General features: G+C 48.6%; 3 protein-coding genes, 1 long non-coding RNA gene and 1 pseudogene across 25 annotated transcripts; 3 read left to right on the top strand and 2 right to left on the bottom strand.

Annotated features, from left to right (window-relative positions):
* Positions 1 to 6,536: 6,536 nt before the first annotated feature.
* Positions 6,537 to 35,472, top strand: Septin7-ps3 (septin 7, pseudogene 3; annotated as a pseudogene).
* Rabl2 (RAB, member of RAS oncogene family like 2) lies at positions 35,357 to 44,070 on the top strand. 4 transcript variants are annotated; one of them, XM_006242227.4, is made up of 9 exons: positions 35,357 to 35,468; positions 36,336 to 36,489; positions 38,659 to 38,688; positions 39,844 to 39,923; positions 40,490 to 40,569; positions 42,207 to 42,318; positions 42,593 to 42,690; positions 42,950 to 43,033; positions 43,194 to 44,070. In XM_006242227.4, exons 2-9 carry the CDS (start codon positions 36,383 to 36,385, stop codon positions 43,272 to 43,274), a joined length of 672 nt encoding a protein of 223 aa, XP_006242289.1. In that variant the 5' UTR covers positions 35,357 to 35,468; positions 36,336 to 36,382; the 3' UTR covers positions 43,275 to 44,070. The 4 variants fall into 4 exon arrangements, with proteins under 4 accessions (XP_006242289.1, XP_006242287.1, NP_001013239.1 ...); XM_006242225.5 differs by having other exon boundaries at positions 35,384 to 35,753; NM_001013221.1 differs by having other exon boundaries at positions 35,462 to 35,753; positions 42,596 to 42,690.
* Positions 44,071 to 51,746: 7,676 nt separating this feature from the next.
* On the bottom strand, positions 51,747 to 57,947 carry Acr (acrosin). Of its 10 annotated transcripts, XR_010052941.1 has the most exons (6): positions 57,827 to 57,947; positions 56,712 to 56,918; positions 56,229 to 56,512; positions 53,483 to 53,550; positions 53,210 to 53,355; positions 52,595 to 53,093 (listed from the first exon to the last, which is right to left on the bottom strand). XR_010052941.1 is itself a non-coding variant. In XM_063262975.1 (5 exons), exons 1-5 carry the CDS (start codon positions 57,901 to 57,903, stop codon positions 53,076 to 53,078), a joined length of 732 nt encoding a protein of 243 aa, XP_063119045.1. In that variant the 5' UTR covers positions 57,904 to 57,947; the 3' UTR covers positions 51,747 to 53,075. The 10 variants fall into 10 exon arrangements, 9 of the variants coding, with proteins under 9 accessions (XP_063119045.1, XP_006242240.1, XP_063119044.1 ...); XM_063262975.1 differs by lacking the exon at positions 53,483 to 53,550 and having other exon boundaries at positions 51,747 to 53,093; XM_006242178.5 differs by lacking the exons at positions 52,595 to 53,093; positions 53,483 to 53,550 and adding an exon at positions 51,747 to 52,531.
* On the bottom strand, positions 57,234 to 127,534 carry Shank3 (SH3 and multiple ankyrin repeat domains 3). Of its 10 annotated transcripts, none has more exons than XR_010053036.1 (24): positions 127,367 to 127,526; positions 125,544 to 126,202; positions 125,044 to 125,247; positions 123,942 to 124,013; positions 122,240 to 122,348; positions 122,014 to 122,165; positions 121,762 to 121,929; positions 121,552 to 121,668; positions 121,077 to 121,154; positions 120,014 to 120,080; positions 104,373 to 104,643; positions 101,453 to 101,646; positions 100,382 to 100,495; positions 94,569 to 94,644; positions 94,263 to 94,345; positions 93,801 to 93,925; positions 93,586 to 93,718; positions 92,590 to 92,670; positions 87,906 to 87,929; positions 82,365 to 82,495; positions 81,732 to 81,816; positions 75,821 to 78,080; positions 59,004 to 59,112; positions 57,998 to 58,524 (listed from the first exon to the last, which is right to left on the bottom strand). XR_010053036.1 is itself a non-coding variant. In XM_039079822.2 (24 exons), the coding sequence occupies exons 2-24, from the start codon at positions 125,829 to 125,831 to the stop codon at positions 67,936 to 67,938; spliced, it is 4,881 nt and encodes a 1,626-aa protein (XP_038935750.1). In that variant the 5' UTR covers positions 125,832 to 126,202; positions 127,367 to 127,526; the 3' UTR covers positions 65,447 to 67,935.
* On the top strand, positions 58,121 to 61,268 carry LOC108351527 (uncharacterized). Its single transcript, XR_001839003.3, has 2 exons — positions 58,121 to 58,253; positions 61,118 to 61,268. It is a non-coding gene; the product is annotated as an uncharacterized LOC108351527 (long non-coding RNA).
* Positions 127,535 to 128,998: the final 1,464 nt, after the last annotated feature.

Genomic DNA, 128,998 nt, shown 5'->3' with positions numbered 1-128,998 from the left:
ACCTGTTAATCCATCACCCAGGAAAATGAGACAGTAGAGTGAGTTCAGTGTCAGTCTAAGGTCTTGCATAACACTCTCTCAAAACAGAGACAGATAGAAATTATAGTTTTCCTTAATGAAATGTTACAAGGAGCAATTGTTTGTTTAGAAGCAACAGTTGAGAGTGTGTAAGAGTCAGCTTTCCCCCCCCCCAGATCTCTTGTTGATTTCTAGGTTGAAAAAAGTGCTATTATAAATCTAGAAATAATCAAAATAGGTTTCCCTAAATTCCTACCTAGACTTAATAGCAAGTTCTTCCTACAGTGGAGCCTGAGACTTAAAAAACACAAAGCGAAGCCTTCTGTGAGCATGGGCTTCATGACAAAAATGACAAGTTTGGCTGACACACTGGTATGTCTCAGTGGAAAAGATAGCATCTTGACAAAGCCATCTGAAGTCATCTGTTATTCCTAAGACAGATTAAGATCTCTGGATACCAGCCTCCTGGAAGTGAGTTCCATAGGCCACTGGTTTCTCCACCCATGCTATTACAGTAGATCTTATCCTTTCTGTTCAGTCATATTTCCACATGCTTCAATAATTCCAGCCTAGAAAAAAGGTCCATGAGACCCCTGAGGAACTGAGTCACAGGAACCAAGCCCTCAACTATGTGGTCCTGATGCTATCTGTCTTCAAGTGCAGTGTCAAGATGGATTCAATTAGGTATCACCACCAGTGTCTACTGCAGAATTGACTGCTTGCTGACTAGTAGGTGGAAATCTTCATATTTTTCAGTATGTGATGTGTACTGAGAATATCCACTAAAATGAATGATAAAATCCATGAACTCAAAAGTTAAGTTTGAGGATGTGCTCAGTTGGTAGAATGCTTGCCTAGCAACGGATGGACCCTGGGTTCAGTCCTTGACCATCTAGAATTCAGCACTCAGGAAATGAAGACAAGAGGAGAAGAAGTATAAGGTCCTTTCAGCTGTATAGGTAGTTTAAGGCAAGCCTACATGAATCCTTGTCTCAAATTTAAAAAAAAAAAAAAAAGCAAATGATCGGAAATATTTAAATGTAACCAAAAACAGCACATGGAAATAACTGTAGAAGAATAGAGATGCTAAGTTTGGAGGATACTTTTTAGTTTCTGAAATACTTTAAAATTCAAGTTTTTATTATCTTGTCATACACACGCATATCACATATTACTTTTTGACTGGGTTAACTAGGAAAGAAATATGCTTGTTGAGTTCATGTTGGAATAACTAATGATACTTGTGAGATAACAGTCAGGTTATCTTCCAAATCCTTTTCTTGTGAATCAGTGCTGAGCCATGAACCCTTAAACATGAACACTGAGTTTATTTTCTAATAACTTTTACCTTGTTAGACTACTGTCACTCATCCTGTCTTAATAATTTCTGAATTAATCATTATTTGGTGTTTCTGTGCATGTAATAACCTAGGACTGCACTCTCTCCCTACCTATTCAATATAGTACTAGAAGTCCTAGTCAGAGCAACGACACAACAAAAGGAGATCAAAGAGATATGAACTGGGAGAGAGGAAGTCAAGACATTACAATTTGCTGATGATATGATAGTATATATAAGCGACCCCAAAAATTCCTCCAGAGAGCTCCTACAGCTGATAAATAACTTCAGCAACGTGACTGGATATAAAATTAACTCAAATCAGTAGCTTTCTTCTACTCAAAGGATAAAAGGGCTCAGGAAGGAATTAAGGAAACAACACCATTCACAATAGTGACAAAAAATATTAAACTCCTTGGTATGACTCAAATCAAGCAAGTGAAAGATCTGTATGACAAGAACTTCAAATCCCTGAAGAAAGGAAGAAGACCTCTGAAGATGGAAAGATCTCCCATGCTCATGAATTGGCAAGGTTAAGATAGTAAAAATGGCCATCTTACTGAAGGCAATCTACAGATTCAATGCAATCCTCAACAAAATTCTAACTCAATTCTTCATTGAGTTATAAAGAGCAATTTGCAAGTTCAATTGGAATAACAAAAAACCCAGGATATCGAAAACTATTCTCAACAATAAAAGAATTTCTGAAGGAATCATTATCCCTAACCTCAAGCTATACTATAGAGCAATAGTGATAAAAAAAAAAAAGTCTGCATGGTATTGGTACAGAGACAGGCAAGTAGAAAAATGGAACAGAATTGAAGGCCCAGAAATGAACCCACACACCTTTGGTCACCTGATCTTTAACAAAGAAGCTAAAACCATCCAGTGGAAAAAATACAGCATTTTCAACTGGTGCTTGTTCAACTGGCAGTCAACATGTAGAAGAATGCAAATTGATCCATTTTTATCTCCTTGTACAAAGCTCAAATCCAAGTGGATCAAGGACCTCCACATAAAACCAGATACGCTGAATCTAATAGAAGAGAAAGTGGGGAAGTGCCTCGAATACTTGGGCACATGGGAAAACTTCCTGAACAGAACACCAAAGGTTTATGCTCTAAGATCAACAATTGACAAATGGGACCTCATAAAATTGAAAAACTTCTGTAAGGCAAAGGACACTGTCATTAAGACAAAATGGCAACCAACAGATTGGGAAAAGATCTTTACTAACCCTACATCCAATAAAGGGCTAATATCTAAATTATACAAAGAGCTCAAGGAATTAGACTCCAGAGAACCAAACAACCCTATTAAAAATGGAGTACAAAGCTAAACAGAGAATTCTCAACTGAGGAATTTCACATGGCTGAGAAGCACTTATGGAAATGTTCAACATCCTTAGTCATCAGGGAAATGCAAATCTTTTTTTCCACTTGGCCCTTAATATGGGACGATATCTTGGTATGTATAAGAGGAGCACACATTTTCTCTTTTGCTTAGCACTTTAATAAGGTACCCCATGGTACTAAAATAACAATTTTCCACATCCCCAGATTCATTATTTGTAAATTAACACCCACAACAAATGCTGGAAATGGTGTGAGGAGAAGAGAACCCTCACTGGGACTGCAAACTGGTACAGCCACTTTGGAAATCAGTGTGAAGAATTCTCAAAAGGCAAAAATTAAATCTAACCATAAGACCCAGCTATACCACTCCTTGGCATGTGCCCAAGGGACTCCACATCCTGCTCCATTTGTTCATCCATGTTTATTGTGGCTCTATTCATGATAGTTGAGGAGTAGAAAAAACCTAAATGCCTTGCAGCCAACAAATGGAGAGTGAAAATGTGGTGCATATAAACCATGGAATGTTTAGCTGTAAAGAGAAATGAAACCATGAGAATTTCAGGTAAATAGATGGAACTAGGAAATATTATACTAGGAGAAGTAGCTCTGATGCAGAGACACAAGTGTTTCTCTGATATTTATTCTGCTCATTTGTTGTGTTTGCTTATCTGTGACTCCTAGCTAGAAATCTTCAGATGTGAGTATATAAACTAGAGTGACTGCAGAAGCCAGGAGAGTAAAAAGAAACATGGGATGGAAAAAGAACTCTGTCCAAGTAAATAGCAGGACATGGGTGATATAAAGGAGCAAACTGAGGGACTTTAGCTTGGGAGAGGGAGGAAGAACATTACAGAACGAGATAGAGAAGTGGCATTACGGGAGGAATGGGGTGAAGGAGGGGTAAATAGCACTAAGGATGTTTAAAATAGACAGGAAAATACTATTGGATGTTGACCTAAAATGCCATACTACTTTGGGTGATAACCTAACAAAACCCCAGTATCAGGCATGAGAAACCTTCTTGAATTGTTGGTTAGGGTATTCCTGGAAACTCCCAAAACAATATTGGATATTACCGTTGTCCTTGGTTGCCCTGAAGAAGATGAGGGTAAACTCCTATTGATAAATATATCACACACTTCGGATGCAGGACTGGGAGCAAGTGATCTTGACCTGAACCATGAACCTCCTCCCAATAGTCTTCTTAGGACCAGAGGTGCTGTGAAAGCTTCCCCACTATGACACATATACACCACAAAGGGGCAATAGTGTTATTCATATATTGGCGGAAGCCAACAGCTCTCTAAATGGGCTTAAGACAATAATAGTCAAAATGTAAATAATGTGTGTTACTAGAAACCTAGCCAATTACCAAGGACTACTGAGGTACAGAGCATACAACTGCCTCTTCACTAGACCATCATAATTCCTAAATGCAGGTGAAACATATCCTTATACCCTCAAATAAGTACATGTCTAACCCCTCATCAAAGTTGTTACAGAAAACCACAACTAGTCATAGTGTGCCAAGCAAGCCTCGCTGGATTCATCTAGAAAACAACTCCTACGCTGATGTCTTGGAGAACATTTCAGAAGAAAAATGGAAAGATTCTGAGAGGAGGAAGACGGGAAAGCCTCCTGCAAAACTGTGACCCCTAGAAATGACGAGGAAGCCGCACCCATAAAACTAAAGGAATGGCTCTTAAGCAAAATCTGAACGATGACAGCACCTGTTGACTTGCTATGATGGTTTGAATGAGAATGGTTGTTAGAACCAATGTTGGGGTTTAAATCTCGGCTCGTGCCCAAACAGCCCACCAAGCCAACATGGTTCCACGTAGAGAGGTTTAATGAAAGAAAAAGAGGAGAGGAGAGGAAAGACTGGCCATGGGCACGTGGGAGAAGTAGGGGGATGGGGAGAGAAGGGACAGGGACAGAGGGGAAGAGAGCAGAAACCAAAGAGCAAGGAGAGAGCAAGAAAAGTAAGAGGGATAGGAAGAGGCAAGCAGCCCCCTCTATAGTCAAGCAGAGCTGGCCGTTGCCAGGCAACTGTGGGGCGGAGCATATCTGGCTGTTCCCAGGTAGCTGTGGGGGTGGAGCTTAGACAGAATACCAACAATGGCCACCTCAGGTGCATATGTTTAAATAGTTGGTCCCAAGGATTAGGATTAGGAGTTACGGCCTTGCTGGAGATGGGCCACTAGAAGTGGGCTTTGAGGGTACAAAATCCCACACCCTTCTATTTAGCTCTTATTCTCTGCCTAGCGACTGTGGATCAGATGGATCAGGAGTAAACTCTCAGCTACAGCCCAGTGCCGTGTCTGTGGTTGCCATGCTCTTCTCCATGGACTTAACTCACCTTCTGAAACCGAAGCAATGTTTTCTTTCACAAGTGACCTTGGTCGTGGTGTCTCCTCACTGTAATATAAAAGTAACTATGAGTGGCAAGGGTAGCACAGTTAACCTTAGAGGCAGTGTTGAAGAAACAAAAGACCCTACTACCCACAGCAACAGAAGTACCCAGATACACCCAATGTACACATAGAGGTTCAGGACATGCAGCAGATCTGTGCCGGTGCCAGGGAAGTTCATGTCCCCAGGGAAGCAGGATAGCAGACAGCTGCATAGTTAAACTAATTTTCCAAATCAAGCATACAAAAAAAAAAAATCAATGAAAAGAGGATTTGAATCCACACTCATGGTTGTAGGGAAATCTGGACTGGAAAAGTCTACATTAATCAATTCATCATCCCTCACTTTCTTTGTTTGAGTTTCTATCACTGTGACCAAACACCAGTTGGGGAGGAAAGGGTTTATTTGGTTCACACTTCTAGATCACAATCCAGGACAGGAACTCAAGTAGAACTAGAGCCTAAAGGCAGGAGTTGATGCAGAGGCCATGGAAGAGTACTGCTTACTGACTTGCTCCCCCTGGCTTGCTCAGCCTGCTTTCTTATAGAACTCAGGACCACCAGCACAGGGATGACACCACCTACAATGGGCTGAGTCCTCCCCCATTGATCACCAATTGGCAAAATGCCTTACAGTTGGATTTCTTGGAGGCATTTCCTCAACTGTGGCGGCTTCCTCTCTGATGACTGTAGCTGGTGTCAAGTTGACACCCAAAACCAGCCAGTACAGATCTGTATTCTCCAGAGTATCCAGGTGGAACAATACAAAGTTTTAATCAAAGAAGATAATGTTCTGTGTCTGCTGACCATAGTCTATATACCAGGGTTTGGAGATGAATAACAATCATTGCCGGCAGCCTATTATCGACAACATTAATAATAAATTTGAGGGCTCTTTAAAGAATCCTCAAGAATTATTGTGCAGAATCTCAAGTGCATAGAAGTCAGATGCCTGATAACAGGGTGTAGTGTTGTTTATACTTCATTACTCCTTCAGGACATGGACTAAAACCATTGGGTACTGAGTTTACGTAACGCTTGCATGAATTGCACTAATTGCCAGAGCAGACACACTAACGCTAGTGGAATGCTAACTGCTTTGTTTACTTGTTTGTTTGTTTTTATGTGCAGTTGTGAGGTACAAATTTGAACCTTTTCCAGGGCCTCTTGAATGAGACTCACAGAGGCAGTGGTCAATGTAAAAACAAGAGTTTAATCATTCAGACATGTCGGGGTCATCCCACTTCAAGAGGAGATGACCCTGAGCGGACTCTAACAGAGAGTTACATACCTTGTAAACAATTGGAGCAAAATTTGCATAATGGTAACTAGGCAGGGTACTATGCTCATTAGGTGGAGTGAAACAACCTCCAGATTGGACTCAGTGTACCGTTCAAGACTTTCCCAAGGGGCATGGGGACTTTGGGAAGCCACAGGTATCTTTGTGTGACAGTTTGGCTTGTAGCTGTTCCAGGAACTAAACTAGCTTTTTTTTTTCCTGGAAGGGAGGGGTCCTTGTGCTCGGAGGTTTGTGATGGGAATTTTCCCACTGGCCCCAGATTGACCCCAACTCTGGTTCTTTCATTGTGGGGTGTTTTGCCTGCATGTATGTCTGAGTGAGAGTGTCAGATCCCCTGGAACTGGAGTTACAGACATTTGTGAGCTGCCATGTGGGTGCTGGGAATTGAACCCGAGTCCTCTGGAAGAGCAATCACTCACCGCTCTCAACCACTGAGCCATAAGAGAAAGCAAGGGCATCACATTAAAATATATAAGAATATATAAGTTTCCAGAAAGAGATGATAAAGAAGAAAATAAGCTGGCTAAGAAGGTACATGACCATTTACCTCCTGCTGTGGTGTATAGTAATGCTATCACCAAGCTAAATTAGCTGGAAGGATCAAGAAGGCAGAGTCCTTAGGGTGTAGCGGAAGTTGAAGATGGTGAAGTAAGAAATACGTTAATAAGGATGCACATGGAGGGTGTATATGCACTAATGATACAACTGTGAGAACTTTGGCAGCAGAAAACTAGCAGCAGTGCCTTACAATGGAGTGGATAACAACCAGTAAGGACAAGTTACTACAAGCCATCGAGCACAGGAGGGAAAAAAAAGAGGGGGAACATGTCACTGACAGTGGAGAAGGAGGAGATGGAGCAGATGTTTGAGATGACAGTCAAAGAAAATGTTCCAAAACTGAAGGACTCTGAGGCAGAGCTCCAGCAGCGCCAGGAACAAATGAGGAAGAACTTGGAGGCACAAAGAATTAGAGGGAATTAAGGGGAAAGAATTAGAGTTTGAAGAAGAGAAAGTCAAGTGGGATGCTCAGCAAATAAATTTCTTGAAGAACCCAAGAAAAGAACAAGAAGAAAGGCAAGTTCTTTAAAACTCTAGTAAGGCCCAGTTGTGTATCACTTACCAATACACAGCTTTGACATGGGTGTTTGCTGGATCCAGGAGACCAGTTCATACCAATTTTATCCATAATGATAGATTTAGCATGACAAAAAAATTGTTGTTTGTGGTTGAAATTAAGATGCCTTGAATTATCTAGGGCATTGTGTACCTAGAAATTAACATCCCTAAGTACTTTTCTGCATTTTCCTTTTTTTTTAATTCAAAAGATGTCTTCAGCTTAATACATGAAAACATTTCACTCTTGTGCAATCATGTTCTGATAGTTCATTTACAGAATATTCTAAAGCAAAAGGACTCTAGAAGGCTTCTGACAAATCTCCATAATAAAGTGCAAATCACACTTCTCTATGATAACACGGAGGCGTCATTTGCTACAAGCCACATAATAATGCATTTAGTCTAACGCACATAATTTAGTGCTCTTTTAGCCAGAATCTCATGACTGCTTCATTTTTATAATAACATTTAACTTAGATATCTCCATATACTGCCCTGCTAAAATAGAATATGGCATCTTTCATATGGTAGCAACCAACGAGGAACATCACTTAAGTCCCTTTTTATGCTTTATGCTAAGTATCAGGAGTAGAACTCATTTGAAGATCATTTCTAGGCAAACTGTGAAGCTAAAGACCAACTTGTTACCACCTGTTACTAGAAATGGGAGTCATGGCCTCTTGAAGAGGAGAAACAAGTCATCGTTCTGCATTTAGCTGCAGCCATATGTTGCATATCTGCTCTTTTTTTTTTTTGCTTGCATTGTAAAAAACAAATCATATAGTAAACAATGTTGTGACTTAACAGGAAAAGAAAAGAAAGTAGTTAAGGCACTTCCCAATGTGAAAAATAGAATATCTTAATAGTACTAAAATTTTAGTTGTAAGATTCATGTAATGCAGAATTTGTAGCTCTGACAAAATTCATCCACAGAGACACTAAAGTGACCCGCTGTTCCAGCCCCCTGCTTCCCGATGCTGTCCAGAGACTTGCTTCCAGAACAGCTTCAGGAATTGCTTCTAATAATTTGGAAATGGTCATAATTTTGAACAGAGAGGAAATAGGTGGGATGAATTACTATATTTAATCATAAAGTATAGCCACAATCTTATATTGGTAGAGACCTTCATAAATGATGCAAATTGAACTTATAATTTTTATATTGGTACAGAATTTATAGATTGATAAATATTTAAGGTTTTTATTGGTATAAATTTCTTATATTGATACTATTGTTTCTCTTAGTTAAGCATTGTGCCTATGCAATTCATTTAAGAACACAAGGCTTAGACCCAGTCCTTCTAATTATTGCTATTACAAACTGTTTAGGATGATTAAGTAAGGCAAGTTAAGTTCCAGATAGTAAACTCATGATTATATTAGATTCTGATTCAATTATACTAAGGTGCTTTTTACAATATTCAAACAGAAGTAGCTAAGAGTAGTCAAGGTTTAACAGTTCAGATACCCGTTATATAGATAGACGTCTTCTAAAACATCAGAAATCCACAAAATATGACATGTAATATTAATTCATTATTAAAGATCATTTGACTAAAGTCATGTGTCCTCCTAACAGAACTCCCTTCATGTTCAAATAAGAAATTGAATATCAAAACCTCCATGTGGAGTTGCTCCAGTTATGGCAATGTAGCCACTGGACAAAAAATTACCTTAGTTCATCTACAGACCAAAAATACTATCCAGGAAAGGACACAAAATGTAGGATAGTCCACAGCTTAGCTCTGCCAAGACAGAGTAAGCTAGTCCTTCATAGTTCCTGCCTCATTCAAGGTCTGAAGATGGTTCTGGCCAGAAGGTTGAAGACAGATGCTTCAACATTTTGAGGGATAGGGGACTATTCAGGTAGTCAGCTGTCTCTACAATTTGTTTAAGTTTTGGAAGCTATGTTTTTGTGCTTCCTATATATTTGTGTAATATTTAATTTGTTCTAGGATTTCTGGTGGGGTTGAAGACTAATTACGGTCTCATAATCAAACTTCAGGTGTTTAGCATTGAGGAAGATGATCCAGGGTTGAAAGAACAGTTTTCAGATGATAATACAAGTTAAAGTCAGAACATAATTTGGGTAGAGTATTGTAAACTCTTTAAGTCAGAATAGATGGTATCTACCTAAATTGTCAAATATGATAGACTAGATGTTAATTATATATCATACTTATAATTTACATAATTGTTATAGTTGTGCTCAATTTATGCTTAAGATAAAAGAACCTTGGGGTTGGGGATTTAGCTCAGTGGTAGAGCGCTTGCCTAGGAAGCGCAAGGCCCTGGCTTCGGTCCCCAGTTCCGAAAAAAGAAAAAGGAAAAAAAAAGATAAAAGAACCTTTTTGATTGGACACAAGTGGTAAGATATTGGGGATTTGATTTGTCTTTACATGGGAATTCACATGTTCACTGCAGGTGCCTGCCAACAGTTGGCTTTCTGGTGGGTCAATAAAGAGCCAGCAGCCAATAGCTGGGCACGGGGAGAGAGGTGGGACTTTTAGGATTAACGGGTAAGAAACACAGGGGAGAGGAAAAAGGGATTCCACCGTGAGAGGGGCATAGGACATGAGGAAGCAGGAGGGTGAGCTGGACAAAATGTGGGTGTAAAGAAAAGGCAACCCTGTGGGAGTGTTGCCCAGAAGGAAACAGGGCAGCAAAAACAATATATAGATTTAGAAAGTGTTAATTCAGGAATATCAGAGTGGAGTGTGTGCTAGCCACAGGAAGGTTCAGAAGTGCCCAACCATTGAACTAGTTAAGGCTATTAAATATAAAGGTTGCATTTGTGAATCCAGAGTTCTTGGGTGGGTGCAGGGGTGGGTATGGGTGCAGGGGTGGGTGAGGGTTCAGGGGTGGGTGCAGAGTTGAGCACACACCCGCCAGGAGCATAGAGTGGCTTTTAAATATTTACCGCAACATTACTGTTCATCACCAAAGGAAGTCAGAACAGGAATTTATGTAGGGCAGGAGCCTCAAGGCAGGAACTGATGGAGGCCATGGAGGAGTGCTGCTTGCTCCTCATAGCTTGCTCAGCCTCCTTTCTTATAGAACTCAGAGCCAGCAGCCCAGGGATAGCACCACCCACAATGTGATGGGACCTCCTTCATCAATCTTTTTAATTAAGATGATGCCTTACAAACAGAAACTTATGGAGGCTTTTTCTCACTTGAGGATCTCTTCTCTTCGATGACTCTAGCTTGTGTCAAGTTGACATAAGACTAATCAGTATAGGACATATCTACTGTTCGAGTGGTAAGAGTCTGCTGGCTGATATAATTACAAAGGAGTTCATATTATAAAGTCTATTTGCTAAATGAAGTATTTTAAAAATGATCTGAAAACACCAATCCCTGGGAGCTATACCTCTACCTTATTAACTTTCCTGAATTAAGGAGACTATTACAACATAATCATGCCATCTCTCTCCATGAGAATCTATTTGGCAGCCTCTCTAAGTATTCCCAGACTGCTGATCCAACAAAGCCTGGAACATCAATACTTAAAATTAAGCCTCTGAATTAAATTCTCAAGTGAAGTAGAAAGACATAAAAGGAACAGTCCCACCCTATCCATGTGGTATGACAGGAGCAGTAAGTGTAAAATTTGTTTTCCATCTCGAATTCAAGACAAAGATTTCCCTGCTTAATCTTGGTCCCTCTTCTTCATCCCGTTTTTTTTCTCTTCAGTAAATCTCATCAACTAAGTTTCTCCAAAGGTCTCAATTCCGTCCTCCACAGTGAATCCTTGATATCAATATAACCCCACTGTTATATAAAAACATATATTTATAAACCAAATATGAAGCATACATTTGTTTTTAAGATTGTATAGTACTCCGTATGTAAATTCAGGTTCATTTATGATTAGATATGACCCGTCTTACACCTATGCATCTATATGATTTTCCATGGGTTCGCTTTATATTTTGGAATTGAAATTACTAGTATTTCTTAGAATTTTGTTTCAATTTTAGATTTAGCTTTTATTTTCTGTATTTTGTACAATGAATATTATGTTAACTGTATAAGTAACTAGAGTATTTTATAAATCCATATAGCTTGAAGTCTGTATTTTTCTTATGTATCAGATACAGGAACCTGCTGGTGTAGATTATTTTCAGATACCCAAAAGTACACAAGTATCTGCACTAATGGTGATTTTTTTTCTGCCATCTCTTTGTTTTTATCAATAATGAAATTGTATGCTAGTTTTTAGGTGAAGCAATTATTTTGTTATGTTAATCAAAAAATAAGAGTGACAATATAGGATGTCATGAGGGCTTTTAGACACAGTCTAAATTACACAGACAAGCCCTGAGTGTCCATGATCTGAAATGCTAGTGATTAAAAGGATTTAAGACTTCAGAGTATTGTTAGATTGTGACAGAGTCAGACAAATATTTCATATGTGTAATGAGGCAATTAGGGAATGGAACTCAAGTCTAAACATCAAACACACACACACACATACATACACACACACACACAAACACACACACAAATGCACACACACATACACACACACAAACACACACACACATGCACACACAAACACTCACACACACATACACACACACACACACACACACACACACACACTACACATAGCTCCAAGAATATTCCATGTAATATTTTCAGTAATTTTGTACACAAAACAAACTTTCCTAATGCAGGATTTTTTCTACTGAGGTCATCATGTTGGTACCCAGAAAGTTTCAAGTTTGGGAGCATTTTGAATCTGAGATTTCAGATTAAAGGTCTTTTACTTGTATCATGTCTAAAGTCATCACCAAGATGATTAGAGTAAAGGATATAAGGAAAGAGAGGAGAGTGGCACTAAGCTCAAAGTCATATGTAGCCACTTAAAATCTTACTTTTGGTTGGACATGGACAGCCCTTCCATGTTTCCCATTGACCAAAGCATTCCAAACAATCCACTACACTCTCCTTCCCCGGAACTCTTCAGATGTTGATTACAAAACACGTTTAGAACTCAACCCAACATTTGTATGCTGTGTTTTTTTTTTTTTCGTGTGTGTTAGACCAGCCTTTCTAACAAGAACATAAACAAAGCAAGGTCAGATAATATCATGCATGAGCTCCTGACACAATGCTGTGTGCCGAGTTAGCCAGTTCCATTGGCACAGGCATGAGAAGATGGTATCTTCCCAATGGAGTTTGTTCAGTTACACTCAACTCATGAGACATCCAACCGCCTAGTAACCTTGCACTTAAACCTGTGCTTACACCTGCACTGGTTCCTGAATCCGCTCTTTCAGTCATCTGTCGTGGCATGTCTGACAGTGATAGTGATGTGCATAATCTGTTGTTCTTTACAATAATTACATCTTATCCGATCACATGCATGTTGTTTAATTAAGCATGAGATGCTTCGTTTAGGAGGTATGTATGAAAATCAAAACTGAAAGATAAATTTAGAGCAGGCTTTCTTGACACGTGTTTTTTGAATAATAAGGGGTTATTAAAATACTCTGTTTAAAAAGCAGGGGGAGGGCTAGAAGATAGTGTGCTTGTGTGAGTTCCAGCTGTGACATAAGGATTCAATTACCAATATTACAAAAAAGGGATGGGGTGAATCCATGGTTCAGCAGGTAAAAAGTGCCTGGCTAGCCTTGTCACATGAATTTGATCCCCAGAAACCACATGGTAGAAGGAAAGAACCATGAGTCTCCATCATTGGAGACTCAACTGTCATGTGATGTTTTCCTGGAAGCTATCTCATGAGAAGACACATTCGAGGGTGTTTTGATGATAACAGAAAAGTGATGTTTTTCTGGAAGCTGTCTGGTGAAAGGGTATGTAAAGTTTTGCTAGAGCAGACACCTGAGAGAACTCGTGGTGTTTGGAAAGAGTATAAGTATAACCCAACAGAGAGTGAAAGACATTGGTTCACCTTGCTGGTCTTCGGTGGGCTTTGCTGACACTGGGCTTCACTGATGATGCTATTGCATTGGCTCACTTTGCTTTCTTCGGTGATCTTCGCTTGTTGTGACTTTGTAGAGAGAAGCACACCAAAGAACTTCTGGTGGTGCTCCAGCCGCTTCTTGCTGCTTTGGTAGACTTGTGCCAACCACTGGAGCCACTTGGTCTCTTCATAGCCACTGCTGCTAATTTGTGTTTGTTGTTTTGCTAGTAGACTGGACGGCAGGCAACATAGATTGGAATTGCCCCCCAAGGAACTACTTTTAAACAGGTCCACATCTCCTTGTCCTATTAGCCATTTTCCCCTCTTACCTTTGGGCAGTGGGCTATAAGGGAGGTTAAAGCGTTTAAGAACCTTTATTAAAGTAGGCTTTTAAAAGGTTAAACCTACAGAACAAACCCCTGAAAGGTGTCTTTTGACCACTACACATGTGCACACATATGAACACACACTCGAACACACTTAGTGTGGGGGTTGGGGGATGACTATGATGATGATTTCCATGGAAGAATGAGGATGAAAATATTTCAGCAATTCTTGGGGATTCACATTGAAGCATTGGGCTGAATTTTGACTAGTTTACCATTTCTCAACAAAATTATTTTGTTGTGTAACATTTTAATCCTACAAACATGCTTTAGGGAGTGCAGATTACAAAACTCATAATTCCATTCCCTCTTTCTTAAAAGTCATATCAAACGCTTTGTTGGTAAGTTACCACCATATGGTCTAGGGGTTAACTGAAACATCTAAAAATACTAAATCTTTTGTGTCTACGGTTATCTCTTTGACCTGTTGTGCAGGTCTTGCTAAACCTTCAGAATCTAAGGAGCCAACCATACAACCTACATAATCCTGAAGTTCTGAACTGACTGAGAATCATTTCGTTTTGGCTGGTAACCCTCCATTGGCTCATGTTTCTCAGATGCTGTTGCTTTTCTCTGGGTCAAGAGTAGTAATACTTAAAACCTTCTACCCAAGAATGCATCTATCCACACCCAAGGATGCTTTAGATTGTACAGTGACACTGCTTACACACAAGGAGGGGAGCGATAGAGAAGAATGTCTATTCTGATAAAGAACAAAATCCCCGGCCACACTTAAAATATTAAAACCTGATTCGCAGCTGCCTCAATCACCCCTGCAGAAAAACCAGAGAAAGACAGCAAAAGCATCGAGCTGGAATAGGGTTCCGGATGCCATAGCAACGGCATATTCCGTGGTGGCATTATGTACCACCTGGCATGCTCCTAACTAAAGTGTAATATTTTATCTCAGGATTCGCCAAAAATGGGACAAAGCCTAGACATCACATAGACAACAATCACATTAAAGCAACCTGGCAGTTGGAGCATAAAGCATCCATCATTTTTATTTTCCTAATAATGTCTTCTGTGCTACCAGGTGTTAGCACCACATCAAGATTTATGAGTAGAGCCAAACTTTGAAGCATTTGAAAAGTAAAAGAAAAAAATGTGTATTGCAAACCTGCTAAGAAGACCTCGCCGAGGGGTTGGGGATTTAGCTCAGTGGTAGAGCGCTTGCCTAGCAAGCGCAAGGCCCTGGGTTCGGTCCCCAGCTCCGGAAAAAAAAGAAAAGGAAAAAAAAAAAAAAAGAAGACCTCGCTGAAATGTATTTCAGTAAGAAACCCTAGGTAAACCTTCAGCTTACAGAATCCACAGAAGGCCTGACACAAAGGAACCGTAAAGGAAGACTGGCTATGACCTTGAACCAGACAATTTGTCAGTACTCTCCTACCTCCAAACACAGGGCTTTCATGACAGAGATAAAGGGCATTTCACGGCATTAGTACAGAACCATCCACAAAATAAAGGTCTTGATAATTTTCTACCCTCTTTATCAAAATTAGCCCTTTTATGATTTAGACAATTTAGAAAATTGTAGGCTTAAATTCACCCCCCCTCCAAATATTGATATGTATTCAATAAGCATCCATTCACTGAGAATGTGTTGTGTATAGAATACTACAGATGCTGTGAGCCATATATACATTGTCAATCAGCAAACATCTGCGGCGCTCTCCTTTAAGAATACATGGAGTGGGGCTGGGGATTTAGCTCAGTGGTAGAGCGCTTACCTAGGAAGCGCAAGGCCCTGGGTTCGGTCCCCAGCTCTGAAAAAAAGAACCAAAAAAAAAAAAAGAATACATGGAGTTCACATGGCTTGCTTATTTTGAAATAAGCATGAACACACATCCCTTATAAGAGGGGAGTGTGTCACTGTCAGGCAGACATCATACGAGCCAAGGCACCGTTTGCCAAATTGTGTCTCTACTGCTTCTGTGATCAGAGAAGCACATGCGGAAATGGTCCACATCACTTTGTGTTCTTGAGTCGGTCCATCAAATCCCCAAGCCCTGCTAGCCAATGTTAGACATGAAATCCAAACGGAAAAATTCTGGTACGTGCCAGGGAGTTGGGCTGTTAATTACCCTAGCATAATTTTGCCTCTCTTGTCTGATAAAAAAAATGATCATCACTTTAAGCACAAAGTTCGTGCCACATTAAATGCTATTCTACCTTTGCTTCAGCACAATTTCACCGTCAAATGTCTTTAATTTCGCTTAATAAGGGAGAAAATGGTGTGTCAGAAAGGTAAGACAACTTGTCCGAGAGGAAAAGGACTGAACCTCAAGTCAAACCAGGCTCCAGATCAATGCTTTCCCTCCGCCCGTGCAGCCTACTCCTGAGAAATATTATAGTCACATTAAATTTTTAAAATATATAACACAAAACCATGATGAAGCAATTGCATACTTTCCACCAACAAAACTCGGTTTATAAAAATATTTCCATAAACGCAAGTATAAAAAATAATTTCTAGATCTGCAATATGTCATGAGAACTTTAATGAGCAGTTTGTGGACTCTGCAGACCAGAGTTGGTAGCATACTCATTGTCACAAAATTCATCCTGCCAATCCAGGAGCACGGAAGTTCTTTGCATGGTCCTGTGTCACTTTACAATATCTTCAAGTTGCCTCGTAGAGGTCTTTTTGCTCCTTTAGGTTGATTTGTATTTAGGTTGATTCACTGTTACTTTGTATATTTATTACAGCTACTATTAATGATTTGTGTTTTCCTAATTTCTTTCTCTGAGAGCTCACCGCTGGTATGTATATTGATTTCATATTCTGAGACTTTACTGTAATTAGCGATTAGATGTGAGAGTTTTCTAGGCAGGAAGACCACGGCTGTAAATATGACAATAGCTGACCTTGAGTTCTACTACAATGTTATAATGACAGAGAAAGCATGATACTGACATAAAAACAGACAGATCAGTATACGGAAGAACCCAGAAGTAAACTGGCAAGCTTGCATCGACCGACTTTTTTATAAAGATGGCAAAAACATACAGTGGGGTAGAGATTCAACAAATGGTGCTGGTAAAAATGGGAAACTAAGCATCTACCTACAGAAGAACCAAATTAGATCCCTATCTTTCACCCTGTACAAAATCAACTCAAAGAAGATCAAAGACCTTAATTTAAACCCCAAACATTGAAACGTCTAGAGGGAGTATTCCTCAAGACGGTGGGCTAGGAAAACACTCTGAAAAGAACCCAGGAGCCACCAGGCTTGTGAGATATTGGTTCCTCTCCCACAGGCCCAGCTCCAGATCCAGGGTTTTGAAGACACCTTTTCCTGGTCGAGTTAAATGGCTCACTCACCAGCTTTACCTACCCTAGCTCTGTTCATGCAGCTCCTGCACTGGCCCAATCTACGGAAGGACAGATTCTCAAACCAGACACACCGCGGATGAATAAAGCACACATTCCCAGGTCAAGTTATAAAAGCAAAAACTGCATTAATGATGAAGCCAGCTAGTCTTTCATCAAAGTTTTTCCTAATGAGAACTGCCAAGATGAACCCCAGGACACAAAATTTAAAAGAAAAATTGATGTTAAAAAAAAGATTGCCAAAGAATTCAAGTAATTTAAGTGGACATGAACAAACACTTTATTTAATTACAAGAGCATAACCAGAAATGCATTTTTGATGTTTAAAAAAGCATAAATATTGGGCTGGAGAGATGGCTCAGCAGTTAGGAGCACTGACTGCTCTTCCAGAGGTCCTGAGTTCAAATCCCAGCAACCACATGGTGGCTCGCAACCATCTGTAATGGGATCTGATGCCCTCTTCTGGTGTGTCTGAAGACAGCTACAGTGTACTCATACACATAAAATAAATAGATAATTCTTTTTAAGAAAGAAATGAAGGAAGAATAAGAAAGGAAGGAAGAAAGAAACAAAAAACAAATACACAGCCAACTTACATGACATTTGCAAATCAAATTCAATAAATAGATAGAAACATCCAAGAGACAATAAGATGAGATGAGAAACTTAATATCCCAGTTAGAACTTAGTTGAACAAATCAAGCAGGATATAGAATATGATGATTTGAATATAAAGAAAAGAAGATTTAGACCAAATGAGCAGAGAATGATCTTTAAAATGTTTAAAGCATAAGACATGAGCATTGAGGAAATGTGGAACACCAACCAAAAATATCAGATCTTTGTAATCTCAGAGGCTACGCTCATATAAAGTCTCGCCAACGTGACTGTCTAAACAGGAGGTGAACAGGAGAATAAAGCAAGACACGCCAGAGTAAACAAAGAAAAAAACGAGGAGGTCTCATCCCTCTAGAGGAGGTCTCATCCCTACACGGGGAACAATAAGAAACTAAGGGCTGGGAGAAGTGGTGCGTTCCCCAGGGAAGTGCACGTCAATGGGGTAACCACCGTCAAGCGGTCATTGATGAAAACATTCTTCCAAGATTGGTGCCTAGACCAATCAGCATCAGAGAGGCTTCCTACAGTAGCTGATGGGAGTTGATGCGGAGACCCAGAGTCAGACATTAGGCAGAGTCCGGGGAGCCCCGTTGAATAAAGGGGAAGGGAGGGATACCGGACTCAAAGGCGCTCACAGAGAGTGAAGCGGCAATCACAGAGCCTGCGTGGATCCACACTAAGTCTTCTGCACACATGGTTATGGTTAGCTTAGTGGTTTTGTGGGACTGTCTCTGGCTTTTTCATCTGTTCTTGGGACCCTTTTCCTCCTACTGGGTTGCCTCACCCAGCCCTGATGTGATGGTTTATGCCTAGTCTTATTGTGACTTATTATGTCATATTTGGTTGATATCCCTGAGAGGCCTGCTTTTTTCTGAAGGGAAATGGAGAAATGGATCTGGGGAGTGGGGAGTCTGGGAAGAGTGGAGAGAGGGGAAAATAGCAGTCCGGATGTATCATATAAGAGGAGAATAAAAATGTTTTAAAATAAAAAATAACATAACAAGTAATATAACATAGCAATATAACATATATTGTATAACATATATATGTAATAACATGTAACAATAACAAGTAACATTATACAGATTGAGCAGGCTATACTTAAGAATATATGTGTACAAACGGCATATACACACGTAACTACAATAATGAAAAATAGGCCAATAATGAAAGAAGGCAAGGAGGAATCTATGGGAGGGTTTGGGTGGAGGAGAACGAAGGGAGAAATGATGTAATTATAGGATAGTCTCAAAAGTAAAACAAGAGAAGATCAAATCTTTGAATTAAAGACACGAACGAGGGAAAAGGATCCCGGGACAATGGCAACAAAATGATAGATGAAAACACCCATAGAGGTACAAGAGGAGCACAGAATCCCGACCTGACAAGACCAGAAAAAGGTCTCCCCAGGACATATTACAGCTAAAACGCTCAATATACAGAACAAAGAAAAACATTGAAAGCAAGCCGCTAAAGAAAAATAGTATGAGTCACAGTACAGGAGACAGACCCCAAGCTTTCCTGCCGACCTACACATGCACTGTGGTGCACGCATGCGCCGTGGTGCACGCATGCACTGTGGGGCACGCATGCGCTGTGGGGCACGCATGCGCTGTGGGGCACGCATGCGCTGTGGTGCACGCAAGCGCTGTGGTGCACGCTGGTTCTCACACCCCCACACAAAGATGTTCTCCAAAGTTCTATCTTCACCTCAATACAATATCGGTGCAAGCTGTCATTTTCACTTTGAATCTGTAACCTTCAACTCTGAATGCAACCTACGCACACCGAGTCACACTAGTTCTCAGAGGTTCTTAACCTCCACAGTGCAGGTTGTCCTTAGCCGTCGCCATAACGTCCCTCTGATCTTCAATGGTATTTTGAAGATATTTTTGTTTCATGACGCTTTGGGCATTTTTTTTAACCTTACTGGTCTTTCATTTACATATACTATGTTTTTTGATTTTGGGTTTATGTGTGTGTGCCTGTCGTCTGTCTGCACATATATGTGTTTCTCATGCTTTTTTCTGTTTAGATTATTTTATTCTTTTTGTTTCTTTGTTTGTTTTATTTGCCTGTTTTCTAAAGAGAGTGGGGGAAAAGGTGTGGAGTTGGATGAGTAGAGAGGTGGGGAGGACCCAGGATTAGATGAGGGAAGGGAAAATAATCAGAAAAAAAAAAATTACAGAATCAAGGATTGTTCCTACTTAGCTTGAAATCCACTCCAGGGCACATGACAGTGTACTGCTGGCAGCTAGTGTCAGAAGGAAAATTCCCCCGTGTCCAGTGTCATCAGGCTAAGAAACACACTCTACAGAGAGAGACTCACAGGACCTGTAAGATCATCTTTCTATGAAAGTGACTCTCCTCTGCCCTCTGGTGGCCGAGATGTGCATCACATATACTGTTAACGCAGTGGCAGGCAAAGGCTATTTTGAGACAGTGTCAGTGAGAAAGCGTGGAGGAGAGCGATGTCCACAGGGTGCTGTCGTTTGAGGAGAGAGGCTGCGATGTACAGCTCTGCTTGTGTTTGTGAAACAATGGCAGGAAATCCTAGAAAGAAGCAAGGGTACAAGGGGAAGGCATGGTAACTGGGGGGGGAATATTTCCAGAGGGTATATTTTCTGTACTTTAGAACTTAGAATGAAGCTAGAGGGATGGCTCAATGGTTTAAGAGCATTTGTTGCTCTTGCAAGGGATCCAGGTTCAGGTCCCAGCAACCACATGGTGATGCACAACCATCTATAGCTCCAGATCTCACACACACACACACACACACACACACACACACACACACACACAGTTTTTAAATTATGATTTACAAGTATATGAAAATGAATTAAATTTTTGTTACATTTGCCAGTGTCAGCCTGAAGTAACTTTTCCACATGCATACTCCATGCCAGAGCCACTGGGAACAAGGTCTGGGAAGAACAGAGCTCTGTGTGCAGGTGGCAGAATGTTTTAAGAATAAGATTGTATAGCACTTTATTCATTTGCACCATGTGTGCACACAAACACATACATACACAGACACACAGACACACACGCTCACACACAGAAAACTAATAAAAATACATTTTAAAAATAAAAATGGTGCTATCATACCATAGGCAGATAAAAATGATTTACCTTTTTTTCTGCTCTTGTGCCTCTGGTATTAGGAAGTATTAGACAAAGATTTCAGTATCACATTGTATGATAGAATAGGGTCCCCATGCCAGCTTCTAACTCAGGCTTAGTTATAGGGCTTCACAGGTCATCTTCCTCCACTCTGACTACAGCTCCATGCTACGTATAAAGATGGTCCTCGGGGAACACTTGAGGACTTGAAGGACGGCGTTTCTGTGACCTCTTCTGGTCAAAGGTATTTCTGTGCTTGCCCTGGAGATGAGGCTATGCATACCAGGCCTGGTGTGCCACCTTGTGGAAGCAAGAGTGTAGTGCATCTGAACATACGCTATCAACATTAGAGCCCACCAGAGTCACCCTCACGGCAGCCACATTCCTTCTCTCAAAAATAAAGCCAACCCCAGTCAAGAAGGAATGGCACATTCACACTCCAGTGAGATCCACGCTCACCCCTCAACCTGGCAAAAGTCAGAAGGCCTTTCACGATATGGCTAGGGAGTCCCAGGGCACTGATGTCATCAGACAACCCAAGCCAGTGTCTTCCGTCTGGCCCTTTCTGTCTGCCCAGGGTCTGATGTACTCTTTACTGAAAGAGGTTTACTCCTTTAAAAGTTACACTCGGTAAACCATCTGCCATTCTCCCCAAACTCTGAGATATTCCCCCAAGCAGAAATGTCTAATGTCTGCCATCCCAAGTCTTTGCAGGAATCTTGCTAGGCCACTGACCAGACTGTAAGGGAATCCTGCTATCTCCCACCTCTGAACATGGCCACCAGTTCCAGTCAGGAGACTTGGTGTGGATAACGAATATCCCTATCTAGGCTCTGGAACCTGCCTGGAAGGGAGACTACTCAGCTATGCTCACCACCCCAACTGCTATGAAAGTGTTTGGTGCCGTCCTCTGGATTCATCACCCCCAATTAAGAATAATTATTAAGAATAATAGGCAGATAATCGATCTGGTTACAGATGAGCAACCCCAGTGCCATATAGACCTTTGTTCTTTTAACTACAGAAAGGACAGTTGTGGAGAGCTATCCTAAGAGAGAAAAAAGCAGGCTTTCTCTGCTGCCCTCATCCTCATGGCTGACCACCTACTGTTGGCATTAGCCAGACCGTTGATGCTTATCCTGATTGTACCAATGATAGGACACCCAATCCTCAACTGCATGGCCAACTATATCAAACAGAATACAAATAAGATAAGCTTCTAGTCCTTGGGACCAACTATGTTCCCATAAAACAGGAGGAGCCAATGGTTTGACTCATGCCCATAGAACCAGAGGGGAACGTGACAGAGATTGCTCCATCTTGTATTACTGCGGAGGCCATTTCAGGATTAACTAGAATTTGATCTCCTTCACGGGAAACCTCATGGAAAATTACCCAATTGTATTCTCAGAATCTGAGGTCAAGATGTCCCCGCTAACCTATTTTCCCCTCTGTTAAACTCGCTTATGTAGAGCCTCCCCTACAGCTGTTTATCTTGGCTTCTGTCAAACTATTTGCTTATGTAAACCCTCCACCACCACCCTGCCCTCTGTGGCTGAATGAGATACCCAACACATTTTGCCTTTAAAAACCCCTTACTCTAAATGCTCGATGCTACATTTGGGTCCCAAAATACCTAAGCGTAGTTCCAGTGACTGGAACAAAGATGTTCAATTGGCTATAGACTGAGCGTTCTTCTCCAGCAGACACCCCATAACACAAGTGTCCTCTTCAGTCCTCTCCATTCTGTATTTTGAGGCAGGGTCTCTCAGTTGAACTTGGAGTTCACCTGCCCCTCTAGCTAGCTAGCCACTTGGCTCCCAGAGATCTCTACCCCTACCTGCTGCTGCTAGGATTACAGGTGAGCCATCACACGTGCCCAGCATTTGTGTGAGCTCTAGATGTCTGAGCTCTGGTACTCATGTTTACCTGGCACCTGCTTCATCAGCTGTTTGAGTCAGGGTTCTCTAGAGGAACCGAACTTATAGAATGAGTCTATAGAAAGAGAAGACTATACTTTCAGGGGTCATTTCTATAGTTCGTTACTAGAAAGAGACATAAAGGGGATTTATTAGAGTGGCTTATAGGCTGTCGTCCTGCTAGTCAAACAATAGCTGTTTACCAAAGGAATCCAGTCCAAGAATCCAGTAGTTGTTCAGTCCACAGGGCTGGATTCCTCAGCTTCTTCAATATATGCTGGAATCTTGAAGAAGTAGACTTCAATTGTTAGGATAACATAACTTGGCCATTTGGGGCTGAGGTGTGCCGCTAACAGACAGTGCTAACGCAAGAGGTTTATTAGGAATAGGGGAGCAAAAGACTGTCTTGGAGTGGGGACAGGAGGAAGACAGACAGACACACAGACAGGCGGACAGACACACAGAAAGACCAGGAGATAGAGAGAACAAGAGAGAGAACAAGAGAGAGAGCTGTGATGTCCGGAGGGACATGTTGCATTGGAAAATACACAACCGTGGACAGTGGAAATGTGCCACGCCTGGCCGTGGCGGGGGATGCACTGGGTCAGCAAAGCGCCTGGTTTACAGCACTAATGCCAGTGACATGGACTTGCAGGTGAGAGCGAAAGCAAACAGAGAGAGCACGCTCCCTTATTCCATGCCCTTTATATGGCTGCCAGCAGAGGTGTGACCAGATTAAAGGAGAATCTTCCCACTTCAAAACATCTGGATGAGAAGTATTCCTACTTCAAGTGATTTCACGGAGAGGAAAACCCCTCACGGGTGTGGCCAGTCATTTGGGTTTTAGCTAATTCCAATTGTAGTCAAGTTGGACAACCAAGAATAAGCCATCACACTGGCTGAGCTGTTTTGGTGGTGGTGGTTGTTGGTTCATTCTGGTTTGGAGGGTTTGGTTGTGTGTGTGTGTGTGTGTGTGTGTGTGAGAGAGAGAGAGAGAGAGAGAGAGAGAGAGAGAGAGAGAGAGAGAGAGAGAGAGTTTGCTATATAGCCCAGGCTGACCTCAGACTTTCAGCCATTCTCTTGCCTCAGACGCCTGACTGCTTTTATTATAGGTGTGAGAGCCACAGTTATGTTTTAAGTTTTAAACCCATGAAACAAGACTGCCTCTAACCTGTAGGCCCCTTGCCCAAGAGCAGATAGTTCCTGAAATGCTGGAGTCTGTGGTTTACGGGAAATCACAAGCCATGTGTTTTCACTCCCCTAAACAAGTTTGACCCAACGATATCTGATTGTAGTTGATCGTAGATGGGAGGTATATAATCAGGAAATGCATCAGGATATGCCCCGAATTGGGTGGGGGAGAATGTGCGTCAGGAGATATGCTTGCCCCTGATTGGACTTGATAGGAAGTACAGTGGTCTTGTAGGGTTGTCTTTTGAGGCCTCAGCAAAATGTGACTCATCACCATTTTCTGGGAACCCGGGAATGGACCCGGACAAAGCCCATACTCCTGGCCATATTTAAATAAAGCTCACTTCAAATTTTGCTTAAAGATCGTGGTAGTGGTCTTATTCTCAACTGGTGGGATTAACACGAGTGTCCTCCACCATGGTTGTCTGAAAACACAACTCTTTGAAGAAAAAGGGAAAAGCACTGTCTCTGGGATTGTGGTGTATGCTTAAAAGAACTGATCTTTTTTTAACATCCAAGAGGCCTGCAGCTCCTGACACAGGCAGCATCCAGATGGAGCCATTGATCCTGAATTCACTGCACCCAGGTGTTCCAGAGAGCTGATAGCCCTGCTGGTTGGTGGGAATTTCTCACCGACAGTGATTTGTTGACCTCCTGTACCAAAGAGAGGCAGAGAGACAGAGAGACAGAAAGAAAAACAGAGAGAGAGAGAGAGAGAGAGAGAGAGAGAGAGAGAGAGAGAGAGAGAGAGAGAGAGAGAAGCAGACAGAAAGGGACAGAGACAGATAGACACAGAAACAGAGACAAGCAGCTATGTGGAATGCCTTACCAGAACAAGAGAGGCTGAATTATGCTAGGCAATGCACGCAGAGGAAATAAACCTGCCCCATCCCCAGGGCTGCACTTGGATGGCAAAGCTATTCTGGGCTTCCTTTCATTGTCCTATCAAAACAGGTGCGAGCATCCCTACGCGGACTTCAGAAAGTGCTTGCTCTCCTTTCGCAAGCTCTGCCCGTAAGAATTCCTGTTAACTCAAAGCAAGCTTTCCACTTCCTGAGTTGGTTGGGATGACTTTCAGAATGGTCTGGGTCCTCTGCAGCCTCCGTTCTGTGGCCCACTGCTCTGGGGCTCATCTACGGCAGTACAGTTTTCAAGGCTACGTGTTAGGATCAGACTTTCCTTTCTTAAGCCTGCCCTTGCTGCAGACCCACATGTTGAAAACGGAGGAGGAGGTGGGGCTGAGGAGATGGATCAGTGGGTAAAGTGCTTGCTGTGCCCGTAAGGACCCCCAGCGCCGTGTTTTTTAAAAAGCTGAACATGTCTGTAACCCAGAACTCTAGTGAAGTGTGGAATAGCGAACGCCCTCGACCTCCGCTCTGGAGAGGAAGAGGCAGATGGGTCTGAGAGCTCGTGGTGGTCGGCTCTACACACTGGGTTTCAGTCAAACAGGGGAAGGAGGTGAGGAAGAGGAAGGAGGCCCCTTGCTCCCACCGTTAAGAGTCACATTTGACCAGAGGACCTGCCCCGTTGGTTCACTTGACTCCTGTTGGGTTATTGAACGCCCCACCGCAGCTGTTTTATACAGTGTGGGGATCAAGCCCAGGGCTTCCTCATGCATGCTGGAGGAACATGTCCCCAAATGAGTGAAATCCCTCTCTCTATGGCTATGTCTTATTTTTTTATCACGGAACCCATCATTTGTGCTGCAGAATATGTTTACATTTATCTTCTTTTTTTTTTTTTTTTTCCGGAACTGGGGACCGAACCCAGGGCCTCGCGCTTGCAAGCGCTCTACCGCCGAGCTAAATCCCCAACCCCTTATCTTACTTCTTAAAGAGAATAATAAGTTTGGGGGCTGGAAAGTTTGCTGAGTCTTACATCACTTGCTGCACTTAGAGACATTCTGGATGTAATTCCCAGCATCCACAAGACAGCTTACGATTGACTGTTACTCCAGTTCCAAGGGATATGATACCCTCTCTGGCCTCGTCAGGCACAATCAGCACACAGTACACGTAAACACGTGAAGGCAAGATATTCATAAATACATACATAAGATGATTTATGTGTGCATATACACACAAAAACTTTAAATACATTTAAATACAAAAATGTATATACACAGACATAAAAGTAACACTATTTTATTAAAGTATATGTGTATGTAACTATGTGTGTGTGTAGTGTGTAAATGTGAGTGTGTGAGAGTGTGTGTATGTGAGAGAGAAAGAGTGTGTGTGTGTGTGTGTGTGTGTGTGTGTGTGTACATGCATGCTCAGAGTTAAAGAACTAATTTTAAGAACTGGTTCTGTCCCTTCATTGTGGATTCCAGGCATCACACTGAGTCCTGGGCTTCTGCCACAGCACATAAAACTTATTTTTCCAGTTGAACCATCTCACCCACCGTTTTTTGCTTCTTGCAGTGGTGAGTTTTAAGCTATCCAGGGTTACACAGAGAGACCCTGCCTCAAAACAAAAATCCGACAACCAAGGGTGATGGCATCATGGTGCATGCCTGTGTTCCCAGCACTGAAGAAGCAAAGGCAGAAAGACCAGGAATTTAAGGTCAGCCTAAGCTACACCTCAGGTTCCAAGCAAGCCTGGGCTACAAGAGACTTTTCTCTCGAGGTCAAGCAGAAAAACATCCACAAGGTTTACCGTTTACTGGGGTATTGAAGCATCAAGAAAACAAAAGCATCACGCTCCCCAGAAGAAAGAAATGCCAATGACCACCCAGCAGCGCTGCCCCCAGGATTACGTTCCCTTGCTGGCTGATGGAAGAGAGTTTCTCTTGGGTTCTGCTTCCCCACCGCAACCTCAACTCTGACCTGAGCGCATTCCCACTTAGATTCCCAGACTTCAGAAGAGCGGTGAGCGAAATGGCTGGAGGAGAATAGGCTTAATGCCAGAATGTTTGGACAGAAACCATGTTGGGCAAGCATCAAATGTATTGAGGGCTTTTTCCTAGGCCTCGGAGTTGACAGCTTTATTTATAGCCAGGCTATAATAAAACTGGGGCCATCTGGCCAGAGTTGTTATATGGCACAGATTCCCATTCTTCTCTTAGGAGGGCAAAACCAGCATAGTAGCACCCATCTGCAATCCCACTAGGGAGGATGAAGCAGAGAAGATCATAAGTTCAAGGTCATCCTCACCTACACAAGTCTGAGACTGGCTTGGGATATAAGAGACCGGGGGAAAGGGTCAGATCAGAGTATAAATCCCTGAATTATTTTGTACTTTTCCACTCTGTAAGGGCAGGTGACTGAACTACAGATCTTGGGCTTTACCGCCACCTAGTGGTGCACTGCTGTTATCTTGAGACAACGTAGTCCTCAAGGTAGCTACTGCCGGGGCCAAAAGAAACTTGGGGAAGAAAGGGTGGGTTTTGCTTGCATTTCCATACATATCAACCACCAATTAAGAGATGCCGTACAGCCTTGTCTACAGCCCAACCTAACGGAGGCATATGTCCCTCAAGTTAACATAAAACAACTGGTCATCACAGAGCCTAAAGGAGCAATCTGGTCCTCCTTTTGTGGTAGCTGCCACAGTGCCCCATTTCAGTCCCTACTTCAGAGAATCATCAGATCTCATTCACACAACACTTTTGTGTCTTTTCTTTTCATTGCTGAGAATATCGCAGCCGCCATGCTTGTCCCATTGAAAGAAAAAGAGGACTTGAGTCCATTTCACCGGGGAACCATTCACTGCGTTATAGACAAGTTCGCCACACTCTCGGGCCTCAGTTACCTCCTATTTTGGATAAGAATAGTAACAACTGCCTTGTAGAGTTGTTAGCATTAAATCATTTAGTGAGTCCCAGGGAGATGGTTCACTGGGTAAAGTGTTTGCCTTGCAAGCATGAATACAGATTGGCAGCTAGGTGTGACAGCACATACCTGAAACCCCAGCACTTGGGGACCACTTGGGGATCCTGGTGACTCACCGGCATCCAGTCCAGCTAAACTGCTGAGCTCCAGGTTCTGCAAGAAAGTCCGCCTCAAACAAAATGAGGTTGAGCACTGGAAAGGTGGTTTAACTGGGAGAAATGCTTGTCTTACACATCTCATGAGCTGAGCGCTCTCTCTCGCTCTCGCTCTCTCTCTCTCTCTCTCTCTCTCTCTCTCTCACACACACACACACACACACACACACACAGTTTGAGAAGCCACTAAAGTCGATATCTGCCCCCCCCCACTACCGCCAACCCTTTGCGTGGGCAAGCACACACACAATCATCCAATGCATGCACACACTCATGGGGCAAGGTAGATGAAGGGAGAGAGAGAATGGTGGAAAGAAAGGAAAATAGAAAGATAAAGAGGCAAAGATAGAGACAGGAGCAAGAGACAAATGAAGTCCTTAGGAAACATTTAACAAGCTTGCAATAGTATCCAAAAGGCACAAACATTAAACAGTACAAAACACTCTAAATTACTATTATTCGAGAGCACCGGTGCTTGGGTGGAAACCCAAGGTTCAACTGCTTCTTACTATCTCCCTTTTTTCTTTCTTAATTGTTTAATGAGGTCTCCACTGCAGCTCACTATATTGCTGGGGATGGCCTTGAACTCCAAACCCTCCAGCTTCCTTTGTGCACCATCACGACATGTTTTTCTGGTGCTCGGGGTGAACCCCAAGGATTCAAGCGTGTCAGGCAGGCAAACATCCAAGATAACCTCCAGTCTGTTTCCCTTTTTTGTTCTGAAAAGGATCCTTCTCTATAACCCTCAAAACTGACCTCAAAACTCTCCATCCTTCTAACACAGCTTCCTGAGAATTACAGATGTACAGCGCCAAGCCCAGCACTCGCTTTATGGTGTCACAGTAAAGCATTGTGATATAGTATTCAAAGATCGTGACATCATAAGGAAACATCAGATGTTACAATGGGGTTCTCCTGTGTCACCATTGTGACTTAAGATCTCCCAGTTCAGTTGATGGGATGATGGCATGCTGTGATGTCATAATTTAAGGTTGGGATGGCAATAATTCAGCTGTGCCACAATCACATGGTGATGACACAATGGAGTACTGTAACTTTATTTTTTTCTTTTTTTTTAATTGATTACTTTATTTATTTACATTTCGTATGTTGTCCCTCCCTTCCCGTTGATGCCAGACAAGGCCATCCTCTGCTACATATGTATCTGGAGCCATGGGTCCCTCCATGTGTACTCTTCGGTTGGTGGTTTAATCCCTGGGCGCTCTGGGCGGTCTGGTTAGTTGATATTGTTGTTCTTCCTATGGGGCGGCATTCCCTTTAGCTCTCTCATTCCTTCTTTTTTCTAAAACCTATTTTTAATGATGGTTCTTAAATGCTTTAACCGTCCCCCTCGTAGCCCACCACCCACCAGAGGTAATGAAAAGGGAAAGGGTACTGGGGAAGTGGATCTGTTTAGGTAGGTTCTTTGGAGCAGCTCCTGTCCGTGTTGCTAGAAATCAGCAGTTCAGTTCACAGGTCAGCGGCAGCTCACTCCACTGGCAAATACTTCATGGATACACCAGCAGTCCAGTTCAGTAGAGTCGGGATAGCAAACACGAGTCAGCATTGGTGGTGCCACCTAACAGAGACAGCCACGCCTCAGCCTCAGCACAAGTCAGCAGGAAGAACCAGAAGGAATGCCAGGAGAAGTCCTAGGCTGTGAAATCTCTCAGAGAAGTGAAGATCCGTGGAGACTTGAGACCCACAAGCACTGGGCAGCTAGCTGTACCAGCAAGCCAAGCTCTGTCTCCGTCACTGTCCGTCCAGTCCTGTTTATACCCTCCAAACCATGGGTCACCACGTGGCTCAGCACATGCCGACATCCCTCTGTCAGTCAGCCTGAGCCCACAGAAGCAGAAAGAAACTGCAGCACACCACCAGAAATCTTTTGGTGTGTTTCTCTCCATGGAGTCTCGACAAATGCAGCTGAACTTACACAATGTAAGACGGACCGATACACTTGTGTTGTTAGCAAAGAATCCTTCATCACGTGTCCCTTCATGTGCTTGCTTTATCGGAACATCCTTTCACCTGTGTCTGAGTCAACCAACGTCCCTTCAAAAGTCTGCCTTAGTCTTTTAGCTGTGCCCACTTCCGGAAAACACTCCTTCACGCATTTGCCCCAGCAAAACGCCATCCAACACAACTGACTGCCCCAAAGAACTCTTACATTTCCACTTCAGAGTATTGTACTGGAGCAATAGAGGTCGTATCGACTCGATGGAAGGATGGAGCATTGCGGGGCTGTGATACATGTGGTGGGGCACAGTAGCACATTGTGAGGCACTATACTGTCATAGTGGACATTCTGGTGTCCATGAGGCATTCAGATATCACAAGAATTCTGCAGCATCACAATACCACATGCTGGCACAATAGAGCCTTGAATTATCTCACTTTCCCTTTGTGACATCACAAGGAGTCCTGTGGCATCACATGGGAGTGTTGTTATGACCCGATGACACAATGCGATTGCCTAAGGCAGTGCCGTGATAGCACGCAGATAATATGATTCCACCGTTCATGTCGTGACGTCCCGTTTAATTTTACGTGCGTTAGTGGTTTGCCTGCATGTATGTATCTATATCACATGTATACCTGGTGCACTCGGAGGCCAGAAAAGGGTGTTGGATCCCCCCCTGAAACTGGAGTTACAATTGTAGGGTGTCATGTGGGTGCTAGGAATAGAACCCAGGTCCTCCAGGAGAGCCCAGTGCTCTTAACCTCTGAGCCATCTCTTCATCTACCCTTGTTTTGTTTTACATTAGATACTATAAATACATTTTAATTTTTGTAGGTACGAAGACATCTCCTGTTATCCAAATCATTGGCAACTATTAGCCTGTTGACATCAGTGTGCTTTGACTAAGAATGTCCCCCATAGGCTTATATACATTTGAATGCTTGGTTATTCAGGAGTGGTGCTACTTGAGAGGAATTAGAAGATACGGCCTTGTTAGAGTAGGTGTGGCCTTGTTGAAGGAAGTGTGTCACTAGGGGTGGGATTTGGGATTTCAAAGGCCCAAGCCAGTCCCAGAGTCTCTCTCTCTCTTCCTGATATCTGCAGATCTCAGTGTAGAATTTTCAGCTACCTCCCCGCCACCATATCTGCCTTCATGCCAGCACGCTACCCTACCATGCTGAATTAAACCTCTGAAACTGTAAGCCAGCCCCAACTAAACGTTTTCCTTTGTAAGCATTGCCACAGTCATGGTATCTCTTCACAGCAATGGAACCCTGCCTTAGACAATCTCCATCTATAATAAGATTTTGTTCTTCATCACGGCTAAATACAGATGTCACCTCCTAAACGAGGCCTCAGAGAGTATATGTCTCACTCAGAAGACTTCATAGTGCTACAGACTTTATAGTTTATGTGCAGGTTTCCAGGTGCTGAGGCTAGAATACATTCAAAGGACATAAAGTGTATTGATGTTACTTTGAGCGTCAGATGTTAGCTATCAAAAGCCACTTTATAGAGTTGAGGATATAGCTCAGTGGTAGAGTACACCACTCTTTAGGTTCAAACCTCTCAGTCTCTGTCCCAGCGGGAAGCAGGAGAAGTCAAACTATCTCAAACATTCAGTGGTCCATCCCAGTCAGTCATTAAGGACAGTGAGGTATATCATCATATCTATACGCATATGGAAATGTCTGCTAGGGCAAGACTGCTGAGGCTGGTGGGTTTCGCAGATCAAAAGTGGTATGTGTGTAAATGTATCTTCACCTCGCCAGGAAGAAACTACAATTTCTTTTATTTGCTCATTCATTCATTCGTTCATTCGTTTACTCTTACGTAGGTGTTTTTTGTCTGCGTGTCTGTGTACCACCTGAATGCCTGACACCCACAACAGACAGAAAAAGGCGGTGAACGTCCTGGCACTAGAGTTACAGACGGTTGCAAGCCACCATGGAGGTGTTGGGAATGAAATCCTGGTTCACTGGACGAGCAGTCAGTGCTCGTAACCACTGACCCATATCTCTCGCCCAAAGGAAATACAGCTTCTTCACAGCCATCAAGAGGTCATAGTTGGTCCAAGTATGGTGGGACACACCTGTAATCTTAGCTGAGGTAGAAGACTGTCGTGAATTTAAGGCCATCCTGGGCCATAGAGTGAGAAAAAAAATTCTCAAAAACATTGCTTTAAATTCACAGTTGAAATGCGTCCTATAACAAAAGACAGGGGCTGGAGAGATGGCTCAGAGGTGAAGAGCACTGACTGCTCTTCCAGAGGTCCTGAGTTCAATTCCCAGCAGCCACATGGTGGCTCACAACCATCTGTAATGGGATCCGATGCCCTCTCCTGGTGTGTCTGAAGACAGTGACAGTGTACTCATACATAAAATAAATCTTTGGAGGGGAAAAGAATTTTTAAAAAGGACCTATTTTTAAAAACAAACAAAAAACAGAATGCAAGACAACAACCAGGTAATCTAAAGTGGGCTTGAAGTCACAGAACCGTCACACAAGGCCTGGCCCCAGTGAAGGTATCAATTCATCAGCTTGAAGGTCCACATTGGAAGTCCTACCTATTTCCCTCCCTGTAGTGAGTTTGATCTAATGCCACTTATATGTGTTAATTTGGGTTAATCTCGAATTTGCAGGAGATTCCAGTTGCTACTTCATAACTGTAATTTTGTTACTGTTATGAATAGCAATAAAAACATCTGTGCTTTCTGACGTAGGAGCTAGAGAACACAGCCCAAGAGGGCTGCACGACTGGCTCTGGGGCAGTCAGGTAGAATATAGGTTTTAGTAAGTAATAACTCAGTAATACTGAAGGGATGGAGGAAGGTGGTTAGCCACCTGGAGGTTAGGAAGCGGCCCAGCCATTGAGCAGTTTTAGGCATATTATATAAAGGCTGCATGTGTGCGTGTGTGCGTGCGTGCGTGCGTCTTTCATTCCGGAATGCAGAACTTCGGGATGAGTATTGAGGAATGTGCTGCCACTGTCAGGATCAATTTGAGAGGTGATTAATTGGATACTGCTACACCTCCCTCTAATGTTACAAATGACAAGTAACTAGAGAGCAAATATGATATTTACCAATTGCCTAGACTCATTCTTGACATCACAGCTCCCTGGCGATTTTATTACAAAGGCTGCGTATGCCGTCCGCCCTGCTCTGCTGCACTTGGTCCAATTCTCCAACCTTCTCCAGGACTTGCCAGCAATCTTACAACCTTAGCGGTTACTCTAGGAGGACTCAGTAGCTGCGGGTCTTAGGGAATACATCGCATAAGGCAACTTTCACAAGCATCTGCCAGGTAAACCCATACTGCACTGGGGCAAGGTCGGGGGTCCTCTCCTAACTTCTGCTCACATGAGATCATCTAGGCCAAAGCTTCTTAAATTCTTTCTGCTCGTGGCCCCTTTCACCCCAGAAGTTTTAGGCAAACGCAGATATGTAGGTATATGGTACAGGTACACAGCTCAAACATTTCCTCGCGATAAACTATATAGTATTTTATTTTAATTTTATTTTAGAACAATTCTTTGATTTGTATATTAATTCCACCATTTACTTAAGACCAAAAGCAAAATCTGCATGTGCTTTATTTGATAGAATGTTAAATCTTGGCTGAACATTTGATACTACATTTTTCATAGCGGATAGTGCTGAGAATGGTGCTATATACCACAAAACAGCAGGGGTGTGTTTAGAGTAATCTCAAAACTTGTTGAAAATTTTTCCCTCATCCCAAGCCAAAATTTATTTAGTCTTCTTTTTTTTTAAACGAAACTCAAGTCAACGACTCAAAACACCATTTCTAAAACCAAATGTGTTAACACAACATAATCCAAAGATATACCAATTTGATAAATGCTAGTTGAAATGCTGGTAGGAGACTTTGCTTCCTGAAAGCAAACCATTATATTTTATATGTGCAGTAAAACACTGCAATGCATAACACAATAGCCTCGAACCTGGAGTATTTCAAGCAGTGTTCTTGACTCTGTATGGCAGTGTAGCACGAGCATGTTGTATTCAGAAGTAAAGCTGAGGTAAATCCGTAAGAGTCCACAAAGAGAAGGCTCCCAGAAACACCACGGATACTTATTTTTTAAATCATTTTTGATCATTGCTGTTAGGTCTCAAGCAAATGGCTAACTAAGGTGCCTATTTAATGTTATCAGTGCAGACCTGGGTTCTCCCAGAATCCCCAGTCTCTACCTGTTATAGGGTGGGGCTAGCATCCCCTGAACCTGCCCTAAATTTCTCCAGTACAAGTGCTGTGGGGAAGGAGGCTTTTTCCCAGTTGTCCCTTCCTATATATCCCAGACATTTGGTACCCAGTCCTTCTGTCTACCCTTTACTCTCCTGACCTCCTGGCTGTCCCCTCTCTCCTGCCTCCTCTCTTCACATGACCAGGCTCAGGGTCACATCTATCCTGGACTCTCCAGGATGTCCCTGCTCTGGCTATGTTCTCCCACACATCTACAATAAACTTTCTCCTCCATACCTAGGAGCAGCATGTGCTTCCTTTTAGTTCCTTTTAATCTCCATCCAATTACATGTTCAGAGACTACACAGTTACCGATTTTTTCCTACAACCTACACGTTCATAGGACTGCATAGACTACAGATTAAGAAAGTCAGAGCTCAGGGACTCTTATGGGGGAGTTGGAAGAATGATTGAGGACCCCAAGGGGGATAGGAGCTCCACAGGAAAACCAACAGAGTCAGCTAACCTGGACCCTAGTGGGTTCTCAGATATTGAACCGCTAACCAAAGAGCGTACAAGGGTTGGACACACAGGCTCGCACACACTCACGCACGCAGGCATGCACGAGCTCCTGTGTAGTTGGTGTGAAATTCAGTCTTTATGGAGGTCCCCCAACAACTGGAGTGGGGAGAGGGTCTCTCTCTAAAGCTGTTGCTTGGCTGTGGAATCCATTCCCTGGCTAGGCTGCCCTATCTGGCCTCAGTGGTAAAGGATGCGCCTAGCCCTGCAGAGACCTGATGTGCCAGGGTGGGAGAATACCCGGGAGGAGAGGGGCCTCCACCCTCTCAGAGCAAAGGAGGAGATGTGGGGAGGGATTGTGTGAGGGGGAGTCAGGCAGGAGGGGCAGCGACAGGTAAGTAAAGTGAATAATGAGGAAAAAAAAAGTCTAGAAATTTGCCTAGGTTTATCCTAGCAATGTATCACAAACTGCAGCAACCTACTGCTGGTCAGATGCCTCTTCAACCTGCGGCTCCCACTCCCACCCCAGGCCGGTAGCCCAGTGCACCCACTCTGTTATGCCCTGGTCAGTGGAACAGATGCGCAAACTGGGAGTCGACAGGCAGACAGGCACTGCGCTGGCCAGCCCGCGCACCACTGGGGTCCTTCAGGCCATTGCTGGACAGCCCAGCTCGGGGTCCTGGTGCGGTCGCGTAGCAGCGGCAGAGACGCGGCCGAGCCGCTACCGGACTACGGTCACCTGTAAGCGGTAAGCCGGCTGCCTTTGAGGTCCAGGGGCTGTGGTGGGAAAGCGCATCTGCGGTGTCCCGAGTCCCTCTGAGCCTTCGCGAAGCCGAACTGAGGACAAAGTACCTGGGAACACCCGCCCGAGAGATGGGACGGAGGGAAGGCAGAGGCCCAGCCGAGACCCGACCCAGATCGCGGGTCCTTTACGGGAGATGGTGGCTAGGCCCGATGAGCGCCTAAAAACGTTTGTCACACGAAAGAGAGCTTGACCGCATGAAGACAGTGACAGTCACTGAGGGATTCCACTGTGAGTCGATAGTCGGGTTTTGGCTTTCGAACGGACCACTCCCTGTACAGGCTGTAGTGTAATTGCAGCCCAGCGGGCGAAGAATCTGGATTATTGTACATTCGAAGCAGTGTTCGCCGAGTCGTATTTGGGAATGGAGCGAGTGGAGCGGGCTAGAGATGATGTTACGCACCGGTGTTCACATCGGGTAGTAGTCATGTCTTAAACTTGTGGAGATATGAGAAGTATGAGTGTGCACTGAACTAACGCACTGTTTATGATTAACGCGTAACATTGCTATATGCCCTCGTCTCCTATTTAAAAAACCGATGAGCAGTTAAACATCTGAGTTTACAAGTAAGAGAACGCATATGTTGAACTTGTAAATCTAGTAGGAAGGTAGGAAGGTAGGAAGGGAGATGTGACCCAAACTCATCTGCCATGGGAAGTGACAGGAGATAGAGACAGAGAGCACATGGTGACCAAGTTGTTGGGATGCTTGTGCTTGGTTTCTCTCATCAGCCGTTCAGGAAAAAGAAGAAAGTAGATTTAGTTGAAAAGACCTCTCATCTCTTAACAGTGGACTCTTGTTGACTCTTCCAGACGGTGACAAGACTCCAAGGCTGACACTTGTCCACGGACACGAGCTAATGGCAGGGGACAGAAGCAAGCAGGGTGAGCTGGACCAAGAGAAGTACGATGCTCATGAAAACGTGAAGATCATCTGCCTGGGGGACAGTGCAGTGGGCAAGTCCAAGTACGTCAGGAAACTGGGGAAGAAAAAACAATCCCAGAGTGGCTCTGGGGGGATCAGAAAAGTGCTCCAGAGATGAAGAGAGTGTGTGTGGTTTCTGTGAGCTGGTGAGGAGGAGCCTTGACTGGAGCCTAGGTGTGCATGGGAAAGCCTCGGAATCATGTCCGTAACGGTGTTCATGGGGGAAATGGGAGAGCGTCAAAGAGATAGAAATCAGGGAGCCTTCTGAGTCCTTACAGAAGCTGTTGATGGATCACCCCGGAAATGACTGGTGTAGTACAGGGGTAGCACGTGAGATATTACGACCTGTGTGAAGTCGAGGGGTTGCTAGAGCAGGACAGTGGGGATTGGCGAGAGGAACAGGACAGGTAGGGTATAGGCAGTAACACTTCCTTGGAGGGACTCCCTGAGGTTGAACGATAATCGACTGTGATGTTGTGAACGACCGGATTATTCTGCACAGTGCCTGCCTGTGCGGGTATTGAACTCTCCACCTGGAGATCTGCACTCCTCTCGGCCTATCTCCATCAGACACCCTGCCTCTCACCTGCGCAGTGTGAGGTGCTGAGGACGCATGCTCATTTCTGCCTTCAAAGGATGAGGGTAGAGTTGCTCCTACGTAAATCTCTGCTTTAGTCTCCCAACCCTCAAGTCCGCAGATACCTCACATTCTACGCCAGACTCAGCAATGAGTGGTTCCCAGGGGCCTTGCTAGTTTGGAGCCAGCTTCCTGAACTGGCATCCGTTTCTCTTCCCTACACTGAAGCTGGGCTGAGTATTTTACAGTTGCTCTAACCTCAACAATATCCCATGCATTGAAAGTAAGGATTTGGAAGATTACCCAGAAAATGGCAGCCTTTTGTCCACACTTGAATTTAGAACTGACACAGAGAACAGGAGTGTCAGGCGAGGGGAGACCAGTCCCTGGGTTAATAATTGATAGACCTTTAGGGAAATGTGGACTGGCGAGAAGCCCAGGGAAGGCCTAAGTAAGTACTAACCTAACTCAATGCAGTTTGTAAAAAGTCTAAGCAGCTAACAGACCACGAAAAGACTGACAGTCCTGGCCTCTGTACATTGTGAAGGCAAGTAGTTCCCACCCCTTTCATATCTTAAGCAGAATGCTAGAGAGAGACCAGGATGGAATCTGTGTCTAGAGGAAGGTTGGCGGGTGAGAAGGCCTTGATCAGTTTCAGTGGGAGTTCTCTGCCAGTTTTCAGTATGTCTATACCCAGAAGCCCCTCTCCCAGGTAATTCTAAACCATGTCATGTTGACATTTGAAATTATCCACCATAGGAGTGTTAAAATCTTGGTTTTGTTCTTATTTAAAATGTATGTATGCTGTTTCGTGTGTGTGTGTGTGTGTGTGTGTGTGTGCACGTGAGTGCGTGTGTGTGTGTGATTTTAATGTCTTTCAGGGGGGTACAAAGTTTGTTGTGTTGTTTTTTGTGTAGATTTATTATATAGACTGATTCGTAGTCAGTGGCTATAATACCAAGAAAAGGTTTCAGAGTTGCCCCATGGCTGCAAAATATGTACTAAATTAAACTTATTAGCTGCCCGCATTCATGTGTTCAAATACTGACTGAGGGCCAGTGCATTGCCTTGGACATGGCGAGGTAGCAGCAGACTAAAGATTGGCAAACTGCTATGCCACGCCCTCTGTCCAATTGATAGCGACCGATTGATAGCGACACTCCAGTAATTTAATGTTTTTGTTGGAGCTCTGTGCAGGGCAGAGAGGGATGGAGGAGTGCAAGCCTCTTACCTATCACAGAGTCACCCATCCTGCTCAGATGACATTTGAGCAAAGCCCTAAGGAATGGCAGAGCCTTGAGAAAATGACCACTGGATGACGAATACAGGCTTCTAGGCCTCAGTTTCCCCGTGCACAAGCAGGGGTAATTGTGCATGTAGCAGTATGTGGGATGGAAGTAAGGGACTGGAGCGCCCCGTGCAGGTCGACCACTGGGATGACACCGCTGGTTTGGCTCTCTGAGCTTGGTAATGGTGATTCCCATGTGCAGGCTTGAAGAGAAACTGTGACAGAGGGTTCACAAGTGACAGGAAGCCTTAGGTGGCTTCCACATTGTCAGCCCGGGGGGTGACAAAGTAGAGAGAAGAAGCTAGAGATGGTACGTGACCTGTGACCTCACACATTTCCCTTACAGACTCATGGAGAGGTTTCTCATGGATGGATTGTATCCTTAAAGACTTGAAATGTCCTCTGTTCCTGTGGCTTTTCCCACTCTCGTGCATCCTAACCTCCAGGCCGGCAGTCCAGGGAAGACCAGTGGGTTTCCCTCATGCTGGCTCCTCACTGGGTGACCCAAACCACATCATGCAGTCCAGGCTGCTGCTTACTTACATGTGATCTGTACCAGGAAGAATAGCAGACAGCACTTAGTCTGGAACAAATTTACTAGTTCTGACCTTGGGTAAATCATTTAACCTCTTTCCTCAGAGCCTCAAACGTCTTCAGTAGGAATACGTCTTATAAGTTGTGGGTATCAGCTTTTCCTCATCCTATGAGCTGTTGTACAAATTTGGAGTAAGGGGCTGCAACTTAGAGCTTCTTTTAAAAGTTCCCCAAGTGGACCCTGAGGGCTACATTTGAGAACTGCAGGGCCAATTACTCTCTCCCCAGACACTGGTGCCATCCACTGTGTACCAAGCCCACAGCGTGGCTCACTAAACTGTCCAGCCTATTTCAGCCTCACAAGACGCTGTTCCCCACGTATTTTGTTGGTGTTTCACACACAAACCTGAACTTCTGTTTGTGAATGCTTTGTCAGCTTCCAGACCTGTCAGTGGTTTTTACCCTGGAATAATCATGATGTCCTAGCCTATTAGAACTCTGTCCATGAAAGTCTTAAAGTGTCCTCAGTTACCTTTTAGAGCATCGTGACACCACTTCTCTGTAAAACCCTGCTCCATGTGACCTCACACTCAGGTATCCAGGACGTTCTCCCAGCCCCTTCCTTAGACCTTGTGCCCCTGATGCTGCCTCTGTCTGTCTGTAGAAGTTATTCAACTTGAAATCTAACTTCTTTAGAAAGAGGACAAAGTCAGGATATCCACAAGTTTGAGGCTACATTGGAAAACCTGTCTCAACAAAAAAAGGACCAGGCATGATGGCACACACCTTTAATCCCAGCACTTAGGGTGCAAAGACAGGCAGATCCCTGAGTTTGAGGCCAGCCTGGTCTACATAGTGAGTGCCAGGCCAGCCAGTACTACATAGTGAGATCTGTCTCAAAAAATTAAGAAAAACTAAGTAAGAAGGGGACCCATTCAGCCCCGTCCCCATTCTCTTACCTCTGCTGAGTCACCTTGGCTCCTTAACCTGCATCCAGCCAGCCACAGCAACTGTCCACATATGCTCTGACCCTGTATAAACACACGGCCACAGTAGACGGCAAGACCATCCTTGTGGGTGAGCAGCATGGGCCCTCAGGCCACGCTGAGTGGGGGCGGGGGTGGGAGGTGGTAGGAAAGGAGGTTCGTGGGAGAGAGTGGAGGAGGAAAAACTGGAAGTCAAGGAGCAGAAAAGGAGGTACTCAAGGACATACGGTGTCACAGCACCCAGGCCAGGACTAGTGTGCAGGGCAGGAGTTAGACAAGCAGACACTGGAAGACTGTTCTGCCAGAGGGAAAGGGGTACAGAGGCCTTTGATGGGGTAAACCTTCTCATCTCAGGGATTAGCATTTGGCTAGCATACATAGATCCATCTGTGGCCTAACCACTTCTCAAATGTCAGACATGACCTTTCCCTGGGGTCACCAGGCCATATATCCTGACTGTCCACCATCTATGGGGACAAGGGACACCTACACTCTTCCTTCCGGGATTTCCTATCTGCACTGTCCTTCCTTCTTTTGATGTCTTCCTCACAATACACTCATGTTTCTGCAGAGACCTGCATGGAAATGCTTGGGACATGTCGGGGTGTCTCCCTGTCCCTCAGCCCCATTGGGCAGACAGTTGTGTTCTCGTTGCAGACTTCTGGGATACAGCAGGCCAGGAGCGGTTCCAGAGCATGCATGCCTCCTACTACCACAAGGCTCACGCCTGCATCATGGTATGAAACCAGCTGGGCAGTTAAAAAAAAAAAAAAAGCCACTGGGTTATTCCAGCCTAAGGGGTAAGGAGACAAAGGAGACAAGGGATCAATGGTCCTTGGCCCCACCACCAAATATAGATGTGTAGGAGAAGGTTGTTCAAGGCCACCCAGATGCTTTAACCCCCCCCCCATAGCTTCTAAAACAGAATATGCCAGAGGAGCTGCCTCAGATGGGGGCAAAGGAAAGAAAAGCAGAGGCACTGGGCTGGCTTCACCACTCAGTGTTCAAAGAAAGCATGGCTGAGACAAGGCTACCGCCGGCTACTGAGGGAAACATCACGGGTACCTCACCCACAGCTTCTGAAAAGCCTTTCCCCTCTCAGAGCAGCCCTCACCTGCCTCTCAGGCTCTCCCTGTGCTATCTAGGATGGTTACCATGGGTGACAGACTGCACAAAAGTTCCCCAAAGTCACCTGTGCGTAGGCTCTAGTAAGACTGAGAAAACCTGCCTCTGGGAGGGCGACCCTGCCTCTGAGCTCCCAGGCTTGCTTTCCAGGCCACCTCCCTTACATGCCGAGAAGGAATATGTCCTCCTTAATCCACAGATAAAACATCTTCATGAATGGCAAGCATCTGTGACACACGAGTCCGTAGGCTGATTGGAGGTTTGATACTAGGGAGTAAACAGGACTGACTTTACCCATAGGTGTATGCATTCTACCCCTGAACTGAGCCCCAGTCCCATAGTCTAGGTCTCTGAATTAGGAACCCTAGGGACTGTCACCAAGTGAGGACACTTTGTCAGTAGAGCCGATGTGGACTAGCTCCCGGAATGGCAGCTAGACCTCAAGACTGAGGTCCCCAGGTAGATGTTGTATTGTGACCGCTCTGTAAGTCACTCTGGTCCTAATCACAAGAGAAGGAAGCTGGCGCTACAGCTCTGATAAGAACACAAGTTGACACCACTGCTGTGGTGTCTCCCTACAAAATGTAAGTTTGCCCTGGCACTTTATAGCAGTTGACACCACCTAACTCTTCTAGCCCTACCTCCTACAGCATGCACACCATTGCTCTCATGAGTGGGTGCCTTCTCATCCATAAGGAGTGGCACGAAAGGGATACACAAGAGACTGGTCTGTTCACCCTCCCCCACTGCTCTTCCCTCAGCTCTCTGCAGTTCATACCCATTCAACAGAAACGCTGCTCATGGTCCAGTCTCTGCTTAGATGCCGCCGTCTCTATGCAGCCTCCTCCGATGTATCGTTTCACTTTCCAGTGTGCACACTGGTAGCTCATAGTCAGATAGTTGTGTGTGCACATAGAGGCCACCTGAAGGGGCTTGCCAGCTGTCAGATGAGGACAGTGAAGGGGTCATGGAAGGGACTCATGACCTGTTCCTCCACAGTCCTTTAAGCACAAAAGCCCTTGAGAACTTAAAAAGTCTTTTTTTTTCTTTTTTCTTTTTTTTTTCCGGAGCTGGGCACCAAACCCAGGGCCTTGTGCTTGCTAGGCAAGCGCTCTACCACTGAGCTAAATCCCCAACCCCGAGAACTTAAAAAGTCTTAATTCTAATAACCAAGGGTACTAAATAAGAGTGTGAAATAAGGCAAATGAAGTAATGTAACTGTGTCTAAACTGTCTTCTATCCTCTGTAGGTATTTGATGTCCAGAGGAAAATCACCTATAAGAACCTGGGCACCTGGTATGCAGAACTTCGGGAGTTCAGGCCGGAGATCCCGTGCATCCTGGTGGCCAATAAAATTGATGGTGGGCCATCCCTGCACCTGGGTGACAGTAGTTCCCGGGACCAAGCTCCACACATTTCCTTCTTTCAAAGAATGGGCAGCCTTTGTTTCTCCTTCCCAAGATACTCCTTTTCTCATAGGGATGCCAGCAGCAAGACCCTGTCCTCCCAAGACACAGACCCCTAGTACCCATTTCCAGGGCAGTCCCTGACAGAGCCCAGAGCCTCCACTGACCCTGCCTCCAAACTCTCCCCTTTGCCCGGGTAGACAAGCCAGTGCCCTGCTTCTCTCTGCAGCAGACATACAGATGACTCAAAAGAATTTCAGTTTTGCCAAGAAGTTCTCCCTACCCCTGTACTTTGTCTCGGCTGCTGATGGAACCAATGTTGTGAAGGTAATGGTAGGCCTTAGGCAGTCTGCTGATGTGGCTTAGGAGTGCTGGAGTCCTGGGGAGGCAAGAAGGGAAAGGAGGAGGCAAGAACAGGGTGTGGCTGGGTGCAGCAGAGGAGAGAAGTTGGGAGGACCACATTTGGTGAGACAGTCTATGGGACCAGCGTGAGAGAGGGGCCAGTGACTGGTGAGACTGGTTTATAAAGGCAAGGTTCAGGGTCCTACCCACGACTACACTTCTGCCATTTCTGTCCCACCTTCAGCTCTTCAATGATGCTATTCGGTTAGCTGTGGCTTACAAAAAAAGTTCCCAGGACTTCATGGATGAGGTTTTACAGGAGCTTGAGGTAAGTCAGGCTGATTGAGGTATGATAGAAAAGGATGATTCCTCAGAGTGTGCAGTACAACCTAACACATGGGGTTCTGCCTGCCTTTGCAACGCCTAACTGCCTCAGAACTATGAATGGACAAGTGTAGGGTCAGGCTTCACCTATAACTCCTTCACAGAACTTCAAGTTGGAGCAGAAAGAAGAGGATACACCAGACCAAGAGCAGGGTGACATGAGCAAGAGCCCATCTCCTTCTTAACCAGAGGACATCCACACATGGCAGAATTGGGGTATTGGGGACCATTTGGAACACCCTACATTGCTGGAGAACCTCTCTAGACTACCCCTGCTCAACTTCCTGCAAACCCACTGTTCTGTGGTACTTGATGAGGTCAACACAAACTAGACAGATGTGATACCCACCAGCTTCCTGCATCAGGATGAGGGATCCGTGTCTTTCACATCCCCCACCCCCACCCCAGCAGCCTGACAGTGCAGAAACAGTGCACATGCTCATGTCTTCTTAGTAGACATTTAGGTGTTTGTTGGTCTTTCTTCCCAAACTGACCTCAGGGACTGTCACTTCCTTTTTGCCGAGAGAATGATGCAAAAGGACTGTGTCCCTACAGAATCCATCCATGATACCCCTGTCCCTGTCTCCCAACCAACTTTCTCAACAATATTTTGACAGACAACTGTTAATTCCAGATTTGTTTTTAGCACCGACTGTTTCAGGAGCTCTTCTAGGTCAGTTGAGAGCACAGGAGCAGAACTATTGCGGTGGAGTGAAGACAAGTCTAGCCATATCTGCTTACACACACTTTACTGTTCCCCACCACATGAACAAAAACCCCCTTTAAACCTCCATCTCAGGGTAGAAAGCTTCCTCCACCTCTGGGGCGAGCCACACACTGCGTCGTGGTCAGGGTAGCAGTGAGGAGCAGAGGAGAGCCGCCTGCGCTCTGCAGCTTGCTGGATTGCCTTGTCTCGAGCATTTGCATTATCATTTTGTTTATATTGTTTCCTTTTTTACAATAAAGAGTACGTTTCATAAATACTGAGTGTCTTAATTACCTCTCTGTTGCCATAACAAAACTCCATGGCCAAGACAACCTAGAAGAAAGCATTTAATGGGGCCCACAGTGTCAGAGGGTGAGTCCAGGACCATCATCCTGGGGAGCACTGCAGCAGCAGGCAGGAAGATGGCGCTGGTGCAGTAGCTGAGGGTTCACAGGCACAAGGCAGAGAGAACCAATGGGAATAGTAGATGGCAAGGTCCTTGAAGCCTCAAAGCCCATCCCCAGGGACGCACCTCCAGCAAAGCCACACCTCCTAATCCTTCTCAACCACTCCACCAGCACGAGCACTCAAACAGGAACTAACGGGAGCCATTCTCCTTCAAACCATCACACCGAGTATCTGTGCTTTGTGGTCTGAAGTAAACAAAGACATTAGCCGCATAGATGAAGGAAGACTGCCTTGATAGGCTACTACGCTGTAGTCCAAATTAGCTCTTGGTTGACAATAGAGACCATTTCAGTAGAATTTATTGTTTGTGGGGTTTTTTATAATTAAATGTAGATTTGAGATCTCAGGAACAAGTGTGTTTCACCTTTAAGTAGGTAATACTTAAATGTTCAACTTTGACTTCTGATCAGGGACTCTCAGGAATGCATTACTCAGATGAGTTAAGATTTTTAGAAGAAAAAAACTTGTTACTGAGCATAGTGAAACACACCTTTAATCCCAGCAGTCTCGAGGCGGAGGTGGGTGGATCTCTGAATTCAAATCCAGTCTGGTCTACAGAGTGAATTCCAGGCTATTCATAGCTACAAAGTGAGACTCCTCCTAAAAAGACAAACAACAGTTACTGTAAATGATTAATAATCAGTTAATAATCGGGGAGTGTGTGTGTGTGCGTGCCTGTACGCATGAGTGTGTTGCAATTTTGAGCACTGAACCCAGGACCTCATGAGCTAGCTAAGTAAGTGTCCTACCTCTGAACTATATTCCAGCCAGTAGGTATTTCTTCTTATGTAAATAGCTTTATTGAGATAGATTTCACATACTCAAAAATGTACTATTATTGGTTTTCCCATACTGTTGCTGGGAGTTGAACTCAGGACCTCTGAAAGAGCAGTCGGGGCTCTTAACCGCTGAGCCATCTCTCCAACCCCCCATACTGTTTCGTACTAGATTTCCTTGAAGCAGAGCCTAAGAAGACAATTTTTAGATGGGTTACTAGGGCTGCTTTCTGAGCTGAGCAAGGGGAACAGAGTGAGGTGAGAATCCAAGTTCTTATCTCAGCTGAAGGCCAACCTTACCACAACCTCCAACCCCTGGGACAGGAGGAAGGACAAACTGTGGCAGATTTGGTCCTGCCTGAAGGCCAGAGAACTGTCACCAAGTGCACACATGAGATGCGGGAGATAGCTTGTGTCCTCCAGGGCCAAGCAGCTCCTACTTTAGCTCAGACACTTCTCTGGGGAAGGGGAAACTGCATTAGTCCATCAATACTGGTATTGGGGTCAGAGTGCTCATAGATAACTACTGCACAACAGCTGTCATTAAGTCACGCCTTTTGTAAGTTTTAGGGGTTCTACTGCCACACTTTATTATTTAACCAGTTTTTGAAGGGACTAAATTAAATAGACTACATAGGGATGCAATGTCTGAGGTGAATGCACATGACTAAGCTTCCAGCGCATTTCATTCAGTCACAATGTGGGACATCTGCCAATTCTGTGTGGTCCCATCACTCCAAAGTGAAGTCCGCACTGGTGATATCTGTTTATTCTGAATATTTCATATACATGAAATTATACAATATGTGACTTTTTGTGTCTTTCTTCCACTTTCAAGACTCATCCAGAGCAGGGCACAGCGGCACATGTCTTTAATCCCAGCACTGAGGCAGAGGCCAGTCTGGACTACATAGTGAGCCCCAAGACAGTGAGGACTATGAAGAAAGACCCTGTTTCTGAGAGAGACAGAGAGGCAGAGACAGAGAGGTGAGAGTCAGAGATTCATCTATGCATCATGTACATTGTCTCTCATTCGTAGCTGGACTGTGTTCCATCATGTCCATACTCAACAATTTGTTTATTCATCCACTGACAAATAATTGACCTGTTTGCATTTTAGTTATTGAGAGTGCTGTGGAGCCAGGTGTGGTGACATTGAAAAGTCGGAGACAAGCAGATCACTGAAAGATCAAGGCCATTCTGGACCACAAACTGAGTTCCAGGGTAGATATAGCTACAGTGAGCCCCTGTCTATTTTACACATAGATCAGTATAATCTTAGGAATTTTCATAACTTTATCATCAAATATATATCACCCTCAAGTCCCATTCTCCGTGAACCTTATACAATATATTCCAACCTGCTGTGACTTGGTTTTAACTTTGTTTTGTTCTTTCTGGGGCTTGAACGAGAATGGACACCATATGCTCACACATTTGAAATATTGGTTCTCAGGTGGTAGAACTACTTGGGAAGGGTTAGGAGGTGTGGCCTCATTGGAAGAGGTGTACTACTAGAGGTGGGCTTTGAGGTTTCAAAAGCCCAGTTACCCTTCTCTCTGTGGACCTCCTACTTGTCAAAAAGTATATACACTCTCATTTACTGGACCAGCACCATGCCTGCCTGCCTGCCTGCCTGCCTGCCTGCCTGCCTGCCTCCCTACTGCCTGCCTGCTGCCTGCCTGCTGCCATGCTCCCCACTGTGATGGTCATGAACTCACTATCTTGGTTACTATTGCTGTAATGAAACACCATGACCAAAGGAACTTGGGGAAGAAAGGGTTTATTAGGCTTGTGCTTGCACATCACAGTTCATCACCAAAGGAAGTTGGGACAAGAAGTCAAGAGGGGCAGGAACCTGGAGGCAGGAACTGATGCAGAGGACATGGAGGGGTGCTGCTTATTGAATTGCTCCTTATGACTTGCTCAGCCTCCTTATAGAACCCAAGACCACCAGCCCAGGGATGGTACAACCTGCAATGGGCTGGGCTCGCCCTACCAATCAATCACTAATTAAGAAAACGCTCAACCACTGGATCTTATGGAGACATTTTCTCAGTTGAGGTTCCCTCCTTCTCGATGACTTTTGTCGAGTTGACACAAGAGCACCCAGCATAGTCACCCTCTAAACCTGTAAGCCCCAAATAAAGTCTTTCTTCTTCTCGGAAGACACCTTGGTCACGGTGTCTCTCCATAGCAATAAAACAGTAACTAAACTTTTGTTTTTCATTCTTAGGACAAAAATCTTGTTTTATTACATAAAATCCATCCTTATCTAAAATACCTTCCTTTTTAACCCCTTTACCAGAAATATGAACGCACACTTACATCCTTCTCAATAATTCTCTCACGCACATTTACTATTTCTTCCCTAAATAAGAGCCAAATCGAAATCCATGGCACATTAGTGAGAGTTAAGAATACCCATACCCATAATTTGATTATCAAGCTTTTTTCCTATTGCAACTCTTAAGCGAGCTTTTAATTCCCTTGGAATCCTTTTTTTTTTTCCTTTTCTGTAGTAAAAAAAAAAATACACATTTTAACATGAGCCTTGGCACGTTGTCAGAATGACCCTGGATGTGAGGGGACACTCCCTGAGAACAAGAAAAGGCAGAAGAGAAAGTGCATACAGAGCCAAAATGAGAGTTAGTTTGGGACTTTCAGTTTGAGGTGACAAACGGTATTTTATTAATGTCTTTTAATCCTCTGCAAAGGTCATGTGAGGTATTATTTCTTGTTAAGACAGGAAATTCCCTCTTGAAACGTCCCTTCTCCCCTCATTTCTGCCTCTAGAATCTTCCTTTCAAACCTCAGTCTCTTGCAGCTGTTCAGTGTAATGGCCAGCTCTTCTTATAAAGTGCAACTTCACCATCCCACGTCCCAACGGCTCTTTAATTTAATTTGTTTAACACCAAACACTTTTTTCTTCCAGTCCTTTTGCCTTCCTAGAAATAATGTCGGCCATTCTTTTCCCAACTGCATGTTAATTTCTCTTTGTATTATTAAATGTTTTTATTTTTATCCAGTCTAAGACTGGAGTACTGATTTTCCAATCCCCTTTATGGCCAAGTTTCAACGATTCCTCAAATGGCTTTGATGGACCTCATTGTTACTCCATGTTGGTTGAGATCTTTTTATCTCTCATCATGACGCCCTATCCAGACATAGCATTCCTTCTTTTTTATTGTTAATTTTGGTTTTGGCATTTGTTTTTGTTTTTTGGATTAAATGGGTATCTTGCCAGCATGTACACTGGGTGGTCTTGGTACCTTCAGAGTCAGAAGAGGATGCCAGAGCCCCTGGAACTAAAAAGGTGGTTTCGGAACACCATGTGGGTGCCGGGAACCAAATCCATGTCACCCATAAAAGCGGCAGTGCTTTTAACGGCCGAGGCATTTCTCCTGCCTCAAAGAGATTGTGACCTCCACTTAAGTAGAAACCTCGTCTTTTTAGAAATATTCTATGTGTGTTTCGCCTACATGAATGTCTGTGTGTAGCAACAGCTCTAATCATCCTCTCTGTCCATTACAGAAAGTAATAGATCGACAGTACCTCAGGCCAGGCATAGAGTTGAGGCCCGAGATATTGATCCCATAGAGCAAAGATCACATATGGGTGTTCTACCAGAGGCCTTGGCCCCCTTTGTAATTTAAGACCTCTGAACTGGGAAGGGGGACGTTGACAAATTGAGAACATCCCTGGATGGGAACATCAATTAAGGGGATTCCTCTGTGGATTTTGGATATCCTTCTGCCATTGTTTCAAGGTTCATTCTTAGACACTGGGGTATACAAGAGAGTCAGAACTTGAGCTGGCAGTACAGAACTGGGCTCCCAGCACAGAGAAAGAGAAGTGATCCAGTGGATCCCCCTTAGGAAGTGGCTCTCTTTTCTCTTGTTTACGTTGTTGCCGTTGCATCAGAGAAAAGAGGGTCCTGGGTCCCTTCTCCAGCAAGATCAGAATCACCTCTTCCCCATTCTTTCATCATTAACATGCTCTATAAGTTTACATACCCAGTGTGTGGTTGTTAACCTGACCCAAATCTATTCGTTACTGAGAAGAGAGAACCTTGAGAAATGCCTCCATAAGCTTAGCCTATAAGGTAAGTCTATATGCTATTATCATGATGATTGGTGTGGAAGAACCCAGCTCACTGTGGGTGATGCCATCCCTGGGCAGGTGGACTAGATAGGTTTAAGAAAGCAGGCTGGGCAAGCCATAAGGAGCAAGCCAGTAACCAGCTCTCCTCCATGGACTCTGCTTCAGTTCCTGCCTCCAGGATCCTGTCTTGTTCTGACTCCCTCAGTGATGAAATATAAACCTGAGAATTATCAACTAAAATAAACCCTTTCCTACCTGTTGTTTTTGGTCACGGTGTTTCATCACACCAATAGAAACCCTAAGACACCCCGTCTTAATCGGTTTTCTTTTCCTTTTTGTTCCCCCCACTGCTGCAGCATGGGCTTTAGGAGACATTACTATTATTAGCCTCAGACCTTTTATCCATCTGCTTACCCAGAGAGGGAGCCTGGTTTCCCATCCTTATAACTGTGATTCTTGATAACCCTTGAGGAGCACCGAGGCCCTTTATCTACTGCAGTTGCTGTGGACTCCCTATACCACCTGAACTCTGCCCAAACTGCTTTTTCCCCACACAGGAACCTGGAACTGCAGGTCGGGAATCTATATTCGCTTCTCTGATTAAACATTTCAGTCACGGGGCTGGAGAGATGGCTCAGCGGTTAAGAGCACCCGACTGCTCTTCCAGAGGTCATGAGTTCAATTCCCAGCAACCACATGGTGGCTCACAACCATCTGTAAACAGATTCGATGCCCTCTTCTGGTGTATCTGAAGACAGCTACAGTGTACTGATATGCAATAAATAAATAAATCTTTAAAAAAAAAAAAAAAAAAAAAAAAAAAAACATTTCAGTCACGCTCAAACGGCCTTCCAGATGTCCCGCCCACCAAAGCAGTGTTCACATTTTTTTTGTTTGTTTTGTTTTGCTGTTGCTTTGTTTTTCTTCTCTTGGTTCTGAAGTTTTCTTCCCAGAAACTCAAAAATCCATCCTAATGGACTAAATGGTGAACATCAAAGGACCTTCATTCCTCCCTTCCCAAGTCCCCCTGGGAGTTACTCAAACCCCCTGAACTGGTCCCATGTGTTGTCCCCCCTGGACCTTTTGTTTTTCCACTTCCAAGTACCCTGTGACAGACATCTAAGTCACATATTCACCCTCAAAAAAAAAAAAAGGCCCAACCACATCAGTATTCTATATCAGTATTCTATAGCCCAATTTTCTTGCCTTGGCTTGTGCACAGAAGTTACCTAGTTGCTGCCACATTCATTCAATGTCCCTAATTATCTCAACGCTGCTGATTCCTTTCACATGGGTTTCGGTTAGTTCAGGAGCCTGAGATATTTGTCTATATCCAGGACCGCGGCAACAAGGTGGCAGGGAGTCAGTTCCCAGGACCTTTGGTCACAGGGAGCCTCTCACATTGCCGGCCAGGCTTTTAGAAATAGGTCTGGGGTCCCAAGAAAGGGACTGTGCAATCCGAAGTATGCCAGTAAGGGAAAGAGTGTCAGCTCTGCACACAGGTGAATAGGCACGGTCAAATCAAGCAGGCAAGCATGCCCAGCTGACGTCCTGCTACGGTTTTTATTCCTAATGCAAGGGGGTCCTTGTGCCTCACTCTGAGTGGTCAGAGGCCTTGCACTCCTATCAATCCAAAGCTGGAAAGCAAAGCACAACTCTTGAGAATAGATCGCATCCTTGAGTGTAAGGACATTTTGATTTGAGGAAGTGTCGCTTCTCTCTGCCCTGCCATCTCTAATAAACACAAGTGGTTAATCCAAACGCCAGGTTTGATTTACTTTCTTGACCAGAATGGATAGCAGAACAGAGCCCATGAGGGTGTCCTTCCCAGGACTAGGCAAACAAATGTGGGCAGGCTGAAGGCTGACCCCAGCCTCAGGCAGTGTGGGGCAGGTCTAGACTGGGGGTCCAGCAGCCATTCTGAGGAAGCTTCAGACCATTCCCACACCTGGCTGGGCTCGCTGTGCCTTGAGAATGCTTCTGACCCGTTCCTATTGGTCCTGCGTATCTTTGTATCCTTACAAAGGTTCAAACCAGTTTCTGTCCCTTACAATGAATAGTCTTAAACATCTAATGGCTGTAAAAAGCCATTCCAAACTCAGGTACATCCATAAGATCCCCTCCCACCCCCACCCCATCCCTGCCCCCAACCCCTACCACCCCTGTTATTCCTGGGAAAGCCTTAGCAAAGAGGACCTTATGGGCTTGAGTCCAGGAACCAGTAGATTTAGCTAAAGGCCAGTAATAACCCAGAACAGGTAACGTTTGATCAGCCACAAGTAAGATTAGTGGTGGCTTCCAAGCAGCTTGGTCATCCCTTGTTCTCTGGGGATCCAGGCCCTTTCACACAGATGCATCTCCTTGGGCCAGCCTCAAGGTTGCATCAAGATAATGGCCTCCTGGGGGAAGCCTGCTCCTTCTTTTCTGGTCAGCTTAGCAGGTAGAGCAAGCACTTTCACCCCCACCCTCCAGCTACATACACAGAGGCATTTAACACCTGTCAGTATCAATAAGGTGTCAAGTAAGGACACTTACTTATGGTCAGATAAGGACCATGGTTGGCCTGTGACCCGAGTTTGCTTATTGAAGCATTAAAATCCAACATTTAAAAAAAATAATATGAGTGTATGAGAAATTCCATTTTATTGGAGCTGAGGAGGGAGGACGTAGATTTGATGGAGGAAGATTTGGGTTGAGTTGGAGAAAACAGAAGTCCAGAAAGCATGTCCTCGTGTGTGTGTGTGTGTGTGTGTGTGTGTGTGTGTGTGTGTGTGTATTTCACTCTTTTCTCTTTTCTCAGGAATGGAGGAGGGGCTCACTGGGTTTGTTGGAAAGGGGCTCGAACGTGGAGAAGCGGTGCTGGTAGTTCACAGGTCCACTGTACCGGGAGGGATATTTTATAGGGTAAGTTCTCATCTTCAGGGCCTCTATGAGATGCTGTAGACGCCGAGCAAAAGACAGCGTTGTGTGGTGCCTTGTGTGGTACGCAGCAAGGGTAAAGGACACAGGCTGGACTGGGGTGAGCAGGGAGAGTAGAGGTATGACTGGAGCTGAGGAGGTATGGACTGAAGACGGCTGATGGAGCAGAGGCCGAGGCGGTCGTAGGTGAGGCGGCCGAGGAGACAGGTGTTGGAAGTACCAAGGAGGGTGGATCGAAGGAGGGTGGAAAGAGATGACCGGTTGCTGGGTTGTAGGTGGGTGAGGGGTGGCCGGTTGAATCAAGTGCAAGGCGGTAGGGCCGATCTTGGAAGCAATCCAGTCCAGGTAGTCCCAGGTGGCTGTGTAGACTCCAGGACGCTTAGCACGGGCACAGCCTACCCCCCAGCTCGTGATCCCCACGATCACAAAGGGGCTGTCGACGCTGTCTCTGCACATGAGAGGCCCACCACTGTCCCCCTGTCCAGAAGGACAGAGGGGTCACTTTCAGCCTGAACCACTCTCCCTTCCCAGAAGGCTCATGGGGCTATGGGAGAACAATGCCAGCGGCCACATAGTTTCCTGCCTGCCTTAGACTCAACTGGTAAGGTTGAGTGTTGCAAATATACGTTGGGATGCGGAGGGTGGGTGGGGAAGGGGTCCTGAGACGCCTTGCTATAAGATGAGCGTACAAAGACATGCATGTGGCTTTACGTGCATGCGTGAACACTGGTGGCTCTGGGAGCTTGGTGTTATGGGGAAGAGAAAAGCATTGTCTTCAAGAGCCAGTTTGACCCTTATAGCAGAAAGGGAGGGGGATGGGATAGGGGGCTTATGGACGGGAAATCAGGAAAGGTAATAACATTTGAAATGTAAATTAAAAATATCCAATAAAAAATGCAAAAAAAAAAAGAGGACCGGTTTGGGGCAATGTGTTCTGTATGCTAATGTTGGGGTCAGATGCTAAGTGTGACGACATGTTCTCAGTAGGAACAGATGGCAGACACTATCCCAAGTCACTGGAGCTGCTGGCCCTGGGGTCAAGGGAGGAGAGGATGGAGATCCGGAACTTAAAATGAGGTTTTCCTCAGGGGGTGGGGTAGGATCCCAAGAGGGACCCCAAGGGTCTGGGGTACCAGAAGGAAGTTACCTGGCAGGTGTCAATCTTGCCTTCAGGATACCCTGCGCACACATTAGTTGATGTGACACGCCCATTGTACCACTGGGTGGAGTTACACAGGTCGAGGTCAATGAGATCCACGCGGGCCTCCATCAGGACAGGTGATGGTCTGGGGGCTGCAGCCAGGCCACACAGCGGTCAGTGCCCAAGGAGGAGACGGAGAAAGCCCTGCCTCCTCCCCCACCATGAATTTCCGTCCATCCTATGCAGTGCTCTGGTTAAACCAAGATCCCTCAGGCTCACCTCACACTCCTGAGGGGAAGAAAGGCACAGTGAAAGGACAGGTGGGAGTAGAGGTAAAAGAATTTTGCCTGGAGGAAGAAAGGAAGGAGAGATGGTGTCTACCTTAGCAATGGATGAGGAAATGTGTAGACTAGCTGTAGCTCTCCCTGATAAGCATAGCTACTGTTTGCCAAGCGCTAAGTCCGAGGGCCTTTTCCTCCTGGTTTTGGTTCAGGGACTGGAGCGCTGCCCACCTACTTCAAGAATTTGGCCAGGATCACATCTCTCCACACCCATGACTGAGACACACCATTCCTTCTCCATCGTGTGTCTAGAAGTCACCCTCCCCGTTTTTGTGGTTTTTGGTTTTGATTTTGTTTTATCAACTTCATTGGGACTCCTCCTCCCAGCTTCAGACAGATTCCTCCCGTGTGCCTCAGCTCTGCTTTAAGGAGAGTTTTGGAAGAGGAAAACTGAGTCAAGGCCTCATTCACACCACTGACCCTATCCTTGGGGTTAGGCTTCAGCTCAGGCAGCTGGCGTGTACCGGACTCAAGACGAAGCATCAGAACCAGCACAGCTGTGCCTCTTTGCCACATGGTGTGGCTCGGACAGCCCCCTCCCATGGCACTTTAGGTTAGATGTCACGGGCAGTGCAGGGGATAAGATAGGAAAAGCACGGGGCCAGTATATGCAGGGCCAAGCATTCAGGAGGCATCTGCTTAACGTGTGTTTCCTGAGCTTTGGGTATTTAAAGGATTTTTTTTAAAACATGGGATGTTTTATTTCATTTTCCATTTTCAATAGAGCTGTCACCCTGCCCCGCCCCACATCTGAGCATCACTGAGAGGTTTGCACAAGCTCTGCCCCTGAGGTGGGGATGACACTTAAATAACCACAGCAACCCAAACTCACCGGCCATTAAGATGAGTAACATTTTTAGGTCTGTGGCTAAGACCGAAAGTCATCTGTGTCAGTCCATTTAAATAAGAGGCCCACAAGACCTCAAAGTCCCAGCTAAAGGAACGGTATCTAGGTGGCGCTTCCAACCCCAGAGCCGATAAACTCATGAAGGAGGCAAAACAAAGCACATAAAACAGGCCATGGGAGTCTGGGGCCTAGGGATTTTTAAAGACTGAGGCCTTGATAGGAAACTGTGTCTGCAGGGCGAAAATGATACCCCCACTGATTTAAGGGGATTCTAGAACCAGAGACCAGCTACCCAAGATCTACAAGAACACGGGCTATGTAAGTGATCGGAGGGCAGATAAGACAGGGCTGAATCGGGCTGTGCGCATGCTTGAGCAGGGCCAGGGCACCAGCAGATGGGATGGGATGCCCGCACCCGTCAGATAGCTGCCGTCACATACCAAAGGAGCAATCGGAAACTAAAGCAGGACAGGGCGGGCCGTAAACCTTTAAAAACACTGGTTCTCAGCCTTCCTAATGCTGTGACCCTTTAATACAGTCCCTCGTACCGTGGTGACCCCCAACCATGAGACTATTTCCCTTGCTACTTCATAACTGTAATTCTGCTACCGTTACAAATCGGAATGTAAATGTCTTTGGGAGCAGAGGTTTGTCAGAAGGACCCCCAAACCACAGCTTAAGAGCCACAGTTCTGAAGACTGAGATCACCTCTAGAAAAAGAGATGAAATCCGGGATTAAAAAAAGAAAGAAAAAAAGAAAAAAGGCAAGCCTCAAATGACTCAATTGTCTCAAATCAGGAAGGCCGAGTTTTCCAAAAACCAAAGAAGAAACCAATGCCTCCGTTAATTTCAGTCACATTTCACATCTCTAATGTGGCAATAAAAAAAATCGTACTTGTGAAGACAAAAGCCCTGTTCATGGGCAGAGAACAAGTTCTATTAGGTCTTCTTGTCCCAGGGATGCCCTGTGGCCTAAGGTTGGGACTTAAGAGAGTGACCTGTTACTTCTGGTATTGACAGTGGCCCTAGACTTTAAGGATGTGGGGAGGTGGTCTGGGAGTCAGGGTATAACTGTGGAGTCATCGGTGGCTCTAGAACACTTCCTGTGTCCCCTGTTAGCTTGCCTACTACGGAAAACATTCCCCTACTCACTCAGGTCATCTTGAATAGCAAGAGATCTGCTGGGCCCTTCCAGGAGTCTTGAACTAATGGACCTAGGAAAAGTGTACTCACCGACTATATCCCTCCCGGTCCACGTAAAGAACATCATTTGGAAAGAAAAGTGAGTCTTGGTGCTACGACTATCCACAGAGGGGAACAGGCCTAGGTACCGACTGCTGATGGTGAACTAAGACACCCCTAAGACCACAGAAGTCAGAGAGGCTTCAACTGTGCACAAGTGAGGGAAACACCTTGTGTTTCTCATGGCAACACCACCACATCCAGAGGTCTTTTGCAAAGGCTGCTTCAGTTCAAGTTTCCAATGTCCAAAATCCATCCAGCTGGACCTCCAGCTGATACACACACACACACACTCATTATTGCTGCATTCACAAACATGTCAAGGTTCTACTATACCTGCCGTTCAGCCTTCCCATAGATAGCTGGGCTATTGCCAGTCACGCCTTCTGACAACCTGACACCATGACCTCAGACATGGGACTCAGCTTCCCTCACCCTGAATTCTCCAGCCATGAAAGGGTCTGTGCCCAGACTCTATTCATGATGCTGAGAGGAGTAAAACAGCTTAGCCACACATCGTGACCCTTGCCGTGCAAAGACAGCCAGCAAGGAGAATGGGCGCCAGTGCCCACCGAGGAGCCCAGCATATACTCACCGTTATCTTTTATGTATCCCCACCCAGTCACGTAGCAGGTGTGGGGGATTCTGGGAGGACCAGACTTAAAATGAGGTAGGCAGCCAGGCCCAACGAAGTCCCCACATGTAACAGGAGGAGTGACTTTCAAGAGGGCAATGTCGTTCCCCTCGGTCACAGCGTTGTATTTCTCGTGGATGACAATTTTCTGCACGTATCTTTCCTGCTGGGGCTCTTTCACTGGCTTGTTTCTTCCGTATTCAATTTCATGGGCTCCAAAAACCAGTCTCCAGTCATAGACTTTTCTGTGGAGACAAAGGTGCCCCAGCCGGTCTCGTTCACAGACTGGCCAGAGGGGGGGGAAAAAAAAACCTGTGGTGTGACCCTCAGAGCCCTTTTGGAGTCTGGTGACCATGTGGTCCCAGAGCTCCACAGAGACTCTGGGGGACTTCCCTGTCCGTGAAGGTTACCCTAGAGACCTCCCTCTCTGAGCCCCACACCTACTTTTTGTTATCGAAGCAGTGAGCAGCCGTGAGCACCCAGTGGGAGTTCAGTAGGCTGCCTCCGCAGGCGTGATACCTACGGCTGTTATGGGACGTGAAGATCTGTAAACTGACCATCCAGGGCCAGGCCCCAGGCGACGAAGTCTGCCCTCCGACAATCCGGATACCTGCTTGTGGGTTCTGCCTGAATCGTAACCCACAGGGGCCACTGAGGAGAGACCAGGAAACTGCTCAAACCAAGAAGAGGCATCCAGTCTTTGTACCTCCACACCTGGGGGGAGGCAGGGACACAGGGTTGGGAAAGATGGGGAGGGACTTCGGGGGAAAGAGAGGCAGCCTAGGGTATGTAGGAGGTCACAGTCTCCGGGAAATATCTAGACGGGCCCTAAAGGTATTGAAGGGAACCCCTGGACATGGTGGTAATCGAAAGTGCTTTGGAGAGGTGTAATGGTTTTCAGGACCAATCTTGGATGGGAGACTCAGGCAAATGTCACATGACTAAGGAGGTTGTAGAAACTGTGGAGCTGGGTCTGGAGATCTTAACTGCAGATAATTGCACGCAAATACAGTGTCTCATGAGCATTAGAATCACACAAGAAGCAGAGGGGATCCTGAGCCGGAAGTTCTGGGGACTTATGGGGGGTGGGGGGAGGCCACCTAGAGTTTTAGAGTTGTTTGCATTGTGAGTCCCTTAGGAATGAGAGTCTTCGGGTGGAATAGAGGTGCAAAGGCATACGATGCCTTTGAATTCACACACAGGTGATTGACCTCAATCATCCAGAGGAGAACAGGGGCTCCCAAAGTTTAGGCCCCGATACCTGACAGGCAAGGAAGTCAGTCACTGAGGTAGTGGGAAGAGATCTAGGAATAATGGGTCATCCTCACCCCTCACCCCACCTTCCTGGGAAGCCAGGGGCAGCTGGAAACCTAATGATTCTAGGATCACAGTTCTGGAAGCAGGAAGGATCTGAACTGGGGATGTGGATCACAGGAACTATGAAACTATCCAGAGCCTGCAAAGGCAATGTGCTACTCACTCTAGCCCCAGACAGAGGGCGTCTGGATAGGACCTGTTATTCATGAGCACCCTTACCCACCAAGGTGCCCAACACTTACTCACACGTGGTGTTATCCTTGGCAACCACGGACACTGCCAGGACCAGCGCAACGACAGTTGGCAGCATCTCTACCATACTCCTGCCCTAACCTGGCCTGCAAGCTGTGACCTCACAAAGCTCTGCAGCCTTCTGGCCAATCAGCAGGGTGATCTCCCACCCCCACCCCAGCAGTTAGGCCAGGCAGGCCTCCTCGACTAACTGATCCACGCTGAGGTGCCATCCAAACCTCCTGCGTGAATTCTCCCGACCTCAGGGTGGTGAGGTACTCATGAGCGACCAACCCGTTTCCTCAGTCCTAAGACCTTCATTCATCCTTGGCGAGCCTTCTGACGTCTCACTTTATGAATGTTTGGGATATGCTCTGTGGAGGATGATACCACAACAGGCTCACGGTCTGAAGAGCAGCTCGGCCCTCCTGTAATGAGGTAATACATCCGAGATGTTCACATCGAAAAGAAATCGGGTTCTGCTGACTGATGGGATCATCAGTACAGGGGCGTGGGGGGGGGGGGGTTTACCAGAACACTTTCAAGGAGCCATTTTGAAGTTTCTTGACTTATGATTTCAAAGCCTACCTTCTTGCCCATTTCTGAGTATCACATACTTCTTGAAGTTCTCCGGGTCTCCTCTTTTGTACACAAGTACAGCCACACAGGAGCGTCTATACTCGAGCAGCGGAATTCTTGTCACGGCTACCTGAGTAGCAAGCGTCTTTATTTATACATATCTGATTATCAGAAGACAGTATGACAGGTGCGTGCCACGTACTATGATGCTCCTCTTTCCCAGTAACAATGTCAGAAGGTATCCTCTCCCCTTGACTGTGAGTCCCCACCCGCCTCTTATAGCATGGAAAGGCTAACATCTCCTCTAGGGGGCGTCACGAGATGAGAATGCTCCTACCCATTGAGACATTTTTATTTTCCCCTGTATGTTGAGTTCTCATTTGATGGGATAATCTTTTTTTTTCTCTTTCTCTTTTTTTCTGAACTGGGGACCAAACCCAGGGCCTTGTGCTTGCTAGGCAAGCGCTCTACCACTGAGCTAAATCCCCAATCCCTGATGGGATAATCTTGATTTCTCTGGGCACATTTAACTGAATGTCTTACTTCATTCTGTAGCTTTCAGAAGGTCACATCTCCCAAGGCTGCCCAATAAGGTTTTGAATATTTTACCTAAGCATCAGAAAGCTGACTTCCCCTCTCCATGTGTGAGAACTGTTCTTTTCCACATCAGGGCCCAAGGTCTTATTTCTTTCTTCTGCGTGGCACCTTGTCACACGTTCTGTACAAGAATCAAGAGATCTTATATCCTCTACCTGAGTACAGACTGTACCTTAACTATATGAATGTTCTGTGAGTCTCGACTCCCATAATGAAGTATCAGATGTATTCGTTTCTCCTAAAAGAAGTCTCCTCTCCCTGCTTGAGTAGCCTCATCTCCCTACCTAAATGTCATTCCCCCTCTCCAAGAATATCATCTCTGCCTGTCTTATTTCCCACTGCCTAAGGATCACAGAACTCTCTATCTTCTGTTTGAGTATGAGGAGGTCTTACATATCCTATCTGAGTATCACAGGGCATCAGAGCCTCTGACAACCAGGACTCATTACTTCAGTCATGCACCTGGAGCAGTGTTTTCCAACCTGTGGTTTGCAAACCCCTTTGGGGGGGGGGGGGGAGTCGCGTAATCAGATCATCAGATATTTATATTACAAATCTTAGGAGCAACAAAATTACAGCAATGAAGTAGCAATAAAATAATTTTATTGTTTGGGGTCACCACAATATGAGGAGCTATATTAAAGGGTTGCAGCATTAGGAAGGTTGAGAAGGGGCTGGGGATTTAGCTCAGTGGTAGAGCGCTTACCTAGGAAGCGCAAGGCCCTGGGTTCGGTCCCCAGCTCCGAAAAAAAGAACCAAAAAAAAAAAAAAAAAGGAAGGTTGAGAAGCACTGCTTTCTAGGTTTTGTCTTTCCTCTGTAAGTGACTAGAAGGTCTCATCCTCCCTCTTGGGCTATAAGCATATCTCCAGTAATAGAACACTAGTAAGTCTTATCTTTCCTACCTCAGCACCAAGCATTCTCATCTCTTTTGCTGAATAATCCGAGCCTCTCCCCCCCCTGCCCAACCCTGTCTCAGGCTGTGTTCTGATGTCTCAACTTGTAGTCTGGATGCTTTCGTTTAAATTATTTTTGTTTTAATTTTTAATTTTTGCTTATGCGTATCGTCTTTGTGAAGATGTGCTGTGTGTGTATGGGTACCCCGAGGTCAGAAGAAGGCACTTAGAGTCGCTAAAGCTAGAGTCACGGGCAGTTATGAACTGCCGACATGGGAACTGGGAATCGAACTCAGGTCCTCTGGAAGAGCGAGTACTCTTTTTCTGCATCACAGCCCTGATGCTTAAGAACCACAAGTGTGTCAGCGCCTACTCCCCATCCGGGTCAGATATCCTGGGCCAAGCTTCATAAGAACTCATTTCCACTCTGAATGGCAGGAAGATTTAACTCTTACCTCAGTATTGACTTGTGTTCTCTCCCTATATTCTAAGGAGGTCTTGTCTCTCCTAAGTACAAGTAAGAGGAACTTAGAGTCTAAGCCAAGGCACTAGTACGTGACTTCCTCCCTAATGCATGGGCTCTCACCTTGATGTTCTGCCCTGTGTCACAGCCGCTAAACTGGCTGTGACAATGTGGCCTGTGGGAAAGGTCAGCCTCGGAGGTCAAAGGACCCCAGTTCTAACACGTACAAAGCATGTTTCCCTCAGCCACAGGAATGGCTACTTTTCTCAGGCGGGGTAATATGTGCCTGATCCCACGCAACTGCTAACGGGACTGAGATGGCATTATATAACTTTAGACAGCTAACACGAAGAAGGCATATAATCTCTGGTCGTAATTAACGTCCCTTCTGCCACTCCTCGTTAGTTTGTAGAAATACTGAATGTTCATTTTCGAATTTACATCATCAATGAAAAATGTGAACCAATGCCCAGCCTTCAAATAGCAAATTCCTCGAATTCCTTTACATGACTCTGTTTTTATTCTACGTGTTAGGAACTAGATCTTGTGATATAAATCAGAAAGTCGTGTATGACATAAATATCCAAATGCCAGGAGAACGTCATGCTGAAGGTTTGCAGTTCCAGAAACCAGGGCAAGAGGAAGGCCACAGGTTCAAATCCCACAGAATGAGTTCAAGACCAGAAAGGGGTGAGGGTAGGGGCCGTGAGATTTGTATCTCTGTTGCCTGCACGTCCTAAAATGGTCCCTCTTCTTCCTGAATGTGCAGGAGTGCTGAGGTCAATTGTGGGGAGGGCTCTCAAGTGCTCCAACAGTCATCAGGAGCTTTTATCTGAATCACAAAGATACTCCTCTTCTCCACATCAGGAGAGTTCTTCTCTCCCGCATCAGAATGTAAGGTCCCTCTGTCTTAACCTTCATGTTCGATTGTAAGTCTTGTTTTCTCTATACGAAGGCTAAACAGTCCTTTTCCACCAACCCGAGAGTTAGTAAGTTTCAGCTTAACCACAGAGTATGAGAAAGCCTATTTATTGTAAGTGGGCGCCAGGTTGTACCTGATAAGCAACTGGGAAATAGAGCAGAAAGGGGGCCCAGAAAAATGGGTGGGCAAGGGAAGGTACCTACCGCCAAGCCTGATGATCACAGGTCAATCCCAGAACCCACACGATGGTGGGAGAGAACCAACCCCCACACGTTGTCTTCTGACCTCCACTTGGGCAACATGGCATGCAAGGTCACACACAAACACACAAAATAAATGAATATGCAACAATATGTTTTAAAAAAAGAAATGGCACCCGGGTGCAGATGGCACACACCTTTAAGCCCAGCACTAGGAAGGCAGAGGCAGGCAGATCTCTCAGTTTGAGGCCAGCCTGGTCTAGAGAGGGAATTCCAGGACAGCCAGGGCTACACCAGAAAAAAAAGTTTCAAAAAAGACAAACAAGCAAACAAAAAACTAAAACAAAAAGAGGCTGGAGGGATGGCTCAGTGGTTAAGAGCACCGACTGCTCTTCCAGAGGTCCTAAGTTTCCAGCAACCACATGGGGGCTCACAACCATCTGTAATGGAGTCTGATGCCCTCTTCTGGTGTGTCTGAAGACAGCAACAGTGTACTCACATACAATAAACAAACAAATAAAACATTTTCATAACATGGCAACGTGAATTCAAACAGTGACACTAAACTTAAGTTTTGGATGTTAAGGCTGTGGATACATCTCCGTTACAGAGCACTCCGCTGACATGCTTAGGGCCTTGGGTCATAACTCCAGAACTACAACATTAATAATTATAGTAATAAACATCTTCCTGGTGTGGTAGCGCACACCTTTAATCCCACCACTCAGGAGGCAGAGGTAAGGTAAACCTCTGAGTTTGAGGCCACCCTAGTTACAAAGCAAGTTCTCGGACAACCAGGGCTACACAGAGAAGCCCTGTCTTGAAAAAAACTGAAAGAGAACGAACCCCATTAGTACTGCAGATAGTACATCAGAATAATAAAATAATAATAATGATAATTTTACAGATAAAAGAATTTTAATGGGCATAAAGTCACAAATTTAACAAACATTTAGAAACTTGATTTTGCTAAAAAGCACACACTCCTCTCTTGGGTCCATGAAAAAACTTAAAGCAGAGTGGAAGCCCAGCACACCTGCCTTCATGTTCTATGTCCGTTTACTTTAGGCCTGCCTGACTCTGCCCACAGGGAAATCAGAGTGTCTAAGAACCACTGACATCCACCTATGTCACATCAGCCTTGAAGGCTGAAGGCACATTCACTGGGACTTTAGTGTGTATGCCTGTGCATGTGCATGTGCGTGTATATACCTGAATATTCCTATGCCTATGACCACTCAAATGCCCCACTGTATGTTTGGGCAGCAGGGCTTGCCCTCTCTTTGCTGCTCGATGCTGTGTATGCTAGGGAACAAGCTGGCAAACAGGCTTCTGAAAAACCACGTGTCTCTGCCCCCATTTCTCTTTACGGAAGAACTGGGATCACAAACACAGGCGACCGCACCCGGCTGTGCTTGGTTTCCGGAATTTGGAACTCCGGTCTTCTCTGCTTGCAAGGCATATACTTGACCCACCGACCTCTTACTTCCCAGCCCCTTACTGTCAGTTCTATACTGTTCTGCCACGGACCCCAGAAAGGGTCCCTGGAGGTCGTCTAGCCATCATTTTAAACCCACAGCCGCTTTGGGTGCCTCGAACAGCAGAGCCCTGCAGACAGATCACTCGGGGAGGGTGGACGTTTGCCTATGGTGGTATAGACTGCCCCCTAAAGCGGGGACCGTCGTACTGTACTGTGAGAGTCTTTACATTGCTTCCCTCGTGCAGTAAGAACTTCTTTTGCCACCTCAGAAAAATGAAATTTGACACAGTGATCCAGTGGGTCCACTCTTGACCTGGACTGCTTAACATGCATGCTTCTTGCCTCCTGCCCCAAGTCCACGTCAGATTGGATTTCCCTTCCCAATTTGCCACTTGATTAAATCTGCTCTCTACTTTCCACTGCTACCCAGCTCTTCGATGGGTACATGGGGAGCAAGTGGCCCAACACTGCCTGACAGGGCTCCCAGAGATGGGGCTTCTGCTCTATGTGGAAACCCAGAACTCTTTTAAGAGAAAACGTGTATCTTAAATGTTCATGTGTGCCATTTTTGTGGCACCGCAGCCTTGTTGACCCCGGGTGTACAGTGACTATAAACCTGAAAGTCAAAGACAAGTTACCTAGCGGAAACTATATAGAAAGTATGTTAAGGGCTGAGTCCGCAGACCCAGGGCCTACATTCCAGAAGACCAAACAAGTCCCTGCGGAATGAGCCCTCTCCAGAACAGGCTGCAAGCCTGGTACCTACCCCGGGGTCACGGGGAAATGTGAGGTGCACAGTCCAGCTAGGTTTAAGTTTGTAATTCAGCTTCAAGGAAACACATGCCTTTCAAGGGAGCATGTGCTCTAGGCCACCAGACTTCACCTCCTTGAAGCCACCTGAGGCAGCTGCTTCCCCTGGGTGAAGAGGGCAAAGGCACCCCTTGCTATCGGTATTACTTCTGCTCCTGCGTCTCTTAACCAGCTCCCCCTTAGCCCCACCCTCGATTCCAGGATAACCCTTGGAGCATCAGAATCTGTGGTCTGCATTCCTGATGACCAAGCCACGAACCTGCTTGCTTTCTCTGAAGCCCCTCCCTCCCTGCCCATTATATCCCTTGATCCCTGGCTGTCTTTCCAACTTCTCTTTTTTTTTTTTTCTTTTTTTCGGAGCTGGGGACCGAACCCAGGACCTTTCGCTTGCTAGGCAAGCGCTCTACCACTGAGCTAAATCCCCAACTCCCCTCTCCAACTTCTTGTTGGGTAGGAATTCTCCTGCCAGCTCACCTGACTGTGCATATGGCTAACCTGCCCCTCCTGACACCACAAAGTGTAGGTGTCCCCCGACCCCCAACCCCCAACCCCTGCTATGTGGTTGGCTGGTGACAGCTGGCTGCTGGCCTTGTCTGTAAAGGTGCTCTTGAAGGTCAAGTCTGTTTAGTGCACGGACCAGAGGAAACAGGAAAAAGGTACACCTCACATCTTTGAGAAGCTAGCCCTGATCCTTAAGGGAATAGACACAGTGCGATGTGAGTAGCACCAATCTCCTCTAACTTGAGACAATAGTGAGAGCCCAGAGGATCCAATCCGGACCCTGGAAAAGCAGAGCAAGGAGGGTTCCCTGGAAGAGCGGATGTAGGGCACAGTCAATAAGGGTGGTAAAGGTAGGTGATGTAGGCAAGGAGAATAGAGAGTGAACCTTGAAGGGGTGCCACAGTAGGTCGGGGGTAGAGCAAAGCTGGGAACAGCAGGCTGGAGAAAGTGTAGGAGAGGCCAGAAGGACATTAGGGGACTACTCACCAGCTTCATTCTGGCGCGGGTCGGAGCAGAAGGTAGGAGTGGAGGTGGGAAACCACTGCATCGACCCATGGGAAGTGAGGCCAGACACAGCTGCAGAGGACCAGCACGTAGAAAGGGATGTAGGATTTGAAGTCTAAAGTACTAGCCACAGCAGGAAGGTTCCAAGTCCCAGGTTTAAAAGTGGGATGGGAGGCGTTGTTCACTGGCAAAGTCCTGGCCTGGGTTCCATCCCCAGCACCAGAAAGCAAAGAAGAAATAGTGACAGGGATCCCAGAAAACCACCAGTCTAGAGGTTGCTACCCAGGGCTGGAGAGATGGCTCAGCAGGTAAGGGGACTCGCTGTTCTTGCAGAGGACCAGAGATCGGTTCTCAGCACCCGCACTGAGGAGCTCACAACTGCTTAAACACCAGCTACCTCCCAAGGGCACCCTCCCACACACATATGTCATCCTTACGCAGACATAGTTAGACTTTTTTTTTTTTTTTTAAAAAGCGGGGTACTAAAAAGTCTGCAGAAAGCCTGAGCCAGCCGGGGTCTAGCAAACCGGAGGAGATCAACCCACCAAGAAGATCTAGAAAGGCTTGCTCCAAAGACACTGCTGAGTCCACAGCACACTGACCCAAGGCCGTGGGCCTGTGGGACCTGTCTGAGGAACAGGCCCTATTCCCTAACCCTAAAGCAAGCAAACGGAGACATGGTTTCATTTCTTATAAATTTATTACATAATATTATAATAATTATTATTAATAATAATAATATAAGAAACATAGATCTCTGTGGGGTGTATCACAACGTCAGGGTCAGGAGGCCTCAGGACTGGAGCAGGGGGTTGAAAGCCCCGAGATGGAACTCCATACAAAAGGGGGATGAAGCGGAACTGACCCTGTAAAGTTAAAAACCCAAACTGAACAGAACCAAAAACCCACAGGTAAATGTGAGACTGTGTATGTGGCAGTCTGTTACAGTGACCGCTGCTGTGTGTGTGACCTGCTCTGTTGGTAAGAGGGTTAGTGGGCGTGACTCTGTGTCTAAGGAATGGGGCCGGTGGGCCAGGGTGGGGCGGGGCGGGTGGGCACAGACCGGCGTGCCAAGCCCCTGGGCCATGAAAACACCTGTTTTCTGTCTTTTTTATATATATATATATATATTTTATTAAAAAAAGCTAGAAATAGAAACAGAAACTTGTGAGTGACGTGGATGGAGCTTAGTCCAGACTCCAAACCCTATGTTTAAAAATGCCCCAGGGCCCCCCGCCCCACAGGTCATTGCTGAGTTGTGAGGAGTCACAGTAAGGGGGGCCAGGGTACCCTCAGGAGTCTTTGCCTCTCTCCAAGGGCTGTTGTGGCCTGATTTTAGTGGTCCCCACAATTCCCTTAGAAGCCCAAAGGGGTGCTGCCTGCACGGGAGCCCTTGAGGCCTCCCAAAGCTGAAAGGATTCACCAAGAACCCCTGCTTAAGCTGGGTGAGGTTCAGGGAGAACAGGCTGAGAAAACAGCAGGACCCAAGAGCAGGACAGCCTTTCTTTGGAGAAGACAGGGCCCTTTCACAGGCACACACCCATGCATGCACCCCTGTGCAAGCTTCCTCAACCTCCCACCCATCCAGAACAGCCCCTGGGGACCACTCCACAATCAAGCACATACAGGGCACCCATGCGCTCAGCCACACCCAATTTTCACAAGCACGCAGGCGTGCACACACACATGTGGTGCACACACACAGGGCAGGAATTGGGGAGTCTTTGGGGCGCGAGGCAGGGAGGCTTCTCTGCTGTAGTTGCCCAAGAAGTGGGGAAAGGTTAGACCCCTCCTTTGGGAGAGACCCTGTGAAGATGATGGCTGGGGTTGGGTTACCGGGGCCCAGCCCCAGGGCAATAATCTCCCAGGCCACCTGGCCCTGCTAGTGCCCAGCAGGCAATGCCTGCCACCCGTCCCCCTGAGCAGCACCTAAAGGGTGGGTGGGGCATACTATAGCTCAGCGAGGGAAGGGGGCTGAGCCGGGGTCCCCAGGGTGGGCTGCCAGGACCCTGGCTAACCCCAGGCCAGCTGGAGTGTCCCCTGCCCTATATGGGGTGGCAGTGAGGGGCCGGAGATGGAAGACTGGGTAGCTGTGGCGGGACCAGCGAGAGGACTTGAGGGGAAGAGGGCGGGAACTGTTACGGACAGAGATATTTGTTCCTTTTCTCTTTCCAAATATAGAGTGGATTAAAATATGTAAAACAGGGGGCTCCTTGGCCCCTATCGAGAACCCCAATGTCTCCCCCCTCCCCCCGAGTCACCAAGGCGTGTCCTGACCTCGCATGCTGGACTAGGTTCCCCCTCTGGAAGAATGGCCACCAGGAGCTGTGGAGGAGGTGGTCAGGCCAGAGCACCCTGCCCCAACCCCCTTCCACCCAGCCCCCCTGGTCCGCGCCCTTACTGTGTGCTGGGTGGGGTTCAGCGGCAGGGGAGGGCACTAAGCAATGTACAGGGCAAGTCTCCAAGCAACAGCAAACAGGACGATTCATGCAACATTCCTGGCCCGGGCGCCGTGGTAGGGGGCGAGCCGAGCCTGCGGCCTGGAGTAGGGGTGGGGGCCCTGCCGGCAGGGCGCAGCAGGAACAGGAGAGGGAGAGGGGCGTCAGCTGCCATCCAGCTGCCTGAGCGCACGCTCGATGTTCATGCGGTGGCCAACGCGTGTGACTCCCAGCTCCACGAAGTCTTCCTTGGTGAGCGCAGGCAGGTGTGCGCCTTCGATCTCATGGTCCTCGAAGCGGTCTCGGTGCTCGCCTAAGTGGATGCTCTCCAGCCAGTCGCCCACATCGAACTTGCTCCAAAGCTGCAGGGGCTTCTGTTGAAATGGCCGACGCGGGCCGGCACTGGGGCCAGAGCCAGGAGAAGGCGAGGGCAGCGGAGATGGTGAGGGGGAGCGGCTGCGCGCACTCACACTTCGCACCACGAAGCGCACTTCCTTGGGTTCGTGCGGGATGGAGAGGCTGGACGACTTGAGGATGGTGGGAGGCGTGAGGCCGAAGGGCCGCCCCGCGCCTCCCACGCCCGCCCCCAGCCCCTCCACCCGCTCCAGCGATGCGGGTTTCACTGGGCTCGGGGCTCGTCTCGCCACGGGGTACCGGCCGCTGGGCCGCACCGAGTAGGAGGCCCCTCCGCCCGGGCCCCCGGGGCTGCGCTGCGCTGAGATGGTGCTCAGCTCACCGAGGCTGCTGAAGAGCCTGCGGAGGGAGAGTGGGTGAGGGCCAGGTGAGGGGTGGAAAGTAAAGTCGGAATGGACAGAGGGCAGCAGAGCCAGGAGGACTAGGGCTGGAGGAATATCCTGTGGTCATTCTTTAAAAAAAAAAAAACACAACCATCCTAAGACAGGACCGACCAGCGCCTTGCTCTGGGGGGCGGGGGGGGGGGGCGGAGGGAGAGGTGTTCTTAAACTGACTGGAATCTAAAGAGTAAGACTGTCCCCCCACACTGCTCTCCATGGAGGCCCCAAGGGCAGTTCACCAAAGGAAACTCTCTCATGGACAAAAGCTGCTTGCCCCTCCCTGCCAGCCTCTAACACGGCCTCTGGGCGTGGGTTCCATCCACAGATGCTCCCGACTACAGGATTTGAACAATATCTTCACCACTCCCCACATACGACTCTGTTCTCAAGCTTGAAGAGAGCCAGAGCAACCAAGGCCAATTTCAGGGATGGCCGAGTCATGTTAAAGGCTGGCAGTGGCACAGGTCCATGAACACTGAAGACAAACACCAGGCAGGGCTCACACCCACGGCTAACAGGAAAGACAGTCTTCCCTGCACAGGAGGGCACACCACAGCAGCAACGGTGACTACATGTGCTGCGGACATGCCGCAGTACTGACAGGAACGCAGTAGCACGTAGGCAGGCACACAAGGCAGATGGTACCTCACTTCCCGGCCTCACCTGCCAGGATCCTGGACTTCCGGCCCCGCCCCAGCCTGCCTGGCTGGAGGGAGGCCAGCCCGAGGCAGGCAGGCAGGCGGCTGCTCTAAAGGAAGCCTACTCCTACAGCCCCTCATCCCCGTCTCTACCCCTCACTGCGTCCAAGGATAGCCTCGGTAGCTGTCGTCAGCACCAAAGCCCCCCCACGTAGCCATGCAGCACAGCCAGGGGGGCAGCCAGGCACAACGTGTGATCTGCAAGAGGCATGGGATGAGCATGCTCACTTACACAGCCGGCACTCGGGACCACCGCGCAGCTAGACAGAGCAGCCACATGCAGATGGGCAGGAGAGAGCAATGAGAAAGAGTGTTAGCAGGCCAGGCCCACAACGCCTCCAGTCACAGCCACACAACGGGCAGCCACGTTCAGGGAGCCCTGTGGGACACTCTATGGAGGTCGGAACTCAGAAGGTAAGGCCCACCTGCTGCAGAGGTACCAGGGAAGAGAAAGTACTGGAGACAGCTTGGACAGAAGGCGTCTGGTTTGCCTGCCCTCCTGGTGTAGCTCGCTGGCTGTCTGCACTGTGCGATGCCTCGCAACCTGACAGTCAGTCTTAACGTCTGACCAACTTCTCTCCAGCGGCCATCTTGCCCCCACCACGCCCTCTCTCAGGATGGTGAAAGCTCCTGCCCACCTGCACCAATCGCACACCAGCAGGAGTCTTCTCAACAGCCCCTCTCCTCCTTACATAGCTCGGCTCTGCAATACCCGCCCCAAAAAAAAGGCTTGCATTCTGAAGGTGCAGTGGTGATCACTGCGGGGTAACCGGACCATGAGCGCTCTGCCCTAAGCAATGAATTAATACAGAGTGGGGCCGGGTGCGGCGGTGGCACACACCTCTAACCCCGGCACTCAGGAGGCAGAGGCACGCAGATCTCTGCGAGTTTGAGGCCAGCCCGGTCTACAAAGCAAGCTCCAGGTCAGCTAAGGCTACCTGTTGAGACTCTCTCCCTCCCCGCCCCAAAAAAATAAAGATCACAACAACAACACATGGATGATTTCATGATTTGATGGCCTTATTCCTCCCCTCCTCCTTTCCCATCTTGCTCCCGGGCTGCCAGGAAACGATTCACTGAACCTTCTCTACCATGATACAACAATGGGGGCCAAGCCACCACGGGGACCAAAATCTCCGAAACGATGAACCAAAGTGCATCTCTCCTCCTCAAACTGTTCCCGGGAGGTGAAATCTCACAGAGAAGGGCGAGCTAACAAACATGTCCCCTCCAGCAACTTTCAACTTTGACCCTGCCCTGTGCAAGATCAGTCGTTCCCTGCAGACCTCACTTCCATCACTTCCAACAGCTATCTCCTCCGACGTCCCCCCTGCTTCCTCCCAAGTGCTCAGACCCAGGGCTGAGCTGCTTGAACAAGCCAAACAGTGCCACCGACACATAGACTCCAGAAGCATCTGAGGCCCATACGAGGGACCAGGCAGGCAAAGCCTCCAGAAGAAATTCTCACTCCTGTGGACCCTGGCCTCATTGAGCCACCTTGGCTTTGGGGCAAAATGGAGGGGACAGGAGAGGTGAGGTGGTAAGGTCCTCGGGGAGGTGTTGCTAAAGGCAGAGTTGTGAGGTCAGATTGTGGTCATTTCCCCAGAAACCACGCTGACCCTAGCCTGAGCACCTGCATCACAGAACAGACCTCTAGGCACGACCTACCCCAACGGTTAGGGTTTCAGCAGCTGAACTGGAGGGCACAAGACAGCCGTAAGGCAGTGCGGTGGGGCAGTTCTGGGCCCAAAAGATCTAAGCCAGGACAAGTAGCTATTCCTGTCTGAATGGCACCAAAGCCTGCCTTCCTGGCAGGGGTGACCTGGAGGCCTGGGCTGAGGGCAGCCCAGTCTCAGAGGAGACTGGGAGTTGAGAGAAAGCCAGTCATATCCCTCAAAGACTCCACCAGTGTTGCTGATGTTGGGAGGCCCAGGGGGAAGGCCTAAGGAAGGGTATTGTACAGGAAGGGGAGACCAAGGTATCAGTGTCTGTTCCTTGACACCATCTTGGGGAAGAGCACTACCCACGTTGTCCCAGGGCAGAAACCCTAGAAGTGTGCAAATCTGATTTTAACATGTTTATGCATGTTAAACATGTTTAACGTCAACATATCTCTGCATACTCTTGGCTGTTGCCACCACTGGTGACTGGCCAATCACATTCTTCTCAGGTTGCGTCCACCACGAGGTCACCTCATAGCATCCATTACCCTCCAAAGTGCTTCTGGCTGGCACTCCCTCTAAGACATTCGATCTTGCCCCAGGAACTCGAAGCCACTGAGACCTGGCCTTTGCTCCTGGCAGTCACCAAGGCAGTACGCCGGGGTCCCTTCGGAAGAGGCTTTCCCTCAGCTTCCTCCCTCCTGGATAGCTTCTCCACCCCACCCTCTTTGTTGGTCTGCACCTTCTCAGCCCATGTCATCTACCCATTGTTTGCTATGACTAACAAGCCCAGGAATGACGTGTGCCCATTGGTGCATTCTGAGCTCAAGGTTTCCACTGGGATCTCCTAACATCTTTTTTTTTCTTTTTTTCAGAGCTGGGGACCGAACCCAGGGCCTTGTGCTTGCTAGGCAAGCGCTCTACCACTGAGCTAAATCCCCAACCCCCGACATCTTTTAACATACAGGATGTTCAACCCTGCCTCAGTGGGCAACACCCACAAAAGGACTGGAACTCCCTTACCTTTTCAGCTCTGAGGAATGTCATCAATTCCTCCCATTAACCCAAGTCTTCCTGGTCCCCTGAGTCCAGGACCCTCGTAGCCTCAGCGTCTTTCACCACCTACCCTCCTTCCTTTGTTCCTTTCCTTCTCTTCTCTTCTACTCTCCCTGCCCCCTTTTCTCTGCTAGGGACAGAGCCCAGGCCTCATGCATACCAGGCAAGCCCTCTAACCACTGGGCTACATCCTGGCCCTTCACTTCCTCCTGGGACTCCCTTACCTCAGTCAGCCCACTGGTGCCAACAGTCAAGAAAAGGTCCCTTCATACTCAAGCCTGGCTTCTACATCAGGGTTACCTCCTTCGCACTCATGTGGGTCAGACCTAGGCCTGTGGCCTTTGGCAACTCGGAGGCCTTTTTACAGGACAATTCTCAGTAGGAACACAGACCAGGCAGGGCTCTGAAGCTTCTGCATGCGTCCCTTCTGCTGTCTTGGCCTCACTCCTCATTGCCTAGTCCCTAACACTAACGTGCCCCGTGTCCCCAAGTCTCCTCTTCTATGATCTCTCTCTGTTTCCCAGCAGAGTTTGGGGCTCTAACAAATGCACCTGCATATGACTTCATGCAAGTGCTCTGCAGGGACACGATACATCCTGTCCCCAGTATCCAACCGTACTCAAGAACCTAGGATTTGTCCAAACCCTTAACATGCAGGCAGGGCCTATATAGCAAACAGTCAGGACAGGGCTTTGTGGAGCAATCTGATTGGAAAGTAGGTCTCCTGTGAAATCTCGGCAGTGGCCTCAATAGGTCTAAAGAACAGGGCACACTCTGGCCACCCACACACAAACATGTGATAATTTTTTTTTTAAATTTAAAGGCTCTGTGAAGTACTGCAGCAAATGTTTCCAAAGCCATTTCACCTTGTTTTTTTAAAAAAAAAAAAAAAAAAGTGACGACCAGCCAGGTACGAAACTGAGTCGGCTGGCATGCCAGGACACAGCTGGGGAAACAGCACTTGGGAGGCAAAAGCAGGAGGGTTTATTTTAAACTGAATGCTAAGCCAAGCTACACAGTTCAATACCAACCTAAGCTCTGTGGACAAACTTTATCTCGGGGTGGCAAGACGGCTCAGATGGTGAAGGCCTGAGTTCAGTCCCTGGGACCCACAAAGTAACAGGAGTACTGACTCCCACAAGCCGTTCTCTGACTTCCACATGTACGCCATGCAGTGTGTATAATGTGCACACACACACACATACACACACACACACACACACACACACACACGCACACGCACACACGCATACACTAAATTCAAGAAAAGAGAAAAAGCTCTCGTATCTCAATAAAACAAAGCAGAGGTAGCTCAGTGGTTGACCACTTGCTTAGTATGCTCAAGGCCTTGAGTCCCACCCCCACCACCCTTCCCCAGAAAGACCCCAAGAGCCAAAGCAAAACCGCGAGGTTGTGGGTTTCCAACCACGTGTAAGATTCAAGTCCAAACGTGAGACCCAGAAGACAAGTGGACCCAGAGATAGGCGCAGGTCACCAGGGACAGGCGCAGGTCGCATGAATGGCAGGCAGAGCTCCACCACAGGGGTGGAACCCAAGGCTGAGCTTTAAATGATGAACAAGATGCAGCCCAGGGCTCTCAGCAGGCAGAGACCTGCAAGCTGAAGTGAAAGGCGGGATCACAGACCTCAGCAGAGCACCAAGAATAATGTACCTTCCAGCTTCAACCAAAGCCCATCGACGGGCTCAGTGTACAGGAGTGGATCTACGAGTTACTGAGCTTTTTCCCATGAAGCACGGGGGAAGCTGAACTTGTCTTTGCAAAGCTGCCCCTGTGGCCGGATCGGATCATGGCCCAGCCTGAGGCATCTGCAGGGAGGTGAAGAAAGAACTCCATCCAGGGGAGAGAGAGATAATCGTGATAGGTAAGACTCAGGAACCATGCCCAGACCAGAGATGGGCCTCAGGGGTGTGACCTCTGCCAGGACAGGTCCTGGGAAGGACAGGGTGACACCTAGACACCAGAACTTCACAAGCTTTGGACAGTTCTCTAAGGGAAAGTCTCATTAGTGGTTTTTATCCCAAAGTTAAGACCCAAGTGCTAGGTTCCAGCCCCCACCGGCTACAAAGCCAGAGAGAGCTGAGGCACAGCCCCAACAGGCATCAAAGTAAGGGTGCCCACAAAGACCAGACAAAAGACCAGGTCTGAAATAAGCTACACATACACAAAGTCACAAGTGCCCCCATGCCTGCAGCCAGAAACGAAAGCACTGTGGTAGGCGGCAGGACACAGTCCAGATGGCCACTGTTTCATCCAGGTACGAGGATGTGACAGCTCACACTAAGGAGATAGGTAGGAGGATCAAAGCCAGCCCAGACTGCAGAGCCAGACCCTTTCTCCAAAACAACCACCAAAAGCCCAAAATGGGGAAGAAGAGTGAGTGGGAACGGAACAAGAAACACAGAGGCAAATGGAAGGACAGGGTGCAAGGTACTTCAGCGAAGCTAAAATGACATTCGGTAAAGTCACTTACATACTGAAGATGTGCGGTAGCTAAGACAGTACAGAAAACGGCTACCTCTGCAACGTGAAATCCCTGAGCACAAATGGAGCGTTACCACAAGGTGCTGCCAGAGGCACAGTAGATCTATGCTTCCATGGAATCTGCCTCCGGGCGCAGCGCTTGCACTAAGCCTACTCCGCTTGTTGCCTTAATACGTGTTATTAAGGCTAGGTAATATGCTCTGTGCTTTAAGTGACCTTCCATCGAGCAAAGAGGCAGAAAGAAAGAAAGAAAGAAAGAAAGAAAGAAAGAAAGAAAGAAAGAAAGAGAGAGAGAGAGAAAGAGAGAGAGAAAGAAAGAAAGGAAGGAAGGAAGAGAGAGAAGGAAGAGAGAAGGGAGGGAGGGAGGGAGGGAAGGAGGAAGGGAGGGAGGGAGGGAAGAGAGATCGAGAGAGAGAGAGAGAGAGAGAGAGAGAGAGAGAAAGAAGGGAAGGGAGGGAGGGAGGGAGGGAGGGGGGGGGACTGGTGATGGGGAAAAGACAAAGAAGGAAGAAAATGGTCGAGTGAGGTTGAAATGGGATGCCTCTATCTTTGAAGACCCAGTTCTGTGGCTGGTCCGTAGCTCCGCCCACTGTAAGGGTGTCATCATCACCACAGTACTGGAAAGGGCTTTCAGACTTAAAAGATGGAGGAGGCCAAAAGGGGAGAAAGTCCAAGAACCGGTCACTAGAAGGACAGGAATATCCCTGGACCTCTCAGAGAGCAATGTGAGCGCCTTAAGCTCCCGCTTGTCTACTGGACCCTAAACTGGAAGACTGCAAACCAGGCAAGGCCCTCTGAGTAAGACCTGAAGTCTTTACTTAAGCTGTGCGCTGCTCACTACGCTGTGAACTCTGTCCTCCACAACAGTCAGCGAAGAGCATCTAGGAAATGAGAGGGGAGTCAGGAGTGGTAACCCACCCAAACCAGAACAGGAGAACCCTGGGGCAGAGGCAGAAGCAGCTTGAGGAACCCAGACAAGAGGCTGGCCACGAACCGGTCAGCTGTCACCAGAACCCATGCGTGCCGTCCACATGGAAGCCCTGGGGAAGGCTGCGGAGAAAGGGCCTGAAGGACCAACCCAGTACTCTGGCAGCTTCAGCCTACAAAGTCTAACAACCCTAGTAGCACCCAGACCTCCTCCGTCATCTCCCTCTTCTCCATCACCACAGGGAGGGAGGGGATGAGGCAAACAAGACAAGAAAGAAAAAGTAGGCGAGAGAAGATGGTGTGATTTCCAACTCTTCCGATGGAGCTTTATGCATCAAATTCAGGATTCTGTGCTGCCACAATACAATGTTTCTAGGGCAGAACGTAAGAAATTTGTATCAAGTCCCTAAAGAAAAGGAACCAATGTACTCTGGCCTGAAAAAGAATCAAGGGAGGAGGCTGCTCCAGGAGAGGCGACGTCAGCCATATGGGGCAGCCATATGGGGCAGCCGTACTATCAGAAACAGAACCAACATGGAGCCACAGGGCAGTAGACTCGGGGTCAAACAGCTGGTAAGAGGGACCGTGGCTCCAGAGAACAAGGTGAGACGATCCTCAGCAAAGGGCAAGGGCAGCTTGAGTTAGAAGCTGGAATACAAAGTTGCAAGCCTGTGGCAGGGCCTCCAGCAGGTCCTGGGTGGTCTCATGACATACCTGGGTCTCACAGGTACCCAGTCCCACTGCCTGCACCAAAAGGGATCCACAGAGCATCTGCACTAAAGAGCCTTCTACCTCAGACTGCAAAGCAAAACCAGACAAAGATGATAAAATAAAAGAAAAAAAAGGTGGACAGGGAGAACCCATGCCATGGATAGATGAGAGATGGGACAGAATGAGGAAGAACAGTGGGAAGCCTGTAGATGAACAAAAGGAACAGAAGACAGGGGGACGGGCCCCTCCCCACATCACCCTGCTCACCGAGCTGCTGCAATGGGCGACTTCTTAGCAGGGTCCAGCAGGCTGCCCAGGCCACCAACTGGTTCCTCCCCCAAGGAGCGAGTGTCTTTATTCAGCTGCTGCAGACGGGAGCTGAGCTCACTGATCACAGTTGGTTTGTCATCCTCAGGCCCAGGGAGCCCCCGACTCTCCACGGGGTCCCCCCACAGCTTGGACCTTCTCTGGAAGAGGTAGCGAGGGCGGGCAGGCCCCGCAGCAGAAGTCAACCCAGTAGAGGTGGCATGGTGCTGCTGGGCCATGAGCTCACTGTCCGAGGATTGCTTCAGCAGCGGGTCCCTGAAGGTCACCGGCCCCTTCCCCAGCGGGGACTTGAGTTTGGGCTTGGGAGGCACTGGTGGCTTCTCGAGTAGAAAAGTGTGTCCATCGGCAAAGGAGGTGTGGGTGTCAGTGAGTTCTCCACTCTCCGAGCTCAGGGTGGACATGCTGGACACTGTGGAAATGGTGCTTGTGGTCTCCAGGTGGGGGTCACTGGAGCTTCGAGTGTCGGCCTCCTCTACTCCAGAGTCAGCTGCAGACTCAGGGGCAGGGGGCAGCTCGCTGCTGGGCTTCCCTGAGGCCGGGCTGGGTACCGTGGTGGGCAGGGGGCCCGGTCCTGGGGGTGGGGTGGCCAGCAGGATCCCATTGGCAAACTCTTCAGGGGGTGGCACTAGCCCAATGCGGGCCAGCTCCTCTCTGGTCTCCTCATCGCTGGAGGACAGCTGAGCAGGTGGCAGGTTCACAGCGAATACCAGCTCTGGCTCCTCCTCTGAGCTGCCTTGGCCTGGCCCGGGATCTGCTGGGATGCTGCCAGGGGGCTGGGCTCGTGGGCTTGGCATGGGCTCTGCCACAGCTGCTGCCTGCATGGGGGTTGGGGCCAGCTCCGGAGTACCCGGGCGCTCCTCTTCAGCCCCCAGCCTGTTGGGCTCCTGTCCATTGCTGGTGGCATGCACAACAATGAGACCAGCTGGCCGTTGCAAGGACGTGTCCAAGACGCTGAGGATCATGGATTTCTTGTCCTCTGGTGACTTCCGCTCTTCCCGAGTGGGCTTCTCTGCCTCTCTGCGAGCAGGCACTGGAATCCAGGCTGGACTCCGAGGGGAGAAGGCTGGGGAGGCCAAGGGTCCTCTCTCGGAGTCTCGGGTTTGCACATCCACAAAGAGGGGTCCAGGGCGGTCAGCATCAGGACTGTGCACGGGTGTGGGGGACCGGGAAGGTGTTTGCGAGGCCAGAGCCCGCTCTCGGGCAGCCAGAGCAAGAGCTAGGGGTGAGCTAGGATCCAAGGGTTTGCCAGTAAGAGGATGGATGAAGGTGGAGCCTGAGGGCCCAAGGCTGGGACCACCGACCAATGGCTTCAGAGCAGAGACAGGGGAGGGGAGCAGCAAATCGCGGCCAGTGGTGGCGCCTGTCCCCAGGAGGCGCTCATCAATGGAGCGGGAGGGCTGTAGGGATGGCAGATCCGCGCTGGGAGGGCTGCCCTCGATGGCACCCACAGACAGGAACACAGTGGAACGGCGTCGCTCCTCCAGGCGCCGCTCCTTGACTGGGCCAGGGCTAGGGCCGCCAAAGGTGAGCCCCAGGCCTTCTCCAGAGCTGTAGTCAAGGCCGCCCGGTCGGGGCCCGCGGTGCGTTGGGGAGGGTTCTCGTGCAAAGCTTCCACCCACTGGTCCCGGGCTACCCACGGCCAACGCCGCGCGCTCCTGAGCGTCCTCCACCTGAAGCTGCTTCACCAGCGGACTCTTGCGGCGCTGCGGTTTCGACGGAGCAAAGAGGCTGGCACTGAAGGCGCCCAGGTTGGCATAGGGACTATCAGGGCCTGACGGCCGAGGCCGGCGCTTGGGGCGCTCAGGCGGTGTGGCTGCAGGCGCAGGCCGGGGTACATCGCCCACTTCTGGCGCAGAGTCCTGCAATATGATCATGGAGCGTGCACGCTTCTGGCGCTCAGGGTAGGGCAGCGGGCCCAGAGGTGTGCCAGAATCATACAGGCCAGCTGCCCCTGCACCCAGACGAGCCTCCAGGCCTGGCTTGAAGCTGGAGCGCACAGTGTCATAGGCCCGGCCCGGTGGTGGTGGCGGTGGTGAGAAGGTGGGGGGTGGCCCGGAGTCGAAGTAGTAGGGCGCGGGTGGGGGTGGCGGGGCGGTCTGCGGTGGGGGCGGAATGCCTCGGCCTTCACGCACTGTGTCTTGCATTGATGTGCTGCGTGGGAAACGCCCTTCCAGTAGGGATGCCAGCTTCTCATCCTCCCCTGGAGACGGAGGGGCCAGGTAAGTCTGGCAAGGATGCTGGCCATTGAAAGACTTCTCTGGACCCAGCGCCACTGGCTAGTCCTATCCTCCACCCCAGAGTGGCCACAGCCCCACCAAGGAAGATGGGATCAGGGTCCATGAAAGGCGAAGGGAGACAGCAAGAGCTCTGAGCAGGACACCCACACTCCATACCAAGTCCTGTTGCAGGTAGGGAGAGCTCTGATGGAAGGTTCTGGAGGGACCCCACCCACAGGGCGGAGGGCTGCTCCTACAAGGATCTGGGACAGGACCCAAACTCTGACTGCCTGAACTGAAGCCAAGATCTCCCCAAGCCCTGTGGGCACCGAGCAGGCCATGTGAAGACACCAGAAGGGTACAGCCAGCCCCCTAAAACTACTGAAGAGGACTTAGGGGCCACTTAGGGATTTCCCATCAAGGACAAGCAGCTCAGAAACATTCACACTGATGGCAACCAGAGGTGGGAAGAAAGGTGGTCAGAAAGGACACCCCCCACACACACACCGAAAGCAAAACATCAATGAAGGGATGCAGGAGAGCAGACTCGTGCATCTGCAAGAACTGACACTGATAGCCAGGGTAGGAGGCTGGGAAAGAAGCCTCACTGTTTCCATGGAGAGACCCTCATGGGTGGACCTGCAGGAAACTAGGAAGTTGGTACCCTAGCCAGAGGCTGAAAGTTAGAGCACCTGAGGGGAGGATGATGGAAGGAAGAATGGATGGGTAACTAAATTGGAATTGAGGGTCGAGCACACAAGGCATGTTCCAGTTTCACCCTACGGTCTTATGTCACCCCAGGCTGGGGTATAAGCACCACTGGGGCCCGTCTCTTATAAGCTACGCTTCCCTGGAAAACGAACCCCCATCCTCTTGTCTAGAGATGTCACTAGATCCTTACAGACCCTCCCGTGTCATTTCAGACAGAGGGTAGACACCCGTGCAGAGCACTACACAGTGAGGCTTGGAAATGCCCACTGGCCCGACCAAGGAGTAGAAGACAGGCGTAGCGGTGACACACTGTGTCTCTGGCTCTGTTGCCTCAGGACTAGCAAGGCTAGGTGAGTTGCGAACTTGGGCTTGAATTCCAGCTTCACTCAAGTCGCCTTTAGGAGTCTGTTTCTCCGCAGGACCTCACTTGCCCCTGTCACGGAGCAATTTACAGATTACAACTCCAGGCTGCAGGCGGCAACACCACGAAAGATGACAGAGGTCATTACCGATATTTTAAGGTCTGCCTAGCTGCTGCCCTTGGTGCCCCCTCCTGATGCCATTCCTCCTCAGCACAGGAACGTGTACTGAACATTCACAAGTCTGTGCACTAGGTGAAGCCATGTAGGAAGAACTCGCACAGACCTCAAGGTTACAGAAGGCAGGAATGATGCGTGACAGTAAAAGAGGGGGTGGAATTTAATACCAATGGCATGGTAGGTTGCGCCTCAGGATAAAAAAAAAAAAATCACCTGCGACACACAGAACAGGGGTCTGTGCTGTCACCAGACTAAAGAAAGGTCCTCTCCATCTGCAACAGGAATGTTTAAGGAGAAGGCTGAGCTGTCCTCACTGGCTATCTCCATGTTTGCAGACTCTAGTCCTGAGATTCCAAAAGCATATTACAGGCCCAGGGACACAGAGCCCAAACCTGAGGTGGGTGTCCAAGGAGCCTCACAACTCGGCCAATGCTCTTGCTGGCACACAGGAACTAACGTTGAGCACATGCTAGCCCGCTGATCAGCTGTGTTCAGGTGGGAGGAACTGGCAGGCCTGCCAAGGAGCTTGAGGCTTATACAACAAGTCCACAGGCCTGGATCTACGATAGTCAGCTCTGGGAAAGACCATCCGGGAAGAGTGAGGGCCGAGAGGCAACGACAGATGTGGAAAGACTCGTGCCACAGAGAGGCAGCAGCAGATACCCGAGATGAAGCAGGGCAGGGCTGATGCTCTGGAGACCTGAGACAACAGGAACCCACACAGGACCGGCTGGAGGAACATGGGGTTATAAATATGCTATAGAAAGCTTCCTTTGCCAGAGAAATAGGCTAGAAAACAGACCCGTGGCAAGAGGACACGGGGAAAACCAAGCTGAGGACCGGGTACAAGAAAAGCCTGCTTGCTATAAGACTTGTAAGGCACGAAATAAAGAAGCCACGGAGGGCGTCCGGAATGCCTGGAAGAACATAAGGTATCATCTCTTGGTTCCACAGTAACTGCAGTCTCACCAGCTGCCCTTCTCCATCCATCCACTAACGCAAGAATCACTGTTAGCCCATGAAGGACTCTGCCACATATACACCCGTGTTTTTGCACACTGGCCTCTGTCACACATTTGCCCCAGGGTCCCCAGGAAATGTCCACTTGCCCCATGATTCTAAATATAACTGCTGATGTTCCTGTGTGTCTAGACCTCCCCGGTCAGTCTCCATTTATATGCGTACCTTGACACCCACATTATAACTGCCGAACTGACCTAGCTGTAGACATGTTGCCTTCCAAATGAGACCCAGATCCAGCCTAGGGCCAGCTGACTGTAAGCAGGAGTCCCGGGATGGGTAACAAGCACTCTTGGATAGCTGTTTGCTTAAGCCTGGATCCACTCTTAAAGAGGCAGGGCAGCTATGGGACTTTGGGGCAAGCCATTTTTAACTCTCATTAAGAAAGACCAATGATTCCCACCCCCATATGGTTACTTAGGGATTCAATGAGCCAGTGTGCGTATAAGCAGCTCGTGGCTACCCTGTCATTGGGCTGAGCAGGAGTTAACGCTGCTGTGGAACAGACAGTGAGTGTGGCAGGGTGTATTAGAACAGGTGGACAGATGTGTGGGTCAACGAGTCAAGGAGACCGGATACCCGAGAAACCCGTCGACAGCAGGGCTTGTTAGAGATCCTGACCAGGGTCTGATAAAGCCCCACATGATGATGGACAGAAGAAAGGGAACCCGGGGACGCAGCCTGGGGTTGGCCCACTATTCAGATGTGCTGAACAAATGCAGCCAAGAAAGGAGGGGAGAGCAAGAACTCGCTCCCACAATGCTAGGAACTTCACATAGGAGGGAACAGAGAAACAAATGCAGGCTGAGATCAGTGGGAAGGAAGCTGATGGTGCCTGCCAGGGGGGGATGCCCTGAGGCTACTGTTGACCCTAGCTCAGAGCAGCTTCAATCTGGCTGTGGAGAGACCCAGCTGCTTCAAATTCATGAGCATATGGAGACAAGAGAGCAATTACGGGTGACCTTTTGGGTCTGACCATGAAGGGACCAGGAGAGGATGCTACCTGGAGAGATGGAATAGGTTCAAGGAGAAGCGTGATTTTTAGCTTGAGAAACTGGACCTGCGCTCTGGCTGACAGGACAGGGAGGTGGCTGTGCTGGTGGCAGCTGCTGTCCATGCAAGGCAGAAATGACAGACAGGAAGAGAAGGACTAAAGGGGTGACCAAGGATGGGGAGCAGCAGATGGGAAAAGAATTTCAAAAGTGTCTTCCCACGACACACCTCTGGGTGGACGAACAAACCCAGATCCAAAAACAAAGTGGCATCCTTCGACTGTGCAGAGAGAGATGGGGTCCCCCAACCCTGAACCCACCCACCCCAGCCCAGCCATCCCTAACCCCAAGCAGTCCCTCAGCCCAGCCGTACCTACAGATTTGGTCCGTGGAATCCCCTTCCGCAGAGAGCCCGGCAGCTTCTCTGGGCCCGGGAGGCCCTGTCGCTCAAACAATGACTGTGGGGTCAGGGAGGGACATGGAAGTTCCAGGGCACTGGAGCCACCACGATCTCCCTCCAGCCCCACCCATTCTAAGCTAGACCAGATACCCCATACACCAGATACCCCGAAGGCATTGGTGTCCATGTTCACTTGGGGCCTGCAGTACACGGGCAGTGAAATGAACACACGATAGAAAGTTCAGACAGTCTGAACAGAGAGGGAGGAAGAATCCAGGGGTATCAGGTGGAATACGGACACCTTCCGGATAGGGACGTGCTGTGCCATAAGCTCAGCAGAGTTGGGGAGCCTCCTCACCCCAGAGCAACACAGAATCTGACTAAGGTCAGAAGCACTAAAAGCTACAACCACAGAAGCGCTGAATTATGGCCACTCTACGGGGTGAAATGGTCCCAAGTGTCTCCCAGAGAGGCCACGGAGAGCTCCACCTCCTCTGGAGAAGGGATCCAGATAAAGAACTCTTACCTCAGAAGAGAGGTGCATGACCCTCTGATCCCCAGGCCCGGACCTGACCATCCCAGAGCCCTGGCCCAAGGCTGGCTTACGCTGATCTCGGCAGGGGTAATCCTCCGGCTGGTGGGCCGCTGCTTGACAGTGGCTGCCCTGGAATCAGCGTCTGCAATGTCTGGCCTCAGCGTTGGTTCCGCAGCAACCGCCAGGATCTCATCCAACTTCTCTGCACGACCAAAGAGATGCCACCTCAGCCCCGGGGCTGCCACACCCACCTAGGCCAGCATCGTGGCACTGATAGGAGCCAACGAACCCTCCCCCCCCTGGGTCTCTCACTGCCAGAGACCTAGATCTTACATCCCGTCTGTGCTCCTCAAAAACCCCAGGTCCCAGTTCCTTCACCAGCCAAACCCCATCCGTCCTTCGGAAGACACTGAGTATCTCTGCGGTCACTGCCAGTCCCATTCTCACACACACCACACACGCTCCCCTCAAAAGAGGGGTGGGGGAGTGGCACTTTTGCTTATCAAAAAAGAAAAAGAAATATGAGTCTCGGTTGTGTCACCGTCTCTCTCTAACGCCAGCGCCACCTCTTGCTTGCTGAGCTCCAGCCGAAGGAGAAGGGGGGTAAGTAAGGAGGTACCTGCACCATGGCTCATACAAAACAGACTGGCTGGAAAACAACTGGCTGGAAAAGCCGCTCTCAAGAGTGCGCCCTCTACTGGAGGGGTGAAGAAACCTCATCATTAATGCCTGGTACTGTGACGCTCTCTGAAATCAGACTCCACTGAACTTCCGATTCACTCAGGAAGTGATTCCGATTTGCTCAGGACTTCAAAACAGACCTGCGCTCCCGGAGAGCAGCGATTGGTGCTCTGCAAGCGGCGAGCGAGGCCTGTCTGGTTGGCCTTTTTGAAGATAGCAACCTGTGTGCTATCCGTGCAAACATGTAACAATTATGCCAAAAGACATCCAGCTAGCGCACTGCATACGCGGAGAATGTGCTTAAGAGTCCACTATGAGGGAAAACATTTCATTCTCAAAAAATATATATATTCTTCCTCTTCTTCCTGTTATCAGTAGTTCTGAACGTTAGATATTTTTCCATTGGGGGGGGGGGGTCAAAGGTACCTAAGTCTATGATTGCGAGTGGAAACATAGGGGACAGAATCAGGTCTTGGCAGTTTCTCCACGTTCATTTGTGTGTGCATTTTTAATATAAATGCAAGATGCAAAGCATTAATGCAAGCGAAATGCTTCAGTGAACACATTTCAATAGTTCAACCTTATAACAATTACAATACTCCTGTTAAAATTTCCTGGAAGAAAAAAAAGATGTAGAGTTCAGTGTGGCAGCCCACCATGTATGACGGTCACTATTGACAACTTGTCAGGGAAATCAGTTACCTATGAGACCAGCCTCCAGACACCCTGCAAGTCACAAAGAGATAGCCATAGGGAGATCAGACCTGGGGGCAGACCACTTGGATCAATTCTCCTCCCTCTCACCTCACCCAGTGCCTTTTCTCAGCACGTGGCCTACCCACCACTTTTCCATGGAAAGATATTTCTAGTGGGATGGCTGCCCCAGGGACAGACTCTACACTAACATTCAAGCAGGAGATGCTGAATGGCTAAGTAATAATAACCAAGGACTGGGCTGGCAGAGGGGAGCTATTTCCTAAGAAGAAAATGAGGGCTAGAGATCTAAGATGGCTTCAATACAAAACAGGAGGCTCCAGCTCCTTCCTTCTTACCCAGCTCCAATGGAATGGGAGGTATGGAAAGAGGAGAAATCGGGATAGTGTGGAAAGGACTCTCCTCTCCAAAAGCCTACTCAAACTCCTCAGACTTCAGATCTATTTAAGGCTGATGCCTAAGAAGGGCTTGGTTGAGAGGCGCCAGGCGGCCTCAGGCACATTCTTGTCACATCCGCTATAAAATGAAAACCTTCGTGTAGTTGTCTTTTATTAAAGTTACTGGTTTTAAAATGGGACTTTGGGGGCTGTGGAGATGGCTCAGTGAGTAAGGTACTTGCTGCACAAGCATGAAGACCGGAGTTCAGACTCCCAACACCCATATAAAAACCTGAGTGTGGTACTATATGTCTATAACAGACAGACAGGTCCTAGGGACTCCCTGGCCAGACAGTCTCGTCAACATGGTAAGCTCTGGGTCCAGTGAAAGAGCCTGCCTCAAAGAATAAGACAAAATGACTGAGGAAGACAGTCAGCAGGTAGACCTCTGACCTATACACGTGCATATACTTACATACAGCACACACTCAGAGAGAGAGAGAGAGAGAGAGAGAGAGAGAGAGAGAGAGAGAGAGAGAGAGACTTTTCCTTATCAAAAAAAGATGTACAGAGATCAGTGTGGCAGCCCACCACGTATGTTGTCAGCTTGACAGAGAATTCAGTCACCTAGGAGACCAGCCTCCAGACACACCTGTGATGGGTTATCTTGACTATGTAAATGATGTGGGAGGGCCCAGCCTGAACTCCAGTGACACCATTTCCTTAGCTCCCCATTCCTTCCAAACCGCTCAAAAACAAACAAACAAACAAACAAACAAAAAACTGAACGTTGACCACCCTCTTCTTCACGACTAGAGGCGGAAAAGCCCTCAAACTGGCAGCCAAATAAAAATAAACCCTTCCTCCCTCAAGCGTTTTACTTCATTGCATTTTATCACGGCGGCAGGAAATAAAATCCTGTAATCCCACTCTTTGGGAGGCTGAAGCAAGATTACAAGTTTGAAATCAGACTGAACTGCAAGGGGAAAACATTTCAGCGTGGGAAAGAGTTTCAGAGACCTTTAAGGCTGAGGGCTGAGACACAATTATGTAAGTCTTGCTCAGAGTCCACTCAGGGTCAGGGCGCAGGTGTACACTACAGGTGGGGCCAGTGCTCTCCTCTGCCTGACCGATACACTAACCTCACTCAGCAGCCTCAGGCTCCTCCTGTCCCCACACCACATCCAACTCTTGAAGGCTGTACCAACCATCAGGGGACATGTGAGAGGGGACATCCGCTCTCAAAGTACCACTGCTGAAGAACTTCTGGGGTCAGCCTGGATATCTCCTATTCTTTCCAAATCCAACCCCAGCTGCCCAGCAGCACCCACCTAACTTAACGGTTGTTGTGTAGAGGTTAATTAACTCCTGAGACTATCTTATTTATATATATCAGTATATATTATATATACTGAGACCCCCCCCCACCTTGCACACCGACTCTGTTTAGATGAACACCTCTAAGAGCCAGTGCCTTCACCTAATGAAACAGTCATGAGCAGTGTCTATGCCATAAAGATCTAGGGGAAATTAGCATAAAGAAGCCCATACACTGCTAGCCACTGCAGCCCACACTGGCCACTGCAGCCCAGACTAACCACTGTAGCCCACACTGGTCACTGCAGCCCACACTGGCCACTGCAGCCCAGACTAACCACTGCAGCCCACACTAACCACTGTAGCCCACACTGGCCATTACAGCCCACACTGGCCACTGCAGCCCACACTAACCACTGCAGCCCACACTAACCACTGTAGCCCACACTGGCCACTGCAGCCCACACTGGCCACTGCAGCCCACACTAACCACTGCAGCCCACACTGGCCACTGCAGCCCACACTAACCACTGCAGCCCACACTGGCCACTGCAGCCCACACTGGCCACTGCAGCCCACACTAACCACTGCAGCCCACACTGGCCACTGCAGCCCACACTGGCCACTGCAGCCCACACTGGCCACTGCAGATGCTGAGGACACAGTCAGGCATTTACCTCATCTTCACTAACGATCCATAGTTTCCTCAGAATGAGAATGTTCTGCCCCATGGGAGGACTGAACAATACAGTACTTAGTCAACAAAACATGTTCCCACTATAGAGAACTGGTAGGGCCGAAGCATGGCTTCCAGTAACTGCAGAGACACATGCAAAAGGCCTTCTCATTTGTCTTTGTAATGAAACAAATAACTTCCTTCTGAAAAGGGGAAGCCACGACCCTGGCCAAGTCCTTGGTGTTATACAGCAAGTGCCAACTTTCACACAACTACCACAGTAACCACCTCAACACCCTGCCATTGTCCTCCTGTTTCCCAGGAACAAAATGGCACAGACAGAGCACCACCCCAGATCACAGATCCTTACTGCCATCCATCCCAGAAACCGAAGAAGTAAAGACAGAAGGAGAAAGAGCAGTCCATGACACAGTGACGTTTCCTACTAAGCCACAGTCACCTAAGCCATGGACTTGGAGATCGTGTGTCTCTAAAACAAAGACCTAACAGATCCAAGCTGTTTACACACAAGGCCCAACAAAGCAACTGTTTGGGATTCTGTTGCAATGGTGCTGAGGCCAAGCCAGGATTATCTCCAGAGAGGAAAAACTTAAGAACTAAAAAACTGAAATTACATATGAAAAGTTGAACATTTTTCCCCAACATAAATCCACCACAAAATTAGAAAAAAAACATAACCCTAAATGATTTTAGATATTTAAAAATCAAATAGAATCCTTTAGGAACCAGGTATAGGCATTCCCACCAGTCTTCACACCCACCTCGCCTTGGGTACAGGGCAGAGTGTGTTGGGAACCCAAGCAGGGATGAAAAGAAAAGTGCGGGGAACTGACAAATCAGCCATTTCTCCCACAGCTGGAAGAAGTGGGGGACCACAGCCTAGCATCCCGGGAGCCCTACTATTACACAGCTAGAATACAGATCTTAACGAGAAGAGATTGGGGGGTAGGGAGAACCTACTGATCATATACTGTGAGCCTGAGGCAAAGTCCAGTGCATCAGAAGTGAGAGGGAGAGGGATGCTGGATACACAAATTCACACACCCTGGGCTTTGGGCCTATCTAAGCCTGACTCCCATCCACCCAAGAGGCAGAGGCAACATCAGAAGCCAGGTAAGACTTGCCCAGATGTTGGACCTCAGCACCCAGTCCAGGCCCTGGTGTCTCTGACACCACATAGTGTTCCCTGTAGCCATGCTGGATGCACGAGTCATATGACCAAGGGCCTCGAAGGACACAGGGGTGGAACCTGAAGTGAAGATAGTGAACTCAACAGGCAAGGGGTGGGGGCAGGGTTCCGAGCAGGAGAGTCCAGCTCCTTTCCCAGAGCCGCCAGATTCAAACTCCTAATTGAAGCAACTCTGCTCTGGGCTACAACCCACCAGCATGAAACTGGCTTAGGGGAAGGAGAAGACAAAAGATACAGCACAGAGAAGAGCTGAACACCCGGACGCTCCCCTCCCAACACAACCCAAGCACTTCGCACCTCCAAACTCCACAGCCTGACACCCTCCCACCCCCCGAGACCATCCCCTCTCCAACTCTGGGCCTGGACACTTGCAGGGGCCCTCACCATACGTTCTCTCACCTTCTCCCCACCACACTTCAGAGGTTACATCCCTAGCTCGCCTGAGTCCACAAGGACTGTGGTTGTGCTTCCTATTAATCCCAGGGATACCTCTGGGAACTCCTTTATTACCAGATCCCCAAGCAGGAACGAGATAAGTATGCCAGGTTCCAGACCACTCTGACTTGGACCCATCACACACCAGCACCCCCTGGTAGGGACAGGCAAGCTGGGCCTGGAATCATAGCAGCGGACTTACCCCCTTTCCTTCTCCGAATGGAAGCTTAGGATTGAGAAACAGAGCAAAGGGAGTTAAGAGGAAGACTTTACTGCATGGCCCCTGGGCCACTCTGCACAATGATTTCCGGGTCCTGTTCTCCACATCCCCACCTCCCCAACAGCCAGGTCCCATAGGTCTGTCCCAGCCTACACCTCCTTCTGAGACCAATAGAACAAGGCTACCAAATGCTCTAAAACTAGAAGGGAGCAAGCAAAAGCGGGAATAAACACCATGTACACATGCATACTCACAAGCATGCACACGCACACACATGTGCACACATGCACACACAGAGATGTGCACAATTAAACCATATTTGGAGCAGCCAGATGTCTGTTCAGAACAAAGATATATAGCTATAAAAACAAAGTTTAAGTCCACTCTTCACCAAGGCGGTGGGTGACCTTTGAACACTCTACTGGGGTTTTTGTCTAGCTTTGCTTTTGCGGTACTGCAGATGGAGCCCGGGTCCTTGAACATGCTGGGTAAGCACGGCACTACCAAGACGCACTTCCACATCCCAAAGCGGGTCTGTAACAGCAAGCAGGATCCACATTTGGTAAAGAAATCTTTTCTAGACGAAGGCAGAAGCAGGGACCTACACCGACCTCTCTGATCACAAAAGAAAGACCCAGAAATTGAGGGAAGTCTTAACTTCACCCAAATAAATGAACGGGAACAGCTTGACCACACTAGGTCCCTGATGTGGGTCCCTGTTAACCCATGTCCCTGACTCAAGCTGGCCATATGCGTACTTGGTAAAGGAACCCCAGACTAGAAAGAGAATGGAAAAGGGGCTAATCTGAGCTTGTCCCCTCACTTCCCCCCATCTCTTATGAACAACTTTTTTTTTCTGTTTTTTTTGTTTTTGTTTTTGTTTTTGTTTTTTTGAGATGTGGTCCAGATTGGCCTTACTCACACTCTATAGTCCAGTCGGGACTGGAACTCACAGCAATCCTCCTGCCTCAACCTTCTGAGCCATAGGTACACCACAGATTTCTCCCAATGTTTTTGTTGTTGTTGTTGTTGTTGTTGTTGGTTTTTTTTTTTGCCAGACACCACCGCTTCCATTTTATTTAACGAATTAATTTAATCTGGATCAACCTCTGCTCACTCCATTAATTCCCAGGAACTCAACCCTCTTCCTCCTACCTCGCCCTACCTCCTCCTCTACACAGCACGAGCCTCAACCCGCTCACCCACTTCCCCCTCGCCTCAGGGGCTTCTTCAGTCCAGGGGTTCAGGGGGTTTTGGTTTTTTGTTTTGTTTTGTTTTGTTTTGTCTTGTTTTGTTTTGTTTTTTGACAAACGCAGCTCCTAAAGGGTTCCACCGGTGACTGGCAGGAAAGACATGTTTATAACAGTGGTGACTCAATGCGTCTTATTTCTACCTTCTAAAAACACAAACAAATCCGGGCATGGTAGAGCATGACTGTAACCCTAGAACTCAAAAGGTATAGGCAGTTAACGGCTGCCTAGACTACAGAATCACCCGGTCTCAGGACAAACAGTACACTATGGGACGTTCGGGTATTTGGAGAACTCCGTGGTGGTCTGCCTTCCTGAAATCAGACACTCATAGGAGGATCAGGTCACCTCCCAAGATAGCTGTCTTTAAGTCCGGGTAGCTTATTGAGCCCCTGACTTTGGTTGGCTTTTCTCTAAACACGGAACCATTTAGAACCTGGTTCCCGTTTCAATAGCTATAACCCTGGGTGCAAAAAGCTGCTCCCATACCCTTCCAGCCTCTACTAAGGAACACCGTGTTGCCCTGCTCCTCTGCCCCACCAAAGATCTGTAACTGTAGCTGCACTTACAGTTGTAGCCTTGGAGCAGAGGGAAAAGATTCAACTCCTCTGCTCCCAGTTCTACAGGCAAAAGCCATAGCCAGGTAGAGCTCTTCTAATCACACAGCAATGTCTCTAGGGTCCTGGAGTGCAGAGTTCAGGATGGATAACGCTTCTTAGTAGGAAGCAGGAAGGGTCCTTCTGACCTAGTATTAGAGCAGCTTCTAGCTAGAGACTCCAGGACTGTGCACCAAGACCCAGTCACACCCAGCGGTCCACCATATTGGTTTACTGATCCATGCCCAGAGGTCTGCTCTCTATGACTGACCTGGGTTAGATTAGGCCCTAGGGCCTGAAGTCCACTGGTGTCTCTCTCTGCTCTCCCTAGTTATCCCAGTTTGGCTGGGATGATTTTCATCATCTTCTGTCTCTCTCACTGCTGATGAAGTCTAAAACCACCGCTCGCTCAGAGCCCCTGACTCCCTCTGCTGGCGCTGGTATTTTTAAACATTTTTTTTTTCTGCTTGTCTGTGGCATTTTAAATCTCCACTCTGACACATCCTATTTATTTGTGACACACTTCTTCAGGAAGGAGTCTTACGTCTCTGTTGGCTCTTGGGAGAGCCTTAGCCTTTCTATTCATGTCCTCTGGCATTCCCATCAAGTAGACGTTGAGGTCTCCTCGTTTGTCCTTAGGTCCCCAAACTGGTCCTAGATGGCCACCTCATCTTCCTAAGCTGATTCCGGGTGGTCTCAGACTGATCTCCTCGCTCACTGTTACGGGATTTTTGTTTGTTTGATTGATTGATTGATTGATTGATTGATTGATTTAATGAGTCCTGGATTCTGTGTCTCCAAACCACAGACTCTCCTCTCTGTAGCTTTCTTGTTTTTGTTTGCTTGTTTGTTTGCTTGTTTGTTTGTTTCCGTAACTTAAGGAGCATCTGAAACTTGCTGCTGCTGTTCGTCCCACTAATTCCGTTACATTTCTTGCCTTTATATAACTGAAACCTTTCCCTTCACTCTCATGCTCTTAACTCCAGTCTTTCTCAAAAAAAAAAAAATTTTTTTTAAGATTATTTTGAGTGTTGCTGTCTGCATGTGTGTATGTGTGCCGTGTTCGTGCCTGGTCCTCAGAGGTGAGAAGGGTTGAATGGTTGAGACCCACTATGTGGGTGCTGGGAACCAAACCTGGGTCCTCTTCAAGAGTAACAAGCACTCTTGAATGCTGACTCATCATTCGAGACCCCCTTTTTAATGCTAATCCCAGAGTCTATGGCTGCTTCTGGCTTTTACAAGTCCACAGCACATCTTCTAGCCTTACAGCGGCTTCAGACCCTAGCACTGCCCTTGAGAACCGCCATCGGGAGCTTTGATTTCCTGCTTTATTTCTGAGACCACAGTATTCCTCCTCCTTTACACAATCTGTAATTTTCTATTTTATTCAAAGTTTTACCACAGACAATCCTGCTCGTGTCAGCCCCTTCTATCTTGGCAACTGTTTTCCAAACTAAACTAAACTCCAGTCAAGGCACCGACTCGGAATGTAACAAGTCAGCCTATAAGCAAAGACGGGGACAGGTCTGAGAGTCAGGATAAGGGTTTCCTTTTATGACTGGAGCCAGAGGAAAGTCTGGGAATTAGACTAGGCTCAGACCACAAAAGCAAAGACTGTTTCAATCTGTCACATGTGTTGGAATATACCTACCACGGGACCGTTGACAGTTATGATGTGCCCACAACAAGGCTCTTAACAGTCAGACACGTTAGCACATGCCCACAATGACAATAAAATCACACATATCCGCACATGCCTCGGATGAGACTAACAGCAGTCCTGTGTGTCAAGATGTGACCATGCATATAGGACATACCTAGGACGAGGCTGGTAAATGTCACATGTCAGGACATGGCTGTGAATATGAGACATGCCCATGACAAGGTTAACTGGCATATGTGTCAAAATATGTCACGCATATGGGACATGCCCATGACAAGGCTGGTAACTAATACACCCGTCAAGATGTGCGGCTCCTGTACACGGGACATGTCCGTGATGATGCTGGATACTTGTATACATGTCAGAACATCATAGTCATGTACACGAGACATGCCTAGAACAAGGCTGGTAACTGCCCTCCGTGTGCACATGCATACGGGATGCATTATGCATATGACCATAAGGAAGCTGGCGACTGCCCTATGTCACGATGGGGCCATGTGTTATCAGGACATCCCCAGGCTGAGGCTGTTTGCAGTCAGCCTGGGGCTGTGTCCATTAAAGAGATAACACACTTTCCGTCCACCTCCTGCAGTTCACAGAGCCCCATCCCCTCACTATGTTAGAGATTCTCACAAATCCCTCTACTGGGTCAGTAGACTCACTTGGCAGATAAGTGAGCGGGTACCAACTGAGAGAAATAAACACAAAGGTGACCCGGCTGGTGCCAGGCAGATCCAGGAGCAGACACTAGGTTGCCTGCCACTGCTCTCTGCCAGCTAAATCGAAATGCAAGTGCAAAGTCTTAGTGGAAAAGCACAGAACCAGGGACAGCGCTCACACACACATGCATGTGCATGCATGCGGGCATGCTACAGGGCCAGACCTTGCTCCCCAGCCATCTGTCCTCCCTGGCCCTGCCCACCTCTGGCTCCTCATGCTGCCCTGAGTCCTCATCTCCTCACTTGCTATCACATTCCTCACCCAAGGTACCCACTTTCCCCACAGCTCTAGTCTCAACCCTAACTGCTGATCTGTCTCCAAACCCCTCTGTTCTTTACCTGGCCTGAGCCCCAGTTCAAGACCACTGCCCTCCCCTAACTACCTGCGTCCACCCCACTCAGGCCATTCACCCACTGTCCACCCGAAATGCTCACCGAGTTCCTCGAGCTCAGCCGTCATGGACTTGGACCGCAGGGTCAGCGTGGTGCTGGGGGCCCTCTTGGGAGGTGGTGGGGCTGCAAAGAAGAGGGAGGCCTTGGCCCTCCGGTCTAGCAGCAGACGGCGCGGCGTGGCCAGGTGCAAGTGCCACTTGCGCTCCACTGCCTGGACCTCCTCGTACTCTCTTGAAGACGAGTCACACTGTGCCAAGATCTTGTTCAGGCTGCGGCTAGACGCAAACTTCTTCATGGCGTGAGGCACTCAGGGAGCAGTGGAGCCAGGGCAGTCGGGGCCCCAAGGGCCCTTAAGACTCCCAGGACCAAGGCCTCAAATGGTAGTAAAAAGCACCAGCGAAGGTTAGGCTGGCTGGTTCCGCTCTGAGGATCCACCCTGCGGGCTCCGAGGCCCCAGTGAGTGGGCACCACCCATGGGGGCTGGGTAAATCTCCTGCCAGACTACCTCCTGCTGCCTGAAGCACCCCAGGCCCAGGCACCACTGGTCTTTGTGAGACCAGAGTGTGACCTGGCAAGCGGCACCACCTGGGCTGGGCCGGCGGCAAAGCCTCTTAGGCCCAGGCTGTGCCGCGTCTTTGGCGTCGGCGCCGGGAGAAGACGCTTTTCCTCTTCCCTCAGGTGCCGCCTCCCCCTTCCCTGCACAATAAGCAGCAGCAGCAGCAGCGTCAACCTCACAGTTGCCATGACAACCCGGCCTCCAGGCAGCTGCTGGCGTCGGGAAGGAGGGCTCTGTCACACCAGGGCTGGTGGGGATTCGCAGAAGAAGGGGAGAGGGATCTGAGGAGGGGTGATCTAGGGTCAGGGGTCAGAGGCCTGGTCAGAGGTCAGGCATCTAACACCAAGGACTTGTGCAGCCAATGAGGGCATTTTGTCTAATCTCGGGCAAGAATGTGATGTCAGCTGTGTAGGATCAGAGATGGGGAGAGGAATGCAGGCCTGAAGTCAAAGGTCTGAAAGGCCAACAATTCGGACTCTCACCTCTGCGCCGAGCACTATCCTCCTCTGGCTTCCTGGTAACAGACACAACCTTCATGACCAGACGGTTGCCACCCTGACGGATGAGACCCACCACTTGCTTGTGTCCAACCTTCACGACGTTCACTCCGTTTACCTGGGATAGACAAGCAGCTAGGTAGTGGGCCAGCTGCCCCCCTCTCAGACCCCCCGCTGGGCAGAGTCGGGAAGGGCCTCACCTCAATGAGGAAGTCCCCAGTGCGAAGCCCAGCCTTCCAGGCCACACCTTCCACATCTACAGACTCAAGGTACTGGAGCGCAGGGAAGGCAGGTGTGGGTGTAAACTCCTCAATGGGGGTCTCTGCTGCAGGGAGAGCAAGATAAAAAGGCATTCACAAGCCGAGATCATGCCAGGAAGCCCCACGAAGCCACCTGACTACCAAGGCATAGCAACCTGGGGTGGAGTAGGCAGCAGGTATGGATACCAAACCACTGCTCATCCCTCTGTGAACTCCCACATTTACCCTCAGCAAAAAGACCTCTGTTCCACCAAGAGTAGAGATCCCCACAAGGAAACGAAAGGCTAAAAAAGAGAATGTACCCCAGTACGTTCCAAACCAAGACATACAACCATAGTAGGGGTGGGGCTTTAAAAGGGGGAAGGGGCGGAGGTAATACCCCCCAAAATCTACACCCATTACCTTTGGCTCCCCGGAGAACAAAGCCAAAACCCTCATGGTCCCGTTTTTGCAGGATAGCCACCTTATCATCAATGACATAATCACTGACAAAGGAAAGCAAGGTTGAGTGAGGGGAGTCTGCAGGGAACCTGGCAGTCAGGCTGATCCTAAAGGTACCACACACACTAGACAACTCAGAACAACAAAGGCAGAGGATGCTAACCACCCTCCTTGCCTACCTCCCGCCTCCCCATATCCCGACTTCCCCTTTCATGGGACACACTACATCCAGCTGGTGTCCCTGCATGCCTGTGCCCCTGCCAGTACCTGTGTGAAGTGAGGCTGTCATAGGAACCCACAGTGTAGTGGCGGAAAAGACGCTTCGTCCGGTCCTCTCGAGTTTCTGGAGGGAGCATGAGAGGCTAAGAAATGGTCACGGCCCTCCACCTAGCTGTACTCCCCCCAACTGTGCTGATCAGTCTCTGCCCCCACCCTCTCTGGGCCTAGATGTAGGTGGGGGCTGGGGGTGGGGGCAAATCCTAGGACCCAGGGCCCAAAAGTCCTAAGGGAGTAAGGCTCAGATAACCATACATGGAATCCTGGCCTCTGGGAGTTAGAGCCAAGGGGAAACAAACCCTGATCGTTTCTCCTTACTTAACATGCAGCTAGACACAGAAAACCATACAAGGCCAGACCGGTCCAGCTGGCAAGCCTTAGAGCTGAGAGTACGCATGCATATGCCTCACGGTCAGGTATAAATGCTCTGTCGGTGCTTATGCGTGTCAAATGAGAGCTGTGTCTGCTATCTGTATGTGAGCCCAGGATTTAGTAACGGACACTTGTTTGTGTAGCCCACAGTGTATACGGTGTTGAACTTATGCACGCACACATGCCGTGCTATCAGCCTATATGTGCCCCGGTATGGAAGCGTCCCACCGTGTCCACTGATTTCCTCACAGCAGCCGGGTACACAAATTCAAAGGAAGAGGAAAGGGATTATCAAGTGTTCAGTCCCTTACCCTGACTATATTCCACAGGCCTACATCCATATCTGTCCTTATTCAGATATGCCCTTTGACCTCAAAGTTCTCCATGGACACTATGGAGCTGGCCAGGACATACCTCCTGCTGAACCTCACTTAGCCTGGTAGAGAGACTTCCTGAAGGTTCAAATCTACAACTAGACCTCAAGCTTCACAGAATGGCTCCACTGGCTGCACTCGCAGTACCTCAGACGGCCTCAAGATGGCACCACTACAGTTTCAATTGCATCCCTCGCCACCTCTCCCTCCCTCGTCCTCTCTGGCTATATAGCACTTCTCAAACCTCAATTTTTTTTTTCTTTACTTCAACAACCATTCACCTACCAGGCACTGTTTATTTTAGAATAGAGCAAAACCCCCATCTTTAAGGAGTTAATAAGCTATTCTGAGAAGTGGAATCAACAAGCAATAGATATAAAACGCCAGCCAGCAGGAGAAAAGCAACCAGGAAAAGGGATGTCAAAGTACGATTCTAGGGGTAGCGACCGCCTCATCAGAAAGAAGAGCTGAGCAAAGATGGAGACAGTGGAGGGAGCAGCCTATGGACATGAGGGCGGGGCTTCTGGGGCTGAGGCAGGCAAGGCAAAGACCATGTCAAAGGCATTAATCTGGAGCAGGCAGGAACTGTGTCGAGTCTGTGCAGCCATCAGAAGCCTGTGCTGGTTTTTTTGTTTATTTGTTTGTTTGTTTGTTTTAAGCTGGGTTCTGTATTATTTTGAGTTTTTAAAAGATTTTGTTTTTACTTCATGTGCTCCCTACATGATATGTGTATCCTGTGTATGTTTCGTGCATTCTCAGGCCTGAAGAGGGAGCTGGATTCCTCTGGAGCCAGAATTATAGAGAACCATGTGGGTGCTGGGTACCAGAGTCCTACAGTGCCTGGCTCTGATTTGGTTTTGTTTCTGTTTTGTTTTTTTGTTTGATGTTTGTTTGTTTGTTTGTTTGTTTTGAGACAAGATATCACTACACGCAGTCTGAGTCTTGAACTTGGGATTATGTGTCTCAGTCACTAGGATCACAGGCCTCCACACCCAGCAGAAATATACAGCTCTTTTGTGGCCCCGGCTTCTCAGCAACGAGGAGCTCCCTAAAGCGAAAGGCCAGATGTAATTGATCCTGTGGTACCGGGGCCCAACGGAGCACCTCCCCTATAACAGAAGGAACACAGGCTAGGTGAGCGTGTTCGTGGGTGATGCGTGCACAAATGGATGAACGTAGGAAAAGAAGATAACCCAAAAAGTAAGTGTGTAGACGAATGGGCGGGCTGCTGAAGGCTGGAGGGAATATAGGATGAGCCAAGGTATATAGCTCTATGAGTGGATGGATGGATGGATGGATGGATGGATGGATGGATGGATGGATGGACGGACAGACAGATGGATGGATGGATGATGGCTGAATGGACGGATGGACAAACGATGGATGGATGGATGGATGGATGGATGGATGGACGGACGGACAGATGGACAGATGGACAGATGGATGGATGATGGATGGACAGATGGATGGATGATGGATGGACAGATGGATGGATGATGGATGGACAGATGGATGGATCATGGATGGATAGATGGATGGATGATGGATGGATAGATGGATGGATGAACAGACAACGGATGGATGGACAGATGATGGCTAGACAGATGGATGGACGAATGATGGATGGACAGATGCATGGATGAATGATGGATGGAGGATGGATGGATGGATGGACAGATGATGGCTAGACGGATGGATAGACAAATGATGGATGGATGGATGATAGATGGACATATGGACAGGATCTATGAGCAGAGGGAAGAGGAAACTGGGTGGGCCGGGTATGCTGCTGGATAAGTAGGTGGACAGAAGGATGAGTAGGTGAGTTAAAAAGACAGATGGACAGAAACAGGGTGGAGCAATGGTTAGAGGACCTTGGCCTCAGATGACATGGCTAACACAAAAAGTCCTAGTCCTGACTCCAGGTCCCTCCTGCTTGGGGTGAGACTCTCCATAAGTTAAGCGTAACATCTGAACCTCTCTTTCCACAGCAGGAAAAGTCATGTTGGGAGAGCACTGGGTTCGACTAGCCTGTTTGATTAGATTCTAACAGCCTCATTCTGGCCGCGTCGACTTGCTTTCCTACCCCTTCCCATCCGTCCTACTCTGACTAAGAGATAAACGTACACTTGCCACTCAGTCCCTAGACCAGTGCAGGTGAAGCCTCACCATCATGTAAGTGGGCTCTCAACTCCTCAGTTCCTCCTGACCTCAGGCATGGCCTTCTTCAGGCTCACCCAGTCACAGATACACCATGCTAGCTGAACCATGTCTGGGAGCCCTGCAGTGGACAGGAAGCCTCCAGTTCCGCTGCCTTCACACTAGTATGACCTTGGCTCACCCCTACCCACCTCTCTGCTCCGCCCTACCCAGATCTTCACCCTAAGAAGACATAGTTTTAAGCAGCCTCATCCTGGTCAGGTCCTGTTTCGAAGCATCTTGTTTTTAAATTATTATCAACCACACAAACTATTTATTATGTAACACAGATTCATGTTCTGGTTTTATTAATCACACACAGGAAAGCCAGCTGAAAGGAATGTGCCCAGCACCAGTTCCCAAGTGGAGCATTCCCTCCAAGTGGAAAGAGGAAGGCAAGCTGTACGGGAGGTATGGCAGGCCTTGAGATTCTTGCCCTAACTGGCCTCAGCATCTCCTACCCGCAGCATTCCTCAACTCCCTCAGCGCTGCAGGAGACCAGACCCGCCTCTTTGCTCCGGTAAAGACCAGGGCCTGTGTCCCGTGAGATGCTGACCTAACCTCTGGGACCAGCACAGCTCCTGTTCTTGGTCTTTCAAAGTCTGTCATTCCCTCTCTGGTCCCTGAGTCAGAGTCCGGGGGTGTGAGGGCTGTTAGAAACAGGTTTCAGTTGCTAGGACGCCCTCTGCTCTATGGCACACCTCAGCCTAAGGCCCAGACAAGAAGTTCTGCCCAGAGCACCAGGATGGACATTGTGGCTGAGGTCAGAGGGAGGCCACTATTGCTCCTATACCCTCCCAAAAGGCAGCCCAGCAGGGCCCTCACCATATGTCCATAAATGTAACTCCCAATCACCTAGGAACTTTTGAACCCTACTCCCTTGTTTCATCTATGATATCTATGGCCCCGTTAAGGGGGTCCTGTGGCTGCTAGAGAGCCTCCAGCCCCATCACCCCCACATTGGCTGCTCTGTGACCCTCTCCTTTCCCTGTGACCTTGACACACCCCCACTCACCTCTCCGCCTTGCCCAGCTCTTGATCTTGTCCCTAAAACATCTGTTTGGTCATCTCCTACTACAAGACACTTCTTTACCTTGACCCTAAGGACAGGTGACTAGACTCATGCCAGCACTCCAGCTTTGACAACTCCTCACAAAGCTAACCGCTTATGGGTAGTAGCCCTTGTGGGTAACGACATCCTAGAAACATACTAAACACTGGCCCCCACCTCCTAGGATTGCTAGGAGATGTCCACAGCTTCATTCACATAAAAATGCTAAAAAATCATGTCTGGCGCTGCTCAAATACAGAAGAAGTTGGCAACCGGCATAGTTCTAGAATGCTGGGCTGGATCTCTACAAACACGAGGAACCCATCTGCGAACTACCCAGAGAATTCAACCTCAACAACACCTTTGCTTTGAAGCCCTTTAGCCCCCCCCCCTTTTTTTTGCTTCCTCAGTCAGGCTAACTCTGGATCCCCCCCCCATCTCAGTGGCTTGTGCACCACAGGGCCAGGGGTACACGTGCCGTAACCACTGACAGCCAACACAAGGTCCGGCTTGAAACAAAACGGTTCCTCTTGGATTCTGACTCCAACTCAAACCCCTCTCCTTCCCCAGCTTCAGACCAAGGTTCCTGGACCCACAGCTCTCGGCACCTTACCCCACCCTTAGGGAGAGCGTTAGACAAGCGCCTATTCAACAGGTGTGCAGCCCCCCACCCCTGTCCTTCACTCTGTCCTGTTGGAAGTAGGCCCCCAAACCTCCGAAATCATTTCCACCTGGATGCCACACCTCCACAGGCAGCGAATGAGTGCAACCAGCCCCTTCTGTTCTCCCAGCCACCAATGAAGCCACGTACGAAAGAAAGCAAGGCACCTAGCCAGCAGTAGGTCGGTAACTGAGTTCCTGGATAACCTAGGCACCCATCAAGTTTGACACAGAACCACCTGACTGGGGGCTCCCATGGGAAACTGCCAACTTAGGGTAGAGGTCACCATAACCCAGGACCCAAACTCTCTGTATACAGAAAGGGGCACTGGTACCCTGATCCAGACATACCACTGAGAATCACCCCCAGAGTTCATTTATCCTTCCCACTCTCTGGGCTGGAAATAAGATAATCGATCTTGTGGCTTCCCAGAATCCCCAAGGGCTCAATGAAAGAGTATACCCCAGACAGGAAACCAGCCCACACAGGGACCAGCCACTGTCTTCACCGGCACCTAAAGGGATCCTCTTAGAAGTCCAGGCATTCAGCAAGATTGGACCACAGTTCCTCTGCAGCCCCAGGAGCTGCAACCCTCACCTCACATCCTGTAATAACAGAAGCCGTCCTTCACCAGCTGCCCTCAGACCATACCAACCCCAGGTACCCTGAACCACTCCTTGGGGCCCAACTGGCCCCATTTCCTCTTAGCTGGCCCAGGCCTCCTGCTCTGCCCACTTGGACAATCTGTCCACTTTGGAAAAACGCCTCTTTTCTCACACTGACCTCCTTACTGATGTGCCGGCCGCTCATGAATTGGGAGCTCCATGAACCTGGTATTTCCGTGAAGAACATACCAGACCGGGGGTCACCCTCACCGGAGACTCTTGTGCCAACTCAATACCATGAGTGTTTGCCTCCAGTCGGTATGGCCAAGGTTCTCCACTGTGAGGTTCACATACTCATGCTCCTAGGGACATATACACTTGCCTACCATGTACGTGTGCAAGTCTGAATGTATCTTGAGTGCACTTGAGTTTACTTCTCAGCCTTAGTGAAATGTCCAAATGTTGTTACCAAGAGGACCGGAGGGGGACTAGAAGCGCCTGCCCTGTTGGGAGGTTTCTGAGCAAACACCAGGGTCACTTACCATGCCGTGTGTCATACTGTCGCATCTGCACTTCCTCCACACAGTCAGCTGGGAACCAGCCTGTACGGCCCTTCACGGTTCCCTCCCAGAAACCGCCCTCCCCAATGCTGAGCACTAGGGAAAGAAGCCAGACAGGTTGTCAGGGCAAAGGAAGACAGCAGGGTACCCACTTCCCTGCCACCTGAGGCTCGGGTTTTGTCCACGACCCTGACCCTTGCTCTCTTTCCAAACCAACATCCCTCTTAGCATTTTCCCTGGGGGGTGGGGGTGGGGGGTTCTGGAATCCACACAGAAGAGAACTGAACAGATGGCCTCGGCAAAGGATGGACATGTGGGAGACAGACAGACACAGATGGGCACACTCGAAGAGGACAGAGGCAGAAACCCCGGGCCATACTCTTACTCCTGCCCACAGTGACCACTTCCCCCCAACCATGGTATCGGACATCCACCCCAGAGTCACTGCCCGGAGCTCAGGGTCACTTCGAGGCAGCCAGTGGAACAAGCCACATTATAGACCAGGAGGGCTGGTCTCCACAACTATTTCCACCTCACAGACAGAGCGCCCAAGGTAGGAACCCAATAATGGCAGAGAGGCCCATGCCTGGGGGAGTTGAGGGGGAGGGCTTGTCTTCCCCATCCATGGAAGAAATGTGTGCTGTCACAGGCAACCCCAACTGTTACAGATCTCCCGAAGATGGCAAGCCCCCCTCACCTGTATCCCAAGGATTGCCAATGAAGAAGCCCCAAAAGTGACAGGAACCCTACAAGGTGTGGGAGCTCTGAAACGGGTTAGGGTCCTTCCAACGCAAGGACCCAGTTGTCGTTGGCCCCCATCGTAACAAGAACCGCCCCAAAAGAGCCAAGCCTCTACCATGACAGCGCTAGAGCTTCATGCCAGGAGCCCATAAAACCAGGGCCAGAGACGGAGACTCCGGTACAGCAGCTTGCTGTAATGACCCAGGGACACCCCAAACACGGAGACCCCCAAATGGCAATGAAATAGGCCGCGTGCCCCGGGGCCCGCCCCCCAAGCCGGCTCGCGCCCCTCACCCCGCCCGCGCCCCTCACCCTTCACGGCCTCGCCGCGGTGCAGCGGGATCTCGCCCTCGCCCTGCGGGCTGTGCGCCTTCACAGCGATGAACTTGCGGCCGGGGACGGCACTGTAAAGTTTCCGCTTCGGGCCCCGGGGCGGCGGCGCGGGGGGCGCGGGAGACGCCGGGCCGGGGCCGGGCGCGGGGCCGGATCCGCCGGGCCCGCTGGGGCTGTAGACGAACACGTAGGTGACGGACGCGATGCCGGGGGGCAGCGGGCACGCGAAGCCGGCGCCCGGGGCCTCCATGGCGCACGGCCCGGCCCCGCCGCCGGCCTCACCGCAGCCGCCGCCGCAGCGCCCACCGCCCGCCCGCCGCCCGCCCGCCCGCCGGGGGCCCGGCCCGGGGCCGCTCCATGGGCCGCGCCGCCGCGCCCGGCCCGCTCCCGCCAGCGCACGAGCCGCGCCCGCTCAGGGCTCGGGGGCCGCGGGGCTGCGCTCCCGGGCGCGCCGGGCTCGCTCCATGCCACGGCCGCTCCGCGCCCCGCCTCCTCCGCCAGCTCCTCCCTCTGCGGGCGGCGGCGGCCGGCGCGCCCTGAGTCCGCGGTGCCCCCCGCAGACCCCACGCGGGCGGCTGGAAAGAAACAACGAGAGCCAGAGGTGGGCGCACTGGGGAACGGCGGGCAGAACTGCCAGGTAGGAGCTGGAGAAGGGCTGGCACCCAGGCTTCGGGTCCCAGGGAAGGGCAGGCGGGGCGCAGTGGTCTGGCCTCACACCCTGACCAGCAACATGCATTGGGAGCCCCAATTCTCCGGCCTCTGGGGCTGTCTCCTGTCGTCTTAGCCACCAGCCCCTACCCCTATGCTCATTCTATATTGACCACCTTCCCATACCACTCACTTCTCGGGCTTAGGTATAGAGTCTGAGGTCTTGATCTTCCCTTCTACCCAAAAGCCTGCTTGGGCTCCCTAGTACCCAGACAGGCCAAATTCAACTGCCAATGACCAGTCTCTCTGAGACTTAGAGATATGTTATGCTGTTCCCACCACCTAAGCAATTGTGCCCCTTCCCTTTTGGCCAGAGATTAAGTTACTGCCTCGGCTTCAAATTTGCCCTTGTAGGCTCCACTGTGGTGCCGGGGCCAGAACCTGCAGACCATATTTCTGGGCTCTATGCCAGGCTCAGCCAACAGGGAGCAACAAGAAGCCACTGCAGCCCCACCAGGGTCCAGGAATCAATCTCTCTCTCTCTCTCTCTCTCTCTCTCTCTCTCTCTCTCTCTCATTTTTATTTTAACAGGCAATCTCTGCCAGAGGGGTCTCTTCCTTCTCAGCACACCTAACATGCTCGGCCACATCCTGACTGGCAGACCACTGTCACAACAGGTAAGCCTCCTTAACCTGTATCACAACTCATCTAAGTGCTTCTCAGCCAGGAGCCCAGATGGCTACCTCCTTAGAACCAGTCAGGAGCCCTGCTGTGAGATGGGAAAGTAGGTAGAGGTGGGGTGCCAGAGGCAAGACGTGTGCAGGCACGTGCATGTGTGCACACACATGCGCGCTTGTGCACACACACACACACACACACACACAGAGGCACTGCAGTCACCTAATAAACATATGGAGAGGAAATAATTCTGCCCTCCCAAAGAGCAGATGAACTGGAGAACCTAGACTAGAGGAGTTTAGAGTCTGTGCCAGCTGCCAGTGTAAACAGACACAAATGAAAGGGACCTGTGACAGCCACACAGCTCCACTCGCACACAGCCCTCTTGGCAAACTGCAACATCCCAGGATGCGTTCTTCCAGCCACCGACCCATTCAGTTCTTAGAAAACCCAAAGGGGCCCTGCCAAAGCTGCATGGGAGAAATGTGAATTTTTTTTTTTTGGAACCGGACAGACAACCTTGGGGGTCCAGTAAGTCCACAGCCTGGAAATTGGACTGCACAGGCAGGGGGATAATGCAGAAGGAAGAGCTTTCCTGCATGCTAGCTACATCAAAGGCCTTCTACCAAACACCTGTACCCACGAAAGCCGATTCCCCCTCTCCGTGACTTTAAGCGAGTCTCTGACCCAACCTGGACATGGGGGGCGGGGGCGGGGGACCCCAGCCTGTACAACGGTGTTGACAGGCCCGGCCTAAGTGACAGACATTAACGAAGTGGCACGCATTTGCTGCTCAGCCCAGTGGGTACATCCACCCGTAGGGCTATCGGAGCTGTCTGACACTGAAAAACAAGCAGCTTATGTAACGCTTTCATCCAACAGGCTTCCAAACACCTTCTCTATACCTGGCTCTGGGGAAACGGCAGGAAGCAAGAAAGATAGCTCCAGACCTCAAGGCTCCAGGAACTTAGTACAGCCAGTGGTCAACATAGGCAGTGCACAAGGGTCCAAGAAGATTACCCCTCACAGGTACCCCAGGGGGGCTTCTCAAAGGAAAGGCCTTACACTGTACTGGTAGAGGAACCAGCTGGTAGAGGCCACCCTTAAGCCTACAGAGACTGAGGCTCTGTTCTTTTTCCAACTCTAGATTATAAGGAAGCCAGTACTACAAATATCCTGATTTCTCAGCGTCCCGGAACTCAAGGGGGAGGTTAAGAGTACTATTAGTATACAGGGTTGGGCAGGGGGCGGGAGGGTGTTGCTGGAGGGGGGGGGGGGCAGCCATATCTCTCACCTGTAGGCTTTGAGCCTAAACAGAAAGACATTCCCAACCAATTTACCACCAGTTTTCATGCTTTGGTGAGCGTCCTAACCACAAGTGGATTACCTAAAGCTCCCTCGGCTGCCCTTCGAGCCTTAGAGCGAGCCCCAGCTTCTTCCAGAGATCAACCTGAGTAAAACCGTCAAGGAGTTCCACCTCCAGCCCCAGCCCATCACCGCACAGGTACCATGTAGTACCTTTCCTCCCTGCCTTCCAGCTCAGGTTTGTCATAGCCTTTCCAGGCCCTCCTACCTGATCTTGCTGTGGCCGCCCCTGCCTGCTGAGGGACCGCTGATGTCGTTCTCCTGCTCACCATCCCTGTCCCGGTCTTTCTCCTCCTGAAGCCTCTGGAGCAGCAGTTGGTGAGGGAGGCTTCGGAGAGTGGGCCCGGGAGAAGCTGCGGGCTGGTCACCCTTCAGGTTGATATCACTGGCTGAGCGCTGTAAGGGCCGAGGGGATGCCAAGCCACTCGGGCCAGCCAGACGTCGTCGCTTTGCATAGCTGGGGGTTTCCCTGAATGGTACTGGAGGAGAGGGGCAGGAGTGAGACTCGAGGTTCATTGATTTTTTTTTGAGATTTTATAATTACATTTCTCCTTTCCCTCCCTCCAAACCATCCCGTATTCCTTTCCTTGCTCTCTTTCAAATCCATGGCCTCTGTTGCTTTGTTCTTACAAGCATGTACGTATGTGCACGAGTATGAACGGCTGGGCAGATATAACGTTACTTGTATGGATGACTTCAGGGCTGGCCAATTAGTGTGTGCTTCTCTGGAGAAGACGGTGTCTCCCACTCCCAGCATGCCTCCCTCAGTTGCCTGCAGATCAGGTGCAGGGCAACTGATCTTCTAAAACTAAAATACTGGGCCAGAAGATAGTGCAGTCCTTGAAGTGTTTTTGTGTGCAAAACTAGGAACCTGAATCCAATCCCCACCACCCACGTAAAAAGCCAGGAATGTTGTCATGCACTTGTAATCCCAGTGCTGGGGATGTGAGACAGGCAGATAGATCCCCTAGGGCTCGCTGACCAGCCCGTCTAACATAATCCATGAGCCCTAAGCCCTACCAAGAGACCCTGTCTCCATAATCAATTTGGGGTAGCTCCTGAGGAAATATACCCAAGGTTGACCTCCGGCTTCAGCACACATATGCACACACTTACCTGCATATATGTAAATTTACACATACACACATGAATAAACGAATGTAAAGTGCGTTCTAGGAAGTGCCCCAATCCCAGGAAATCAGAACGGTTAACCACATTAATGAAGTCACCACTGGGTGACCACATCCTGCCCATGCTCCCTCCCACCCTAACCTCACAGATAGAAGCTTCCTCTTCTTCCCAACCAGCTAAGGCCTTGGAATGCCCAGATCTGCTGTCAGAACTTCCAATTTTCAAGCTTCGGGATAAAGCAGGCTACATGTGACAAATCCCATCAGACTATTGCTATATGAAACTATATACTATTGATTACAGCCTGGGAAACTAAAAAAGGCATTCTAGACCAGAGCCAGAAAACAGCCTAAAAAGAACCAGGCAGTAACAATTCCAGGTTCTGCAAACCACAGAGCCTGTCTCTGTCTCAAACTCTATCTCAGTAGCGTGAGAACTGCCACACATAGTGTGTAAACAAATGGGTTCACCTATGTTCCAATAAAACTTTATTTCAAAAACACATAACATATTGAACTGTATGTTGTTTAGAAGAGAACCACTTTAGACCCAAAGTCATAAATATATTGAGAATTAGAATATTTTTGTTTGTTTGCTTGTTGAATTCTGAGACAGGGTCTTACTATGAAGCTCTGGCTGTCCTGGAACTCACTAGGTAAACCAGGCTGGCCTCAAACCCACAGGATCTGTCTGCCTTTGAGTCCCGAGGACTAGCATTAGAGACATGTGACACTATGCCCGGCTAAAATTAGAATATCAATAATAATAACTCATGTAAATAGTAACCAAAAAACTGAGTAGAGACTAAATAAACTTTAAAAGGAAAAACAGTAAGCCTGGAAAGATATAGCGCATATAATAATATAGTAAAGTGCTTGATATACGTGCATGAATATCCCCAGCACCCACATAAGATCAGTGTCGTTGCCTGCACTTATCCAGAGCCGAGGAGGCAGAGACAGAAGATCTCTGGGACTGTCAGCCAGCCTAATCTAGTCAGCAAGCCAGTCCAATGAGAAACCATGATTCAACAAGCAAGATTCAGGATGGCTGCGAAGGAATACCACTGGAAGTTGACTAGATAGGCATACAAACACATCTGCACACAGACATGCACACACACACACACACACACACACACACACACACACGACAGATACATAGATAGATACTGATGTATAATGCATCTTTCTGACTTGTTACAGTAATTCATCAAGGTTAACAATTATTAATATATATGTATACACTAAAGATAATAAAAGCAAGACATCCAAAACCAAATACCATTGATTAAAAAAGAGAAATAGGCAGTTCCACCGTAATATCCAAAACCCTCAATACTCATTTCCAGTAATGAACAGAAGATCGAAGGAGATAGACGAGGTCATAGGAAGAAGACAATTAGACCTGACTAACACATCTAGGACACTTCACTTGACAGCAAACACCTACATTTAAAAAGCAGTAAGAAAGTAGAGATGTAGTTCAGTGGTAGCTTGTCTAGCATACCCGAGTGTCCAGTTCCAGTCCCAGTATTGAAAAAAAAAAAAGTAGAAAGACCCAAGCATAATGGGTCCATAATCCCAGCACTGAGGAAACAAAGAGGGAAGGTCACTGCAAGTTCAAGACCAGGCAGGACTTCCTAACAATAGTTTCTCAACAACAACAAAAGCATGGTGGCACACCCTTTAATCCCAGCACTGGAGGTAGGGACAGTTGGCTCTCTGTGAGTTAGAGGCCAGCCTGGTCTACAAAGTAAATCCCAGGACAGCCAGTTACCTGGAGAGAGGACCCTGGTTGAAAAAAAACCAAGTTGGGGGTGGGGGGTGGGGGTCAAACATTAGGAGCACTTGTTGCTATTGCAGAGGACCTGGGTTCAATTTCCACCACCACATCTCGAACTCTTCCGAAGAGACGAAGGGAAGAAGAAAACAAAAGCTTATCGGTATTACTGATACTCAAGCCAGATGCCAAGGATAAAGCTAAAGACTTCCGTAACCCATGTCAAGTATCAGTAGAACAAAGAGGGAAAACCAACGTCGCTATTTGAACTGATGCAGTTCAAACAGCTTAACCACCCTCCTTGACTCCAGGGAATCCAGAAGCCACCTTCTGGCTTTTGCTGGCAGGGTACACAGACATACATGCAGGCAAAATCTTCTTATACATAAATAATAAAGTAAAATAAACCAAGAAGTCAACACACTTTTAGCTGGACTGACTTTTTAAAAAGGATATGGAAAAGGAAAGCTAAAATCAGAAATGATTTAGGGCAGTGGCTCTCAGCCTTCCTAATGCTGGGGCCTCTAAGTATAGTTCCTCGTGTTGCGGTGAACCCCCAACTGTAAAATTATTTCCGTTTTTATTTCATTAACTGTAATTCCACTGCTGTTAGAGGAGTCATAATATAAATATCCGGTATGCTGATAGAAGACCCCTGTGAAAGGATTATTCGATACCCCCCAAAGGAGTTGTGACCCACAGATTGAGAATTGCTGGCTTAAGGTATTACAACCAATCTTTCAGAAGTAAAAATACAAGATGATATTATGAATAGTCATTTACCACCAAATTAGATAAGGTAGGAATTCTTTCTAAAAATCGACAAATCACAAAAGCTGACTGAAGAAGAAACAGGAAAGTCTAAACAGACCTGAAACAGGCAAAGAAGCTGAGAAATCGCAATCCTTCTTCCTACCAACGACAGAAAAGTGATAACAGATGGTATTACTACAGACACTTAAGAATCAACACCCATCCTTCTCAAACGCTTCCAACGAGACAGGAAAGGAGAAAACAATGTCTAGCTGGTTCTGTCTTACCGACACCCAAGCTAGGTACAGCTTTCCGAGGGCAGAGCCAAAGAAGTCAACAACCAACGTGGTGCCTCGAAAAACCAACGTCGATGGGTGAGCGGACGCAGAAAAAAAGCATCTGCTATCGTCGCACGTCCTTTAGTGACAGGACATCAGGAAACTATTAACGGGATGAAACTCGAACTCGATACATGAAAGGGGTCTTTATTTATAACCCACAGCTAACATCCCACTCGACGGGGAAAGACGAAAAGCTCTCTCCGAACATAAGGAGCAGTGCCAGGATGCCTGTTCTCCCTGCTGCTGCTCAGCATAGAGAAGTTCAAGCTAGGGCACTTAGGCAACAGAACCAAATAAGGCTGGGCAGGACAGCCGTGCTTTCAGTCACCGTGGTCAGGAGTTTGAGGCCAGCCGAGGCTATGTAGTGAGACTCCACCTCAAAGAAAGAAAAACAGGAAGGAAGGAAGGAAGGAAGGAAGGAAGGAAGGAAGGAAGGAAGGAAGGGAGGGAGGGAGGGAGGGAGGGAGGGAGGGAGGGAGGGAGAGAGAGGGGGGAGAATAAAAAATGAAATGTATCCAAATTAGAAAAAAAAAAAAGAAGTAAGTCCATTTCTACTTGCAGACAGAGTAATCTTATGTATAGAAAACCCCAATAATCCACCAATTTGGGGAACTAAAGCAAATGCAGCAAAGTTGGTTCAAGACCTGTGCACAAAAGTCAGCTCGTTCCTGTACACCAGCAAAACAAAAGAAGAAAACTTCTCTCCAACGAGACCTGCATGAAAACTGACTGTGAACTCATGGAGCACACAGAAACTAAATTACAACTGCTCAGTGACCTAAATGTAAAAGCTGAACCCGTGAAACTTAGAAGAAAACTCAGTGACTGCAGCAAGGGGAGGGGAAACATTATTTGATGCCATTAACGCGGTGGCTCTCAAGCTTTAAGCTCCACCTGAACAAACCAACATCTAATGTAAACCATGAACTGAAACTAAGAAATTAGACGAGTTAGAAAACACCAACAAACTTCTAACCAATCAAAATCGTATGTCTTGGCTTGCTTCTACAAATGCCTTAAAGTTTCTCCCTTCTCCTGGCAGAGTGATACTTGCCCCTTTACAGAATGGGATAAAATGTAAACATGCTAAGTTTTTCTTTCATCAGATCTAGCAAAAGAAGAAACAAAGACCTTCCTGGAGTCACACGTAACCCGGGGCAATCACCTGTCGAGGCTGGTGGTCACCACTCAGAACCTTCTCGGGCTCTACGTTTTTGTGTGAGGTTCTCTGGGTTTATTTGACAGTGTTTTGACTCACTGTGGCTCCTCAAGTCAATACTGACTTCTGAAGTTGAAATAAAGACTGTCGTGGGTCCTGTGGAGAGTCTCTGGGTGTCTAACTGGGTTTTAATAAAAAGATCTCAGTAGGAAATTTCCAGGAAGGCTGGAAATAATACATTATTTCAACCCAGCACCCAGGACTCTCTCTCAGGACCTGCTGTTTGCTAGAGAAAAGGTAAATCTTAACAAGAAAAATCACCAGCTTGGAAACCACAATGGGCTGTCTGTCTGTCTGTCTCACTTCAGTGACAATAGGCAATTAGTGTGTGTTTGTCTGTCTCACTTCATACCTCAATAGACAGGTGTGTGTGTGTGTGTGTGTGTGTGTGTGTGTGTGTATGTGTGTGTATGTGTCTGTCTGTCTGTCTTACATCATACCTCAATGGACAGGTGTGTGTGTGTGCGGTGTGTGTGTGTGTGTGTGTGTGTGTGTGTGTGTGTATGTTTGTGTATCTGTGTGTATGTGTCTGTGTGTGTATGTGTCTGTCTATCTGTCTTACATCATACCTCAATGGACAGGTGTGTGTGTGTGTGTGTGTGTGTGTGTGTGTGTGTGGGTGTGTGTGTGTGTGTATCTCACTTCATGGCCCAGGTTTCTTTCCTTCAGTCTCTTATCTCCCTACCTCTACGTCCAGAATTACAGCATGTCCCAAAAGCAAGCTTTTCAGACTGCTCTTTAACCACTGTTAGACTTTGATCGAATTCTTGAGCTCAGAAATAGAGGTATTCCCATCTAAATAAAAATAGTTTTTTGCCTTTCTCTTAGCTTCCAACCTGAGCTCATGTGGAATCTAACCATGTCGATAGAACCTGGGTTTGTCACCCTGCGGATCACAGCCATGTCCACAATCCCCCCACCATGGGGTCCACACATAGGCTACATATGAATTAGAAAAAGCTAGACATCTATGGAAAACCAATCCTAGTGTGTTTCCCACCCATGCTATTGGTCAGCCAGACCTAAGGACAAAAGAAAAATTAGGTGACTGATTTCAGAGTGCACTAGGTAATTTGGGGTTTGGTGGGTGGTTTGTTTGTTGTTTGTTTTTGTTTGTTTTTGTTTGTTTGGTGTGGGCTGTTTGTGTGTTTGTGTGTCTTGAGACAGTCTCACTGTGTAGCCCAGGCAGACCAAGAACTCACAGAGATCTGCTGGCCTCTGCCTCTCAAGTACTGGGATTAAAGCCCTAGGACACCATGCCTGACTCCTAGATTTGTTTTTAAACCTAAACTAGCTTTGGGACAATCCAGAAAGGTCCCTGTGCTATTAAGAGATAGTAAATGAATTCAGCCTGTTTGACGGATTAGATTGTTTGAAAACATTGTCACATGAGTAATACTAAACCTCCTTTTGGGGTGGAGGCTGGAGGTAAGGATAGGAAATTCCTATGTAGCCCAAGTTGGCTCCAAACTTATCATTATCCTGCCTTAGCCTCCAGAGTACTAGCAACACAGGCACACAACCTCCAGGTACCAAATTTTAGGCTATATTTTCACATACTTTCCTGATAAAATTGTACGGAACTCCTAGACGTTTGGACTGTCTTGATATAAGCTCTTCAGTCACAAGTCTGGTTGTGATAAAAATCCTGTAAGCCCTAAGAGGTAACCCAATCGCTTGTCTGTCGACCTCACCATCAGATCTCAACCATGGCTGCCTTCCGCCCTGGCAAGTATACTGTTATTCTTGTTCTTCTCTAAAGGTGTGTGCAGCGAGCTACAGCCCGAGATTATCTCTCCTTCCAAGAGATTGTTGCACTTAGACAAGTGCTGGGGAATGCAGGTCTCTGGTAACTTTAAGATTATGCCATTAGCTTGAATAAGAATTTCCAGAACTGTGATGAGGAAATGGAAGCCAGGAACCGTGGTATGTGTTCACAAGCAGATTGGAGGCTGAGTCCAGAGGACGTCGTGAACCCAGGAGTCCAGGGCCAGCCTGGGCAATCTAGAAACACTGAAAAGAGAGATGTGGGGGCAGGAAGAGGGGAGAAGGGCAAATGGAAAGTAAATGAGGGGGTGGGAAGGAAGAAGAAAGAGAAAAGAGGAAAAAAAGAGAAGAGGAGGAGGTGGAAGGAGAAATACCTGGTGGTTTGGGGAGACTGCTAACCAAGTGCAAACAAAACAAGACTTAGGGCAAGGGCCTGGCAGGATGGTGCACTCCTGTAATCCTGGCACCTGAAGCTAAGGTAAGAGGAGCCCCATAAATACAAGACCGGTCTTCAGGAGAAGGTTCGGCCCCGGCCTTCTAGGATGCAGAATGAGACTCTGTCTCAAAATAATAAACAAGCAGAAAAAGAAGTAATAACACAGATGGGAAAACAGGTGAGTTATCTCAGTGTGTCTGAGTCCAATTCATTTGAGTCTGTGATTTTTCTTTTTTAACTTTTTTGTGTTTGGTTGGGTTGGTTGGTTCAGTTCCGTTCTGTTTGGTTCAGTTCCATTCGATCTGAATAGCCCTGGCTGTCCTGGGGCTCTGTAGACCGGGCTAACCTGGTACTCTCAGAGATTTGCCAGCCTCTGCCTCCCGAACGCTGGGATTAAAGGCGTGTGCCGCCAATGACCGTCTTCAACTTTTTTTTTAAATTTATTTATTTATTTTATGTGAGTAACTGTTGCTTTCTCCAGTCAAGCACACCAGAAGAGGGCATCAGATCCCCATTACAGACGGTTGTGAGCCACCATGTGGTTGCCGGGAAATGAACTCAGGACCTCTGGAAGACCAGTCAGTGCTCTTAACCGCTGAGCCATCTCTCCAGCCCCCTTCTCAACTTTTTAAATAAAGTTCTTTTAAGAAAAGAAGTTGAGGTGAATGATTGCATGTGTAATTGAGGGGTTTTTTTAATTTCATTTTAAAGTTTTAGATCTAAGGAAATATACTCCCCTTGTCCTTTAGACTATCTGTGGCCTATTGGTTACTTTTTGGAAATTAGAAAACTGAAGTATTTACTCCTTTTCCCCAGCTGATCCTCCAGCACTGGAAAAGCTAATGGTGGACATTTTTATCACGTGGTTCAGTGAGAAACTTCTGGTTTTTAATAGAGTACTACTGATCCCACCACCAAGGCTTTGGTTAGGATGTGATTTGAGAATCTGCATAGCATGCCAACCTGCAAGAGCTTTTCCAAGCCTTACTGCGAGTAAAACCTCACTTCCTGCCAGGCTTCCTCCAGAAACCTGGAGGCATTTGAAAGACCTGAAGAAAACAGCTAATTACTGCAGAGAAAGTCTGAGGTTTGGTTAAAAGTCCAAACCGAGGTTCCTCCTCAAGCATTTCAGCAAAACAAACTTAAGAAGAGCCTACGTGATTAACTATTTCCTTACCAAATGGGTTTTGTGTTGTTATCGTTGTTGCTGGGAGATAGTCCCATGTAGCCCAGGCTGGCCTCAAATTCATGAGGATGACTTTGAACTTCCTGATCCTCTGTCTCCTCCTGAGGGCTGGGATTATAGGTGTGCTCTACGGTGACTGCCTTATTCAGAGCTCGGCACAGCTGGGCAGGGGGCCTACCAGTTTCACTACGTTCTAAGCCTCTCCTACTAAATGTGTATGAATAGACGAAGGTTCGAGAGAATGGTGTGGCGACAGAGAAGAAGATTATGCTTCAGAGAAAAACTACAGTACGCTGTGCTGAGACCTGCTAACCATTTTTGGAATGTCATTACGACGACTTATGACCTATAGACTGACCTGGAGAGTGGCTTTCCATACTCCTCCATCTGCATTCATTCTCTCTCTCTCTCTCTCTCTCTCTCTCTCTCTCTCTCACACACACACACACACACACACACACACACACACACTTTCCAACGTAGACTCACTAATAACAGGAACTGCTCTGTTCCTGAAACTCCAAGCTCCAGACGCGTTGATGCTGTTCCAGAGGATAACTCCCAAGTGCTGGCCACCAGGGGAGGCCAGCCATCTCCACGCTGCCAGAAATGCGGGCATTCAAGATGCCAGCCAGGAAACATGCTTTGAGTTCAGCTCCAGAAATCTTGGCTAACTCCTTTCTGGACGCTGGCTGATCTTGTTTGCTCTGATGATTTGCCTCTGCTATGCTTTAATCCTATGGGAACAGTATCTTGAGCCAGACATGGTGGCGCACACCTTTAAGCCCAGCGCTCGAAAGCAGAGGCAGGTGGATCTCTGTAAATTGGAGGCCAGATTGGTCTACATAGTGGGTTCCAGGATGTAGAGAGACCCTGGCTCCAAAAAAAAAAATGTGCATATTATTTTGGTTGGTAGAACCCTCTGCTAAGGACATACTCTATTCTTGGGTACCTGCCTGACGCTCATCAAATTCCCCCGTTCTTTCCTATGTTCTTTCTAGGGTCTCAAATGTGCCTCCACAGTCATCTACAGTATGCTTGCACCAAAAATTAAAAAAACCTTCAACATCTGAACAGTATGATTTGAGCCAGACACCTTACCCATGACACATTATGGTTACAATTATGCCCCACATTCTGATCTAAGTGGATACCTCGTTCTAAGTGCCGGGCATGGTGGAACATGTCTTTAAACCCAGCACGTGAGTGTCTCTGTGAGTTTGAGGCCAGCCTGGTCTCTGTAGTGAGTTCCTGGCCAGCCATAGTGAAACCCTGTCTCAAAAAATAATAAATTTTACAAAGTTATCTAATTGCAACGCCATTAATAAGAGTGGCGCTGGTGCTTTAAATTCCTACCGAACAGGCCAAGTCGAGACCACACAATCAGACCACCAACTAATTACAAAAAAACAAACAAACAAAAAAGCTTTTCTTGTCTGTCTCTACAAATACGTGACCTTTTGCTCCTTCACAGAGTACAACCTCCACTTATGAGCAGCAGAATACTCAAAACTCTTTATGGCTCAACGGTTTAGAGCACCAGCTGCTCCTCTATAGGACCCAGGTTCAATTCCCAGCACCCACATTGTAGCTCACAGCTGTCTGTAAATCCAGTTCCAAGGGACCCACCAGACCAGGCACGCACATATCTGTGCGTGTGGACAAAATACACATACATATAAAATAATAAATACTTTAAAAACTTGAGAATGCATACATTTCTCTTACGTCGACGATATGTTACGCGACCTTATATTCAGCAATGGGCTCTTTGCTACAGCATCAAAAGCATGAGCAATTAAAAAGTATTTTCAATAACAACAAAAACAAATGGGTTTCGTGTCTATGAAGATAAGTGCCTATGGTCCTTACTGCTCAAGAGACCGAGGTAGGAAGATCACCTGAGACCAGAATTCAAAATGAATCTGGGCAAGAAAACAGGGGAGTGTACAGGAACTCTTTCCTGTAGCCCCTATTCTCAGAGGCTGAGGCAGAAGAACTCTCAAGAGTTTGATGCCAGCCTGGGCTACAGCGAATCCTTATATTATCATCATCATCGTCATTGTCACTGTCATCATCATCGTCACATATATTTTAAATTTGTTACATCTATTTACTTGTGCATGTATACATATGAGCACATACATGTTCCATGGCTCACGTGTGAAAGTCCTTCCACCGTGTGGGTTCCCCAGGGATTGATCTAGTTGTCAGGTTTGGCAGCAAGCTCCTTTAACCACTAAGCCATCTTGCTGGCCCTACATTCTTTGTATATTCAAAATCCATAAAGAATCCTTATAGCCCAACAATAAGCAAAGTGATCTGTAAGTTAGGAAACGCCTTCACTTTTCTCCAAAGACACACACATGAACAACGAACTCACGTCAATAAGCTTAACATCACTGCACACTAGGAAACCACAAAGCCACCATCAAATACCACGCCACATCCGACAGAATAACTGCAATTAAAAAAAAAGAAAGAAATAAGCACCAGACAGGCTTCAGGAACCAGGAGGTAAAGAAGTTAAGAAGTTAGAAGCTCATGCACAGATGATAGAAGTTTGGTGGGAAAGAGTTTGGAAGTTCCTCAAAGCTGTCATATCACCTAGCAATTCCATTCCTTGGGACAGAACCAAAAGAAAGAAGTGTAAACACGTATTACATAAATACGTGAACAAACATGTTTGTGCTGGTGGTAGCAATATTCACATATCAGCAAATAGGAACCAGCTGGAGAGATGGCCCAGCCGTTAAGAGGGTAGACCTAGCTCAGCCCAGCGGTGGTGTCCCACTTAAGAGACAAAGGTAGGTAGAGAGAGGACTCAGTGGTTAAGAGCACTGACTGCTCTTCCAGAGGTCCTGAGTTCAAATCCCAGCAAACACATGATGGCTCACAACCATCTGTAATGGGATTCGATGCCTTCTGAAGATAGCTACGGTGTATTCATATACATGAAATGAATAAATCTTTGAGAGAGAGAGAGAGAGAGAGAGAGAGAGAGAGAGAGAGAGAGAGAGGAGAGAAAGGTAGCTGTAAGTTTGAGGCCAGCCTTGGTTTACAGAGCTAGTTACAGTACAGCCAGGACTGCACAGAAACCCGGCCTCAAAACAAAAAAAGGCATGGAGAGTTAAGAGCACTGACTGCTCTTCCAGAGGTCCTGAGTTCAAATCCCAGCAACCACATGATGGCTCACAACCATCAGTAAAGGGATCCGATGCCCTCTTCTTGTGTGTCTGAAGACAGCTGCAGTGTACTCATATGCAGATGCTCCTCTTGCAAAAGGACATAGGTTCGATTCCCAGTACCCAATTGGGGGGCTCACAACCAGCTGTATCTCTAGTTCCAGGGAATCAAATGCCCTCTTCTGGCCCCCAAGGGCCTCTGTATGCATATGCATGTGGTGCACATACAGTCAAGCAGGCATGTGCATGTGAGAACACACACATACACCTGATATGTTTTAAAATAGAAACAACCTATATATCCACCCACAAATAAATGGATAAGCCAAATACCATGCATAAAGACAATAGAATATTTTTCTAGCCTTAAGTTAGAGTGAAGTGATATGATCTTACAAGACGGGTGAGGCTCAGAAAGGCGAAGGAGTAAAAGAAGCCAAACTCAGAGAGTCGTCTTATAATCCCGTTGATATGGAACAGCAATAATGGTGAAGAGAAACTGTGTTCTCAGCTGACTGGTCAGCCGAAGAGGGCAACTCGGAAAAATGGCTAACATGTCTGCGACATTCTCTGGAGCGATGAAAATATTTTGGGATCCAACCAACCTGGCATACAAGACCATAAACGTAAAGAATGGCCCTGGACTGTTAATAAAAGTAGGCAGTTTCAGGTAAGGAACATTTCACCTTAATTGAAAGATGAAAACCACACTGTGGGCAGGCTTGGGCCTGCACGACCCGTCAGCTTCGTCTATAAAAAGAAGAGGTAGGATCGGCAGAGCAAGCTTCACCTTGAGCTCATGACCAGTATAGAAATGCAGGTTCCCGCACGGTAGAGGGAGAGAACTGACTCCCACCAGCTATCCTCTGATGTCCACAGTGGTCCTGTGGGCCATGTACTCATTTACACAGGGATAAAGAAATAAAACGTAATAATTCAAAGCATAAAAAAAAAAAGAAAGAAAGAAATGCAGGTCCCATCCAGGCCCAGACTCAGAACCCACCCTGAACAAGCTCTCCAGGTGACCTCACCACAGGAGGCGCATTTCCAGGGGCACTTACTGAAAATGAGATAAACGGCCCATGAGAACATCAGTACATACATAGAGTGTTTTCATGGGCACAGGCGAGTGCCTGAAAGAAGATAGTCCAGTGACAGAAACAGGAAGCAGAGAAAGCCACTGACAGGGCCGAGTCCCACTGAAGGTCTGTTGGTCCCTAAAGAGAAGTGCCGAGACACAGGACGTGACATCAGTGCCTACCATACACTGCCCTGAGGAGGGAAGCAGAGGATGGATAGGCAGAGCGTTCCACATGGCTCTCCATGTGCGGGCTTCTGCCCAAAGGCCAGAGAGAGACATGGTATCTCACACTGTCACTTAGGAAATGTCCTTGGAGTGAGTATGTGCAGATGACAGACCTGAGTCCCCACGTCTAAGGACGGGTTTTGTCATTAACCCTCTGAAATTTGGTCTCCCTCCCTGTAAAGAGGCCCAATAATCAACTTCACAAAATGGTATTGGCAGGTAAACTGAGATAAGAAAGTTCAAAGCAAATCATCCTACACAGGGACAACTGGTTAGATGTTGTCTAGTTCTGTTCACAACTTTACACAAGCCAGGGTCATCTAGGAAGAAGAAACTTCCATTGAGAAAATGCCCCCATCAGATTGGCCTACAGGCAAGTCTGTGGATCGATGATGATGATGATGATGATGATGATTGATTGATTGATTGATTATTGATTGATTGATGTAGGCAGGCCCAGCCCATTATGGGTGGTGCCACCCCTGGGCAGGCAGTTCTGGATCATATAAGAAAGCAAGCTGAACAAGCCATGAGGAGCAAACCAGGAAGCAGAACCCCTCCATGGCCTCTGCTTCAGTCCCTGCCTCCCGGTTCCTGCCTTCAGTTCCTACCCTGACTTCCCTTCGTGATGGACTGTAAGCTGAAATAAACCCTTTCCTTCCCAAGTTGCTTCTGATCATGGTGTTTTACCTCAACAGTAGAAACCCAACAAGGCCAGGCTTGTGACATCAAAATGTGTGATGGCGTATGGCAACGAGAGCAGATACCTACATCAGGACCAGATGACACACACGCCCACTCTACTCAGCCATGATGTGCCTAACCCCAACTGAGTCAGCACACTTGGGTAGAACAGGCAGTGAGCTTAAGCTAGGGACCCCCAGAATCCTAGGATGAAGGGTAGAGAAATATTTCCACCCCTCATGTTAGACACTATACAAGCTCTCCATCCCTTGAAAAACTAGTTACGAATAGGCTACTTCCTAGAATTCGTTCATTCACTTCCAGAATCAAATGCTGTAGGAGAAATGCTATAGGTGAAAGAAGACTCGATAATTCTTAAGATTATATTTCACCTGTGGCATGGTGGGGCGCCACAGCTGTTAACAGTTCTCTCAAGACTAGACAATCAGGTAAAACAAGACCCCAAGTATCCACAAGCACGGTGGGCCTAGCAAACACCGTCTCTAATACTGTCAGCCCCAATCAAACTGTACCCATCTCTTGCCCCTATATCAACCCAGAACTATGCCACACTCTTTGAACCTGGGCCCAGCTTTGTACCCAGATGAAGTCACTTAGCTCTCTTGGGGAAGCCACCCATGTTCAGTTCAACCATCATGACAGCCCCACCTTGCAAGGGTCAGGGGGCTCATAACTGAGCCTTATTAGCAGAGAGCAGCTCAAGGAAGAGCCCTAAACATGAAACTGACCTTAATCTTAACCCCATCCAAAAATGAACCTCCAGGCCAGACTGACAGAGAATGGAGGAATATTCAAAGCTTAATGCCAGCCCCAGCCTTTTGCTGCCCAATGTCACTGAAAATTGAAACAAAAAAAAAAATGGGGACACTTCAAGTAATACTCACAGAAGAAAGGGAAGCCTGGGGCTCTGTGTTCCAGAAAGAGTCACAGACAGAAAAGCCTACCAGAACATTAAGAGATCCCTACGGCTATAAGGCTTTGCTGAAGCTAGACAGTGACCCTTTACTGGAGGAGGGGCCCACAGTAGCCTGCACACTTAGTCACCTGTACCCAGTGTGTGAACCAGCTTGGCTCCAGAATTATCACACTCGAGTGTGCTCTCTCTCTCTCTCTCTCTCTCTCTCTCTCTCTCTCACACACACACACACACACACACACACACACAAACACACACACAAACACACACACAAACACACACACAAACACACACACAAACACACACACAAACACACACACACAAACACACACACAAACACACACACTCTTTCTCTCTCACACACATACACACACACACTCTCTCTCTCTCACACACAGACACACTCCCTCACACACACACACACACTCTCTCTCTCATACTCTCATTCTCTCTCTCTCTCTTACACACACACACACACTCTCTCACTCTTTCTCTCTCTCACACACACACTCTCTCTCTCTCTCTCTCTCTCTCTCACACACACACACACACACACACACACACACACACAAGCATAGACTGGACCCTTCTGCCTATCTTGGAGCTAAAGCTATACATGCACTGCCCTTCCTGCTAGGAGTTACACATATGCCAAGTCTGTTTTAAGCACTGCCTCCTGGGAGCTCAAACCTGTTGGCCAAGTCACCAGCCACAAACCTATTCCCACTTCAGTTTTCATCCTCACTATGATTTTTTTTTCTCTTCGGGATGTTCATGGGATCTCATCACATAGAAAGCCATGGGAAGCTAAACCCAGTCATGTTCCAGGCTGGAGGGAGCTCTACCACCCTGTGGTCCCAGAAGATCCTTCCTAACACTTATTGGGACACACAAGCCATGATCTAACTGCTACCCTGTGCTATCCCAGCCCAGAGCCGAGACCTGGTGCTCTAGGCCCAGCCCTAGAATTCTGTTCAGTCCACACAAGCCCTTTTTCATCTCAGAATGCCCAGTGTCAGCAGAGGTCACTACGTGACAACTGTATGGGGCCCTGTTACACCACCACTGCCTATGACAAGCACAGCACGTCGAGGAAGGATCTGTGAGGAGGGCAGAACTCACCGACATCCGAGTCTTTGTGGGTCTTGATTACCTCGGCAAGCTCAAAGTTCCCTGCAATAATGGCCACCTGGGAGAAAGGTGAAGACAAGAGGTCAAGGTGACTCAGCAACCCAGATAGCCCACCCTCATCCCATCAGCTCCTACTGGGATCCTCCGTGAGGCATTTCCTCCCAAAGCCACTCTCCTCTCAAGTCAGCCATCGATGTCTCCAGGGACATCACTTCCTACAGACAAGAGACAAGGATGCCGGGTAGGGCTGGCCCACTACCGTCATCTGCCTAAGTCCTGGGGTGCTTCTGGGACATGAGGCTTAAAGTTAAAGCATGAACAGATCTGCTCACACTGGTAGAACGTTTAATCTGCTCCTATATGCAGCCACAATTCCTATCTCAGTCACGGCCCCATAGCTTTCAGCCCTCATTCTTCTTGTGTCCTCCAAACCCGGCCATAGAATAGGCCTGACAAGTCTACTTCTGGGTGTGCTCAAACCTTCCTCCTCTGCCTCACACTCCCAGACATGGCCAAAGCAGCTTGTCTTTCTGACATTCTCGGGGCCTCTGCTCCAACTAAGAATAACAGACACCTCCCTTCCTGCTGCTCTCATGGTCCATAAATCTCCACGACACCTTCAGCTCCTCCAAAACTCCAGGCCACAGAGATGATAGCTACCTGGTTAGCCAGTGCCAACCAGCCTAGCAGACAAACCACTCAGAAATATAACCTGGGTCAAATCATGTGTAGTAGAGATCACAGCCATCTCAACTTTGTTTCCTGAACCCCTGCCTGCTTCTGGGGAATCAGGCCCACCACGACTGTCTTTCTGTCTTCTCCATTTAACTTTCCCAGGGTTCTGGAGTCATGTGATATTTTTCCATGGTAGGAGGATAGAAGGAAGCACCAAACATTCCCTCAAATTCTGGGCACCACGCTAGCCCACTCACAGCTCCACCTTCCATGGCAGTCTTGAGAGTGAGCACTCCCTTTTTGCCCTCTGAAGAAGAGTCAAGGTTCAGAGTCAAGTGACAATGGGGACTCAAAAGCAACCTCCCGGCTCAGCCTGTACCTGGAAGGCTGTCTGGCTGTTGTAATTGCGGACGTCCTTGTTGGCACCACGGAAAAGCAGGACGCGGGCACAGCTCTCCTGTTGGGGGGCAGCAGCCATCAGTCACACTGGGCAGCAGGAAAGGGAGGGCTAGGCCATAGCAGGGACATGCGGTGTACACAAGCCCTCCAGTGCATACCTAGGCTTCACACACACACACATGTACTCAAGTGTCTTCAGTGCATACCCAGGGTAGGTAGCTCTCATCTGAGAGCTAGTTTCTAAGAACATACATGGGGATCTATTGACACATGTGCGTTCAGAGAACAGATGTGTTCTGAGTAGGCCACCCAGTGACCTCTACTCAGACTGGACACAGAACATGCACATGGAGTACACGCATCCCATACAAGTTGGGACGTACAGTCACCTGTGTGCAGGCACATCCACACACAGAGTCACGCTTTACCACAGAGGGGTGAGACTCAAGACATACCTGGTTATAGAGGGCACAGATGTGCAAGGCTGTGTTTCCCGAGGCGTTCTGGGCACCCATGTTGGCCCCATAGAACAGCAGGTGCTCCAAGTGCTGTACATGCCCAAAGCGACAGGCCTGAGGAGAAGAGAGGTATTGAAGCATCCCAGACAGAGGCCAGGGCCACCTGCATACAGCCTGGACCCAACCTAGGTCCCCCACCCTGCTCACCTGATGGATCTCCTGCCAGCCATTCTCGTCAGTGGTCCCCAACTGTGCGTGATCATGGAGAAGCAGCTCACAGCAGAGGGCATCCCCGCCCCCTAGGGCACTATGGTACAGGGGCGTCAGGCCGCGGCTGTCCTTGTAGTCAGGTGAAGCCCCCAGGTCCAGCAGGGTCTGAGGGTAAGGCACCTCAGAATCCATGCCAAGCCCAGCTTTCTGCATTGAGTCCCTCCAGACCGGGGTCCTGCCCTCACTAACCGTCAATGCTCCCGCATTCCGCTGTCGGGTGGCGCAGTGGACAGCGGTTAGCCCATCTCGGGTTCGGAAGTCCAGATGAGCACCGCCATTGCGAAGAACCTTCAGGAGGTCAGTGGCGTTGTCCAACTGTGCTGCAAGGCTCAGAGGGCACTCTGGGTTTGGACATAAATAAAGGTTAGGGCCCCAGCCAGTCAATAATACAGGCCCTCCCTGTTCTTCTCCTCACCTCCTGAGTCAGGGTCATGGAAATTGGGGTCCAGCCCCTTGTCCAGCAGGCGGGCCACCTTGTCTGTGCTGTGTAGCTGGACATAGTCCATGAACTTCTTCAGGTTTGCCTAGAACAACAGCCATCCCAGTCAGCTGGGTGCCACAGCTAGGGTCATCTTACCATCACCCCCTTCCTCCAGTAAGCTCCAGACCACCTGTAAGGCAAACACTGTCCCCGACCCCGACAGGTCTAACCTGTCACCCACCTTGCTCATCCTCAAATCCAGAACTCATTCTAGCTTGGCTGGACCCATGTGCTTTCAAAGCCTTTTTCTGCAAACCCACAACTGCTATCATCCTGAGCCTGGTCACTCTCATCCCAAACTGGTCACCCTAGTCACAGACCCCAACAAAGACCCTTCCCTCAGCCTAAAAGAGCAGTGAGGCCATTCCGGCCAGTGTCAGATCCTAACAACTCCTGTCTCATTCCTCCGGCCCACTTTATGGGGTCCTCCTACATTCGATGGTAGACCCCTAGCACACCCACGACATGACTTTGTCTTTCTATTCCTTCCCCAGACAAAGCTTCACTGGCTTCGTCTGGTGGCACAGATGCCACCCACACAGGGCAAGGTGTCCCAGCCCAGGCATCTACAAGCAGCATGTACCACAGACAAAAAAGGGTGCCTTGTGGACCAGCATCAGGGGTCAGGGTGATGAAACCATAGAAGAAAAACTATGCAAATCCTCTAGGAAGACCTTAGCCAGTCCCGAGGTAACAGAGAGAGTGTAAGGATAGCTGAACCCAGGCAAGCCACGGGACAGGGCGGCAGTTAGAAGTTCAGATCCATCCTAAAACCAAATGACTCTCTGAAAAATAAAGCAAGTAGTTCTCGTGTCTTAGGGGCACCTGAGAAAAGTGCTGGAGAACCCAGGGTGACGGGGTCACACAAGGGCCAGTGGAGGGAGACAGAGACCTCTCTGACATGGTCTCTACCCAGCATAGAGTCATGACCACTGACTGTCACCTGTCCTGGGGCAACATAAAAGTCTGCCACAGAAGCCTGAGGATCTGGGACCATAGAGTCATAAAAACCTTCCCCTAAACTTCAAAGATCGTCAAGGAAGTGTCCCCTGAACAAATTCCCATTGGCTCAAGGAACTGGGGGACTTGGAAAGGGGCTATGACACCCACCTTGCCCCCTGGACACCAAGAGGAGGAGTTTAGTACCCCCCTCAAAAAAATCGAATGGAGTCAGGTCTACAGGGAGTAGGTTCCAGAACAAGTTATGTACCCAGGCAACAGAGCCTCCCTAGTCAGATAGATCTGGGCCAGCTTCACAGCAGGTGACTCAACCTCTCTGCCTCACCTGTAAATGTGTAGCAAATCCCACCTGGAAGAGAACTAATGAGATGCCTAATTGTGTGTCCTTTGTACTAGGGAACATTAAGCATTCAAACTCTTGCCCTCAGAGCCAAACACACTGAATACTTATTCGCTTCCCTTCCCCGCCCCTCAGCTTCTAACAAGGCTCTCACCCCATCCCAGCCAAACTCTGATTAAACAGCAACCTATCACTGGACCAGCTGTGGGCATAGAGTCTATGCCTGGCTCCAGATCAGGTCCTGAAACCCACTTCAGGGAAAGCAGGCTAGACCAAGCCAGGATGGGGGCAGTGGTCTTGGGGAGTCCTCCCCCACCCCAGGGACTGTCTCTTTACCTTTGTGTGCAGCTTTGCAAACTGCTTGTCATCTATGAGGTTCTGGGCATAAACTCTCCGCTTGTATCGAAACTGCTCGGATAAAGAAAAGGTGGAGAGAAGGCACCCACACAGGCCCATGTGAGCAAGCGGTGGCCACCACCTCGTGGCTGCTCACTGCTCACCTCCCTCCTGCCCACACCGTCGCTGCAGCACAGCCATACAAGTCCCGGACGCACACTTACAGAGTGGACAGACAAGAGCCGACAGCCACTGACGACCCCCTACCACACAGAAACGATGTGTGGTCCAGAGAAGTACTTGGCCAATTCACAGCCTGGCAGGCCTATAGCCTGCCTGTCTGCCTCGTGTCCTCCGCCAGGACCTGGAAAGCTCTAGTGCTCTCCCAAGATCTGAAACTAAGCTTCTCTTCCTACACACTTCCACTCCAAGGAGAAATAACCCAATTCCTGGTGCTACCCATGAGGGTCAGACCAACTTTGACCTTGCTGCACAAACACAAACACACACACACACACACACACACACACACACACACACACAAAGACCTTCCTATTAGGACTCAGTCTCCATTCCTATGGAATGTCACTCCAATCACCTCTATATGTCATAAATGGTGTTAATATTTTGGGCTAACCTCAGAAGACTTGGGAGTGAGAGGCAAGAGACACATGTGTACCCAAATAACACTGCTCGTTCACGCCACGAGACCCTTAGCGCGCGCACGCTCTCTCTCTCACACACACACACTTCTCCCTCCGGTGCTCAGACTGCTCACACCATGTGCCCCGAGTGCGTGTGCTGCATGTGCTCATTGTGTGCTGTCCATATTGCTTGCCGCAAGCGCTCTCTACACTACCCGCTCTCCAGGCTTAAGCTGCAGCACACCACTGTGGTAACACATGCAGCTCGCACTTCACCCTACCCACTGCACTCGGTGTACCCACCTCGGTCTCTCAGCACACTGCTCAGGCTGCACACAGCCCCCCACCGCTCCTGTCGCCAACTCCTCCCGGCCTGCCCTTCACTGCTCCAGCCACGGAGCTCAAAGATCACACACCCTGTGCGCTCCATTCCACCCCCACCCTGGTCTGCCCAGCACCTCCAGATAGGGCAGGGGCGTGTCCAGGTTAGGCGGGTAGTCCTGTAAGAGCCGCTCTTCATCCAGGAACTTGCCGGCGCGACCCCGGGAGGGAGGCTGGAATAGCCCGTAGTTGAGCGCGTCCTGAAGGCTGTGGTTGAGGGCGCAGAGCACACGCTGCTTGGCGGCCCACACGGGCGCGGTTGGATCCAGACGCAGGCACTTCTGCAGCGGAGCGAGTCGTGAGCCCGGACCTGCGGGCGCAGGGCACCGCGCCCCGGGCCCCGCTTTGGAGGGCTAGTTGGGGAGCGAGAGCAGGGACCCCGCGCCACCGCGCTGGAGGCCGAGGCCCCGCCCCGGGGCTGAGCTTCCAGGGCCCCGCCCCGGTGATGGGGAGGGTCCCGCGGAGGCGGCGGGGGAGGGGCGAGTGGCCACGGCCGGGGGTCCTAGCGCAGGGCGCGCCCGGCGGGGGTCACTGCTAGCGGGCCACACAGGGGTACGGCGAGATCGCGAAGGCTCACCGTTTGTTGCAGGTCCGGGATGCCGACGCGCACGACCACGGCGCTGGCCCCGGGGCCGTCCATCCCGGTGCTAGCGCCGGGGCCCTGACTGTTCCCGGCGGAGAGAGGAGCGCACGGGGACTCCGCGCGGCGCCCTGGCCCCCCCTGACCCCCCGCCAGAGTCCCGCCGACCGCGCTACGCGGGAGGGGGCCGGGGGGGGCCGGGGCCGGGGCCAGCGCGGGGGACAGCGGCTCCGGGGGCTCCGCAGGCGCAGCGGCGGCGGCGACGGCGGCACGGTTTAGCTGCATCGGCCCCGGCTTCGAGCGGCGCCTGCCTTCCCCGGGGGCGGGGGCGGCGGGGGGAGGGGGCCCGAGCCCGGAGCGGAGCGGAGGCGGGGAGGGGGCCGCGCCGGAGGCGGGGATGGGAAGCCCGCGGCCGGGAAAATGGGGTCCCCCGCGGGGTCGGGGCGGCGTGGGCGTGTGGTGCAGAGGGCGGGGGCCGGGGGCCCGCGCCGGGGAGGGGGGGTTGGCTGTCGAGGGGGAGTGGCTGACACAGCGGGGGGGGGGGATGGCACGCCGCGCTTCCGCTGCAGGCGAGCGTCGCAGACCACCGTACTAGGGTGACGGAGGGTTCTGGAGCTGGGTGGGGACGCGTCGGGGCAAGAGGACCCACAGGCCGACTGAGAGGGAGAGACAAGCAGGAAAATTGGTGTCCCGGGGTAGAAATCTCCCTAATCTGCCGACCCCACTCCAGACCCCAAGGATGTGGTGGGGTCACCCGGGCACCGTGCTGGGTGGGAGTCGGAAGGCTGCAGACCCCAGGCGCGAGCAGGGCCTGCAGTCCACGGAAGCGACCCCCCAAACCAACCCTTCTAACCGCGCCCAGGGTGTTCCTCTCGGCCCCCACCGCAACCGAGTTTGGGGAGCCTGTTCGGACTCTGTGGCCTCCCGCACCTTGGCTAGCCCAACCCTGCAGCTGGTCGCCCCCTCCCCGTCACCTTAGCGACAGCAGGCTGGGGGCGCGACCTACGAGGAAAGGCTTAGGGGAGGGGGCGCCACTAGTCTCCACCTGCGACGGGGAACTGAATTTTAGTTTCACACGTTGTCGTGGCAACGCGGGAGGGGGTGACGAGTGGGCGGGGAGGGGAGCGCTGCGAGTGAACCAACTCAGGCGCCGCCCGCGTGGCGTGCCAGCCTTAGCCCGGCGCTGCCTCGGAAATGCCCAACGCACGGGGGCCCAGCTGCCACGGCTGAGAAAAGGTGCAGCCCCTGAATGGATGAATTGCCCTACTCTCAGTAGGGTCTACTCCGGCCTTCCACCGCACTCTCCCGCATACCTAGACTTAACACCTCACCCCCTAGGCCCCAGAGAGCCACTCATCGCTGGCGGCACACACTGGACAGCTTTTGCGGAGCAGCCTGGCCGGGAACTCTGCCAGTGGCAGAAAGCATCCCCTCAGCCCCAGCCTCTCCTACCCTTTCCGTGAGCAACCCTGGATCGCCCACAAAACTGGCTATTCCTGAGCATCCCAGGAATAACCCTGGACTGCCCTGGTCCTATACACAATAGAGCCTCCCCGGATCCCACCCCCTGACCACCTGGGTCACCTTAGAAATGCCCTCAACCCACACAGAACAGTGATTGGTTAGACTCCCCCCCCCCCCCAGAACAGCCTGCAATCCCTCACGGATCCATCACCTTCCCAAAATGTTTCATGACTCCATGTAGGGCTCTCTGACCAATCGCAATCACACAGCATTGTCCTCCGTGGACCACCTGGCTCACTCCTACATCACTACCCCTTGAGGAACAGCCTTCTCCCTAAACAAAAAGAACCGCTTACCCGACAGAGCTAAGTCTCCAGCGTCTGTGCGTCCGTTCCCTGCTACCCTCAAGCCTGGGTGGGCCCCTCCGTGCTTGGGGAGTGAAGCCCCAGTAAGCTCTGACCTCCAAGCCCCTCCCAAGGTGTGACTTGAGTGGTGGGACTTAGGGTACCCTAGGGGCTAGGGCAGGATGTAAGAGGGGCAGGAGAGGAAGGAGTCGCCCTTATCTCCAGGAAGCACCTTGGGAAGCTCAGGGCCGGGTTTCCTGTGTTCCAGCCCAGAGAGGAAACCCTGCTTCCTGACCCTGAAGTCTCTAACATCTTCCTCCCTTGCCTCTTTCCTCTCCGCCTTGACCCACGCCCCCAATTCCCTCTGGCTAAACCCAATCCCTCCCATCAAAACTTCCTCCCAACTTTATTTCCAGCCTCCCTTTCCCCTAAACTAGCTGCTGGCTGGTGGAAAATGATGGCCAGAATTCACCAGTGACAAGGCAGGAATGAAGGAATCCCATGTCCCCAGTCAGGGAGGGGGCCAGCATCCGGCACTCTGTAAACATGTCCTTGACCTGAATGGACCCAGAGCCCTGGGTCTTACCCTTTCAGGCTCACTATCCCAAACTGGACCTGGGGAAACCGCATTAGCCTCCCCTGACAACTCCCTTGCTGAGTGAATCTAATTACCTGTGACCTTTGTTGCCAAGCTTTTGGGGAGAAAGTCTCACATTTTGTTAACCAGCTACCTGCAGACTAACCTTCTCACTCCCAGGGTGACATCAAGCCTGAGGCCTGCACAATGCCTGGCCCACACTTGGTGACTCTCACAGTACCCCAGCCTGCTTCCCGCTAAACCAAAACAGTAGCAATGCCCAGAAACACTTAAACATGGTGTCTTCCTGATAGGTTCCCAGAGAGTGGATTCATGGGATAGAGGTGTTCTAGCCATTATTTTATTGAGAATAATTCCAGGTTCCTCCTTACTCCTCCGAAGTCTCTTGAGCAGCCCCAGCTCTCATCCCTCTGGCCCATCAAACCCCATCTCTCAGGCAAGGTAACACTGCCTTGGCCCTACCTTCAAATACCAGGGCCTGTTTAGTTATTCCTTCCTTTCACGGGGGCCAAAATTCTGGAAAGATCTTATTTTGACTATCCACACTGCTTCCCCACCTCCTGGTGCACTTTCGGCTACACAGCTTCAAAAGACTTGGGGGCGGAGAAAGATTTGTGACTAGTGCATCCAGAACAGTGCATGGCATGTGGATAGGGTTGAGAGCGAACGCACAACCGTCCTCCTCAGCCACTGCTCCTGCAGCTGCTCCCTGGGCCACGGCCAAGGGTCCACTGCTTAAGCATGCCCTGGAGACACTCAAATCTCCAGTGACAGCCTCCATGCTCGGGCCTTCCACATCCTAAGTATACTGTGGCCTGTGATTCATACTTCTTCCATCCCTATCCACTGGCCCTCTGGTTGACCTCGCTTGGCCTGTAGGCCCCTCTGTTTGCTAGGTAATCTGCCTCTCTTCCACATCCTTCCTTCCTTCCATCATTCCTGCAGGCAGCCCTCTCCCTCCTGTTACTCAGCTCACCCAGGCCATCCCCGAGATGCTTTCCTCTCCCAGGCTGCGATCTCTCCCTTTGTGAACCCACCTCACCCCA

This window comes from Rattus norvegicus, chromosome 7 (genome assembly GCF_036323735.1).
Source record: "Rattus norvegicus strain BN/NHsdMcwi chromosome 7, GRCr8, whole genome shotgun sequence".
NCBI classification, from domain to species: domain Eukaryota; kingdom Metazoa; phylum Chordata; class Mammalia; order Rodentia; family Muridae; genus Rattus; species Rattus norvegicus.
This window is presented reverse-complemented; position numbering and strand designations above follow the sequence as displayed.

Excerpts from the sequence above, each read along its gene's own strand:
- Shank3 (XM_039079818.2), bottom strand. The coding sequence starts at position 125,831 with ATGCAGCTAAACCGTGCCGCCGTCGCCGCCGCCGCTGCGCCTGCGGAG. Across the intron at positions 124,014-125,043 it reads CGCCCCTGCCCTATCTGGAG|TTTCGATACAAGCGGAGAGT; the intron begins GTGCTGGGCAGA and ends TTATCCGAGCAG. Across the intron at positions 104,644-120,013 it reads CCACAAAGACTCGGATGTCG|TACCATTCAGGGAAACCCCC; the intron begins GTGAGTTCTGCC and ends CCTCTCCTCCAG.
- Rabl2 (XM_006242225.5), top strand. The coding sequence starts at position 35,720 with ATGAAGACAGTGACAGTCACTGAGGGATTCCACT. Across the intron at positions 40,570-42,206 it reads AGGCTCACGCCTGCATCATG|GTATTTGATGTCCAGAGGAA; the intron begins GTATGAAACCAG and ends TATCCTCTGTAG. Across the intron at positions 42,319-42,592 it reads GGTGGCCAATAAAATTGATG|CAGACATACAGATGACTCAA; the intron begins GTGGGCCATCCC and ends TTCTCTCTGCAG.
- Acr (NM_012490.2), bottom strand. The coding sequence starts at position 57,903 with ATGGTAGAGATGCTGCCAACTGTCGTTGCGCTGGTCCTGGCAGTGTCC. Across the intron at positions 53,356-56,228 it reads GGGATACATAAAAGATAACG|CCCCCAGACCATCACCTGTC; the intron begins GTGAGTATATGC and ends GCCTGGCTGCAG. Across the intron at positions 52,540-53,209 it reads GCAAGATTGACACCTGCCAG|GGGGACAGTGGTGGGCCTCT; the intron begins GTAACTTCCTTC and ends CCTTCTGGACAG.